Source organism: Mesocricetus auratus, unplaced genomic scaffold, assembly GCF_017639785.1.
Source record: "Mesocricetus auratus isolate SY011 unplaced genomic scaffold, BCM_Maur_2.0 Super-Scaffold_100009, whole genome shotgun sequence".
Lineage (NCBI taxonomy): Eukaryota > Metazoa > Chordata > Mammalia > Rodentia > Cricetidae > Mesocricetus > Mesocricetus auratus.
The window spans coordinates 35,474,719-35,618,897 of record NW_024429193.1 but is presented as its reverse complement, the minus strand read 5'-3'; the positions used below and the strand labels follow the sequence as shown (position 1 = coordinate 35,618,897).

Sequence of the window (144,179 nt, the reverse complement as noted above, 5' to 3'; positions counted from 1 at the left end):
AAATAGTTCTGTAGCTTCCCTCTCACATAGTCACTCATTCCTAGCCCCCATCTCTGTCCTCCTAATCACAAACTATACTAAAAGACCCCAGAGTTGTCCTTCACAGTGAAGTACATCCATTTCAATTATGGCCATTTGAGCTCTATCAGTTTGCAGAACACTTGCCTAGCATATGCAAAAGTCTGGGTTTGAACTCTTGCTGCATAAGCTGGGCATGGTGGCCATTCCTGTAATCCCCAAAACTTTGGAGGTAGAGGCAGGACAATCAGCAGTTCATTGTCAATGTCATCCTCAGTCACATAATGAGTTTAAAGCTAGCTTGTTCAGGCTACATTAGACTCTGTCTAGTATGTATGTATGTATGTATGTATGCATGCATGCATACATGTATGTGTGTATGAGTATATATAGATATTTGTGTACACATACATATATATACTTATATAAGTGTATTGTGTGTTTATACTAATGACCTATCAAGTGCTCTAAAGTCACATGTGTGTATCAACAATCATGACAGATGTCACAGAGAACAATATCAATCTAGGGTCTGTCAAAGCAAGAGATGAGGATGATGGCAGTTTTGAGAAAGTGCTGTAGACCATTCAGACAGAGAGGAGGAACATTCTAGCAGGAAGTTGCCACTGAACACACAACTGAGCAACAAAGGATGAGTTTCGGGAGCAGAACTAGAGTTTAATTTTGGTTCTTCCAGTCACAGAGTTGTCACAGAGTTTGTGACCTTGAGTAGGCATGTGAACTATACACATCTCAATTTCTCATCAGGAAAATGGTGGTAAGAGTAATTCCTGTGCCACAGGACTGATGCCTGGATGGTCAAACAATTGATGTAAAGTGCTTAGTTGGCGTACAAACAAAGGTCAGAATAACGGGGGGGGTGGCTATGAAAAAAGAAAGCAAAAGCCAGGTGGTGGTGGAACACGCCTTTAACCCCAGGACGCAGGAGACAGAGGTAGGAAGATCTCTGCGAGTTCAAGGCCAGCCTGGTCTACAGAGTGAGTTCCAACACAGGCTCTAAAGCTACATGGAGAAACCCTGTCTCAAAAAACCAAAAAGAAAAAAAGAAAGGGAAGACCCTAACATGCGACCACTAACCTGGGAAGAAGGCATGTCCAGAGGTAGATGGACTCGAGCAGCGAGTGCTAGCATGATGGCTAGAAGGCAAGCAGCAGGGCAGAGGGCCAGGCAGAGTCCAGACACCTGAGTAGAGGAAGCCCCTGGCCTCAGTGCTACAGAAACTAGGCTAATGGGACCCACCTATCCACCTGTGGCCCCAGGAATTAATCGTGTGTTAACCAGAGTTTAGGCACCCTCGTGTGTTTGCCATTGATTACATTCAAGAGACCGAGGGAGGTGTCTAACAGGTATGGCTTCTCTGGCATAAGCTGTCAGAGCTAGGACTGTGGCTAGGGGGCGTCAGAGGAAGGTCAAGATGATACAGGACATTAGGGTAAAAGAAAAGCAATGCTTTGTGTGTTTGACACGGCTTTCGCAGCCAGACAACAGCTCTTCAGCAGCACTCACTGGCCACCCGCAGCTTGTGGTTGAAGAAATTGTCCTCGTTGGGCAGAGGAACTAGCCAGTGGCATATGGCAGAACTAAGATTGTACCTTCTGAAAATCTTGGCCTCAAGAGACCTTCTACCCTGCCATTCCTTGAAATTCTTGAAACTCTATAGCCCAGGTTATCTGGCCAGATGGAGAAAGACACAGGGCCTTTTACTTCCGTTGCTTTGACCAATGGTCAGCCGCATGCCAGAGAGACACAGGAAGTGGTATTAAACCCGTCAATCCCATCTTACCCAAAGCCAGAGGCATGAGCCATCACAGCCTCATCAGCTGAGCCTGATCCAGGTCAGGAGAACTCCGGGCCAGCCATCCACAGACACATGGAAATAATAGATGGATGCTTTTGTTTTGAGCCACTGAGTTTCCATTGGTATGTTTTACACCAAAAGCGAGCTGACACATGAGCACACAGACACTGTTTCTCAAGCATCTTATGGTCTAATGAGGAAGACCAACTTCCATGACAAAGTCCAAAAATATGCAACGATGGAAAGGAATTGATGATTAACCCAGGCTGAAGATAGGGATCTGCACCTCCTTCTATACATACCACGTCACCTCTCCTCCCATGCTGTATGGGGTTTAGTTTTGGGGGCCTATAGTGTATGACAGAAGGGGTGTGCTATTTCTGAGATTAGATTACAAAAGACTGGTGCTGCTGTCACTTGTCATTGTCAGCAGCAGCATCCCTTCGCTCTGGGAGAAGCCAGATCGGCATCTAAGGATGCTCAGGCAGACACTGCGAGCCATGAGGCAAGGAACTAGACAACTCCCTGAAGTCTACTACCACCCATGTGACGGAGCTTGGAGAGAGATCCTTTTGCTCCAGAAGCTGGGAGCCTGGCTGGCAGCATGGATGTAGCAAGACCTTGACCTGAAACCAACCGTCCCAGATTGTTTTTCAGCCAACATTTTTTCTTTGTATTGAAAATAGATTCTTTTCTAATATAATACATTCCTGATTATAATTTCCCCTCCCTCCACTCCTCCCTGTTCCTCCCCTCCCCTCTCCTCTGTCACTCATTAGGAAAGAACAGGCTTCCAAGAGACAACAGTCTGTGTGGTTGCATGTTTTGTTATCCCCTGGAGTAGTTCACTCTCACAGGTGATCTGGTTAGTTGACTGGGAGGATATCCTGTTATAAATGGACATGTTACTGGTAGAATTTCATTCAGAATGATGAGTTTTATAGTTATCTATTGCTTTGTAACATGCAACCCGAAAACTTACTGCTCTGTGGCTTCACAGAGCTCAACTTGTTCATGAATGCATGACGTGTATATGAGCATGCACGTGGGGGCCAGAGATGATTTTGTGGAGTTCATTCTTTCCTCCACCTTTAGATGGGCTCTGGGACTCGAACTCAGGTCACCAGACTTGCACAGCATGCACTTTTACCCACGGAGCCATCTTCCCAACTCCATTACACTGCTTCATTCAGCTCACCTACCTATTTACTGACTGGATTATTTAGAAGTTTGGTGCTTAATTTTTTTTAGTTCTTTATATATTCTGGTCACTAATTCCTGGTCCAATAAATAGCTGGTGAATACTTTCTTCCATTCTGTAAACCATCTCTTTGCACCATTGTTTCTTTGGTTGTGCAGATTGTTTTTAAAGTTTATTTATAATTATGTGTGTGCATGGGTATGTGCATGCGAGTACAGGTGTTTATGGAGGCCAGAGCTGTCAGTCAGAGGCTGCTGTAAACTGCCCAGGGTCCATGCTGGGAATCTAACTCCCATCCTCTGCAAGAACATTCCTCATTATTAACCACTGAACCATCTCTCCAGCCCCCAGTGGATGAATACAATCTGGTTTAATGTGATACAATCTGGTTTATTAATTACTACTATGATTTCCTGGTTCTTGTTGATTTCTGATATTGATATAGTCTTGCCTTCTAGTTTCTTATTTCTTGCAACTCTGGATAAACCAAATCATGATGTAAGATGTCCAACTTCCTCAAGCATTTCATGTTATAAGGAAGTCTAAGCTAGACCAGACATATGATGAAAGAGGGAAACACCTGATTAACTTCCAGATGCAAACATTTCAGGCAACAGGTATCTAAAAGAAAACATAATGAATATTCAGTCCAGCCATTTTTTTTAGAATCTAGAATTTTAGCTATTTCTAGCACCAGCTGCTATCTGAATGCATCCACAAGACTTCCCAAGCACCAGCCACCCATGTTCCCAGATTCTTAGCCCAAAGGAAACGTGAGAAACTAGAACTTTTGTTTTAAGTGGTTTTGTTTGGTGGTATTTACTACACGGGAACAGATAACTAACAAAAGGGAGTGTACAGAGAAATAGGCAGAGGGTGTAGAAAGGGGTGGAATGTTCCATGCAGAAGGAATAGCCCTTGGGAGGAGGGGGCAACATCATGACAGAACGACACACCAGGAGTGCAGAGGACAAAGAGTGCCAGATGAGGCTGGAAGGCCAATGGGGCCCAGGTCTGATGGGCGTGGTCTCGTGTGTGTTACTAAGGAGGAGAATCTGAGGATGCTCAGAGTCTCAGTCTAGTGAGAAGAGAGAGGAGGGCAGAACCCAGTTCTAGACAGGATTGTTTCCTTTTGGCCTTAGTCATAAATTGTAACAGGGTAGGCAAACTTCTTTAGTAACTGGCTTTGCTGACCTCAATGAGGATTTCTCTTCTCCCCCAGTGGTGCACATCTGGGTGCCTGGGAGTAGCAATCAGTGGACACCAAAGGAGGGAACGAGTAAGGAAAGCATGAGTAAGATACAAAGGCTGAGAGTTGGGGCTTCCACAGGAGAGAGGAGTCAGTAAAGAAAAAAGACAGTGGCTGAAGGAAGAAACAGCGGCACTGGGGAGGCGGGGGTGGCCAGGATGGAGAATGAACAAGGAGCAGGTGTATGCAGAAGCCAGAGAGATTGTGAAATGGTCACCTGAAGAGCACTGGAAACAGAGAAGCGGGGATCTTGGAGACACCAGAGATCTGAAAACCTGAGAATAAGTATCATAAAACAGCATGTGTGTCTTAGGGTTTCTATTGCTGCAACAAAGCACCATGACCAAAAAGCAAGTTGGAGAGGAAAGGGCTTATTTGGCTTCCACTTCCTCACTGCTGTTCATCACTGAAGGAAGTCAGGATAGGAACTCACACAGAGCAGGATCCTGGAGGCAGGAGCTGATGCAGAGGCCAGGGAGGGGAGCAGCTTACTGGTTTGCTTTCCCATAGCTTGCTCAGAACCCAGACCAGAAGGTGTAACCAGACTAAAGGTGGCTCTTCCCACCTTATAAAAGATCTGGGTTAAAGGTGGGTCTTCCCACTTCAAATGGTTTAATTAAGAAAAAACCCTCACATGGGCATCCAACTTAGGTTTTAGTGAGTTCCAGATATAGCCAAGTTAACAACCAAAAATGACCATCACACTCATTCTATCTTATTATGCCTTAGACGTCTGTTTTTTTTTCTAAAGAGAGGCAGAAAGAGGGTGGATCTGAATGGAAGGGCAGGTGGTAAGGAGCTGGGAGGGGTAATGGGAGGGGAAACTATAAAAAATATATTGCATAGAAACCCCCCCTCTGTTTTCAATAAAAGAAAAAAGTTCACAGGATGGGGTAGCCATTGCTGTATTTTGGATAAGTATCCTTAGTGTTCTGTGTGTTGAGTTGGGTCCTCAGTCAAGTATGTAGTATATGAAATTCTCAGAGAATTAATAAAAGTATAATAATTTTTTAAAAGTTTGGTCCCCAGCTGGACGCTACTGGTAGATGGTGACACAATGTGTGAGTTCATCAGGCCACTGGGGATGGGCTGTTGGATGGACTTGGGCTCTGGTTTCCTTCTTTTTCCTTTTGCTTCATGGCCATGGGGTGGGTGACTTTGTCCCGCCTTCTATTTCTACTTCAGTATGCTGCCACAAGGCTAAAACAATGATGCCACCCAACCCACGAGTCAACGTCTCTGATACGGAGAGTCAGAATTTACCTCATCTCAGGAGTTTGATATAGAGGCGAGGAACTATTACAGTCACTTTGCTGGAAAACAGAAAGGTTGACAACAAGGAATGCATGGGGTTAGAGGAGCATGGAGGACAGATCTGGTCAGCAGTCATAACTCACGGGACTCAATGACCTCTGTGTGCCAGGCCTGAAGCTCATAAGCCATCTCTGAGGCTGCTCTGAGTTTGCAGCCTTGGGGAATTCTCCGACCCGACAGTAAGCCTGGGGGAGGAATGGTGACAAAGGCAGGTAGGATGCTGGAGGGGTGCTGGGTTTGGGGAAATGCTCAGCAGGCTCTCTGAGGCTGTACTGAGTTTTCAGATTATGCTGGGCTAAGACACAGCCTCCCCTGCCAGTGTTCCAGACGAGTTACACCTGGCGCGAGTGTCCCCTTCTCTGGAGTGTCCTTGGAGGGCGGAAACGAACAGGCAAAAGTGATACGGCAGGAGTAGGGCGCCTTCACTCTAGCTGTGCCAGTGCGGTTGTGCTTGCCAGTTCCCAGATCCGGGGCCTCCAGCAGGCAAAAAGACAGAAGGAAAAAGCCGCCTGTTTAGGGAAAGAGCCTGCTCTTGGTCAGTCTTTCTTGGAGCCTATCTTTCCATCTCCCAATCCCCATCCTACCAGGAATGCATGCATATTGCTTCCTGAATCTGGAGACATTGGACTCCTATTGGATAAGTTGGTCTAACTTTCTTTTTCTATCTAAAAAGTATCTAAAGCTATGAGTATGCCCCCCCAAGCATATGAAAAGCAAAGGAAACAAACATTATGTAGGTTTTGTCATCTGGGGACTTGATTATAGGAAGGTAGTTTATATATAACAAACCATATTGCTTATGTGAGTTAATTACACAATGAGCCATCAAGGAAAAAGATTCTGCTATGGTGTCATAGAAGAAGGGAAGCCCCGGTCATAACAGAGGAGAATCCAGTCTATCTGGTTGAAGAGTTTCTCTCGTCTTCTATCCCATAAATAATAAATAGAAAATATCAAGACAACACAATAAGACTTGCATGAAACAGCCTTTCCTTTACTCTAGAGCAGAAAATAATCCCCCTTTCCTTCTTTCTTTTCTGAAAAAGAGAGGAGGGAAAGGTTGACTATTGAACCTTAAGTTCTAGTTGAAGTATCCACACTCAGGACGCTTTCTTCCATTTTCTGTTACTCTCTGAGTAACCTAAAGCTAAGCAGATTATAAAGAATGTAGGCCCATTTGTGTCAGCCCTGAAAGTGGGAGGTATGCAGAACCCGGTGCCACGTCTTCTTGCTGGGCCATGACAGGACAGGAGGCATCATGTGGTGCCTAGCACAGGTCTCCTTGACTTCCTCTTCTTACGAAGTCACCGATGCCTGTCCTTGTGGATGTATCTATACGAATCGCTCTCACAGATGCCGTATCCTAATACCATTAATAAATTCCCAACCCAGTGTTTGGGTGGACGCGTTCAAACCATAGCACATGGTGAGCTATTCTGAGAGAGGTGGTGCCTCTGGCAAACACCTGTACAGACCACAACCCCACTCCACTGAGGCTTGAGAGAGCAACTGTAAGAAAGGGTTTGGAACCTAGTATTTGCTCAAAACCACTTCCTGGTCGGACAGACTCCTTGGTCCCACTTCCCTGCTGGGCATGCTTTGAACAGACCACAGACTGGGAGGGACCAGAGAGAAGAAAGGCAGTGTGACAGAAAGCAGTGTGGCCCCTGGAACACTGGAGGTCACATGCAGGGACCACATGCCCCACTTCACAGGCCTGGGGTTACCACTAGTGCCTGAGCATTCTATTTTGGCATCTGTAGACCCCTTGTTCTTCTGTGGCATGAACCACATGCTCATGAAGACAAATAACTCTGACTCATTACCCTGCCCCCCAACTTTCCAAACAATGACTATCAGAGATTTTAAGGAGAAATACCTTCTCAAAAGATACAGTCCCTTCTCCTGACAGACAGTTTGTGATCTCTGCTTTTGCAAGCCTGGAGCTTTAGAAGAAGATCCTGAGAGATATCAATAGAAATGTCTGGATGCTGTCATCACTGTCACCTCCTATGGAGAAATAGAACAGCCACCTATATCCTGCCTGAGCCTTGGGCTGTTCCTTGTAGAGCAAAGGCCACCCCAAACACCCTTATTCTTTGGGAAGAAAGAAGCAACTCCAGGCCATTTGTGTGTTTTAGAGTCTTTTTTTTATACAGTTACCAGGGCAGTTTGAGAATAGGATAAACTGCACAGGGGTAGAGGGGGGCGAGGCCTCTGGCCCTGACATTTGAAAAGATTGAAGGGGGAAATGAAACCTGTTTCTGTCAGTCCAAAGTTTCCTGAAGCTACCCAGCTTCAGAATTTGCTAGTAACATTTACTTTCTTCCAAAGCTCCTCTTGTCTATGGCACATGATGGGATGCCAGGGAGAAAATTCATGAGCTAACTACCCCGAGAAGAAAAAGATTATGACTCTTTTTCAAAAGACCCACCATGGTTTGGATTACAGGAAAGGGGGACATAAAATGACAAGTATTAGAGGAAGCAGAGGAGGCAAAGACAAACGAGGCACGTTGGCAATAGCCGACGTGTTTTTCAGATCCATCCTAATGCCTATTCTCTGGTACACACAGGCTTCCACCAAACTCTAGTGGCATCCATCTGAAATCCAGATGCAGGGTCTGTGGGGTCTTACTTATTTGTAGGTTGGCTCCAGATGCAGCGTATAAGCATCCCTGGCGTCCAGCGGTTGGGATTTGGTGCTCTTTCCAGATCTGGGGTACTTGGAAGTTGTAATTGTTTTGCAAGGTTGAGAAGTGATTTGCTGAAGCTTTGGTCTTACTAGTCTTCATTCACATTCTCCACAAATGACCACTCAGCTGGGATGCGTAGCTCCTTCCTCGCCCCCAAGGTTCCATTTCCTCCTTGAAACCTCTGACTCAGTGGCGAGAGGAATGTCACCCCACCCCACCCTGTCCTGTCTGAACTCAGAGCTCTTGACGACTCCGTCCCACTCACCACCTTGCTCAGCCCATGGCTTTCACACGGTGGGTGGGCTGCTCCGGTGGTGTGACATATGAGGGTCAGCTGTTGTTTAGGTAAAAGTCGAGCCTGACTCTGCAGGGGCAGTTGGCTTCTGATTATTCCCGGGAAGCAGATGGTGCAACACATTCACAGGAACATTTACTGCTGTGGGACTATTTTTTTATGGTGACGTTTGACTTCTCTACAGCATGTGATGTCCATCATGGCTGAGGCTCCCAGGATTGTGGACTGTGGGGGGATCATGTTGTTATGACTCCAAAGCATGATCAGTTCACCTGCAGAAGCACATCTGCTGCATTTGATTTCTTTCTAATTCTTATTGTTTCTTTAATGACTTGAGTGATATACACAGACTGCAGGGAAATTTGGAAAACGGACATACCTTTTTGGTATATAATAAAAGTACACACTCTGATAGTTTTATTTCTATAGATTTCTTTATTTAAAGATTTACTGTACATGTATGCACATATGTGTGTGCAAGTGCTCCTGAAGGCAGGAGGGGCACGGAGTCCTTTGGAGCTGGGAGGTGTTGTGAGCCACGTGATGTAGGTGCTAGAATTGGAACTCTAGTCTTCTATTAGAACAGTAAGCATTCTTAACTGCTGATCCCCCACTCCTGCCCCTAGATTTATTGTCTTCTAAAAATGATATCTACTGTGCAGGTCTTAAAAATCAGTTTCCCTTATAATAGATCATGGATGTATTTCTAGGCTCCTATGAAGATTTTAGTGACTATGTGGAGGTTATTAGCCATTTCCCTGTTATTGGAATTTATTTTATCAAACACTGTTATGTATGCTTCCTATGTGCCAGACACATATAGATACCAATCCATTTTACCCTCACCCTAACCTACCATGTAAGTCCTGCTATTGTCAGCATTTTGCAAGCAAGGACACAAAGTCACAGAGAGTTAAATAGCTTGTCCCCAGTCATACCTAACACTGAAAGTGGTAGCTCCAGATTCAAAGCCAGTTAATGTGACTCCACATCTGTGCTCTGAACACACTCCAAGTGTCTTCACCCTGTCAAAAAGTGAAGGCTTCCCTTACCTGGGGATTGCTTACTGTGCACAAGGCTTGCCTGGAAAAGAAGAATATGGCTGTGAGTCACTGCCAGTGAACTCATCAGCTCTTGAGACAACAGGCAAAGATGCAGCTGGGCAGGATGGGTGTCTGGAAGGTGAGCCCAAGGAAGGCCACAGTTTGGGATCCAAGCAGCTTGACCCCCCCCCAGGTTATCCACTTCCCAAGCAGAACTGGAGAGAGCACAGCTTCCCCTGATGGATGGTGACTTCCTGACAGGTTTTTCTTTTACATTTTGCACAGGAGCTGCTGCCTCTGACCCAGCCAGCTGGCTGGATTCCAGGGAGACAGATAGGAAGTGAGCTGGCCGCCTGCTCCTTTGCTGAGGCAGCAGGAACGGCAGCAAGGAGGGGCCATGGGGGGCTCATCCAGCTTGTGGGTGACTTGTGGTGCATGTCTGGAGCTTATGGAACCCCTCTGGCAAACCTGGGGGGACCCTGGGGGCACATGGATCATTACCCTAGCCTGAGACTGGGTTGGGGATATGACCACCTCTACTTCTTTTCATTCAATACTAATCATATGACATCATTGTTGACGGAGATAATGGTTGCTTGACCTCATTAATTCTACCTTAGCCTCTTTAATTCCCATAGCAGTGCCAAGAAATTGAATAACATTTATCAGCAATTATCCTCATTTTAGCAATAAAGAAAGACCACCCCAGAGAGGCTAAATATTCTGACATAAATAGGAAGGGTGGCCAGGTATAGTGATACACACTTTAATGCAAACATTCTGGAGAGCGAAGGAGAAAGATTACAGAGGATTAAGGCCAACTTGGGCCTACATAGTGATATCCTGTCACAAAAACCACCAACCAACCAATCACACAACAGGAAAAGGGGTACCCTGAATGGGTAGTATTGTGGAATTATAACCTTCATGCAATCCCGTATTCAGAACCAGGCTGTTGCAGAAGGCAGCTATGGCTATAAGGAAAATGACAGTTGAACTGCCAGCTCATTGATTCTAGAAGAGATTGAAAGAAGCACTTGGACTGATAAGGGAAAGTGTTATGTGCCAGAGGGGGTTAGAGGTTAAGTCTTTGAGACAGGGTCTCATATAACTCAGTCTAGCTTTGGATTCTAAGTACCTCAGGTTGGCTTCAAACTCTTCATCATCCTTCCACCTTCCAAGTCCTGGGATTACTGACTTGTACCACCAAGCTCAACTAGAAGTTACCTTTTATTTAAGCAACTAAGTCAATTATGTGCAGAGACTAGGAGTAGAGTAGAATAAAATAACATTCCCGTTTTCCTTCCAGGGGGCCTGCCAATTTCATTACCCCATTTCTTCTTTTACAAGGGAACCTGGAAAACTCAGACCTTGGATGCAAAGTGGGTGTTGTAGGGTGAGCTGGTCTGAGGAGATATGATTATCCCTTCAGTCACCATGCCTGCTCCACTAAATACTCAAGAACAAGATATGTAAGTTCTCTGCAGCTCAGGAGGCCCCTCTCCCACACAGAAACCCTTTCCTGGGGTAGTCTCCTGAGACAACCCTCTCCTTACAGAAGCTGAAACAACCTTGAGTAGAGCTAGAATCAATTCTGAGCAGAGACACTTGTCGTGATTTGATGGCCATGTAAAGACTGTAAACATAGTGCTTTAAATTCAAACAAAGACAGACTAGGCTGAAAGGCTCTCCTGCAATGACTGGAGAGTTGGGTTGTGTGCACTGAGTTTTGGAGCAACCAACTCTCTAGGAGTGTGTGCATGTGCTTTTATAGAAGACGTACATTATTTATTTTTCCATTGTCCTTGAAGATAAGTAAATGGTGAAAAACAAAAGTTCAATGTCTGGACTGTAAGTCTGAGGCCAGTCTGAGCTGCTGAGTGACACCATTCATAAACAAAGCGATAATCCAGAAGTTTAAAAGGAAAACAAACCGAAGAGCTGCTAGCTAGAGCCAAGGTAGGCGCTGCCTTGGATAGACAGGTAGTCCCCGACATGGGTCTCTGTAATCTATCTTCCCCCGTCCCCTCCGTGAATAGGCCCTTAAAAACCTCCGTGACTTTCTGTGTCACACCGTGGCCACACCCCCAGCTGGACTCTAGTCTGTCCATCCTCTGGGTCTGATTGCTCTCATCCTTTTGATAATGGTACCCACCTTGATGATCCTGCTGCCACAAGGCAAGCATAGCCGTCACCTGTATGCATTACTTTTGACCTCATTGCTGATGTTGTCCCTCTCACTACAAGGTCACACTACAACCATGCCACTATTTCTGTCCCTCAACTCTGCCAAACTTATTCCTAGATTTCCCTGTGTAGCATCTGGATGTGCATAGGCGTCATCGTTCCCCTTGTCTTAAGGTTTCTCTTACTTGAAGAGACACCACGACTCTTATCAAAGAAAACATTTAATTGGGGCTGGCTTACAGTTTCAGAGGTTTAGTCCATTGTCATACTGTCAGAGAGCATGGCAGTGTATAGACATACATGGCGCTGGAGAAGTAGCTGGGTGTTCTACATCTGGATCTACAAGCAGCAGGAGGAGAGGAAGACACTGAGACTAGTTTGGACTTTTGAAAGCCCAAAGCCCACCTCCAGTGATGAACTTCCTCCAAGGCCACACCTCTTAATCCCTCTCAAGTAGTGCCATGCCCTGATGACCAGGCATTCAAAAATATGAACCTATGCAGATCATTCTTATCCAAACTACCATGCCCCTTCACCCAACTCCAGCCCATGCCAGTCAGCCACTGGTTTTTTCTCATTTTCAGACTCCTACTCAAGGCCCCTCCTCAGACAGGCCTTCTTGCCAGGCAGTTTGAATTGGCCCAGTCTCTTTTTGGTTCTGTGAGGGTGGAAATGTTGTGTGCCCACACCAATAGCCACTAGCCTCATGTGGCTATTAGCCCTTGCCAGGCAAACTTCAGAGCTGCATTCTTGTCTCACTTCATTTTAATAATTCAGACTTTATTTTAGGTGAGCTCCCATGCTGACATAGAGGACAGCACAGTCACCACTCTGGTTGTTGCCTGACTTTCTGGTCCTCATAACACTTAGCACTCTCTGAACTCATTATCTATTGAGTATAGTCTATCCACCCTAGCCTAGGTGTGTGTGCGTGTGTGTGTGTGTGTGTGTGTGTGTGTGTGTGTGTGTGTGAGTGTGTGAGCAGGGCATCTTGCCTGTGTTTCTCACAGCTGTGATCTCTTGGGGCTGGAATAGTGTCTGAGTCTTTGTCAATAAACAAATGAATGCACCTGTAGAAAGCACACAGAGACACTTTGCTTTTTATAATAATGAATCACACACACACACACTTTCTCTGTCTCTCACACACAGTCTGTCTCACACACACACTCACATACACTATCTCTCACACACACAGACACACACACTCTCTCTGTCTCACACACACAGACACTCTCTCTCACACACACACTCACATACACTCTCTCACACACACTCTCTGTCTCACACACAGACATACTCACACACTCACATACACTCTCTCTCTCACACACACACTCTGTCCCTCTCACATACACACAGACAGACAGATACACACACACACACTCTCTCTCTGTCTCACACACACACTCACATACACTCTCTCTCACACATACACACTCTGTGTCACACACACACAGAGACAGACAGATACACAACTCTGTCTCTCTCTCACACACTCTCTCTGTCTCTCACACACACACTCTGTCTCTCTCTCTCACACACTCTCTCTGTCTCTCACACACTCTCTCTGTCTCTCACACACACAGACACACACTCACATACACTCTCCCACACACATACACACTCTTTGTCTCACACACACAGAGACAGACAGATACACACACTCTGTATCACACACACACACACACACACACACACACACACACACACACGGCTGTTAAAAGCCAATCATTTTTGAGGGTTAGAAGTTCTTAGGCAGGTGAGATGTCTTGGCTGGTAGAGGTGCCTGCTGCCGCATCTGACTGACAACTAAAGTTTGATTCCCCAGGACCCACATGGTAGAAGGGAAAAAATCAGCTAGATCAATGGTTCTCAATCTGTGGGTCGTGACCCTTCCACAGGGGGGTCACATATCAGATATCTCACATTTCAGATATTTATATAACAGTAGCAAAATTATGGTTATGAAGGAACACGGCACAAGTTCACCATCTGCCGGCACCCAGCCACTGTCTACAGACTCAGTCCAGCTCAACCCTGTCCCTCAGGTACTTCTGAAAAAAATTAAGGTGGGGTTCTCTAAGACACCTGGCTGCTCAGAGACACAGGAAATGGCTCCTCGGTAGTGAGTCACTTAGAGAATGTTGGGCCCCAGGGCAAGCCTGTGGAACAAGGACTGTAGGCACCGTGGCCAAAGACAAAGTCATGGTTGCCCATCAACCCTGGGGCCCAGGAGTGGAGACAAGGAAACCCTCAGGGCACTGTAATCCAGCTCTCCCCCATTCTCTCGTCTGAGCCTTTGTGTTTTGTTTTGCCCCCAGTGACTGTACTATTTTTACCCTTTGCAAATGCTTTCTGATTTGTCTGCATCTTTTTCAAAAACAGTAATCTGTCTTTATGAACATATGTCCTGAGGCAGGAATCTCTGTGGGGGGCATTCCCTCACTGCCCAGTAGACAGACACGTGTTGGGGTATCCTCAGCATCCTTGTCTGATAGAATGAGCCCCAATTCCAATGGCAACAAGGGAGACTTGTGATGTGGAGCACAGGTCACGTAGCCCTCTTCTGCCGTTCCTGAAGGGACTTGGGGGCTGGAGAGGACACTGGGTCCCCCTGAGGGAATGGGCTCCTTTTAAGCCAAGTGGATCATCTCAGGATGACTGTGTGTCCCTGTCCTTCTGCTTACCTGGCATCATCGTGTCCTTTCCTCAAGGCCTGATCTAAGAGCTGAGTCCTGACAGGGTCCCCACTTGACAGCAGGGAAAGCCAAAGGATGTGCCTACCTAAGATCACGCTGTTTGTAGCAGCAGAAGCTACCCTCACAGCTCTGGTGAGCTCTGTCACCTTTCACCGGATGCCCTGCTTGGCAGGCTCTCTGCCTCCTCACCCTGCACCAGGAGCTAAGGAACACTACAGACACCTCTGGGCAGTCCTCCGCTCTCTTCCGTGTGCACCCGAGACTGATCCATTTCCCTCCTCTACAGTCAAGGCGCTCAGATCCCTGGCCTGATGTAATGCTCCTTCCTGTGTGATTCTGAGAGATGGCTGCCAACCATGTCCATTTGTTCAGCACAGGAGAATCCTGTTGGGGGAAAGATTATCAAAATATTTGCCATCCTCACAGGGAGCATTTGCAGTTGTTGCTGGAGCTCTGCTGGATGTGCGCGGCGCCGTTGTTCCTCCTGGCTTCTGTCTGCATCCGCCCGCTGAGGAGGCGAGGAGCGAAGACTATATTTAACCATAGGTGGAAGCTATATTTAGCCTCTGAGCCCATTAGGGATGCTCAAGAGCAGTGCAGGTGTCTGCCACCGGCACATCCAGATAAATATGCATTTAGGAATTGTCTGCTTTGACGAGTTAGATGGGAGCAGGCTCAGTGTGTTCATTAGCATATTCCTGGAGTCTTAGGTACACCAAGACCCCAGATACAGGAAAGAGTCCCGAGTCCTGACATTTCTAGTGGCTCTGACCTTGACCTGGGCTGGTATCCTAGCCTGTGAAATGGGGAGGGAGCAGGAGGAGAGGCGGGGAAGCTTCTAGGAGTCAGGCTGTTTAAGTTCCCTTCCTTAGAGATAAAAGACCCATTGAGGGCTTCACTTCCCATCTTTGCATTTGAGTGTATGTCTGCATGTGCACACTGCAGTGCGTGTGTGCGTGCGCACGCGTGTGTGTGTGTGTGTGTGTGTTTGTGTTTGTGTGTGTGATGTCAGAAAGCACTCAGTGAACACTGGCTGTTGTTATGACCCTTGCCACTCTTAACATTTTATGGACTGCAGTGCAGATCTTGGCAGTCGGTCTCATAGGGACGATGCTTTGTTTGAACAATGGGTTGAGAAATGGGCTGGAGGCAAAGACGTTTCTTCCTGGGGTTTAAAAATGGAGAGGAAGGGCTAAGAATGAGTGAGTCCCATGTCATCTATTCATGGGCACCTTTTGCCCACCCTTCTCACCCTCCCATGGTACATCTTTAGTCAGTAAGTATCTTCACCTGTGCGGAAGTCCTCAGAGAGAGGCTCAGAGACAGGGAGTCTAATTTACTTGAGAGCCTGGCTTCCCTGAGATTGGCCTGAAATGATGACCAGGAAGGGGAAAGATAGATGGAAGGTGGGCTTAGATTACTCAGAACTCCACAGATGTTTCCTGCTCGTTTCAACTATTTTGTGTCTCTTTCTCCTCAAAGAGGATACTTTGCATGTGACACAGTATAGGTAAAAATACACAAATAGATGACAAACCAACCAGAAACCATGTTAGACCTGGCCAACCAGGGGTTTCAGATGGTGAGTCCCTAAGGCTCACAAAAGCGGCCAAGGGTGTTTCTTCCCAGCAAAGTGCAGGGTCTTCTTCTGCAGGACGGAAATAGTGAGACTTGCCCAGGGTTGTTGTGGGCTAGAGATCCACATACAGCACGGCAGAGGCCTCCCCTCCATGCTTGTGCTGGAGAGGGCCGTCTGCTTCCCTGACTGCCTTCTGGACCAACCTCAAAGGCGGGGAACAAGGATTCCTCCGGTAGGATGCTGTTCTCTTTCGGATGATGCTGTGATCTTCCTAGAGGTTTCTGTTAGCACCCATGGGCTGCCATCAGCAGCAGATGCTGCTGAAGAGAAGCTATGAATAGGAAAGAATCCAGTGGAGAAAACTCACAGACCCTTCTACCTGTCCTCGGCCTCCAAGTGGTAACTTAGCGTGGCTAAGCTCTTGGCTAGGGGAATGAACAACAGGGAGGCTGAGGATGACTTTTCTCCACACAGGTGTCTTCACCCTGTTCAGAAATGGATCATTGGGTTTGAGATGGCTACAGCCAGTGTCATGAATAGTTATCTTCTTTCCTCTGGTCACAGAGGCCTCAGGGCTGCGGGCAGGTACTAGGGAGGGTGAGGAGGATGGATGGAGGTGGGTATAAAATAATTTATTCAGCATCTCAACAGGCTAAAATTATGAGGCACATCTGGCAGAGTCCCTAAGGAGCCAGCTACTGGGCTGCTCTCGCTGTCCCCTCATTGCTGCCAATGTCTTCTCCATTTAAAGTCACGATCATCTCAAATGGTATCTTTTTACAGGCTAGAAACAGGGACTCTCTTTTCTTAGCAAATGCATCTTGCCCTAGCTTGCCAATTGGATGCACAGGTTGGGTTTCAGCCCGAGTTGGTCCCTTGGATGGGCACCCACAGTCAGTCAGCAGCACTCACAACTGTTGGGAAACTCTGCCCCCCACTCTATGCACACTGCTCTTGAGCTGCCTCCCTGGAATCCTGCTCCCAATTCCACTGATACCACTCCTATCTGCGGGCCAGCTTCATAGGCTGCAGAGTCAGCTCAACACTGTCAGTTTCCAAGCCCACTCTTGAAGTGGCTGGTGAGCCACTCCAGTAGCTGGTCAAAGGGCATCTGAAGGACCCCACAGATTGTAACTCAACAACAGTCTTTCTGGCATCAGGTAAAGGTCCACTTGGTCTCCTATAGGAAGACCCCCGTGAGAGTCCTCTGCTAACCCAGAGACTGAGAACAGCTTACCCACTGTTGTGGGCAGAGAGGGCATCACTGCTGCCATCCATCCTGGGCTGCTCACCTTTCTGTACAGGAGCTTCTATGGTGGCATGTAACCTGTTGCTCCGCCCCCGTCGCTCCGCCCCCCCCCCCAGCCCCGCTCTGATGCCTAAGGATTCCTAAGGAAGGCGGCTAAGTAGACTAGCCCTCTTCCTCTCGCCACCCAGTTCCTTCACTGGTAATCTGGCTCCTGGGGCACAGGGTGGTCTGAAAACATGATATTTGTGTGATTCTATCTCTTCCCCTTTGAAATTCACAGTTCCTGTCAGAGTATCTGGACCACCTGTTTAGACGTGAATGATTTGAAGCCAAGTTTCTGGTAGCTTTGCCAATAACCAGGAGGGCCGCTCCCCTCAAGGAGCAGAGCTAGAGCCGGGCGGATTCCTGGGTGGTCCTAATGCTGTGAGAGGCCCAGGGAGGGGAGGTTTGGTGTCAGACACGGTCTCCATAGGAGCGAGGAGGCTCTAGATACCGATAGCAACCAGGACCGGGGGAGGATGTGACAACAAAACAACCCAGAAATCTCAGTTCATGCTCCATTCGCCACTAGAACCTGGTCATGGAAGGTAGCTACAAAACACCTCTGAGGAACACAGACCAGGCACACAGCGTCAGAAAAGGAACTGGGGTGTGTGATGCCAGCTGAAGGAGGAATGACACGGAGCAGGGAGTTTAAGGAGTTGTCCTGAGATGTAGGTGACATTTGAAGGGTTTTACACAGTGGAAATTGCGCTTACATTTTGGAAACATCACTCAGGTGACCCACTGAAAGATAGATTGAAGAAGGACAGGACAGGTGAGAAGTGTAGAGAGAAGCCTTTTCCTTACTTTTCCCCCACCGGTTGCCTGGGCTCTGCCGTGTTGTAGTCCCCAAATAATACACAAGACGCTGTATTAATTATGAAGCTGTTGGCCTTGTTTGTTTCTTACTGGCTAGCTCTGACTTAATTATTCACTACACAATTGTTAATCTAAGTATTTCTCTTACCGGAGAATAGTTCCAAACTTCTTACCCCTATCGCAGTTACATCTTGACTCCTTCAGTGAACAGTGCGGGGCCAATTTGAGGTTGGGGGGGCTTCTGGTGTGTGTCTCTGTGTGTGTGTGTGTGTGTGTGTGTGCTTGCACGCAGAGAAAGTGGGGTCTAGGCCAGTTCCTGGGGTTCCAGCTTGGAACCAGCTGGATAGAGAAGCCACCCTAGCATAGGAAATACAACTATTTTGGGTTGGTTTGGTTTAGGATGTGCTAACTTTGAACGATATGTGCCATAATCAACATTTCCAAAAAACATTTGAACACTAAAACCTAAAACTCAGAAAGCGATTTTCATTAGCGCTTTGGACATGCATATGGTGACCAGAGACAGTGGGCTGAGCTCAGGACCAGATACACTTATTTGCAAAATGGTTGCAGAGAAGAGACCCACGAGGAAACCAGACTGGAAACTCGTGAAAGTCCTGAGGAAACAGTATCTCAGAGATCACAGGATCAGGAAGCTTTACAAGGAGGAAGTGAGTAGCAGCGTTCAGTGAAGCTGCAAGACCAGGTGGTTCGGGTCTGCTCTGCACAAGTCCACTCACCAAGAGCAATTCTACAGAGCTGAGAGTCGCAGGCCTTACCAGAAAGAAGACAGGAAAGAGACGTAGTAGGCGGGGGTGGCAGGGGCAGCGCCTGAGAAAGACACTTAGGGTATGGGGAGCCTGGGCAGCATACCTGACTGAGCTGGGCTAGCTGAGGAGGAGGAGGAGCCACAGACACAGAGAAGAGTGGGTGAGACTGGTGGGGTGAGGTAGGACATAAGGTGGATGAATCGATGTGTGTGACAGGAGTAAGGCCTGGTCCTCTAGGGTGGGAGGAGCTTGTGGTGAGGATGGCTGAGCTGTTGGATATAATCTACTGTAGGTAAAAAGACGATGAAGAGTTGACGGCTTGTTGGACTCCACCTCTAAATGAAGCAGAGTTCAGCTGAGGTTGGAGATCATCGGTTCGTGGTGGACTAAGCCTGTAGGATTGTGAAACATCTCCGAAGACCTTAAATTTCAGAAGATGAAGGAATCCGGAGCCAGGAAAGGACTAAGGAGGCTCAGGAAGGGACTGATAGACCACGAAGATGCCCATGCATGAAGGGACAACATGCAGAGGGAAGGAACAAGAATGTTGAAAGGGGGTATCATGTAGGCCGAAGGGGGCAAATTGGAATGTCATGTTGGAACCAGGTGATAGCAAGGTCCATGTGGGGCCAGATGAAGGGGACAAGATGTAGGTCACTGGAGCTGGAAGTGAGTTAATTCTAAGACTAGAGCTTTTGGGAGGATGTGTTTACAGGCAGGGAGGAGATGCCTCTAAAGACTAAAGCCGCCTCCAGGTGGCTGAGTAGTAGCAGTTGTTCAGGTGGTAACAACAGGAGATCAGTCCAGCAGGGTTTCCAATCGGATCTCTCAGTTTAGATATCTAGGAGGGGAGCCCGGGAATCTGCATTCAAGCTCCCCATTGGCTTTCATGATCTGGCAAGGTTGAGAATATTGCTTTGAGAAAGAGGAAAGCCTCCAGGTAAGGAAAATTGGATAGAGAAGGATGGAAGAGAAGGACAATGAAAACAGGAGAGCCATGGGTAGGCTATAGAGGGCATCGTGCCCAGAAGACTAGCTTTTAGGGTGGGAACAAAGATGACAGAAGTAAGAAGCACTCTGGGGTCATGACTGGGCTCTGTCAGTACAGCCCAGGCTCCATGAAGACAGAAACACCACCAGTCCCTGGAGAGTTCTGCTGTGAAAAAAACTGCAGCCAACTCAGTTGCCTGGCATTCCTGTGGCGGGTGGCGGGAGTGGGGGGGGCTGACTGTGTGCTCCTGAGCAAGCTAGGATTGAGTTATTTGTGGCTTTGGGTCCTTTGTTCTCTGATGTGCTGTCTCATGTGTAAGTAGGGGGAGTTAACACTTGGTCAAACTCCATCGCTATTGTTTCTTTGGGTGCCTTGTTTTTCTGTGCCTTCCTGCTCTTGGTTCCCATGAACAAAGTGGCGGTACCTATCGCGCCAGTCTTCAGTTTTGTCTCTTAGTGATTCACAAGGGTGTCTCAGGAATCGGGAGCTGGCAGTAGACCAACACATACATGGAGTGGACCGTCACCAGTGTGATCTGACATAGACATACCAAGGAAACCCGACTGTTCCTCTACTCTCCATAGACATCCCTTATATACCTAAAACCCTGGAGTTGAAGCAACCAAGTGTGGAGGGACGGACCTGAGTTTGCAGCACCCTCGTCTGATTTTTATTCTAATCTCACACTGTTTAGACATGCAACTCTCAGAGCTTGGATTTTCATCTCCAAGACAGAGATTAATAATAGCCAGCCCAAGAGCTATCTCAAGGATTAAGCAGGCAAAGCACACAGGGTGCCTGTAATACGTGCCGAAGCAATGTGAGGATCACTAGAAGCTCAGAGTAAGCAGGAGGGGGCAGAAAGGGGGCAGGAGAGGCGAGAGGCTGGATTCCAGCTTACAGTGTGTCAGTGTCCAAAGAGGCACCTTGCCTGTCCTGTTTTGATTTTGCTAGCAGTGCGGTAACAGTATATGTTTGTATGGAGTGCTTCAAGGTCAGAGACATCCCTTCGTTCAGGGAGACACTTCTAAGTGTTTGCAACTCGGATACTCAGAATTAAGAAACAGAAACTAGAAATGTAATCATCCGACTCACAGTCCTCTGTGACTCAGTGCCGAATGTGTGGGGATTTATTCACTCATTTCCTTCCATTTGTCACTGAGGAAGTAGGGCTCTCACTCCCTCCATGTTCAGGGACCTGAGGCATACGAGGTCACATGCAGATGACACAGGGAGCAGTCTTCCTGGAAATGCTGACAACTGAGAAGTCTGCCTCCCATACCCACGGGGACAGGCTCTGTGACAGGGCACAGACCAAGGTAGTGGTACTTTTAGTGGCCAAGGGCAGGAAGAAGGACTTTCCCTCGTGGTGCCTGGGGTGGTGACCGGAACATTCCTTTTCAGAACAGAGCATTGCTGAGCCCCGGCAGTGCCCCTTAACATAACTCACCTGAGAGGCTTGCTGGCATGCAGGTTCTCAGGCAGTGCCACTGGGTGGGGCTCGGCATTTCTGGCAGGTTTCTGGGAGATGGAGAATGACAGCAAGGTAGCTAGCTGCTCTGGGGGGAAGGGAAGGACCAGAGAATCACCTTTGTGGACCATCTATGAACACCATGGGTGGTGTCTGCCACGGAGAAGGCTTGAGTGAGGTTCTGACCGTCAGATACAGCACTGGCCCTCACCCCCACCCACTGCCGTGTCTTTGAAAAGTTCCATTCCCAAGTATCACTGAGTCTTTCCCAAGCATTGCATACTTTGCTAATGGTCTCTTACTCGCCCTATTGTTAGTTCTTAGTGCTGGGATTGGACCTTGGCACTGTGGGTAAGAGGCCCGTATTCACCTGCAGTCTCTATCCCCACTCTGCTAGACTTTCCAGATTCACTTGGCCATTCTGCGTGTCTCCTCTCCCTCTGAAGAGCAAGGGCTCCCTCAGAGGGATGGTGCAGGCCACAAGGTAGGGCAATGCAGTTTTGAGACCTCTAAATCCCAGCTATGTTGTGGCTGGTTACTCTGCCTTTTTGTGCCTGTGTTTTCTCAGCTTTGAAACTGACTTCATAACTCCTCCTTTGTAGCTCGCTGGATATCTGGAAAGATTCATGAGGCAATACCTGATAAGGCCTGAGCCCACTGATGGTAAACATAGCTGTTATTCAAGATCAGGCTGTCCTCCCACAGGGCATTTGATGCTCTGCCCTCACTGCACACACGCAGAGTGTTGCATTCTAAGGGGTTCACTGCTTGAATTGGACTGTGTGTAATCCTTTGGAAACTTTAGTACTGTCCAAAGGGCCACCACCCAAGAGGAGAGTCCCACATTAGCTCTCACACTCACTCACGCACACTTGTGGTGAGAAGGGAGGAGTTCCTAGGAGGAAGAAACCAGAGAGGAAAAGATCAAACCGACAACCTTACCCAGGCATCCAACCTGCTACCTGGGCTGTATCGCACTGGAATGTTGGCACTTATACACAGTGCCACGGGCTAAAACTCAGTCATCATTGAGGGTTTCATACATGCATACAATGAGAACTCATTTTAAAGAATGAATTAAGAGACACAGATTATCTCCACCCCAATACCGCTTTTACTCACTTCTATCCAAAGGGCTTTTTAAACATTTATGTTGACTTTTCATTGTGGTGTTTCTTTTTTATTTATGTCTGTGGGTGTTTTGTCTGTGCATCATTTACATGCCTGGTGCCCGCAGTGGCCAGGAGAGTGTATCATCCCCTGGAACTAGAGTTACAGGTGGTTGTGAGCCACTACGTGGGTGCTGGGAACTGAACTCAGGCCCTCTGAAGGGACTGCAAATGCTCTTAAGTGTGAAGCTATCTCTCCAGGTCCCCCAGAATGGCTGTAAAACTCATTGACTATTCACATTACTGTCTTAACTAGACTGGTGTTAGATCAAACTGTCAACCGGGATCATTTGACATTTCTTGGTCATATTTCTCTCTCCAAAGCAGTGCTTTTAAATTTAACATTTTCAAACACAGGGTGTGTGTTGGGGTGGGGGTGGGGTGCTTAGTGGCCGTAACCTCAGGTCCCCACATACACTTGAATTTCCTCCATGGTAGGACACCGCGGGGATGTTCAGAGGTGTGGACTTTAGCCCACACGTCAGCAATCACAGGCCATTATGAGTGAGTAACAAATCCCAGGATGCTCGCTGTGTCCTGGGATTGCACCCTGTGGCACTTGCTTCAGAGTCAGATGTACAACAGTCATGCTTTCTTGGGAAAAACAGGCTGAAGACTCTGGGGCTTGTAGACCCCAGCAAGGTGCTAATTCTTCGCCTCTGGTTTCCCCAGGCATGTCATTACTCTCCCAACTCCCTCTTTCCATTTATTCTTGAAGCTCCATCAAGAAAATTGTCAACAAAATTAGTCAGGCAGCGGTGGCCCATGCCTTTAATCCCAGTGCATGGGAGGCAGAGGCAGAGGCAGAGGCAGGTGGATCTCTGAGTTTGAGACCAGCCTGGTCTACAAGAGCTAGTTCCAGGACAGGCTCCAAAGCCACAGAGAAACCCTGTCTAGAAAAACCAAAAAAAAGTCAACAAAATTAATATGTTAAAGAGGTAATAATTCAATTTAAGCAGAGAACACAGACTGTCAAATGCTCACTAGCTAGCACTGAAGATGTCATGTGTAGCTGTCACAAAGGATGTGACTATTATCACCACTTTACAGGTAGGGAAACTAAGGAAAAGTAAAATAGTTGCTAAGAATTGTACAGTTAAGTAGCAAGAGAGTAGAATTCAAAACCAGATGTGTCCTGTTCTGAAAGCAGTGTTATTTTTTATTTTATCACTTTGAGGCATTACAACCTCACCATTAAGAGCACAAAGTCCGAGCCAGATGGTCTCAGTTCAAAGTTAAGCTCTTTTGCCTTTTGCTCTGATACCTGGACAGAAACTGTCCTTAACCCAGACAAGAAGACAAGAATAGTTCTGCCTCACCAGGACTGAGGGTCAGGCTTGTAATTCCAGATACTTGAGAGGTTTAGGCAGAAGGGTCACAAGTTCAAGGTCTGTTCCAGTTACAGAGTGTTCATGATCAACAAAGACAACTTGGTGAGACCCTACATCATTAAAGAAAAGGGGGGGCTCTATATATAAGTCAGAGGTAAAACCCTTGGACAGCCAACTAGGTGGGGTGTTTTCATAATCTAATGAGTTAATTTACATAAGGCTCTTGGAACAGTATCTGTACATAGCAAGTGCTATGTTCACTAATTTTAACTGTAAAGGCAACTGGTGTTCATTGTGGGGAGGAATCAGATAGTTTAGAAAACCATGAAGGAAAGAGGGAAGTCCCTTTTGCTAACTCATCAACTCTTCTTTCTCAGACTACCTGATGGAAGACTTCCCAGACTATGGGAATACCTAGATGTATTCTACACGCTCCCACACAAATGCACACCGATACAGAAATTTGGTTTTAGATATTAAAAAGGACATTAGGAAAACTAAGGCAGAGTCTTGCTATATTCCTGAGGCGCACTTCGAAGTCCTGGGTTCAAGCTAGCATCCTGCCTGTGCCTACCAGGTAGGTGGAATTACAGACCTTGAGCCCAGGTTCTGAAAGGGTAATGCATTTCTGTTTTGTTTACCTTTCACTCGATACGTCACAGCTGTCTCTCCTCACTGTACTCTTGTCGGCTGCAGTCCTTGCCATGATATGGAGGCGCTGTAATTTAATCATTGCGATACCCTGCAAATGAAGTGGCCATAAATTTCGTTCACTTTAAACTTAGTATGTTCAGGTGAGGGAAAAACCTCGAAAGCCATTTTTGCTTCTGAGAACTGATTAGTACCGCTGCACAGGTCAGGGGTGTTGCTGTCAGCCTGGCTCTCCTGTATAAGGGAAGCTGGTGGCTCTTTTCCTCCAGCTATCCCCTTCCTTCTTCTAGGACAAAGCCACTCATGTCACCACCACCCACCCTGCCTCTCCATGGGGGCAATGCAGGACTTAAACTGAGCCCTTCCCCATCAAATCGTCAAGTGGCCACCAATAGACTTTCCATACATTTGTTTCCTCCGATTTTCCATAGGTCAGTGGACCGATGCATATGTCTTATATGCATATTGGAAATTCCACTCTCTTCTTAATCGTCATGAGCAGCACCAGTCTCTCCACTCTGAGCCCCACAGTCAGGGACCCCCTGCTATAACCCTTTCTTGCTCTCTTTGGTGCTGTGCTATATCCAGATAGGAAGTCCTGGTACTGTTTTCACCTTCCTATCTCCCAGATTAGAAATGCTTCCTGTGGAATACGAACAATGAATTTGCTTCTTAAGTAATGTTTCAGGGCAAATGCTTACTAGAAGAGAAAAAACAAAAAGGAGGGAGGGCTACCTAAAGGAGAAAGTTTTAAAGCATTTGGAATTCCATGGCTACCCAGAGACATTTTTATTTCCCTTCTAAATGCTAAATTAGTTAAGAAGCAAATTAATGAATAGTAGTAAGATCAAGAAAGTAAGTGATTACCTGGTGTGTGTGTGTGGGGGGGGTGCATGTTTGTAATCACAGCACTCAAGTGGCTGAGGCAGGAAGACCGTGTGTTCAGATCAACCTGGGCCACACAACAAGACTGTGTCTCGAAACAAGCAAACAACAGTGAAAGAAACACACACACACACACACACACACACACACACACAGAGGGAGAGAAAGGAGAGAGAAAGAGAGGGAGGGAGGGAGGGAGGGAGAGAGAGAGACAGAGACAGACAGAGAGAGAGAGAGAGAGACAGAGAGACAGAGAGAGAGAGAGAGAACAGGATGCAGACTTTGGCGATGAGAACAAGTCCTGGAGTGGCCGGGTCAAATACGGACAAGCAGGTTTAAATGGGCCTCGAATAGAAAATGAGCCCGTGTTGCTGGGCATATTTCTTTCACCCTCTCACTATTCAGTAAGCACTGAGTGAGGCCCATTAAGCCATAACCCTCATGCCAGGAATTCTCTAGCCAATGTGGCAATGAGTTAGCAGCTGTCCTGCCAGCCTCTTGGAAGCAGACTGACTGCCCAGCTTAGTAGACTGGGGATTGCCGTGGCACCAAATCCATGGCAGGAACCTAGAGGGAATGATCTGGTAAATCCTGCAAGCCTTGCTGCCACGGTCTGCATCAGAGCTGACAGTTTTCTGTGTCACTGATTTATTATACATTAACTTCAGGGACTTCTCAGTCCATCATTCTGCAGTTGTTCAAGTTCAGGTTTTCGGTTTGGGCCTCATCTCAGCTGCCTGCATCTCCTGTTCCTTTTTTTTTTTTTTTTTTTTTTTTTTTTTTGGGCTGGGACCCAGCAAAGATGAAACTTCAGGGATCATTCTAGCTTAATGTGCAGTTTGCCCAGTGCCTGCTGCAGCTGCCTGTCAGCACATGATGTCATAGGACAGGACTCGACAAATTCCTCTGTGAGTCCACAAAGTTGAGGGTCAACTCCAGGCTGAGTGCTCCGTGACCGAGTGTCCGTCCTGCTGGGCCCTGAAGCCATCGCAGTGCTGTCCTTTCATCCATTTGCTGGAGGGAGGCAGCCGAGGGCTTCCCTGTCTAAAACTGCAAGTGGAGGCTAGCACAGCCTGGAGAAACGTGACTCCTAAGACTGTTTATGGCACAACCAGCATAGCATTCCATTTCTGTAGCCTGCAGGGAGCTTTAGGATGGGGTATAAGGATAAAAGGCCAAAGGCCCTAGACGTCTGGAGTTCATTTATTCATGCAACAAGGTCTGAGTACTGTGCCGGGCCCCTTAGTAAGAACAAAACAAAGGCCAACCCAAACATAGACCATACATTCTATAGAGCAATAAATATTAAACAGCAATAACAAAAGCAAATGTATAATTAGCAACAGCAACAAGTACAAGGAAGAGAAGGAGCCTGACCCATGGAGAGCTCTCTGCAGAGCAGGATATCTGAGCCGAGATGGCTGCTTAATCTGCTTTCACATCAGCGACAAGGGAGCTGCTCCTCCTGACCCAGAGATGTAGCGAAAACGATCATGGAACAAACTCTGAAAAGCACCCAGCGTTCCTAAAACTGAGCATGTCTCCAGGGCCAGAGGCAGCTGTTCCCAGGCCTCTGCATCTGTCATCGGGCTGAAGACTTTGATCATTTTCCTTTACCCTGCCAGGCAGCTGGGGCTGGACAGACCAGGGGTTACCCTTATCCTGCCACGTACCTCTCATGTGAGTTTGAGCAACTCGTTTAACTCATTAGACTCCCCGGTTTTGCAATCCTGAAAGGGTCAGGAACAGCACAAAGTTCCTGGAGCGCTCAGGGTGGCATCTGGGTATCACCACTCCTATAGCCACGTAGGATTAACTCCTGTCAGTTTACTTCCTGGCAATAACGCTGGTCCTTCACTTCCGTGCCCACTGCCACCAGCCAAGTGAAAGCACTTGACATATGACAGTAAGATTATTGCCACAGCTTTCTAATCAGTGTCCACAACTTGGTTCACTATTCCAAATGCTTCCAATGTGGGCTCCTAAAAGAACAGTGCTTCCCCTATATTCTCTCTTTTAAAAAGTTATGATAGGAAAAAAAACCCAGCTCATACCATGCAAAGCTGAGCTTCCTGATATAGAAAGACACCCTAAAAGTTGATAGGAGAAGAACCCACAGATGGATTCTTTTTAATGGAAATATAGAAATCTAGAGTTTCTGGCTCAGAAGCTAAGAACACTTGCTGCTTTTGCAGAGGACCTGGGTTCGATTCCCAGTACCCTCATGCTGGCTTCAATTCTAGTTTCAGGGAATCTAACACCCTCTTCTACATCCCTGGGCACCAGGCATGCACATAGTGTGCAGAGATATAAGCAGGCAAAACCCTCAATACACATAAAGTAAAATAACTCTAAAAAAGGAAATACAAACTCAAAAATGGAAAAACAAAAGACTAGTAATCACGAAATGCAAATTAGAATTCATAGTTTACTTGATAAGTTGATGAAAACCCCAGTGTCTAATAACACCTTCTGATTGGGCTGGGTAAAATCAGATTGATATTCATAAATTGGAATAATTCCTGTGGAAAGCAAGTTGCTGTTATTTATCTCAATTAAAAATATACTCTTTGAGTCAGTAATGTTTAATTGTGGACATTTGTTGCATGGATGTACTTGCAGAGTTTATTGATTGCCGTATTCTTTGTACCAGGTAAGGCTTGGAAACGAGACAAATGTCCAGGGGATCCAGTGCCTTCTTCTGGTCTACCAGGGCACCAGGCATGAATGTGACGCATGTGGGCAAAGGCTTCATCTACATAAAATAAGTAAATCTTTAAAATTTAAGGAAACTGCATTTGATGGAGCTAGGGATATGCTCAGCTGGTAGAACTCTTTGTCTATTGTGTAAGCCTCAAACCCAATTCCTAGCCTTGTATGCACCGCCATGGGGTTCCACATCTGTAATCCCAGCACTGACTGGGAGGCAGGAGGATCATATAGTGAATTCCAAGCCAGCCTGGGCTACATGGGACCCTGTCTTTAGAAAAAAGGAACCTGTAGTTAGGAAGTAGGAGGGACTAGTGGGAAATGGGGGATTAAGGGAGGAAGGTGAGTGTGGTTTTTATATTCACATATGAAAATGTCATAATGAAGTTTTTATATAATTAATATCCACTAGTAAAATAAATGAAAATGTGTCCTTAGTCTCTAAACATTACAACTTAACAAGTAAATACATAACATTTGCATTGTATTAGGTACTATAAACTATAGAGAATTTACAACACACAGGTATTTGTAAATACTATACCATTTTCTATAAGGGACTTGAACATCCATGGGTTTGGGTGTTTGGGGGTTTTCTTCAAGGCAATGAGGAACAGTGTGTGTGTGTTACATAGTTTTTTTAATTTGTGAATTATGTGAATTGTACCTAGTAAAAAATGAAGTTTAAATATTCTCTTTTACTCTACTAAAATATACTCTCATTAATTCCTGTTACTGTGTAGTAATCCACACATATTCACATTAGATGAAAATGGGAAGCATGTCGTTGATAATATGTTTTTACAGTTTGAAGGGAAAAATTAAGCTTGACCAAGAAAGTTAAGACTATGTAAAGTCTTACACAATGGTATTCACATCTTTGAGGACAGTCACGTGACACTTAGTGGTCAGTTACCATTTGAGTCTACAGCTAGCCCAACTTTTTTTTTTTTTTTTTTTTTTTTGGTCAGTTCAATTTAAGCAGTAAACAGTATGCAGTATTGCAGAATACAACATAAAGGGTCCGTGCTCTGGTGTAAGTCATTGGTCAGTAGACCTGACCTGGGTTTCTGGAAGCTGACAGTGCCCCGTAACTGCTACAGTACAGTCTGGGGAAGAGCGAAGTGTGTGAGGACTAGGCTCTTACAAGTGGCTGTTTACGATCTTGTACCCACAGACAAGGCCAGAGCTTTTGAATATTGTGTTATAAAGCCTTCAGCTGACTTGGCCTCAGAATCTACTAGAACAAACTTAATGTTCTGGAACCAGGTCACCTTTTAAAGGCTACTTCAAAGCAAGACTAAACCAGTGGCTCTTTCAACAATGACATGGGGGCACGGTTTTAAAAGGAGTTATTGTGAAGGTAATACACACACCAATAAATGTCAAGGCTCTGCTTGTCAAGTTTGACGGCAAGGTAGTTTATATTTATACTTAACTGGTTAGCATTCTCTGACTCCGTGGGTCAGGGTGTTCCTTTCTCGGTCTATTCAGGATGTTTTCTTCCACTGTCTGGCCGGCTCCAGCCAGAATGCCTATAATGCAATATATTAATTCACTTGATGGCGTTGCATAAACTGATTGGCTTTTCCTTTCTTTTTTCAAGACACAAAGTTCCTCAAGTTTACTGGTACGTGTGTGTGTGTGTGTGTGTGTGTGTACAAGAATTCTTGACGCTGTTGCTAAGGCTGTCTATGGAATTTTTCACTTTAGCCATTCTTTAGCTGCAGAATCATTTGGCTCATTTAAAAGATTTATGCTAGGCAAACTTCTGGTTGTGCCCATGTATTGCTTTTCTGGTTTTGTCCAGTTGCCCATCTATGGTGGTTAGTTTTCATCAATTTGAGCAATCTAGAGACACCTGGGAAGAGGAGACTTCAGTTGAAGAGTTACCTCCATGAGACTGGCCTGTAGGCATGTCATGGGGGTGCTTTCTTGACTAATGATTGGCATGGGAGGGCTCAATCCACTGTGGGTGGTGTCACCCGTGGACAGGTGGGTCTGGATTGTACAAGAACGCTGAGCACACCAGGGAGAATAAGCCTGAGCCTCCTTCCTCCCTGGTCTCCACTGGAATTCCTGCTTCGGCTTCCCTTGATGGTGGACTGTAGCTTGTAAGCCAAATAAACAGTTTTCTCTTTCAAGTTGCTCTTGGTCATAGCATTCATCTCAGCAACAGAGAAGCACACTAGGCCCGCTGCCTAAATAAAATCCCCTGCCTGCTTTCAGTCGAACTTTCTGCCTTACTCCTAACGGTGTTCTTTATATATTCTATATGCATTTCCTTTATTAGACGTATGCATTGCTTGTGTTTTGTCTGTGATTTGCATTTTCATTCATGGTATAGAAGCTCTTAATGTCAATTTTGTCAATGAGCAGTCCCCCTTTAGAGTTAATAGTTCATGCATTTAAGGAATCTTTACAGCAAGGTATTTTCTGATAATTTCTTTAGTGTCACCGTTTTACCTTTTATTTTTAGATCTAAAATCTATCAGGATTAGATTTGGGGATCTGAAATCTACTAGGATTAGATTTGGGGTGTGGGTTGACTCCATGACCTAGCATCATTTATTGAACTGGACGGTCAGTGCATCACAGCAATAACTTTGACATAAATCATGCCACCAGAGAGTGCAGATGTGTTTCTGAATTCTGGTCCATTGGCCCATTAGTCTGTCTGCTGTGTTTGTGTGACTTTATAAATATGTCTGGTAACTGCTAGTATGTACGCCTCCACCCACTTGGCTTCCCAAGCTCGCTTGTGAGAGTGATTGATTTACCTGTTTCCAGGCTTGTTCACTGTGGTTACCTGTCTTTGTCCCATCAAAGTCCTTTAAATTGAAAGCCAGCCAGGTGTCTGCAGAGCCGCAGATCTATTGGGTAATTAAATAAGGCCGGGAAGTGGGGGAGGAGTGGATTAGGTGAGGCTGGCCGGTTGAGTGAGGTTCCCCAAAGAAGAGTTCGAGCTACACTTGAAGTCTTGCTTCTCGGAGGAGATAGGGGGAGTCAAAACTCTCAAATCCCGACCGAGGAGGGCCAGACGAGGTCACCGAATGTAAATGTCGCGGGGGTTCGGCCCAGCTCGGCGAATCGGCTGGGCGGGGTGGGGCCGCCAAGCCGCAAATCACCAGTTGAGGGCCAGAGAGCGCGCCGCGGGCTCAGAGCCGTGCCTGCCGCCGCCGGGCCGGGCGGGAGCCGGAGCGGAGCCGCCGTGCGCACCGACCAGCCGCGCCGAGGCGGACGCCCGCGGACCATGAGCCGCCCACGCTCCGGGAGCTGCTGCGGGGCGGTGCGGGCAGAGCGGCGCTGAGCGCAACCCGGACCCGGAGCGCCGCGCGGGGAGGTGAGTGTGCCCGGTGCGGTGCTGCTCCGGCTCCCGGGCTCCCTCGGCCGTCCTGAGACTGCACTGGGAAGTTCTTTAGAGCAAAGTTAGGCTCGGGGAAGGACGCAGCCCGGGTGTTCTCCCCCTGAAGCCCCGCAGACTTGGAGTGGGGATGGGGGTGGCCAGACTTGTGCCCTCGGGGTCGTCGGATTCCGGAGCTCCCGGGAGCGGGGCACCGTGATGTGCTCTCAGCATCTCCACTCTTCGGCTCCGGGACGGTATCGTCCCGGGCGCGCTGGCCTCCAGACCCCCTCCGGACCCCTTCCCAGTCCTGTCCCGTTCTGCCCGAGGCGGGTCTAGGTTGGGGAGTTGAGGTGGCTGGCACAGAGGACTCTGCTGGAAGCCGGAGGCTTTTCCCACTAATCTCTTGGGAAGTTTGCAAAGAAAGTGAAGGAGTCTGCCCTGTAACCGTTGACAACATCTCCCTCCCCTCGCCTTCCCTTTGTTGAGAAAGAATGAATAGTTGGTTGTGTGGTTCCCCTTGAGTCGGGGAGGGGAGGGCAAAAGGAGGGAGGGACGGGTCGCAGCCCATCTTCCTTTACCCGCCTAGTCTACTGCCACTTTAAAGAGTTAGATCAGGTATAGACACCCTTTGGGGACAGCTGGCAAAGGCAGTGGGTACTGTGGGACAGCGCATCACAGGACTAAGGTTTAACAGTCCTGTAAGGGCAGGCGAGAAAGGGTATAACCCGAGTCTGTTTTTGCCTGCAGCAGTTAGGCAGGAAAAGTAGCGCCCCGAGTGCGGAAATTCTGTTAAACCTTGACTCCTATCTCCCAAGGTTCTACCGACCTCTCCACGGCAAGTACATCGGCCCAGGGAAGGTCAGCTTGAAGCTGATGTATCTCACGCTGTGTTCCCCCTGGTGGAGATGAGATCCTGAAGGAGGCTCTTCAAGGCCGAGTGGGAAGGGGCCCCTCAGACACGGGAAGCCTACTGGCTCATCCGTTTGCCCACCCGCTAGTGTGCCAGGAAGCCTCCTGAGCGGAAAGAAAACAGTTTACATGCCAAACGCTCCCTCAGCGCCCAACACCGACTCCCTCACAAGTGTTGTTAAATAAAAAAGCCTGGCATTTCCAAGATGAGTAACCAAGACCAGTTCCTATCCATAAAGAAAAAAACTGCTTTGTCAGATGGGTGCTAATCTTAAGAACCTTGCCCTGTAACTCCTTCACCGTATTGCTTGAAATACAATCCACGGAAAAATTATTCATACTTCAATCATTTGGCTAGACTTCATAAGTTTACTTCAAAAAGAAAAGGATACTCTCCCTTCGAAAAGCCAAGCAAAAGTTCTAAGTGGAGAAGCCAATTTTATCTGTGGGGTAGTCCCATCTGCCCGTGCTGTCTGTCTGACTTCGCAGAGAAGATGGGAGCCACTGATTTGAATTGTAAATTCTCTGTCATGGTAAGGGCAGCTGAGGCAGTGACATTTCCAGTTTGAAATATGAAAGTTCTTGAGGCTCCTTCATCAGATTGCCGTGTGTGAGTTCAACGTGAAAACACCCTGTATCAGAACTGGAGAAGAATCTAAGCAAGTGGGCTGTTTCCAGCTTGCAACATCATCAGGCTTTGCTGTTTTGTTTTAGCCATCTGTGTAGAGCAAGTGAGTTGGACCAAGCTGGTTAACTTTTCAGAGCTGGGTGGCTGGTCAGTCAGGAAGGCGGGCAGCAAGGCTGCTTTAGAGTTTGTTGTGTGGCCAGCGTGTCCTGAGCATTCCCACTCTCCTACGCCCCCTATCAGGGTGCAGCATCTGACCTGTGTGGATTCCAGGGTCTGGCAGTCAAGGCGGATGGGTCAAAGTCTTTGCTGGTGTTTGTTTGAAAGCTCGCACATGGTTCACTTGGTGTCTGTGTCCTCTCGGCCTGGTGTGTTTACCTCTGTTCTAGGTTCAAACATCTCGCTCCTCGCCCTCCCCAGCTGCAGTGTTTTCTTGTGCGAGCTCCAGCGTCAGTGGGGACACAGTGACTAAGCTTTGCAGACATGGGCACTGTCCTGATGGGAGGAGAAGAGTTCTTGCTTGCTGTGCACCAGGGACTTCACTGTACAGGATCACATTTAATTTTCACAGCAATCCCTGAGGACAGGATTGTTAACACATTTAAGACACATGACTGACTGTTAGAAAGTGGCGTAACTTGTCCCAAGCCTCATAGCTACCCAGGCAGAGAGAGTCAGGGTAGAGGCTTGAAGTAGTAAATACTGGCTCTGAAACACAGGTTCTGAGGCAAACCATTTTGATTTTCAGAGACCAAACGGCACAGAAGGGTGTTTAAGGACTAGTGGCATCAGCACAGAAACATCCGCCAGTGAGGAGAATACCTGGGACTCAGGAGTTCAGATCCTCCGTGGATCTGTTTAGCTATCTATTCCTAGGCTTTTGCATTTGTTGCACTGGAATCCTTCCCCTGCCTGGAACTGCCTTCAGATCCTTTCTTGCCTGGTCCCTTATCTTTTTTTCTCAGATCTCATGCCATTGTTAACTCTTCAGAAAGGCCTTGCCAGACCATCATATCATAAAGTTATCTTTTCCTCCAACCAGCATCTTTTATCATTTCACTCTGCTGTGTTTTGTTTTGAATTCTTTGGAGTACTTACAACGTGGGTATTGCCTGGTTTATTTTCTTGTGTTTGTGCTTTGGTTGGAGACCCCCACATCTCAGGCGTCTTGAGAGCATACCCTTATTATAGCCCCCTCCCTGGTACACTGTAAGCGCTCACAGAAAATATTTTGAATGAATGAATGAATGAATGAATGAACTTGAACTACCAGCATTTACTGTCATTGTTGGCTTCCTCTACAATTTTTTTTTTTGGTTTTTCGAGATAGGATTTCTCTGTATTGTTTTGGAGGTTGTCCTGGAACTCACTCTGTAGACCAGGCTGGTCTCAGAACTCACAGAGATCCACCTGCCTCTGCCTCCCGAGTGCTAGGATTAAAGACGTACGCCACCAACTCCCGGCCATCTATAAATTTTAACCTGTCAAGCTCAGGCATCCTTTCTTTTCCTTCCTCCCTCCCTCCCTCCTTCCCTCCTTCCCTCCCTCCCTCCCTCCCTCCCTCCCTCTTTCTTTCTTTTCTTTTCTTTTGTCTTGAAGACCGAGGACAGCATCAGCAGGATTTGAGGCCCTCCCCCATTTGATTCTGTTACCCAGGTAGAGAAGTCAAGTGAAAGCTGCTCTCCGCCAAAGAGACTCCCCAGTGCTTCTCAGTCCTGGTTCCAGACTGGGCAGTGCTGTAGAGCTTTAAAAATGCTGATGCTGGTGTCCAGCCCACAGAGATTCTGATTTTAGAATCTGGTTTGCAGTTGAGCCACACTGTAAATATTCCCTATAGCATTCTTAACGGGCAGCCAGACTGAGCCCTAGGTTTTTGTAATTTAGAACTCAGTCTCTGCCTTGAGGCAGCCAGGGTGAGGATGTACTTCATGTTTTGTTGATGACTTCTGGTAGTGTGGGAGATACTTTGACATCTGCTGTCATTGGTGACACCAGTAAGTGCTCTGGTTTATTCGCTCCGTGTTGAACATACAGAATGAGCCTCCTGCACTGAGCTGATCCCTGGTGCCTCACACACAGCTCCGGTTGGTGACCCTATCTCCCTCCTGCCTGGACCTCTTCTGAAACCACTTGTGCTACCGCACCATGCCATCCCCGCATGGCCGTGGCTTTGGCTCCCTCCCTTCCAGCTGGAGACCTTGAGCTTCTAATAATTCTGCGCTCCGTCCTGTCCTTTCTCTTGGCCACTTCCTGGAGTCAGAATCTTCATTGTTCTTCCTGGTTTACTGCCATCTGCCTGAGTGACAGCTTGGCTTCCTTTTTCCTTTCCAGAATTACCAGAGTCACCTTCTGAGGTACAGTCTGGATCCCTTCTGTACAGGTCTTCCCTGGCGCTCACCAGTCAAGTCAGACACTTTGGTAGAACCCTTGAGACTCCATGGCCTTGCCCTAAAATGTATGTAGGTCTTTCAGAAAGTGTTTCTCAACTTCGCCACTTAAGCCTGCAGGGGCCGCAGCGTGTGAGGATGCTTCCACACTGTGTGGGTCTGCTGTTACGGTGTCCTCTCAGAAGGCTTTTCCTGACACCTTCAATTTTTTTTATCTCTCATCTTCTTTTGGATCCCTAGAAGTACTTCTGTCAAAGTTAACTATTGTTCCTTCCAGAATGAGGGTCGCTATTTGTGAGTTCTAGGTTGGGACTTTATGATCGTATATAGAATACTATCTAAATGTTAGTTGAATTAAAAATAGGAAAGGAAGATGTCAACAGACTTTATTATCAGAGGGTAAATTTAGGTGTGGGGTACTCAAGAGCATTTTAGAGCCTTCTAGTGCAACCTCAAACTCCAAGCCAAACTTGGATGTGCGGAGAAGCCAGATGCCAAAGTCACTGGGGCTAAAGTCACTCTGGCTCTTCCTGGTTCATGGAAACAGACTCCATCAACAGCGTGGCCTTACACATGAAGATATATTGTGCAGTGCTAGTGGCGCGTGCTGTGTCTCTCTCTCCTCACCCCCCACCCCACCAGTTTCTTTGAGATGACAATCCTGTCAATGAAGAAGGAGGGTGCTGACGGCTTGAACAGGGGGAGTTCACAGCTGTGGGGGTGGGAGTGGGGTGGGGGACTGCTAGCTGGTTTGCATCACTGGTGGTCAGGTAGAGGGCTAGGGAATTTTGATTTCTTTTTTAAATAACAATGATTAACATTGAGTAAGTGCTGACAGTGTGCCAGGAACTGGCCAGGACAGGAGGGGCGCTCCCTGGACTCACTGCCCTGTTTTTCTACATCCCTGTGAGCCAAGCCTTCCATGTGGTCTCACAGGCAGCAGGCAAGCTTCTGAATTATCAGGTCTGGCAAAGAGCAGGGTTAGGACTGTGATCTTGACTGTATGCTACCCAGTTCCCAGCACTCATGACCTTTTCTCTGTTGCATGTAGCAGTGGATCTGTGTGGCTTCGCATACAAAGTGGGTTTCCCTTGCAAACTCTTTATCCCTCTGCTACCTCCCTGAGCTCCCAGACTGGTTGACGGTGAAGCCAAGTCCACAGTTCCATATAGAGCCAACTCTGCAGGGGTGCTAGAGGGACAGTTTTCATTCAAGGCCCCTGACAGTTGCAATGGAAAGGCTGGTGAGTGAGGAATGGGTGCTGTGAGCTTGAGAATGGTCTGTGGAGTTCAGCTGTCCCACGGTGATGTGCAGACTCTATGATACCATAGGCAATGCAGGACATCTTATCCAGGGAATTGTTACAACTTGTTAGTAGGGCCCCTGTTTGATTTGTAAGTTGACCTTGATGGGTCTTGTACAGTTTGGCTTAGGGAAAAGCTATAGTTTAGTTTGGAGCTTTAGTACTGTTCCAGGCAAGTGACTCTGCCAGCCATACCTGGGAACAGTTGTTGGAGCTGGTGCGGCTGTCTCAATGACCATTTTCCTCTTTTTCTGTGCCCCCCCCTTGTTATTCTCTCTGCCTTCCCTTTTTCTCCTTCCCCAAATTTACATGTACCTGTGGGCATTGCTTAATCCTGATGGTGGCTGGCAGGTTCCTCACTCCTCTTGGAAAGAATCTACAGGGTGTTACCACCTGATGGCTTTTTGGTACAATAGAGCATGCTGACGTATGGAAGAAAGAGCCACCCCCGACCCCGACCCCTGTCCCTGCCTTGGTTGAGTACACTGATTTATTTATAAGCATCGAGTCTTCGCCAGAAAAGCTGCCCTATCATTGTGGGTAGCACAGTTTTGGTCTGGCATTGTAGAAATCCCAGAGGTTAAAGAATTCCAACCATCTCTGCCTTTCTTACCATTTGCATGGTGGTGGAAATCAGTGTAACCATCGTCTAACAATTTATAGTATTTTTCTTGGTATTTACTACTGAACCTACCAGTCCTTTCATGAGTTTTTTTTCTTACTTCAGTAATGATAAAGATGGCCCAAGTGCTGCCCATCCTGCTGAATTTCTCTCCAGACCCTGAAAGAGAGAGATGAACAAAGTATCCATGCTTGCGATGTTCCACTACTGATGCCTTCAGACATGATTTGCCTTTTGATATTTCATGATTTTTTCCAGTTTCTTCCATAAGCTTGAGGCTGATTCTTGTGAATATCTTAGCTTTATCCTTCCCTCTATTTTCCCTCCTCAGAGTTGAGAATCATGGCTGCAGGAAAATTTGCAAGCCTTCCGAGAAACATGGTTGTGAATCACCAGTTCCCCTTGGCTTCGTCCATGGACCTTCTGAGCAGCAAGTCCCCTCTCGCTGAACATCGCACAGATGCCTATCAAGACGTGTCTATACACGGCACTCTTCCACGGAAGAAAAAGGGCCCTCCTCCCATACGGTCCTGTGACAATGCCAGTCACATGGGTACCCTCCCCCACTCCAAATCTCCTCTACAGAGCTCACCTCTGACCAAGGACATCATCCAGGAAAACCCACTGCAAGACTGGAAAGGGGAAACCTTCACCTTCAGGTAACTTCCTGCCGTTTTATGAGTGAAAATTATTTGTCTAAAGGGATTTATGTTCCATATATGTAAAGCTGTGCGAATCCCTCCTTCCCTTCCTCCCTTCTTCCTTCATCTGACGTTAGAGGATCCAGGGCCTTATATCCGTAAAGCAAGTGCTGGAGCCCTGAGCTGCATCCTTAGCCCGAGTGAACAGTGTAACCTGTGTAAAGCTATCACTGCCCCTTAGCTGTTAGCAGCTGATACAGTCAGTCCCGCTTCGCCGTATTTCTCCGTCTCCTCTCCACTGCTATTATTGAAGCCAACCTCATTTTCCAATAAACTTATTTTATCTACATGTATTTTCATATGTACCCTTTAGGATAAGGATACTGATTTAACGTGCGCGTAACCGCAACTTAAATATAACAGCTCCAGAGAATCAATTCTTCTTATCATCTGACATCTGAGATTAAAAATCTTAACTGGCTGCATTAAGGCTCTTAAAAAGAAGCGCATTAAAAACATCACAGTATTGGATTAAACTGCATCCATTTCATTCGGCATCAATGCCTAAGGCATATGTAAGTGTGGATCTGCACTTCCTGTAGGTGTCAATATGCCAAAACTGAGTGTGTGTGGCTGCATTGCCAGATCGGCCCTACCATGCTGCTGTGGAAGGATTGGTTTCTCTCTGCTGAGGCCAGGGCTCCGGGTAGCTGTCAAACGCTGCTTCTCTACATTTGTAGTGAGTGGATGACCGTGATTGGCCGCTGCTCGCTAGAGCCAGTGGGAACTGCTCCTTTTCCTGTAGATCAGCAGCATGTGATGGTGTCAGGCAAAGAGCAGGACCGTTTCCTCCCTCGTCTTTCTTCTCCAACCTTGTAGCAAAGAAAGCCACTCTCATCACAGCTCAGTTTCTTGGTTCTATCTATATATTGAACACCTGCGTTCACTGGAGTATATTGATTTTATAGGCCCACAGGAAAATTCTCCCCAGTCCCATTGAGCACTTAAGGCTTGGTCCAGCATTGAAGGCACTCGAACGGTCAAAGCACTGCAGTAATCTTGCATCTGAAGCCACGCCCTCTCTGAATTGTATTTCAGTGGGAAATCAGATACAAGTAACTAAATAAGACAAGATCATACTAAATGCTGTAGAAATAGGTTGGCATGTTGGGCCCCAATGGGCATAGGTAGTTATTGCTTTATATTAGTAACGGTCTTAAAGAGATAATGATTTTACATCTCAGATGGTTACTTAGTGCAAAAGGCAACCTTGATACGTGTAGGCTCTTCCAAAGGCAAAGAGCTGGAGTGCAGAGCAAGTCTAGTGTGTTTGCAAACCCCAAAGAAAGCTGGTGTGGTCTGGAATGGGGGGGTTAAGTTGAGAGGTGAACAGTAGAGATTTTAGGAGTTGAGGAATGGCAGACGAGAGTGAAGCATTGGTTTTAGTTCCATGATGTTTGTATGAGTGAAACAGGGGAAGCCCGGGTATTCTCCATGGACAGGGCTGGAGTCTAATGTCGGATCAGATGGTTATCCTGGGGAATGGAAAGCCATAGGCCACCTCTGGGCCTCCCAGATGTGGGGTTTCTTAACAGAGAGCCTGCAGGCCAGCCAGCTGCTGAAAGGAGCAGATGCCCAGGTGCATAATTGTTACTATGGCACTGGGTATCCAGTAGGCAAGGATGAAGAAAATGACTGCCAGAAACAAGCACCAATCAATGTCAGGCTGCAAGACGCAGAGGCAGACCTGGCTGCTGTGATTGGCTTACTGGGGAGCACCTGATCTCTTCTTGAGCTAGATCTCTGCTGTGTACCAGACACAGACGGCTCACAGAGCCACACCTTAAAACTGTGAGGTCCTCCCTGACCAGATGCCAGCTCACACTGGGGGGGGATACACACACACACACACACACACACACGTACACACACACACACGTACACACACACACACACACACACGTACACACACACACACACACACACACTGTTGAGTCGGGTGGGGAGAGCAGCTGGTAGTGTAGTCCCCTCCTATCTACAGGAAGTTCTTCATAAACACCCAAGGTCCAAACTGCCAACCCGCCTGGAGTTCAAAGCTTTTTGATTTGAAAAGTGACTTGGACGGAGGTCAGGCTCTGCAAACGATCTTATCACAGGGTGAACGCAAGTCCTGCATTTGCAGTTCTGGCTGCAGAAGAATTAGCAAGTCCTGGCGACTTAGCGTTTGTATATTGTTCACAGCCCCATTCAACTATATTCATACCTTCTTTTCTTCACTCAGAAAATCATTCTATTTAACATAAATACAGGAAGTACCAAGTGCATACCCCACTCATTATCAAAGATTCATTTTCCAACATGGTTTTTAAAAAAATTTTCCCCTTGATTTTTTAAAAAAGAATTCAGAGTACCTGATTTTTTTTCTTATTTTAAAAATATTCCAGCCAGGCGCCCTTAATCCCTGCACTATGGAGGCAGAGGCAGGCAGATCTCTGTGGGTTTGAGGCCAGCCTGGTCTATGAGCAAGTTCCAGGGCAGGCTCCAAAGCTACACAGAGAAACCTCGTCTCGAAAAACCAAAACCAACCAACCAAACAAACAAACAAAAACAACAACAACAAAAAAACAAAACAAAAAGCAAAAAAAAAAAAAAAAAAAACCAACCTCCAGAAAGATTATGCACTACCTGAGTTCCTTTCTGAAACAGACCATGATCTGAGGGAGGATTCTGCACATGGGCCATTAGAGGTGAGGAGCATGAATGAGAATTCAAGCTTCTGGAGCAGGAGGTTTACCTGAGGTCACAGTAGAAACGCAGTGAACAGTAGAACATCTGCGTGTACTCCAGCTTGTAGCTGAAGGAGGCCGGGTAAACTCCAGCCACCCATGGTTAATCTCAGTTCACAGTGGCCTGCCGGACGCAGAGTATGGACACTTCCCATCTCATCACATCTGGCACCAACATGGCAATGTCCTCATGGACATCCTCGACTCCCTCTTTATGTGTACCCCACCAACACACAGAGGCAGCAGTCCAGACAGGACTCCTTCCTTGTATTGTAAATCTCTATCTGCACTTCTGGGGTTTCAGTTACCCACTGTCAGCTGTTAGCTAAAATATTAAATGGAAAATTCTAGAAATAATTCACAGAATTTCAATGTGGGCCACCCTGTGTAGCATGAAGAAATCTCACTCCTGTTCTGTTCTGTTCTGTTCTGTTCTGTTCTGTTCTGTTCTGTTCTGTTCTGTTCTGTTCTGTTCTACTCGGGACAAGGATCTCATTCTGGTGCGGAGTCCCCAAACTATATTTGCTTCCTCCCATTAATCATGTAGACTCCATGTTGACTGTTGTGGTCTGGCAGTGTTTGTGTTCAGGTAGCCCCAAGTCACAGAAGTAGTGATGCTGGCAATTCAGTATACGCCAAAGAGCAGCTCTAGAGGGTGTCTTTAAAAGTGAGAATTGAAAGTTTTTAGCTTAAAAAAAAGTATGTTGAAGTTGCCAAGACATGCAATATATTATTATGCTTGTCGTAGTTTCTTTTTGCTGTTATTCTCTTGCTGTGCCTGATTTATAAATTATACTTTATCATAGCTGAGTGTTCAAGACAAAACAACTCGTACAGGGTCCTTTACTATCTTATCAAGCACTGTTGGGAGATAAGGGGGCTACTGTATTCTGACTTGTGGCAGATTTGCTGTTTTTACAACAGACATGCTTAGCTTATTAATCATTAAATTGTGACTGTTATTGTAATTGAAAACCAATTGAGCACCTATCCTATGGGAAACCTTGAACAAAGTAGACTGTCTCCCTTGTGACCCAAATGTTTACAGTCCTTAAGCTGATATATCCACATAGATCATATGCTCCCTTTTATAAGTAAGCCATGTACAAAGAAAGCTGTATAATATAAAAAGGGTGCCATTAATATTCTTACACTTTATAGCTTTAAGATGACTTAAAGGGCCAGGCAGTTGTGGCAAATGGCTTTAATCCCAGCACTCAGGAGAGAGAGGCAGGCGGTTTGAAGCCATCCTGGTCTACTAAGTGAGTTCCAGGACAGCCAGGGGTACAGAGAAAAAAAAACCTGTCTCACAACCAACCCTCCTCAAAAGAATCTTAAAAGGTATATCCATATTCTTATTGGACATCAAAACCTGTATATGGCATCACAGAACTCCCCCTCCTCTTGCTCTTCTTCCTCCTCCCCATCCTTTTCCTCCTCATCCTCAGCATCATCAGCGGGGAAATGGGTTGAGAGCTCTAGAGGCCCCTAAGCATATGCCCTAGTGGATAACTGAGTTTGGTGGGAAAGGATGGTACTTGTTGGCTGTCTCCCAGACACTGTGCTTCATAGCCTGTAAGAACAATGGTGACAGCTGTCAGCACCCCTAAACTGTCTGCTTCAGTGGAAGAGGGGAGCCTCCCACCTAACACCCTAACGCCTCAGACATGAGCACTGGGGAGAATAGAGCCTCAGCTGCCAAGTGTCAGCGGGCCGGCTTGGAGAAAGGAGTTGGTCTTCTCTTTCAGAGACCATATCTCTTAGCTTCTTGTTATCTTGGCTGCCCGTGGATGTACTCGTGGTTTTGAAAGTGGTCAGAGCCAGGGAGTTCTTAGGCCTGCTGCTTTGGTGGGGGAACTTGGTTCCATATGCACAGCAGGCTTCTCCAAGAGGCCTACAGACAGGATTTCCTCTTGACAGAAGCGTCATATGGTTGCTGTCCCTTTGATTCATTTATCCTCAGGGATGGATTTGTGTTTGAATCTAGAACCCTCCTTGAGCTGAGAGCAGCCCATTTCCTGTTGGGATGTCTGTGTTGCCAGGATAACAGAGAGGACAGTGCTTGGGCCCTTTTCCTGCTTGTGGGTGCATGGAGGCAAACATTCCTGGGAACAGCTGTGACGGGCTAATTCCTTCCACGTCTTGTGCTGTGGGCACTTGTGGCGGGACAATGTGGGGTTTCATCAGTTTGCATGGAGTGTTCTGACTGACTTGGCACAAGTGTTGTAACTGACAGTGGGCTGCAAAGTCTGTGCAATTATTCCTGGTGCGAGCTGGCTTACTCTCCCAGATAGTAAGTAACCTGCCACATCACCACATCAGATCTTTTGAGAGGCAGAGCTGGGGGATCAAGTCCACAACCCGTGCAGACTTTTCTCTGACAATCATTTCAAAGACCCAGCTCTGGGGTGTCAGTGTCCTCATCTGAAAAATTCTCAGCTATGGCTTTCTCCTCGGCAAAGCAAGATGTTGCCCCAGACATGCCAGTAAACCTTTCCTCTCAAGGATAACCGGAAGATCTGCAGTGCAAGGGACTGTGTGCGGCTGTCTATAGTTTGTGCGTGTCTTATCTGCCACCTTCAAGTTGCAGACTTTTCATATGCAGAGGGGAACCTGGCTTTTGAGTTTTGAAAATGTACTTAGTAGATGAATAGATGCTGTTTAATAAAAGGCTCACTTATTGGGTGATTAGGGTGACATTGACTTTTCAATAGCTTTGAGCACGAGAATGTCTCTAGACAGCAGTAGCCAGTAGGTTGAGTTTTACTAACATTAGGAAGCGCCTCCTTGATGTTCGAATGTAGCTGTTGTGGATGGGCTATTGCTTTCCCAGAAATGGTATATGGCCTGGCACTGGTCGTCCCTGGTGTGCTGAGGCTAGGCAGCTGTGTCAGAGGTGACCCTGTCCCCTGTTTAATACTGCTTCTGTATTGAAGGAGACCAGAGAATGAGCTTCCTAGAGGTCTACCAGCTGCCTGATGGTAGCCCTAAATCTTGGCCTGACAAGGGACAGAGGGGCTGGGATCTGCGCATTCCCAGCTGCTCTGGGAGAAAGGACAGGACTTTTTTTTTTTTTTTAACTGATTGTAAACCACAACCAAGAGAATGACCAAGGAGTGACACAATGCAGTCCTTGTCTAGTTGAAGTTCTTAAGTCCCATCCCCTCCCCCGGGCAGACCTGTTCTAACTCAGGCTTTTTGCAGACTCACCCATGCTATTTGGGAAGGGCCTTGTGTTAATCTTAGTTGTTTACCCCCCACACACACACACACAATATCTGCTAAGGCGCACTGTAAATAGATCTACAGCTATGCCAAGGAATCTCCCAGCCATCCCAGTCTGGCCAGGATGCGAACTCTGGAGAATTCGTAGTTGCTTATGTTCATCGGGGAAGAAAGATTACCTTCCAGAGACCTGGACTAGGTGACCCACAAACCCTCAGGTCACAGGCACTGTGTGGTTTGTAATGGTCATCATCCAGTCTTGCCTAGAGAATTGAAAAGGGAATATCAAGCTCTCTCTTCTAAGGTAACCAAGACAATTTCATACTGTCTTGTTGAAGGATGGTGTTTTTATGTGCACACTGGAAGGCTGAGAACTGTCTAGCCTGTATAATATGTAGTTCCAGATTCATCTGCAAATAGATATCAGGTTAGGGTGACTTTTATAGACAAAATAACTCCTAACACAGATGAGTTAAAGGCCTCAGTTCAGACCCTTGCTCTGCCACTTAGAGAAAATTCTAATTCTAAAACTGGTTTGAAAATAACCCATCCTAGGGAGTGTTCTGATGGTTAACTAGTCCCCAAATAGGACGGTGTCCCTAACCTTCACAGTTAAGCCTGGGCCACCGGCTAGCTGTCTACTTGGAGCAGGTCTTAGGTCTCACCTGGTCAGCTCTTCTGGGACGCATGACCCTGAGGATCCCTGGGAAGTTCACGTTGCCGTCACTATCAAAGCAGCCAGGGATCTAGACACTGATTCCAATAGCCAGACCTGGTAACTTCGTACCATTAGGCGCTTTATTTACTCCTCTGAATCACCGTGTTCTTACAGGGTAGCTGAAAGCAGGTATGGAGGAGGGGCCCAGCTAGCTGCTTGACTTCCTTCCTTCCTTCCTCCTGGATGGCAGAGCAGGATCTCCTAATCCCCCTGTGTAACCCGAGATCATGTCCCATGCCTGCAGCTACAGTAGGAGAAAGTTTCCCACGTGTTGATAGAGCTTGGCTAGGATTCCATTAGCTAGGTCTGCCCCACAGCTATGTGCCTCTCCGTCTGAGGGTATAACAATCATCCGAGGTGGTGGGTAAAACACCATTACACCATTACACCATTGCATTCAGACGCTGAACAGAGCCTGGCTGGTTGTTCTTGTACTTAATGTTAGTCTGCTGTTCGTTCTCCATGCATTTTTATTAAGCTGATTTTATTTGAGGTTTTGTGTTAGGTACCAGGGACCAGTGGAGAATGAAATAGAGGTGGCCCCTGTCCTTAGGGAGCACCCAGTTTGGCGGCCCTGGGACAAGTGCATTGATAAATACGTAAATGCAAAAGGAAATGTCAGGAAGATGCCATCAGAGGACCCTGACTCAGGTTGGTGGTGACAGCTTCTCTAGGGGAGGGAACACTTGGAGATTAAGAACTTAAAGAAAACATGAAATACTTCACTAGTCCTTTTGATGTTACTATGTCCTGAAAGGGCAATGCCTTTGACAGGGGTTAAATAAAATACACCATTAAAATGAGCTCTACCTGATGGCCTGTTTTTACTTGACTCTTCGGAGACACTTGGAATCACCTGTGTGGTTCATGGTGCGTTTCCATTGGGCAGCACCAATGTAGACCTTGGTTAAGTAGTTTAGATCTCCTCTGTATGCAGGGAGGAGACTTTGAAAGGGACAGTGTGACCAGACTGGGGCTTTAGAAGATGCCTTTGTGCTGTGCTGTGGGGGGCTGTGCTGGGCTGACCTGTGGAGATGGGAGGGGACAGGAGCCTGTTCTGCCCCTGAATGACAATGGAGGAGACGAAGAGGGCGGGTTCAATATCCACTTTAAAGCCAGGAGAGCTAGCACTTGTCTGTAATCCCAGCATTTGGGAGGCCCTAGCAGGAGGATCTCAAATAAAAGCCACTTTGAGTTAGACAGCTAAAAAAAAAATCTATCTAAAAAATATTGTGTGTAGAGTCTGGCAAACGTACCGAGGGTTGAATGTGATAAGGCAGGGGAGAAATGGGGGGGGGTTGGAGGTGGGGCTGGAGGGGTGGCTCGCTCCTAGGACGGCAAAAGCAGGAGCCTGGGGAAGCATCTTTATTTTGGTGGTGTGCTTTTCCTTTAGGGGGAGGATGGTGTCTGATCTCTGGGGATGACATCTTCTGTTTGGGGTGTGCCACGTGGGAGGTATGGAGATGGAAACTTCCTTACTAGATGGCCAGTTGGCATTATGAACCTGGAACTGTGGAGAGGGGTCTGGTCTAGAAAAAAAAATGTCTGCACTGAGCTAAAATTAAAGCCATGAGAGTAGACACTGTCCCCAAGGAAAAGACCTCACTAAGGGGAGAATCACAGCAGATTGTGTAAGGACTCAGGCACTATACTGGCCTGCCCCTGTCACCTGCCAGAATGCACTCAGGCAGTGCTCTGGTCAGCCCAGGGTTCCGTGACTACTGGTCTGCATGCAGGTGCAAACGACCCCTTTAGAAGAAAGACACCCCCCCATCTCCCTCTTCTCTTCTGTCCTCTCTGTGTCGTGTCCCATCCTGTGTAGCACCCCCCTTCGGTCACCATAACAGTGCATCCTGGCATCTTCAGTGGAAGCTTAGTTTGTGGACACAGAAATGGGTTAGAATCTGAAGAGAGTCGTTTGAAGGAAGACTTTTTTTTTTTTTTTTTTGGTTTATGAGAAAGGTTTTCTCTGTATTGTTTTGGAGGCTCTCAGTCCAGCCCGGCCTCAAATGAAGGAAGACATTTTTATTTAATTCTTTTAAAGAAAAATTTTAGTAGGAAAAGGTGAAATCTTTTCTTTTATGTAGCCCCGACTGTCCTGGAACTTGCTGTGTACAGCAGGCTGACTTTGAACTCACAGATTCGCCTGCCTGTGCTTCTGCGGGGATAAAAGGCTCTTGCCACCGTGCCTGGCTCAAGACTTACTCATGTAAGCTTTTCATAAAACAAAACACGCTTTTTTATTGATTCTTTTCAATAAGCGTTTCTTATTTGGTTAATACACACATACCTTGAGAGATCACCACACCTGTGAACCTGTGTCTGCGTATTAGTGATTATACTGCTGCCAAGGACAACTTACAAATATGGCCTGACATAAAATCATAAACTTACTTAAAACACTGAGGATTTGACATTCTGGGGGGGGGGGCTCTGTTTGTCTTTTTTGGTGACTACATTAGGTGGCTCTGTTTGTCCGCTTAGGTGACTACATTATGTAGTTCCTTAGCATTAACTTTGTAGATGGCAGCATCGTGATGTGTCCAAGGTCAGACTTGCCTGCACTGGCAGCCAGGCTTCAGCATGAAGAGTGGCAGTTGCTCTTTCAGATATCAGACAGGCAGCCCCCTTGAGAATGACTGTCTACCCCAGAAGGCTCTGTCTTCGTATCTGGCTAGATGGAACTCTTTTTTTCTGAGTGGCCTTGACAGTAACTAAAATCTTACCACTTTTATTCTGCCTTTGATACTTGAGAAGAAACCTCAGCAAATGTGCTCTTTTAGAAGGGTGTGGGAAGAGGGAAGGATGGGGGCAGGGTGAATGGGATGGAGGGAGGACACAGAGATACCAGCCAGACAATGCCTCTGCTGTCATCAAAAGTGCTGTGTTTGGGCTTCGACAGCCTGACGGATCCCGATGCCAGACCGTGTGTGCCTGCCAAGAGACATGCTGGCCTTGATACGGCTTTTCTTGTTCTTACTCTCTTCAGTCTGGATACTGCCAAGCTAAAATTTCAACGATGACCTTTAGCTTAATGTTGTCACTGGAGTTCTGCTGGGCACAAGCTAACCCCAGTTTGGTGGTTTACTAACCAGTACCTACTTACTATTAGTATTGGGTTCCTGTGTCAATTCACTGTAGCTGAGAGTGAAAAAAAAACCCACAGATGGTGCTGTTGAACTCGATGCCAGTTGTTGAGTCTCCCCTACCCCAACCCGGCATCGCTACAATTCCAGATGAGCAAGAAACTGACTGAAGTAGGAATTGGCTCTTTGAGAGAAAGAAGCAGTTTTAGAAACACCTAGCCCTCTCTTCCCTCCAAGGAGGGATGTGTGTCCTCATGTCCAGCTTCTCTGGACTATAAACAGATTCTCAAAACTGAAAGTTGATGGCAAATATCACCCCATGGACTCAGGTTCCTTTTGGGAAATGGTTAGGGAAACTAAAATAGAGTCCTCTGACCCAGATAGACGGGGAGGAAGCATGTGACCTTCCAGGTGGTTCTTCCATTGACGGCTTTGTACAAAAGGCCACTTCTGGATAGTGTATACTAGCTTAAAGGACACGCACGCACGCACACCGTGAGTGTTAAGCTGACAGAGTCCCTTCATGCTTCTATTCACAGAATGTTGACCCACACGTATGCAGGTGTCGCTCAATCATACCCCAGCGTGGTGTGGAAGTATTGCTTAGGTAATCTTTCCTTCAGGGCCCGCCTCTTCTGTGCTCCCCCTGCACTATGGCGTCCCAACCTTGGACCTAGACCCCAGGAAAGGTCAGGTCATGCAACCAAGAACCATAGCAGAGGGTGTCACCAGTCTGTGACAGAAACAGAGTGCAGAGCCAGCGGGACCGTGAAAAATGCCATGGGTAACAAAAGGGCTTTCACAAGTTGTAGTTGCAACAATAAGAGCACAGAGAGGGGGAAGTTAGAGAAACCAAATTGTTGGGCTTCTGTTCGGCTCTCTTGGGGGGGGGGTACAGGAAATAGCTGCTCTGACTGGGAAGGGGGTGGGGGGAAATGTCCAGGCAGAATTGCTGGCCTGGTGCGGGTGAGGCCAGGAGAAGGGGCCCAGAGATCATGGAGATGTGATAACAGGACCTGAGGGAGTAACAGGCACTGTCACTTAGCGAATATTGGGCTGATAAAAACGCCAGGAAGAATCTGCAGTTTTGTTTTCTTATAAAGAAGGCGGGGGTTAAAACTGGTCTACAGATGTGCTAAGGCTTAGATATGGTGGGGTGTGGGAGAGGAACATTCCAGGTGTGGCTCTGGCAGCTGGGGGTGGGAAGAGTGAGAAAGAAGGGAGAGGTCACCATTGTTTCTGCTGGCTGATTTTCCTTGAGGGAGACAGTGGTGTCTGGTCCATGAGGATGAAGACTTAATGTTTGGGGTGTGGCAAGTTGGAGATGTACACAAACAAGTCTCAGGGGACTTCCTTTTAGTAAAGCCAGCGGGGCATTAGTAAAAGCAAGCCATACCTGGCTTCCTATGCTTACTGGGATGAGCATGTGTAGCGCTGTGGAGAAGGCATGCTTACAAATGACAGACGTTGGTGCCATCCTTAGGGTGAGAGATGCAGGCTCCATGGTGGCATAAGAAGTCTGCAGGAGGCCGTGTCCTCAGCCATAGTCTTATCAATTCAAAAAGCCATTTAGACGCTAATACTGGCATAGCAATCGCCTGGGTGCCCGGCGTGAATCTTGGACGCATAAGAAGGATGTCCGATGACAGACATGAGCCACAGAAAAGGATATTGAGACTCTGAAGCAGCACACCAAATTTAATAAAATAAAACTTCACAGGGAGAGACAAAGTCTTATATCGGAAGTCCAGAAACACAAATTACAAAGTAAAAGTATGGGAATTCAGATTAACTGCTTGCCATGAAAAATATCCTAGGAGTTGGATGGCTGTGGCCTCAGAATGAGTCAGTGGCACGCTACGGTTGTCAAAGAAAATTACTGTGATTTTCGGGGCATTAATTGAGGCTCACTGTTCAGACCAAGGGAGGTCGTCACGCATGACTACGCAGATCACATATGGTGGATGGCTTTAACTCTGACCTCAGAAATGTAGGATGTTCCCTTCACCCCCAGCTTCATGCCTTTCTGCTGTGTGGATCTGTTGAGTTAGTCTTTAAGGAATAGGCCTTACATTCTTGCGTATTGGTCACAAGGTAATTCCGGTGTCATGTGTTAACCCCCTGAGAATATTAAAAAGTCCTCACTCTGGTCCTGTCAACAGCTGACAATACACACCGCAACATCATCAGCAAGAATGCCCAGACATGAAGAATGACGCTTTTCTCATTTGTTTTTGCAAGCTGATGTGACAAAGATATCTCCCTAAGTCATGTGTCTGAAGTGTTCTAGTCCTTGTGCCAACAGCTACATCCCTTTTGGAGTTAGCAAAGGCAAATTCAGGTAATATTTCCCAGTCCCATTAATATTTCCCAGTATAATTAATCTTAGTTTAGCAACAAAGAAACAACAACAAAAAACCCCAACCTTGTCAGTCTGGGCACAGCTGGTATTTCCCCCAAGATGTCATTACTCCGCTCACCCGGTCAGTGCTGCGTTTTATTCTTTTGTTGAGAGAGTTGCTGTTAGTCCAAGCTGGCCTTGAACTCACAATCCTGGGCCTCCCAAGTCCTGGGATTGCAAGTGCATCACCTAGTGCAGGACCTGCCCTTGGGAAACATCTGTTCCTCCTTGTTTTCCCAGGCAACAGATGGAAACTGTCCCATGGTGAACTCTGCTCTCTGGGTTATCGCCCCAGTTAACTTCCTCCCTGGCATTTCAAACATGCCCAGAGGTTTTCGTGTTCAGCGGCAGCGGCAGCCAGTCAACATCACTTCAGAAGCATCTGGTCTGTGGTGTGGGGAGTGAGGCCATCCTCTGGCCTTGGGGGTGGATGTTCTATTGCTGGAGGACCTGTCTGAGGCTGTCACGCTTCAGTCCCAGCTCTGTGGCTCAGTGGCCTTAATGGTTAGGCTCTTCAATCCATGAACACTCTAAACTTGATAATATCTTTCCCTTGGTGAACCCACTGAATGTGATGAAAGAGAAGGCTTGGGGTACAGGTCTTCTGCACAGTGCAGGCCACACACATACACACTCACACAGACAAACCAACATTTATTGAGCAGACCTGCCCTAGAGATGCAAACGCGGATATGGAGAATACGGAGCCTGTGCCCAGTGTTTTCATAGCCCAGAAGAGAGACAGGGCACACGGTGTGTATTAAATTATTCTCAAAACTTCAGAATTTGGGGCTGCAGGGATGGCTCACTGGTTACGAGCACTTGTTACTTTTCCAGAGGACACGGGTTTGATTCCCAACATCCACATGGTGGCTCTCAACCATCTGTAACTCCAATACCAGGGGATCTGATGTCCGCATCTGACCTCTGTGGGTTTGTAAGTGGTGCACATACATACATGAAGCGAACACTCATACACATAAATAAATAAATCTAAAAGATTAAAACTTCCTAATTCATAAGAAAGGTCAACAAGATACTACTAATCATTGAATGTGACAGCATAGGAAAGAGTGGTCACAATGTGTGTGTGGGGGGGGCAAATGATAATAATTTGGAGAATTGAGGCTTCTTGATTCAGAGAATTAGGATTTATTGGAGTTGTAAAGAGATAGAGTTGGCACATTAGATAGGAACCCCGAATCACAGATAGCCTCTAATGAAATAGAAAAGGTGTTGGGACTTTTCGGTATATTAATCTTTTCTAATTGAACATTGTGATTATGAAAATTATATAATTACATGTAGCATATAGTTCTTTCACAGTGGAAGATTAGTAGGTTTAGGGTCTGTTGCTGTCTCTCCCTTCCTTCCACCTTCCTCTTTCCAGTCAAGATTCTGAGAGCTCCATGGAGCTTCAGGTAGACAAGAGATTCTAAGATGCAGAAGGCACCAAGTTGGCAGTGGAAGGCAGGCTTTGTCCTAGATGTTGGGTCCCCTTTCCTGATTTTTGTGGCATGCCTTGGTGCAGAGGTTGGTTAAGAAAGTAATTGGTAGACTCCAGGTCTGCAGGACTGCTCCTTTTGGGGGCCCATTATTTAAGGTATGCAGACTCAGCCTACTGGCCACACTCAAGTCTGTTTGTACTACAATTCCACCTGGTATTCTAGGAATGAGTTAATTTTGGGAACAATAAGCTGCCCACAAAGCAAGGACTATCTCAGGCTTATAAACCCGCTGGTTCCTGTCCTCAGGAAGTTTTAATTCTAAGATTTCTTATAGTACTTTAATATCTAGGTCCTTGCCCCACTTCCAAGATCTTTGTAGATTTCCTTTGGGTTCTGTGCAGACAGTAATGTAGTACTTTTCTCATAATTGTGATAAAGTATTTGACGGAAGCACCTTAAAGGGGAAAAGGTTATTGGCTCATGGCCTCAGAGGGGGTTCAGTCCACCAGGATGGGGAAGCCTCATCCAGCACTCGCAGCAGTGAGAGCTTGTGGCCCTGGGTTTTCACATTGTGGACTGCAAATGACGGTATAATCTTCAAAGGTTTGCCTCCAGTAAACTTACTTCTGCCAGCCAAGTCCCACCGCCCAAAGGTGCCACTACCATCCAGTATTCAAACCATGAGCCTGGGGGACATTTCCACTCATATCCTAACCTCATTTATGAACTGTGACAGTTTGGGTCTTCCCTTTGCTAGCTTTTGTGTCTTTATTTCTTTTGCTTATTTAGCTATACAGTCTAAAGCCTGCAAGACCATGGCAGACAGAAGCAGTAACTGGGGATGTCCTTCCCTTGCTTCTGATTGGTTGATGCCGTGATTGACTGATTTTACTAATGCTTCTAATACTTTATAAGTGACACTGACACTTGCTGAGGGAAACCTTCATTAGGTATTTCTAGTTTACACATTTTACGTAAGATGCCATGAAAAGATGATTTTAAAAGTATATTCCCAATCAATTGGGTGCCCCAAATTGTAGCGTGCATTCTTCCCGCCAGCCTGGTCCTAGAGCCGCATCAATCCCAAATGAACACGCAGGACACTATATTAATTATGAAGCTGTTGGCCGTTTGTTATGGTTTCTTTATGGCTAGCCCTGACTTAATTATTAACCCATAATCACTAATATATATTTTTATGTCTTATCTTACCAAGAAGCCAGATTTGTGCCCTCTCCTCCCAGGATCACATGTACCCCTGACTACACTTCCCAGAATCCTCCTTGACTCCTAGTCCCACCTATCTTGCTTCCCTGTTGGCCAACAGTGCTTTATTTATCAACCAATATGACAATATATACATAGAAGGACTTCCCCCATCACCAAATTATTTTTCTCTTTCAATACATGAATGTGGCAAGTTGTGTTACTAGAACTTCTCTTATTAAATTGACAAAACCCCTGGAACAAATCTAACTTGATTGTATTTTTATGCATTCTTGACTTTGGTTTATCAATATTTTGCTTAGACTTTTTTTCATACAATGCAAAATTTAGCATATATATTTCCTTCTTCATTTTTCCTTTAGTAACTTTGCTTTTGCTGTCAAAATCTTAGCATCTTCTTTGTTAGTCTCCCGGAGAGTTTTTATAATTTTCAAGGACTAGATCATTTCAGTTTGGCAGAACTGACTATGCAATAAAACCTTTGTCTAGGCCAGAGACTTTTCTTACTGGGCTGTTTGAACCACTAATTCTGAGTTTCAGATGGTTGTGGGAGTAGGTGTTCTCTTTCTGCCTGGAGTCTATTTCAGAACTCTTTTTTTTCCCCTACACATATGCTTGGTTTTCCTAAGTTTCTAAACGTGTTTATAATTATGTTCTGTTTTGTTTCCGAGGTGTCTTGTGCCTCCCTCAATACCCAGCTTCTCTGTCAGGGGTTGGTTCTAGCAGGCTGTGTGAAAAGGCAAGTTTAACTGTGTTCCTTCACACTGTTATTGTTTGCCATTTAATTTCTGCCCAGTCTATACCTCTATTTTGTGTTTATTCTGTTGTGTTAACCAGAACCAAACCCCTAATGATTTCCCAGTCTTTCTTTTCAAAAACAGGCACTTGAGGGCACACACTTCCTTCCAAACATCACAGTAAGTGGGTCCTTCTTGTACCATATCCTGTATTCTGAAATATGCCTTGTAATTAGGAGTGCAACTTCATTCCAGTGTGTGTTTTATAATACGATGGGTTTATACTTGCCTCTCATTCTAGAATTCTATATTTAAAAAAAAGCATGGATTTTGTTACTGATTTATTTTTAACTTTTAAAAGAAATAGTCTTAGGCTGGGCATGGTGACAGTTGCCTTTGATCCTAGCACTTGGGAGATAGAGGCAGGAGTGTCTCTGGAAGTTCAGACCAGCCAAAGCTACATAGTGAGACACTGTCTCAAAAAAAACCCAAATAAACAAACAAATAAATACATTCTACTCCTGTTCATTTAGAGGGTAATTTTAAACACCTTTGGATTACACCATAGGACAGCAGCAAGCAATGCTTGTCTTGAGCCTTCAAAAGCCAACACTGGTCACTTTCCTCTTGACTTTCATATCATTGTTGTCCCATATTTTGGGAGTTCTTATTTGTAAAAGCTATGTGAAAATACACACAATGCAAAACATGCTCACCATTTTAGTGTAATAGTGCATTTATTGTAACGCACACATTAAAAACTTAAAATCGTACCTATTAATTGAATAATGTTTTGATACGCATATACATTGTGTAACGTTTGACTCAGATTAAACACGAAGGCTGGGGAGGGGCTCAGTGGGTAAGATGCTGACTGTGCAAGCACTCGGACGTAAGTTTGAATCCCCAGCACCCAGGCAAGAAAAGCCAGGTATGCTGTGTGTGCCTGGAACTGAAGCATTCAGAGAGCAAAGACAGGCAGATTATGGGAGCCCAATGGGCAGCCAGCCAAGTGAAAATGCAGAGTTTCAAGTTCAGTGAGAGACTGTGCGAGGGGAATACAGCATAGCACAGTGGAGGAAGACACCAACAGCTTCCACAGGTGTGCACCATCATTCTGTCCTCAAAAATCCCTTCACAGAAACACCCAGGTTAGTGTTTGGTTGGATCCCTGTATGACAGGACTCTCGGTGCTGGGAGGGGGCGTCTTTAGAATGCCCCCCACTGGTATGAGGTGGTTGAGCTGGCTGGTGTCATTACAGTGTCTAGGCCATGGGTACGGCGGAGGGTCTTTGATGTGGTGGCAGTCCTGGAATGCTGGGTGGGGAAGGGTCTCTGCTGCTGTGTGGTGAGAAGGTTGCAGAGCCAAGGGTACGCAGGGAGGTCACTGCAGGAGCCCAACAACATTAAGAGTTGCTGGTGGCCCAGATGAAGGTGTGTTAACTCAACAGCTTGCAGCTCCCCAAACATGCTGCGTCATCTCCTGTTCTCGGCTTTGTAATGCATCTCTGCTTGCCTGGAATGTTCCTCATTACTGTTTACCCTGTGACTTCTTCACCAGACTGCTCAGGCCTCAAACACAGCTTGTGTGTTGTTGAAATGCTCTGCGGGGTATCCCCCACCTCACCTACTGAAACTGAGCTGGGCCTCTCCATCTGTCCTCCCGTTTGCTGGAGCCCTCCCTGAAAGTGAGGACTTTGTGTGCCATCCTGTGTGTGGCACACACAGTAGGAGGTGCTGAGGACATTTATGGGGTGAATTCAAGAAGTGTGGGAGATGCTGAGCATGAAGCGGGCGTGGCATTCCTTTTAGGGGTTGGTCCTATGGAGGGGGAGGAATGTAAGCACATGGTTATATACAGGGACGGATGAGCTCACAGTGCAGAATGGGTGCTGGCTCTGGAGATTTTGTCATCTCAGTTTGGAATAGTTGGGTCTGATTTGTCACATTCTTCTATGATATCAAATAATGATCTTAATAGAGATGATTCATTTCATTGTTGTTGCTGTTATGTTTCAAAAGATATCTGGTGACACTGATAGCCACTAATTATACATTATTTTCATTTTTAAAAAGCAATCCTTAAGACATTTTGTAGACAGGCAGATCTCTGTGAGTTCAAGGCTAGCCTGGTCTACATTGCAAGTTCCAGGCCAGCCAAGGTCATATAGTGAGTGAGACCCTAGCTTAAAAAAAAAAAAAGGATATTCTGTGATTTTGGACAGAGAATTTAAAGTCTAACCACTGAAGAAAAGTGGGGAGACCTCTTTCAGCAAGATACTGCTCAAGAGGCAGAATTCAGAACAGCAGACATCCAAATCATGTTCTTTAAAGAGGAAGGAAATAATCAATCTGGTTACGAAGGAGAAAGTAAGTTGTAGGTGTATCATTTCCATGACTCAGACAGTCCTAAAGTTGAAACTGTAAAAAGTGGGATGCTTTGTAAATGACTGAGCTTGAGCAGAGTATGATGTTATCTACGGTTTAATAAACTTAAGAATAAAATCACAAGAGTCTAGTTTCACCCTCCTGTCATCTCCGTTGACCTTCTTGGTACACCAGCCTGCCCACCCACCAGGAGGGGCTGTGGTGCCTGCCAGACCCCCCATTTGTAACCAGAGATGCCACATCATGGACTCACAGAGTGGGGATTCATAATTAGCATAAACCAAAAATATTATTTTTACCCCTGCCCCTTGGCTTAGATTGCCAAAACCCTCTGTTTGTTTTCTAGTGAGCTCTCTTGGAGAGTATAAATCTGTGATTCCAGACTCCTGGCTGCAGCTCCATGTGAATAATTGGATATTCTGTTTCAACTTAGAGGCAGGTCTCTAAGGCCAACTGCTATGCTATCTGGCCCATTAGGAAGGGTATTTGTGTGGGAGAATGTTCGCTCCTTTTTGGTGAACTATGTTCAAGTGATTGGCTGAGAAAAGAGTAAACAGAGCCTTCTGTGTCTAAATAAGTATCTTTTAACAGATTATTTTAACTTCCTTCGGAGTGTTGGGTTTTAAAGTATTTGAATGGGAGTTGAACCCAGGGTCTCGTGCATACTGCCACTGAGTTATAATCGCATCCCAAACCAGCCTGGTTTTCTGTGTCTGTCCTTAACCACCCCCGGCCCCCATCTTTGCCTAGTTAGGGAGTCTTGATGCTTGATTGACTATATGAACTGCTGCTCTCCTCTCCCAGTACAGAATGCAAGCCTCGCCAGGTTCATTTTAGGATGTGGCCGAGGGGTACTTGGATGTATTCTGTCTCTGTTCTCAAGGCCTTTCATATAAGGAAAACAGAATGATCGTAGGGAGCGCCAAATCACCCCCTTGGAAGATCCTCCAAGCAGCTTGCCAGGATTTCCTTCCCATCCTGCTCCCAGCGCCTTCCAGTCCTCCATGCAGAGAAGCGTGAGCTGACATGTTCCATGCTGACGTCTTCCACGTGCCAATCCAGAGCCCTGCTGACAAGGGCTTGGGAGATTCGCTCTGATTTCCTGAGCACCAAGTTCACCTTTTGTAGGAGAATCGGGAAAGTGAGAGTGGCAGACAGTTCTGATGTGTGCATCTTTGACCTCTGCTGTCCAGGCAGCTGCACAACTCTCGGTGCTGCTTTTGAGAGTGTGTGGAGGGGGTGGGGCTGGGGCTGGGGGTGGGGGTTGGTTTGTACACTGCCACATGCTCTATGCCATGTGATATTAAATCAGTTAGAGGTTCAAACACTAACCCTCCTCCTGTCTCTCTATGAATCTGAAGGTTGGGAGAAGTACCACTTGCTTCACAGGAGTATGATTAAATATTACAGTTTCTGTCTCCCCCACACTATTTTTTATGACAGGCTTTCACTGTTGCCTTGGCTAGCCCCAGAACTCCCTATGTAGATGAGGCTGACCTCAAATTCTCAGAGACCTGCTTGCCTCTGCCTCCCAGAGTGCTGAAATTTAAGGTGTGAATCATTATTCCTGACTCCTTGAAATATACTAGCACAAGATAAATGTTTGTCGTTTCATAGAAAGACAGCCCTCATGTCGTAGCTTTTCTGCCTGGAAAAGACCTGCCCAGCTCTCGGCTGACAAATGACCACCACCTCTCAGCATGGGTGGCTGTCCCATCAACTACTTCTGCTGGGTTTCCTTCATGCATCCATGATCGCTTGCTGTCAAGCCATCGTTACATGGTTGCTGGACTAGGGTGCTTCGTCAGGGCATTTCTAGGTAATCAGGGGTTGCTTTGGTTTTGATGTTGGTTCAGTTTGAAACTAAACTACTGACTTCCTGTAAGTTGTTTTGTCATAACAATATCATGATCTCTCAGTTTCCCTACTGAAATCAAGATATAATTCAGCTACTGCATTCCTCAGACCAGCTCAGCCGATTAGCATATCGCAAAGGGAAATCCAGCCATGTGCTGTGATTGGAGTTCTTATTTTAGATGAAACTTTCTATAATCTAGGATCTGCCCTTCCCACCATATCTGGGTATAAAATTCCTTTCTTTTCCCCCTTTGAACTGGAACATTCTCTGTCTCTGACAATGCATGCTGATATTTATCTGTATTCCAAACCTCAAACCTCCTTGGGAAAAGGGGTACATAACCGGTACCTCCTCCACCAGGTGCCGCGTCCCTGTGGCTCCTGAGTCAGTGCCAGCTTCAGTGTCCCCCAAAAATGGGGTCACCCAGGTGCTGGGTGGCTTACGCTTTCCCTCAGGTGGGCCTCAGTGAGAATTCCTCTCTAATGTAACAGGGGGAAGGTTAACTGGCCACCTAGGACCGTATGCAGCAGTGGTGTGGAGTACAGTGTCCTGAGGTCCAGCTCAGTTAGGGCCAGCTCCCTGGAGGAAGGACTCAGGAGGACGGTTCTCAGATGAGCCGTGTCTGAGAAGAGCAGCCTTGGCCTTCGTCAGGAAGGAGAGGAACGTGGGGTCCCTTAAGTAATTTGGGGTTCCAAATAGCTGATCCTTAGCTCTGCCGCTGAGACACTGGAGACACTATTAGGGGTTGGGAATTTTAGTGACTGGTGTGAAGGAGATTGAAGCAAACACTTGCTTATGGTGTCGCAGATGGGAGGAAATCAAACAAACCTCCAACCTGTTTAGCCAACTCATGGGAAATGCTTGCACTTTCCTGTCTTCGTCTCCTCCACGTGAAGCGTTGGTTGTTGAAGACTAGCCTTTGGGGCTGTCTACATGAAGGCTCATGGAAGAGCACCCCTCTTCACTCTTCAGTGTGCACCCTCCACTAAGCAACACATCCAAGGTGTCTAGGTATATTGTTGGACCTTGCCCCCCTCCGTAAATAAAACATTTTCTCTATTGTGTATACAGTGTTCTTCCTACATGTATGCTTGCACGCCAAAAGAGGGCTCCAGATCTCATTACAGATGGTTATGAGCCACCATGTGGTTGCTGGGAATTGAACTCAGGACTTCTGGAAGAGTAGTTAATGGTCTTAACCTCCCAGCCATCTCTCCAGCCCCCGAATTGTACTTTTTAAAAAGTCAGTGTTATTGTCTCCATCTAAGGTATGCAGCATGTTATTATGGGATACATATAAAAAGCTACTACAACAAGACAAATTAATGCAGCATCATTTCATATAGTTGCCTTAACTTCTTTCTTTGTTTTCAAGGAAACAGCAGCAAAAAAAAAAAATCTATTTACTTACTATGAATCCCAAATGCAGTCCAGTTTGGTTATCTGTACTCCTGGTGCTACAGCAGAGAAATCTAATTTTTGAGCACCTGGCTGATATGCGCATATTTGTGTGTGTGCATGCATGTATGTATAAGTGGGCACACACACACACTCATGTAAGCACTCCTTTTGGAACGAAAGTTTTGAAGTGTGGTCTTGAGCTGGGAGAGCTTCTAAAGCTAGGCCATTGTCATAATGGCACTAGCATAATGGTAGGCTGCGACTGGCCTTTTCTGTCTGTGATGACATTTGTAGTAACAATAGTAGAGGAAATGGCTGACACCTCAGGACAATGCTCATTGTAGTCCTAATCTCTGTGCTATCACAGTTATATGAGTCTGCTTTTTGTTTTAAAATGTCTGATGGAAAGTTAAAAACTTTATTAGTTTTATTTTTAGGTCTCATTCTTTTAAAAAATATTTAATCATACAGGTACGTGCAAACAGGCATGCGTGTGTGTGTGCATGCGCGCACGCATGTCGCATTATGTGCAGTGTTGTTGGAGGCCAGAAAAGCTATCAAATCCCCTGAAGCCAAAGTGAGCCGCCCCATGTAGGTACTGGGAAAGTGTGTCCTCTGGAAGCGCAGCCATTGCCCCAGTCTCCAGACCCCAGTTCTTTTTTTGTTTTTTGTTTTGTTTTGTTGTTGTTGTTGTTTTGTTTTGTTTTGTTTGTTTCTCTGTGACTTTGGAGACTGTCCTGGAACTCGATCTGTAGATCAGGCTTGGCCTCGAACTCACAGATATCCGCCTGCCTCTGCCTCCCAAGTACCGGGATTAAAGGTGTGCAAAGGCGTGCGCCACCAATGCCTGGCGGCAGACCCGAGTTCTTAAGTAGGCTTTTCATATTTACCGTAACGAGACAGAAAGCCGGTGGCACGTGAGGGGCTCTTTCCATGAGGAGGCCAAGTGCAGCCAGCAGAGCCTCAGGGTCACTGAGGCCCCGCACACCACCCAGCCAGGCTGATTACACGGCCCCTTCCAATAGAGTGAGGTTCAGCCTGAGACCTGGCTGGGAGAGTGAAGTGAGTTTTCACGTACATTTCTAGAAAGAGAGAAATGCTGCAGCTTCCAAGGCTAAGGGCGTATTGTAGCCAAGGAGGTAAAAAGGGCAAATATTCTAGATATGATCCTAAGCAAAATTGTGAAACAGAGACTTGTGGCCTAAAACATTTTATTGTCACAGCACTGCTTTAAAAAAAAAAGCTGAAATCACAAGTCATGACATTATGGTCTTGGCATTTGACAGATATTTTCCTGAAAATGAATGCTATCCAAGGAAAATATTTGATCCTGTTAGCTGACAATGATGGGGGTGGGGGGTGGGAGAAAAAACAAAAACTTGATCTTTCAAGTGAAAATTACGAATTTTGAAAACTTGTGCCTTTCACCATGAATTCGATAGTCTTTGATACTTAATAACTTCCCAGTGAGGTCAGTGGAGATGTTTACAAACAAATGTAGGGTGTGTGTGTGTGTGTGTGTGTGTGTGTGTGTGTGTGTGTGTGTATTGAGTCAAAATTTGGGAGATCTGCAAAATTCATTAGCCAGTGCCTTCCAGAGTTGTTGATCACAGAATCACACGTGATAAAGGACACTCAAAGCATAAGACACTTAACTTTTTGTTCCATACCTTTACCTAACCTATACAAAAACACCACCAGCTAGCCTGTCATGAGTTCAAGGCCTGCCAGGGGTGCAAAGTGAGCCTATCTAAAATGGGAAGAGGAGGGGAAATACCTCTGACGTGTTTTCACTTTGTTGTATTTCTAAGACAGGGTCTCCCTTAGGTGTCCAGGCTGGCTATGAGACTGTGGTCATCCTCCTGTTTCAGCTTCCTGACATCTGAAATCAGAGCAGATATCATCTGTAATTGTAATGTCTGTAATTTCTTGGGGATCTGTTAAAGTAGCCTTCCCCTTAATACTTACATATCTATGAGTCTGGCCTTTCTTCCTTCATTTCAAACAATACATATCGCACAATCCATGGAATGCCATAGACTTGAATTCAGCTGAATCCTACTAAAAGATCCATGAAACTAGAATGATGTTATCGCACTAAATCTTTGCTGTGTAAACATGCCTATTTTAAATGTCCTATGTAAATATAGTGGCTCTTAAATTTGTATTTATTTTATTATAGGGTTTTGTGTGTGTGTGTGTGTGTGTGTATGTGTACATGCACCACAGTGCACACTCAGAGGTCAGAGGTCAGTTCTGTAGTATCAGTTTTCTCCTTCCTCCTTTTTATGGGTTCCTGGCATTGAACTCAGGTCTCAGGTCTTTAGCCCCATGCTGCAAGCCTTTAAACCATCCACCAGGCCTGTCATGGACTTTTTCTTTCCTTTTTGAAAGAGTCTCTCTCCATAGCTATGGTTGTCCTGGATGGGCTCTCTCAATTTGATAGACATTTTGAAGTTTCTCAGTTTTAATTTCTAATATCAACAATTAATAGATAAACAAATACTAAGACCAAAATGTCATCAATTTCAACAGTACATACTAGTGTTTTTTGTTTTTGCTTTAATCCGTGCTTTAGCGCATGTGTACGTGTGCAGTGAATTTAAGATATATATGAAACGAGAAGGTGGTGAAGATAAAAGTCAGCATTGTAGTTACCGACTCCCAGGGTTGGGCCACTGGGCCTGTAAGCGCCAAATGTGACGTGAGTGAACCCCAGGCTTTAGTGGGCAGACTGAAGATGTCCCACAGCACCTTGGCCAGCCCGCCTCTGCGCCCGCCTCTGCGCCTGTCTCTGTGCCTGCCCTGAATGCTCTAAGTCATCAACAGTCACAGCAGGGAGAGGAGGGCTTATGGATAGGGTCCATCGTCACAACAGGGTCATCGAGTCCTTGACCTGTAGCACACTTTGTGTCTCCAACGGTGGCCTTGCAGACACTCATGTCCTCGGTCCCGGCGGTGGGCTCACCCTCCCAAGGCAGCAGCTGTCAGTGGGTTTCGGTGCCTTCCTGTGGCAGTCCCTGTGATGAGGCCCACCTGCTCCCCAGGGACTGGCCCTGCCGGCTTTGGAGCCTTTCTGTTCTCTGTAAGCAATTGCCTATCCGTCCAACGTGTTGCTCTTTTGAGGTTTAAGTCTGTGAAGCAGTTGTCCTTTTCAGACCGCATGTCTCACTGAAACCCCATGAGCCCAGGAATCACTAGATCTGGCGTCTCCCCAGTCTTCTCCCATCTGTCCGCATCTGTAGTAAGCCACCCTCCCCAGGTGCACCCCGCTGCCTGCTTCCGAGTGTCTGGTCAGCCCCCCTGGAGGGTGTGAGCAGACACAGTGTACATTTGCTCCAGTGGCATACTAGGGCACTAAGATATTTAGCTGAGTCACTCAGGTTTACACAAGTGGGTGGGAGCATTCCGGATAAGAGATGCTCTTGAGAGGCAGAGCTGTGCTCAAGGATCCAGGGGCTGACCAGCCAGGGCCTCCGTTTCCTTACTGTCTGAGCGGGCACAGGGCTTCAACCTAGAAGTCGTCATCAGTGCTAGAAAGGGCTGCATGTTTGAGTACCCTGAGCTGCCTCCTCTCAACTTTGCTCCTTTGGAGTTCTGCTTTCAAGCCTGAGGCGAGTTTTTAATGTCTGTGTGCACTTAGGATCACCACGTATAAAATGCTACAACTTCCTGAGACCTGCATTAGGCTGGAAAGAATGACAGGCCGGGGCTGAGCTCATGGTGGTTCTCTCTCATGAGATGAATCTGGTTTCACCCTGGCTTCCTTGTGTGTTGGGCGTACTGTCTGGGAATTGGGGGCAGCCCACTAACGTAAATAAAGAGAGGGAAATAATGTTGGCTACGTTTCTCTCAGCGTTAGTGTGCATTGTTCTAACTGTCTCACATGTATCCCTCTGTTCTCTCTTCAGGGATCCTTATCTTCTGGACCCGACTCTGGAATATGTGAAGGTAGGAAAGCGGGCTTGGCGTGGACTTACCACTCTGGGTAGCGGTGCTGCCAACTGTGCCTGCAGCATGGCTGTGTGGAGAGCTGGCTGGCTCGCCTGAAGCTTGGCTCTCATTGGCCTTAGGTGAGCTTGGCCAGGCTCTCTAGCATTCTGTTAAGTCTATGGCCTTTCACCCATGTGACCCAGATATGTTTCAGAATTTGTAGTCATGGGTTAGTTTTTGCTTTTGTTTTGTAAGTTCTAGCTTATACTCAGTAGTACCTCCATGGAGGTCTGGAGTCGGCACCATATAATCAAAGTCATTATTGTGGCACTGACATACAATATTCACTTTGGATAAACAGCTAACAGAGGATTTTATGTGTCCAGATCACATTTTGCCACCCAGTGAAGTCATTCTGTTCTGTTGTTGAGTGAACTCTTTTTTTTTTCAGATTTGGGGGGGCCTGGGCATAGGAGAGGCGTTGTGGGTAGAGCTTTATCTTGGGTGGGAGGATGAAGACCCTGGGGTTTTATAAGAGTTGTCTTTTCCGTTTCAATAATCCCCACCCCTCAGTAACTAGCTTGGGGCCACGCGGTAACCCTGCCTCTCAGTGGGGCTCACGCTCAAGGCTGCTTAGCTGCGCAGTCCTTCTCAACTGTCTTCTCTTCTTCCCCCTGCCCTCTCCCCACTTCAGGTGTATTTTGCTTTTAAGCCATAATTAAGTCAGGCACTTCCTACAGAAGGGAGGCATGGTCACATTTGGATTTGTGACAATGGCTCTTGCCGTTGGAATCAATGCATGAGTTAGGTTGTACGATCTCTTCCTGAGGACCCATGGCCGGTCTTCTCTGGTCCATGTTCAGAGCGTACAGCCTGTGGCTCCTATAGCGGGCCTTCCCTCCTTTTGACCAGAGAGGGTAGCCGGGAGCCGAGACAGTTCGTGTGGGACAGCGGTGGAGTGTGTGGCAATGGAGGTGGGAATTGCTTCTTCCCCTTTTCATTTTTTCTCTTCGTGGGGGCTCTCTGTGTATCCTTGGCCTCCTGGAACTCGCTCTGTAGACCACGCTGGCCTCCAACTCACAGTGATCCTCCTCCTTCTGCCTCCTGAGTGCTGGGATTAAAGGCATGCACCACCATCGCCGCCTTCCCTTTCTTTAATTCTGAGTAATGTGTGAACTATCGGTACGGTGGCAAGTGTGAGCCGCAGCCAGCAGGGTCTGAGGCTTAGAAATGGGGTGTCTGCACCCCTCCTGCGTGCATCACATGTATCTTCATACGGATCGGGCACCCCTAAGCATCGATAGTGCCCCCACAGAGCGTGTTTTGACTTGACTGGAGCAAGAAGACCGTGTGAGCTAGAACGATGCGGCTCAGAGGTTGGCTGTCTCCCACCAGAGGCTCAGACCATCTGTGTTCCCCAAGTGTGACCCCGATCCTTGCTCCAGGAACTCCTTCCCCTCTTTCACAAAGCTCTGAACCTCTTCTCTAAGAATCCCGTGGTGAATCTGCTAACTATTGGCCATTTTGGAATGGTCTGTTTCGGTGCAGTAGCCCTCACGTCTCTGTGGTTTTACCTACCTACAACCAACCGTGAACCAACAATCCTAAATCAGAAATTACACACGTAAGCGGTTCGTTCGCTTTCAATTGTGCATGTTCCTGAGTAGCCCCTTGAAGTCTCAGTGTCCTGCTCATCCTTTTGGTGTATCTGCACTGCAAATGCTGCTGCTCCATCATCGCACAGGAGTCGACTGGTTGTCACAGCATTGTAGGGCTTGTGCTCAAGTCACCCTCATTTTACCTACAGGTTCCAGAGCACAGGCGAGGCATGGGAGGCAGCGCTGGTGGTGTGTCAATGTGAAAGGATGCGTTGGCTGTTTGCAAAGTGTGGCAGCCCTGCAGGGCACATAGGATAAGACATGACATAGCATCTAGAGACTGTTATTATCTGTGGCTTCAGTCATCCACTGAGGGGCTTGGGATAGGTAAGGGAAGAACTATTGTATTACCTAAGTTATTGTAACTTTTTCATAAATGTCAGTCATAGTTGGACGGTGTTATGATAAAGCACATAGGGAAACAGCCTTTCCTACAGTCAAATGTCGCTGCTTCTCTCCACCTCTCAATGAGACTGGAATGCAGGCATCTAGTGGCAGCTGCCACGGTGTAGTTACTGACTTGGCTAGTACTGAACAGTTCTGGAATTTTCCTCTTCGTATCTGGCATACCTGATGCTAGATAAAACCAACTTCTTTTTATTAATAAAAGTAAATATCGTTCAGAGGTAATTTCCCTGAACATAGCTGTGGTAGACTTTGTGCCCACCTCCTTCCTGCCTGGTCTTGTCATATGCCTAGCCCCGTGAAGACATATTTACTCTGTGTCCAGTTTCTTAGACATGTCAGGGGATTGCTTAGAAAATTTGATGCTAAAGCCATTGGTAATAGCTCAATGCATTGTCCTTCCAACGGAAGCCGAGTCACATGTCCCTTGGGTCTGCCCCACCCAGGGGAGTTTGTTCCACACCCAAGTTTTAATTAATGGTGTGACCTTGATGGCCCACCCCAACATCTACCAAATCCACCGAACTGTTGGAGCATGTGAAGGGGACGAACCTACATATCCAAAATGGCAGGATCTCCTTGACACGCAACAAGAGGCTATCCAAGAGGAGCCCAGTGAGGGCCTGTTACCGGCGGTGTTGCAGAAACCAGAGGCCTGGAGCCTGGCATTCTAGGCAATGAACACTTACAAGCAAAGATGAATGGATTAAAGTTTAACTGTGTCTCAGCTGACCACACTACAGCTTCCGTGACAAGATTCTCTACTTTTTTTTGGTTTGGTTTTTGATTTTTCTTTTAAATTTGGTTTTGTTTTGGGGGAGGTTGAAGGGCAGAGGGAGGATGTGAGGGGACAGGGAGGTAAGTGAGATCAGAATACATGATGTGAAATCTACAAAGAATCAATAAAAGTTAAAAAAATAAACCCAGTGTGACCTTGAACTTACCACTTTCTCGAAGAGTTCTGTCTTCCCATAAATAGGAAGGCTGGGAAGGACCTTGTTCTTCTAAATTTAACATTGTAGGGATTTTTATGTCTATGAGAGACCAGAGGGAAAGACACTTTTTTTTAAAGCAAGTGGTAGGAGTTCTTACATTGTCACTGTGGTTTAGTTTTATTGTTGTTTGGGACAGATTATGTAGCTGAGACTAGCCACAAACTCGTTATGTAGCCCAGGTTGGCTAGCTTGGAATTTGAAATCCCCTTGCCTCAGCCTCCTGAGAGCACATGCTGTAGACGTGTGACCTCCTGCCAGCTACGCTAGCACTCTTGGCTAGAGAGTTGCCATGTTGTTTGGACCATGAGAAGCGCTTGGGGTTGTACCTCAGACACTAGGACCAAAGGCATAATGGACAATGATCACTTACTGCTTCTGTTCCCTCTGAGGACTGCAGATAGACACCTATATTTGCTTTGTGATCCATTATGCTGCAGTTTTTAAAAAGCCACTCCTGCCAGTCCTAGAGGAGTTATATTCTATTTATTTATTTTTGTGTGTGCACACACACGTGTGAAAATCAGAATAGCTTGTAGGAGTCAGTTTTCTGCTTACGTGGGTCCTGCGGATGGAACTCAGGATGTCGGGTTGGCCGCAATCACCTTCGCCGGCTGAGCCATTTGGATGGCTCTGTTTCACTTTTGTAAACCCTTTATAAACTCACTCTGACTCTCTTGTCACTCTTTGCATTGATTTCTGGGCCTACCTCAGTTGCCTGTCTCCTTTCATCAAATTCCATAGGTGAATATTATCTCCCGTCTCCTTTGCTAAGTTCATCTTCCTTCTTACAATTAATTTTAATACATAATTACAAGACTTCCTTTTCTATTCTTTTTCCAACCCCTCCCTTCCCTCTCCCAACTCCCTCTCAGACTGATGGCCTCTTTTTGATTATTGTTGCTAAACACACACATATGCATAAATTGATAAATACTGGGTTTATTTAGTATATGGTTTCAGGGCTGACCACTTGGTGTTGGACAGCCAGTTAGGACGCTCATCTCTGGGAGAGCCTAATTCTCCCTCTCTCAGCAGGCATTAGTGGCCTGTAGTTCCATGTTGAGGCATGGGACCCCCGAGATTTCCCCCTTCTGCATTAATGTGTCTATTGATATCACTATTGCTTGGGTCAGGGTTAGGCAGCTATGTTGTGGGATTATCACGGAGAGTTCCTGTCATTTCTAGCAGACAATCTCACAGTTGTCTGGCCTTCCTGGTTCTCCGGCTCTTACAAGCTTTCCATCCCCTCTTCCGAGATGTTCCCTGAGTTTTAGATGCAAGCTCGTCTTCCTTCTGCTAAAGACCCCCTTTAGCTTCTTCGCACGGAGGGTCCGCTGTTACTTTAGTGAAGTTATTTTCTGGGCATGTTTTAAAGTAGAGGAGGGTTGTGATTGGCAGGGGCATGGCCAGGTGATTTTCTTCTAGGAAAAAAAAGCCTATTATAGATTTTCCATCTTGAAATAAATTGCTTTTAAGAAAGATAGATTAGAAAGCCTGGTGGAACAGAAACTGTGGACTGCCCTGCAAGTTAGGAGGGAAGAGACAAATGTCCTCTGGCAAGTGTCCTCCGGTGAGCGGCATGGGCAGTGTGCCCAGCAGACAAAGACCTGCTTTCCAGGGACCACATGAGGAAGTGTCAGAAGGAGATGCAGCCTTTGTTCCCGGCTGGGTTTCCTAGTCATCGGCCTTGGCGGATTCTTGTTGCTCACTTGTGAGCATTAGTAAAACTTGCAGTCCCCAAGCCTGCTATGCAGGTTAGACTAAAGGTCGCAACACTGGAGCTATTGTGCTGAGTGGGGACCAGAGCCCTCCATTTCTTCCTCTGGAGCCGAGAGGAGTCCAAGAGGCTTAGAAAGCCATCCTTTGTGGGGCTAAAGCTTGTTCCCAGAGGGTCTGCTAAGCCTATAGACATTAGTCTGCCAGGGGCTCAGATCTCTGTGAGGTCATTTCCCCGAAGCCAGCTTGGGGTACCTCAGGTCACCCAGCAGATGAAAAGAGAAATAATTATGCAAATTCCTGCACCAAGAATAAGCAGCCGGGCTGTGGGAGGCCTCGGTAGAAGAGGGGGCAGCAGGGCCTCATCGCCCCTTTTTGTGCTCAATGTGGCTGCAGCCATGGTCACGGCTAAATAGCTGTCTTTGAGGGAAGTCTTTTCTTGCAGCAGGAAAACAGGCGAGTCTGCTCTGAATTAGCCGGCTCACACACTTCTGAAAGGGGCTTACAGAGACAATGGCACGCTGTACATTCCGAGAGGTTTTAACAAGTTCTACCAACCAGATAATGGCCCAATCAGCTGACTGTGCAGGCTGTCACCTGAGTGTGCACATCCGCAGAGCCCATGCTGTCCCCTGTGGGACCAGGGCAGAAGGGTGACCGCAGTGAATGCGAGACAGCCCAGGCTCACTCCGGACCCATGCTCAACCTCGCCCTCTCTGCCAGTGTGTGCTCTGTCGCTGTGCTTAGGAAGCTTAGTGTCACTATGGTTTAGAAAACTGTAGCAGCTGGGTAAGAAGACAGATGAGCAGGGTTGAAAACAGTCCCTCATCCAGCAAATCTCATCTGTCAGTTTACTGAAACATGCCACTTAAAAAAAAAAAGCAAAAACTTACAGCAAGAACAAATGCCCATAGGAAAGTCTCTGTGTGCATGCTTATATATGACATTGTTTGACATTATTCCCCATTAACAAAAACTGCAGACAACCTGAATGTCTGCTTCAGTTGTGACCTGTACAGCGTGGAGTACGTACTCTTCAGCTAGAGAAAGAGATGGATACACAAAACCGTTAGTGTGCCAATAGTGCCTCATGGAAATACAGTCTCAAAGCGCTACCAGCAGCGTTGGAGGGATGGCTGGGCAGTGAAGGCCAATGCTGCGTATGGGATCCCCCAGTCCCCCCATGTCGGGTGGTCCACAACCTCCTGTAGCTCCAGCTTCAGAGAATCTGACACGTGTGACCTTCCCTGGGCACCTCCACTCACGGGCACACGCCCACAGACACGTAGGTACACATGAGTTAAAAAGCAAACTTAAAAACAAGTCTTTGGAAGGGAACTTTGGGGGAATGATGGGGGAAAAGTTCTTTGCAGAAATAATTACCCAACTGGTGGTCACTTGTCAACGCTCACAGAACTGTACAAAAAAGGGTGACACTTACTGAATGCAAATTAGACTCAAGCCTGGCTTTTGAACAGAAGTGAAAATCTCCTTTTTTAGCCTTTGGGGACTGCTCCCCCCCCCCAGGGCAAGTTTCCTGTTCGAGATGGGCTGATTCCGTGGGGACAGGCCCTGCCAGCCTTCCTCCAGCCTCCCCCTCCCCCAACCAGGTGGAGCCAGCCCTGAGAGATTCGTTTTCACCATGGAGGCTCATTCATCAGATGTTTTCCGAGCCTCTACCATGTATTCACAATGTCAGTCAAGAGGGACCAGGTGAGGGGTAAGTGACAGGAAGTGTGTTTACCTAAGAGAGTGGCTTTGGGCACCGCAGGGCCAGGTGTTGCCGGAGGCCTTTTCGAGGGAGAATTAGAAGCCGTTTTAGAGAGCAAGGCCAACAGATCCTGGCAGGACTTGAATGGAACAGGTGAGGGAGAGGAAACTGGGGGCAGCTCAAGTTCACATGAGGCCTGGGATCGTGCCAGGGGCCAGGCAGCTTCTTGAGAAGAAAGGGAGTCCCACACAGAAACCTTGCTACCACTGCGATAAATCAACCCACCAGCATTTGGGGATATGTTTAAAGTTAGGGGTAAGGAAGCTCCGACTCAGGGCCAAATCTGGCCTACCTCCTGTTTTTCATCGGCAAAACATGGATGTTAGCGCTTAAGTGTCTTTATTTCTGAATTTTAAAAGCGTGACAAAATTATACAAAATTCACATGTCAGTGTGTATTCATAAAATTTCATCGGGCCACAGGCAGATATGTATTGTGAATTACCTGCTTTTGTGTGGCAGCAGAGCCTAGCAGAACTCCTCACAGGAATGTTGGCCATGCTCCCCCACCCCTTAGACGGCTTACTCCTTCTCCCTCCGTCTTTTGCCTCTCCGATGATGGGTTGCAGGCTTCCAACAGAAGGTTCTGTCCTCTCACACTGACATTACCATTGTGGAACTTCGTATCACTGACATCACCCTTATCTTGCCTCATGAGCCAGCAGTGAGTCCTTGTGCAAGGCCTGTGATCTCACACCATCACAAATGCAATGCCCTGCGACGCCACGCAGCCTTCGGATGCATCTGGTGGGGTGTGTAGACACCCTGGCTTCAAGCAGCATCGCTCTGCTGATCTGCTCAGCTCTGTCTGGTGCCTGCAGCCTGGTGGCTCTGCCGGGGGCTTGTCTAGATGACCCCAAAGGTCAGAACCTGCCCTGCTAGGGTAGCCCGAGAGTCCGGTTTGACCAGTGAGTAGAATAAAGTAAATGTGGGTTTCTGGGAATTTATATTTCACATTACAGGCTCCAGCCTTGAAAATGAGGTGTAGCCCTCCCTGGTATATGGAGGCCTTCCTAAGACCACCTGGAGTATGTATGATTCAAAGCATGTTTTCAATACCACTGAAAGGAATAGGTTGGCCATTATTTAATTACTGAACTACTACTAGGAAGTAAAAGTTGTGTAACATTTAAAAAAAAAAGACCACCTGGAGTAGAGGTTCTCAACCTTCCTAATGCCCTGTGACCCTTTAACACAGTTCCTCATGTGGTGATGCCCCCAACAATAACATTATTCTGTTGCTACTTCATAATTGTAATTTTGCTACTGTTATAAATCATAATGTAAATAGCTGTGTTTTCCCATGGTCTTAGGTGACCCTTGTGAAAGGATCATTCCACCCATGGGGTCTCAAATCATAGGCTGAGAACTGCGGACTTAAATCCTGTGAGAGAGAAGTCACCAGAAAACTGATAAGCAAACATGAATCAGAAATGTGGCTTCTAGAATCAGCAACGTGGTTGGACCTAAAGTCCTGGGGAGACTGTGTGCTTCTAACCTCATATCCTGCCAAGTCCCCTTAGTTTGTAACTCCACCATCCTGTCCTCCCCGCTGCCCCACACCTCTCCCTTGGCCTATAAGGGTCTGAGGAAAAACAGCTGAGCAGCTTGAAGCCCATACTATGATGTCATTGTGGGTTACACTGTATCCACTGATGGTACATACTGAAAATGTAGCTTCTAGTATCTGGGCATGTGACCTTATTTACAGATAAAGTTTTGCAGCTATAAGCAAGTCGGGAGAAGATTCCCCCATAAAAAACAAACAACAACAACAGCAACAAAACAAACAAACAAAAACAGGTTGAGCTTCTAAACTCAGTACTTGTGAATGAAATTTTATTTGGAAATAGTCTCTTTTTGTGGATCAAGTGACCAAATTAAGATGACATTATCCATGCTGGGGAGATGCCTCAGTCAGTAAAGTGCTTGGATCCTCAGCAGCCACTAGATACAGTAGCATGCATCTGTAATCAGCCTCCCGGAGGCAGAGGCAGGCTGATCCCTGGAGCTCACTGGCCAGCCAGCTTAACCAAATCAGTGAGCTCCAGCTTCAGTGAGAATCCCTGTCCCAAAAACATGGTGCTAGGAGTAGACAATGATGGAGAAGATGGCTCTCCCAGATGAGGCTCGCCCGTTGTACTTGGGATCTGCTGACCCCTGTGAGCTCCCCGTATGCAGAAGCATACGCTCTGTGGTAGTGAGGGACTCAGTACATTTGTACTCTTCCCTGGGGGTTCACAGAAGGCGGGGCTGACTTCAGTTAAGAGCCTATCCTGCTCCTTGGGCAAGCACTGTTCTTGGGCTCCCCTGGTGTGTTAGAAACTGCCAAAGAATACTTTTTTTTTTAAAGTAGAATTTTGCTGTATACCCAAGGCTGGCTTCGAACTCAGTATGTAGCTGAGGCTAGCCTCAGACATTCAGACATCTTCCCCTTCAGCTCCTGAGTGATGGTATTACAAGCACGCACCATCACACCCATCTTTCTTTTAAAGCCACGGGGTTTGTGCTTACTGCTCACGATGATGCTGGTAAATGAATACACGTGCCAAAACAGCTCACCAGAGCCATTTCGGGGTATTTACTCAAATTCTCAAGAGCCGGGTTTCCTTGACAGCAAATGGAGGAATGCAAGGGATAGACGGGAATACACGGAAAGTTCTCGGAACAGAACCTGGGATGTGATTGGCGCCCTATAAGCACCAGGTAGCAGCTGCCGTTCCAGGTCCCGTGCCCAGGGCCCACTCCTGACTGGGACTTCACTGCCTCAGACCTTCTCCAATGCCCGAAAGCAACCGGAGGGTCACCCTTGGATCTCCCTCTGAGCAGTTGACCTTCGACATTGTAGACTTCAAACAACAACTCAGCTCTGAGGCCAGGGGACTCTGCGTGCTCTCTTAATAAATGGTTGGTACCTGAGCGACATGCAACTGGATACAAGGGGCATCTAAATGAAGTAGAAACAGGGTCTTACCATGTAGCCCAGGCTACCCGAATCCATCCTCCTCCTGCATTGTTTTTTTTTTTTCACATGCTAGGGTTATAGGTGTGTGCTCCTGATCTCAACATTCCAAAGATCTTTATGTTTCCCAGTGCAAGTACAACTTATGTCTGTAATAAATCTTCAGAATTTCTTTGGTGCATCTGTTTCAGGGTCTTTGAGAGGTTCCTAAATGTAACCTTGGTCTACCTTCTCTTGCTGACCTGAAAACCAGAGTCACTTGTTTCGCTAGATAGTCACATATTGAGGAAGAAGTGTCCTAAGGTTTTAGAGGTGTAGTTCTGGCACCTTCTGTGGCTTAGATCTGTCTACTTAGATCTTGTTCTTGCAATACCATACCTTAGCACTTCAAAAACTAAGAGGACAGTTTCACCCTGGCCTTGTTTGCTGTTAAACTCTGCCCTCTGGTGGTCACTATGTGTTACAACAGTGCAGCTTTTGGCTGTAGTTCTGTTTGTAAACATGGGAAATTTTAATACGAAATGTAACAACGCAGCACCTTATAGCTCAACTTTAAAAAGAAGGGCTGTGTTTAGAATGCACAAAGAAGCAGGGTGTTTGTATTGGCTTCATTAAGGTGATGTGAAGTTATAAAGGCCTTTGTTATTACAGTATTGTCTGGCATTGTGTGGGTTTGGCCTGAAGTTTTACCCACATTAAAGTTTCGTTGGAAGGACTTGTATTTACATTGTTAACAAAACTGACACTTAGTCAGAAAAGATGCTTGTCTTAGCCAGGCAGAAAACAGCCATGAGGACTGTTAGGGAGGACTCTGCCCTGGTGGACAGTGTGTGTGTGTGTGTGTGTGTGTGTGTGTGTGTGTGTGTGTGTGTGTGTGTATTTGTTAAAAATCTGAAATCTGAAGCATTCAAATATTTCAAGTAATAGATACCCAACCTGAATTTCTTTATAAAAATGTCTTAGTGACATTTGGTGCTTTTCCTATCATCTCTTGTTTAAAGCAGCTTTGCATTTAGAACGTAGTCATTTCACAGTATGTATTATCTCCTGCACTGCTACTACTGAGCTATGGCTCTAAGGGCTAAGGATCATCATCAAATAAAGGCCTGGGCCTTCTGTTCGGGAGGTGGCAGAGCGGGCGGTGAGAGAGTCGAGTGGACTGTGTTTTGTGCTCAGGGGGACAGGCTCACAGGGATGGGGCTGGGAGATGGTAAAGGAGCTGGGGGCCTCACCAAGAACTCACCTTAGCAGCAGAGGGCCAGTCAGCGGGTGTCTAAGGTACAAAGAAGTAGTTAGGATCGCTGTGGGGTCAGTGTGTCTCTTCTGTAGAGGAGGCCATCAGAGAGCTGGGGGCAGTGGGCTAAGCTGCTTTTGGAGCGGGCAGGGGAAGGACCAGACTTGCTACAGAATGAGGTGGAAGCTGTCTGAGGTTCACGCTGGCTTCCGCGTCGCTAGTGGGCAGGAAGGGAAAGGGCAAGAGGGAGGAGGGCGGTTGGGAGGCCACGCAGGTGTTAGGTGATGGGATTGGGAGCTTGGGCCTGCTGGATAGCAGGGCAGGTGGGGGAGGAGGGGAACTGGATGACAGACATGAAGGTGGAGCTAAATTTCCTGGTGGTTTGCACAATAGGTAGAGGAGAGAGGGGCCAGGGACAGTACCAGAAGAGTCAACACCGGAGAGGAATTGGGATATATTTCCCCAAGAATTTCTGGTAAGATAAAAACCCAGAGGCTGGAGACATGGAGCAGTGGTTAAGAGTACTTGTTGCTCTCCCAGAGGCCCTGGGTTCCGTTCCCAGAGCTCACATCAGACAGCTCACAACTGCCTGTAACTCTAGTTCCAGGGACTCAGATGCCTCTTCTGACCTCCATGGACACACACACACTCACACACACATAGGCACACACACACATACACACATAAACATGGACATATGCCTTCATACACGGACACACACACGAACACAACACATACAGACACAACTCTCTCTCTCTCTCTCTCTCTCACACACACACACACACACATACACACACACACACGGACACGGATACACACACATACACATATACTCACACACACATGAACACAGACACAACTCACACACACACACTCATTCACAGACACACATATACATAAATAAAAAAAGATCTTTTAAAAAAGAAAGACAAGCCAAGGGCAGAATGGCTTAAGTTTAAGTAATAAATGGAGCTAAATAAATCCTCCTGGCAATTAAAGAGATTTTTCTGTTTTGTTTCTCATATTCCTCTCAGTTTACATATTTTTTTCCAGCAGTGTTTTATAATGCTTCTGTATAAAATTAAAACACTCCCTTTTTGTACCATAGTTCACTTCATAAATATACTGAAACCTTGTGAGTTGATCTAAATTATTTAAAATAAACAGCGTAAGTACATTAGAGAAAAATTCCTAAACTCTGGTCTCAAGACCTTTTTACATTGTTGAGAATCCTTTAAAAGATCCTTGAGCTATATGAGTTATAACTATTTATACTCATTGTGTTGGAAATTAAAATGAAGAAATTATTTACGTGTGTGTGTGTGTGTGTGTGTGTGTGTGTGTGATATGCATGTCCACATATGTGGGTACATGTCTCTGCTAGGGTGTGTGTGTGTGTTATGTGTGAACTTCTGGAGGCTCAAGGTTAGTGATGAATGTCTTCCTAGATATCTCTCCACCTTATATGTTGAGGCAGGGTCTCTTTGTGACCCATAGCCAGCTTGCTCCAGGGCTTACAGGCAGGCTGCCAGGTATACCCAGCTTTTATACAAGTTCTGGAATTAATCTCTGAGGCATCTCCCCAGCCAACAGTGGGAGATCCTTTTTAAACTTCTATTTAATGTCATTGGGTGTATTCATTTAAAATGAACAATAAGCCTATTATGCATAAAGATAAAGTGCTTATTTTTATGAAAAGTTGGTCATTTTTCTAGACAAAACACATTTAGTGGTAAGAATGGCATTGTTTTATGTTTTTGCAAATCTCTTTCGTGTCTGGGCTCATAGATTGGTGAGGCCCGGTGTGCCTGCTCCGGCCTTCAGTAGGATACTAAAGAAGCCAGCCTCATGTGGCTATGTGGCTCAAAAGCCTTCAGTAAGCAACCATTTAGGATAATTACAGCTATCTTCTGATGCTGATCTAGACCTTGGAGGTTGCCTCACCTGGGAGTTAGCTGAAGCGACAACTCATTGGTGAACTCTTCGACTCTTCCTTCCCGATCCGTCTGACTGGCTGGCTGGCTGAGGGAGTGGAGTGTGGTGCCCTGGATATCTGAAGACTATTGGTTCATGGAGTCAGACAGATCTTTCCAGCATTTACATATCTCACTATATCCTAGTTGATATCATCACCTATGTTCCCAGAAAGTCTTTAAAATGTGGACAAGCTATGAACTTCTTGATGGGGACTATAAGTCCTTCAAAATCCCAGTTTTCACTTGCCAGCTGAAACCTTTGTTTTAGTAACAAATGTCATTGGTTGTTTTCTTTGAAGAAACAGCCCACTTTGTTCATCCCCACCTCACCTCATGCACCCCCCAGCAAATGTCTGCCAATTAATTAATCAAGCGGGGGGGGCTGGAGAGATGGCTCAGAGGTTAAGAGCACTGGCTGCTCTTCCAGAGGTCCGGAGTTCAATTTCCAGCAGCCACATGGTGGCTCACACCATCTGTAATGAGATCTGGTGCCCTCTCTGGCATGCAGGTGGAACACTGTATGCATAAACACACACACACACACACACACACACACACGCACGCACGCACGCACGCACGCACGCACACACACGCACGCACGCATGCACATACATAAATAAATAAATCTTTTAAAAATAATAATAAATACTGAAGTAAGAATAAGCACAGTTAGGTAGTCTTTGTTAGATAGAGAATGGTGTTCCATGCTAGCACAGCTCTTCAGCGGGTGGTGCAGGACAACATGTGCTTGCAGCCGCTGTGCCTGGATGTACAGCCCAAGTAAGGCTGTATTCTGCCCATAAACTCTGAGCCGAGTCTCAGTAAATCCAGCAGTTCTCATAATATCATCTATACTTTCTTAGGTGGGAACCATCTCTGTTTTCTTACATACTTAGCCTGGGGCGGTCAGGCGGGGAACCTGCCGGATGAGTGTAGCTGACGCCTCTGCCCTGCAGCCTCTCAAGGAAGCTGCATTTCACTCAGCAAAGCTTTTGCCCCATCGGTGTGACTGTGACCCGGTGTTACAGGTGAAGAAAGTCTAGGTGTTTTTATGAAAAGAAATTTTGGGCTCTTGGGCCCCTTAAAGGTCCCCCAGGACTAGGATCCTGGCATTTGAGAGCTGTAGAAATACTAAGAATGTAAATAGTCCTTTGCTATTGACTAAGTCCATCACCACCACCCCAACTCAGCTGTACTAACAGCTGCATTTATAGTTAAGGACTGATCACTAATATAGAAAGACATTAAGTTTTTATTTAAAAAATAAGAAAAAAATGAGAATGTATACTAGAAATAAGGGCTCTGAGCCATGGGCTGGTTCCTTACAATGGGGTAAGCTGTGAGCCCTCTATAACTTCTAACTGTTGAACATAACCTAATCATTAATCACTGTGTACTGTAAAGAGTTTGGCCAGAAACAGTTGCTGGTCTGTAATCACCTTCTGTTAACACTATGCAGCCCAAATTTAGTTGACACCAAGGCCTGATTCACAATAAAGATGCTGTGCTTGGAGTATCGGTGCAGGCAAGGGATAAATTCATTTCGGGTGGATTTACTTGGGAAAGCTGGAAATGCACGCACTTCTGTTCCTTACATTTTTATCAGCTGCCCAAGAGCTTGCTCACTCCGCCCGCCCGCAGTGCGGATGAGCTGGCCGGCCTCCATGCCCTCCTCTATGTGAATGAGATAAGGATGTGTCAGACCCTGGGAATGAGAACATAGCTGTTTGGCCCTCTGAGGCAATTTCCCAGCTCTCTCCAGATGGCATCTAATTGTTTCTTGAATGACCTCAGTGTCCGGGCTGCAGGAACCTGGTCCGAGAGGCCATTCCACATATTTATTAGCTTGTGGATGAGAACTTGCTACATAAAGCCCCCATTCACCCTCTCCAAAGAGCTTTCTGTGCAGAAGCAGCTCTGAAGCTGATGGAGAGCTTCCTGTGCCCCGGGCTCCATCTGGACTCTGGGTTTTTCCCAGGCCCAGGTGGCTGTGTTAGGAGAGGGGCCTGTGTGCTTGGCTGAACCCGTCCTGCGTGGACCGATTTTTCCTATAGAAGAAGCCCGGACTGAGTAGACCCCAGGCCATGTGAGTTGGCAATTAATGCAATCTGCCTCGGCTCCTCCCAGTTTGGGATCCTGGCTTGTTTGCAGACTAAGGGGTCAAGGCGATTATTTGAGTTAAAATGTGAATCAGTTCTGCTGTAGTTTCGTTCCTGTTGAGATAAAACACCCTTGGCTGAAGGCAGTTTAGGAGAGAAAGGTTTTACTTGGCTTTCAAGCCCAGTTTATAGTCCACTATTTCCAGGAAATTGAGGCAGCTGGCCACATCGCATCCAAGAGCAGAGAGAGAATAAATGCCCACATGCTCACTTTCTCTCTCTGCTTTTGTACAATACAGGACCCAAGCCCAAGGAGCTGGAAAGTGGACTGGGCCTGCCTCTTCAGTTAACTAAGACAATGCCCTACAGGGACAGAGAGGGCTCAGCTGTAAGGAACGCTTGCTGCTCTGGGCAGAGGACCCAGGTTCAGTTCCCAGCACTCAGATGGCAGCTCACAACAGTCTTAACTCTAGTTCCAGAGGACCGCCATGAGCGCTACATGTATGTGGTGCACATACATACATGCCGGCAGACCATTCATACACATAAATATAGCCAAACCTCATTCCGATTTCCTTCCCAGGTGAATTTTGTTTGTGTCAATTTGACAATTAACAATAACTGTCACAAGTCCTAATCCAAACAGAGGATGGTGTGTGGGGGGTGTCATGCCACTTTTTTACATCTAAGATGCATAAAGACCATCCCTAGAAGTCCATGGGCACAAACTTGTGCACCCTTCTCCCACGGTGCTTGTGAACTGCAGATTGATAATCTAACAGTGCCGTGTTTCCTCAGCCCTTATTGTATTTAGACATTGCGCTGGACATCGTGGTGATGAATGTCACATATGAGTAAGAGATGGCGTCTAAGGGCATCAGTCATTCTAATAGCTGGACCTGGAGGGCAGGTGGAAGCTGGAGCTCCTCACTGGGAGTCAGAGGAGCAATGGCAATGGGGGAAGGAATTCCTAAAAAGGCCGTATAGACCGACCACCAGGGCTCCAAGTCCTCTAAGCCCATCCACCTACAGACTGGCTGCAGAGCGAATCTGAGAGTGACTTGAATGTGAGTGGGGATGGTGTAATTCCACGTCTTCAAGTTTCCCTCTGGGGTCTGACCACCGGAGGGGCTTCTGGCTTCTCTAACACCTCTGGATCTGGTCCTGTGGCTTTCAAATAACCAAACAGCCTTTAAGAAATGTCCCCTAGGAGTTTAAGATAGTAGATCATGCCAGCGCCTGCATGGAGGGAGAAGCTACAAGACGTTATGATTCATAGCTTCCCCTAGCCCAGGAGTGTGCTTGGTCACACCTGTACTCACTGACACAGAACATCCCAGCTCCAAGAATCTCCTTCCCTAGGCAAATCATGTCTTCTCTATCCCAGAAAACCCAGGGCAACACAATTGTCCCATGTAAGTTCCTGGAGCAGACTGAGGAACACCATGCATTTCCACCTGCTGCTGACGCATCCGCGTAGAGCCCTGTTATTAACTGGGAAAATCATACTCGGGTCTCATGCAGTGGCAGTTGGTGTTGGCTTCTTTTTTAGTCTTTCCCCGATACGGAGATGGCACATACATCAGCCCAGCCCAGCATGCTGTGCTAACACACCTTGAACTTAGGCTAGACTTTGTTGTTATTGGTGACGTGTTAAAGAGCACACTTTAGGAAAGCAAGTTTTAAGGACACAAATGAAGCTCACAGCATACATTAGTCCCATCCCCAATCCTCATAAAGGGGCCTGCGTTAGGGCTAGTTTGCTTCTCACTCTGATAAGTGATCCTGTAATTTTAACTGAAGATATAAAGTAGTAAACTTCCTGCTGGGAAGGGCTTGGGTTTGGGACAGCCTGGGTCACTGCTCCTTCTGGGAGGAAAAACCCCCAGGGGTGTTCTCTCCTGTGTCACTCCCTAGTGCAGTTGTGGATTTTCTTAGATTGGCTTTATGCACGATCAGATTGCCCAGTGGAAACTTAACCTTCTGGTGTCAGAGATTCCCATCCAAAGGAAAGGGAGCTGCTTTCTCGATTCCAGTTTGGAAAATTCCCTGGGAAGCTGTGTGATTGGTCTCAGGTTGGTCATATGTCCATGTTTGGACAGCTCAGTGTCCAGTATTCGGACTGGTTTACACATCCATTGCAAGGGTAGATAGGCACACTATCCAGTAAAGCTTCGAGCTATGAGAAGCAGTGTCAGAATTAGATTCGTCAGGTCTGCTTTCAGTATGAGGTGTGCTTAGAGTTCATCAGGCATGGGCAAGCAGGAGGCCCACACTCCCCCCAGGGCTACCACCTGCTTGTCCCCAAACTCTGAGAGTTAGAAAACTACAGGACGTTTTCTAATTGACTGGGCCCACATCAGAAAAAGGGCAGCCTCAAGCCCCAACTTATTCCAGCAAATGGGAGAAAAGGACAGGAAGTTTTCATATCCAGGGGACTTTTAAAAATCCTGTCTTATGCCAAGTCACGTGCCAACCAGCCATCCCTGCCATTTCTCTGCTGTATCCCCCCCCTTGTGAAGAATTATACATTAAAGACTGTTTTCACTAGCCTCTTTAATTTGTTATGATCTTATTTCCAATGCTGCCATCTGCTATTTACGTATTTCTCCATAGTTGTTGAGGATCATAGTAGGCTATTCTTCTAATTATTTATGTCTAGTTAGGATACATGTATAATGTGTTGACACGTGACTGCTACACTCTGCAGAAATACCTCCCCCAACCCCTTTTCCATTTTATCCTTTTAAGCGCTGTACAAAGGCTTCTGTAGTTTCACTATCTCTCAGTTGATTTATGGGGTGTGTGCTCATTGCCTCAGTTTCATGGTGGCCGCCGTTACAGAGGAGGTAGAAGGTGGGACCTTGGGAGAGCTTGTCATCAGGTGTGTGAGCTTGGAAACAGCCCCACTGCTGTTATCACAAGTGACCCAACCCTAAGACACAGTGTTCCAGGGAATTATCCGGGTCAGTTCCTGCCGCTGGCCCTGGTACCTCTCCCCTCCTCCACCCAGCCCTCCCACCTGTGTAAGGCATGCAGGGACAGGGTGGAGGGTGGGCGTATTGTGCTAGCCTTTGAACACTGGCAGAAACAATCCATTGTCCCTACCCTAGGCACCAGGTAAAGAAAATATTGACCTTGTACATGTCACTTCTGAAGATGTCACTGTACTCACAGCAGTCAAGGAAGTGGAGACATTGGCTGCAGATCAATCAGTCACCTGCAGAGAACCCTGGGATCTGGCCTTTCCCCATCAAGGGCACGGTTTGTGTCTGTACACAGAGGTGCTCCTGGCCTTCACTCAGAGCCTGAGGTTCTGCTGCCCCCTGGTCCCAAGAGACTGATCTTAGCATCCTTAGTTAGTCATGTGCTGTCTAGCATCCCTGGTGTTCCAGATGAGCCCTCAGCCCGTGTTGCAGGGATGTCTGTCATTGGATGGATGAAGGGAAGTCTGCTGTCTGGATTTGCTTTAGATAAGGCAGTCCTGGCAATCAGGTGTGATGGGCTTCTATTAACACATCTCATAGAGCAGATCCTGACTTGTTTTCATTATCCACTCTAAGAACTGTTGGTTGGTGTCTACAGAATGGCGAAAATGATGCCGGTCTCCTGGTGTGTTAAATGAGACACTGGTAGAATTTTCTGTAGAAAGACTGAATGCTGGGAACCTCACTGGGGAATGAGGTAGAAAGATGTTGGTGGCCGCTGTGGCCTTCCTAGATGAGTTTCCCAAATGTGTGACTGCCACGGGTTGCTGAGGTATTCCAAGTTTACCATGATACACTAGAACGCCCTCCTCCGGAGGAGGGCAAGGGCTTCTCTCTTGTAAGTAGGAAAGCTACTTCTCAGCCATAAGGAGCCTCGATGCTGCTTTCCTGGCTCCTCCTCTTACCAGTCACAGCCCTGCCAAGCCAAACTGTGTCCATGGTAACCAGACAAGTGTGTTCTATGCCCTCAGTCACGTCCATGACCACTAGATATTTTGTTCACATTCTCCCTACTGGTTATTATATTGAAAAGCCTTTCTGAATCTCTGGCTGGTGAGACTCAGCAGGTAAAGGCACCTGTCATCAAGCCTGATGACTTGAATTTGATCCCTGATGATGAAGAAGAGAATGGATTCTCAGGTGCGTGTGTGCACATGCATGCACACACACACACACACACACACACAACTGATTACTTTATCCACAAAACAAATGGATAAATAAATAGACCAAAATTACTTTTTTAAAGTAAGAAAACAATCAGTGAGGGCTTCTAGGTCATCTAAGTGTTTGAGACATAAGTTTAAGCAGCAACCCATTTCTCCAACCAGTAAATCCTCACACAACAGTTTGTATGGCTCCCAGAAGCCGCACTTCACCCTGAAGTAAAGAACTTCCAATCTGGACTGATTCCTAGAGCTATTTTGGCAGAATTCAGGATTAGCCATTATGTCATTCAGATGATAATGCCCAGGATGTTTCTGATGTGATGTGACAAAAGGCCATTTCCCTCCTCTGTTCAGGTGGCTAAAATTCACTGAGAAGAGATTAATTAGGCTGTTTTCTGTCAGGGTTGGAGTGAGTGGAGCTAACTCTGATGTCTCCTCTCACCTGGTGCCTGCCCGCCCTGTGCTCTGGAAATCCTGCCTCTTTTGCATTCCTTGGTAGCCAGTTGGTCCACTCAGCATTCAGGACCCCTGCTAGGTGGGGGTGGGCTGGGGTGGCTTAGGAGGAATGCACTGTGCCTGGTGAATGCCTGCTGTCAGGGGCTTAAGGGAAAAGAGGGGGGCCGAGGACAGCTTCTTGGGGACACAGATGGGCTGTGTTAAGAGGGACAAGTAGGCAGCAGCCTTCACGGGGCTAGATCTGGCATGCCTCTAGAAATAGCTGGCATCAGACAATCCAGTAATATAAACCACAACAGTGTGAGGAAATCAGGCACCAGGGAGATGGTTCTCAGGGGACTCTAAGCAGAAGCCAGAGACCTGTTGTTATGGCAACAGCCACCCAGTATAGAAAGAGTGAGATTGGCAGGACAGCAGGTTAGAACATAGACCAAAGTCCAATTCTGTAGCCACCGTGGCTCGAGGCCAAGGGAGCGGGGTGGGGATGTCACCATGTCCCGTGGAACTGCCCACAGGTGCTCTGTCAGGCTGACCAGGTGGCCCGTGGAGAGCTTGGAGGTTGTAAATGGGCACTGGGGGTGGGCATGGAGGCAGATACTTTGGATATGTTTCCTACCTGTTTCCATAAATAGCTCCTCAGGGCACAAAGACGCAGGAGACCGTCCGAGACGCCTGAGCAAGTGTGATTAAGACCCTTGTGTAATTTTGATTTCCAGGTTTTGAACTTCAGGGCTAAAAAATATTTTTAAGGCTAAATATTCTTGGCCATCTCCTCTTTCTTCTCAGGTTTAAAAGAAGGGCCCTAAGCACCAGCTGCAGTTGGGTAGTGGTCCAAGTCATTGTCTACCTTCTCTGAGAACGCAGGTCCACTAGCCCAGCATAAAAGAGTGGGCAGTAGAGTGTGGTTCCTTGTGCGTTTTTTTCAAGGCTGACTGTGCCTTCCATGTGTTGGGGACAGGCTTTATATTGTTATTTGATGCCTTTGATCACCTGGTAAGTTGGGGACAGCCGACTTAATTTCCTGAGGCCACTCCACTGGCTATTGGTCCTGTGCTGTCTGAGTCCCATCCTCTACTCTGGGGTGTGTCCAGAGCCACTGTAGAGCCACGCGATGTCTCTCACAGCTCAGCTTTTGGAAGGTGCCAGTTTGCAGAAGTGCTTGTAAGGTGGGAAAAAGCTCAGTTGCTCCTGGTAGGGGTGGGGCGCTTCCTGAAGGCTCCCCTGCACAGAGGAACCCCTGTGCAACTTCTAGTCATTATCCGTCAGCTGCCTGTGTTGTTCACTAAAAGTAGGAGGGAAGGAAACGGCAACACGTACAGCAGAGAAGGCCCAGAAGCAGAGATGGCAGAAGCAAACTACGTGATGTCTGCACAGTTAGTGTGGGATGGGAGACAGCCTGGCAAAGCAGGGGGTGAACCACCTTGGGTGGGTTAGACTCCCAGGGGTTTAACGGGATCGATAGGAGCCCGCTGGAATGTTCTGTCAAGTATCATGAATCCGTGCTCTTGCCCTGGGAAGACAGCCATGACTTTCTACTAAAAGATACCCCAGACCGCCAGATAGCCTGAGTCTGCTGTTGGAGTTGAAATCACAACATCCTACACTCCTTCTCCCCACCTCTTTTCACCTCAGGATCATGTGTATCCCAGACTGACCTCCAGCTCATCATATCATTAGAGATGACCTTGACCCTCTGCTCCTCTTGCTTGACGTCTGAAGGGTTGGGAGTACAGGAGTGTACCACTACACCCATTTCTGCAGCGCTGCGGTGTGGAACCCAGTCCTCACTTGTGCTAAGCTGACTCACAGCCTCAGCCTGTGTGCATGCTCTCTTCACTTTACCTCAAGGCCACAGCGTGGAAACAGAAGCTTGGGAAATAAAGCATTTCTGAGGTGATGCCAAGGACTAATAGGTGATTGTGGTAGAGGGATGTATGGGGTAAAATTATACAAGATACAGCCAGAAAGAAAACTCAAGACTGCCTATTGCCTTGCATTATTCAGTTATGCAATTTTAATAGCTATTTAGGGAATCATAAGGCTGTTAGGGGAGGGGCAGGGCCTGGTATCCAATAGAAGATATCTCTTTGTGGAGACTGTACTTAGTCTCCTTATGTTGGGCAGATCAATACGGTTTCCTGAAAGAGACCATTTAATGGCCATCTCCCTTCGTCTCCCTCGAGGAATCAGGGGAAACTGTCAACCTGACATCATGTCCATCAGAGAGTGTCGAGCCTGCTTCTAGAGGCTCTGTGTCCACCGGGGCACCCAGAGCAGCAGAGATCTCGACAGCATTGCCTGCCCTCTGCCCACCAAGTCCAGCTTGCCGCCCGCTTTGGAGCAAGTACTGACTCTCATTTGCACAGTGGGGAGTGTGTTGGACTGTCTTCAACAGCCTTAGCTGCTCTGTCTGGCCAGAAGAAAAGTTGGCCTCTCCTCCAGTCTCATCCTTTCTCAGTGGTACCTGAGGGGAGTTCTGTCCTATCAGGCCCCTGTGGCTTTGTGTGAGGGTATACGGTCAGCTGCTTCTGCCTTACCGGAGCTGTCAACTTAGGACAGGATGACATCCTAAGGAGTCGACCAGAAGCTGAAACTGTTCTAGCACAAAAAAGAACTTAATAGGCCTGACCCACCAGGCACCCCAGCTTTGCCTACCCTGAATCTTCAGAGCAGGTAGCCTCCAGGGGCCAAGTCCTCTAATACAAAGACTATTCCATAAGAGCATGCCAGCGTCTCAGGTAACTAGCCGACTACTATTTCAAAAGGGAAATGCAGAGTGGACGCTGCCGGTGTTCACTTTGGAACAGTCCACCAAAGACCAGCAGAGAAAGTCCAAATCCTGTAACTCCGTGTTCTGTGACAAAGAACTTAGATGTGCCTTCCGTTCTTGCTGGTGGGGTGCAGTTCACTTCTCTCTCTTGGGCTAGTGAGCCCCCTTTCTACGACCCTTCCTGTTATCTTCACAGCCTGGGGTCTCCAAGGCATCCCAGGCTTCACCTTCACAGCTTCACATAGTGGCCTCTCCTGCCCTACATGCACGGCTTTACCACGTGCCTGGCCTCAGCGGGTTTTCTAGACTGCCACGGAAGATTTTACAATCCGTCTCATGGCCTTTCTTGACTCTAAATGCAGAACCAGGTGGCCAAAGCCCCCAAGGGAAGCTGGAGACTAGTGCGTTTGTCCAGAATCGGGCAGCTGCAGAGCGGTACCTTGGGAAGCCGAGCACTGATAAACCGGCCTCTCCTCTTTCCGCCACTTCCCTGGCCCCACAGTCCATCAGGGAGGCGAGACCATGGAGAGTGTCGCATTGCAAGGCCCAGTTACCTTACCCTCTATCCGGGGACACCAGAGGCAGAGAGCAGGTTCCTTTGGCCTTGCCCCACAGCTCATTAAAGATGTCTTTGTTCATCAAAAGCCAGGTCACTCGGACTTGGTGGAAAGAAAAAACCAAACCACAACAAGCCAGAAAGGATTGATGGTATGAGTGGGAGGGAGGCAGGGAGGAAGTTCCGTGTTTTGTCGGGTGGGGAAGGGGAGGAGAGACTCTCACTGTCTCCTTGAAAAGCTCAGCTATTTTGAGGACAATGACCGATGTTCACCCCAGTTGCAGATCTGAGAATGCTCACTCTGGGGCAGGAATAAGCTAGACCTTGTAGCCTGGACAGTGCCTTCCAGCACACTGATTACCAGCAGTGAACCACAGAAAAGAGACCCAGAGTAGTTCGTGTACGGTTAATGTCTTGGTTTTGAGGTGGGGACTAGGTAGAGGCTGTGGATCATATTATTTCCCCTGATGTCCTGAACAATGACAAATGGACAGAGAGTAGCCTCCATGTTCTCTCCACCATGTCCCCCCCTCCCATGTCCCGGCAGAGAGACCTGTCACGCTGGGGAGCCTGCTTCTATTTGGGGTGGTTCTGACACTTGGGGAAAGGATTCGGCACACACTTGCTCATTTCTTGGAGCCAACGGCTGCCGACAGGAAGCACGTGTCTACTGAATTTGGCTGGCAGGCTGCTCCAGTTTCCATGGTTACAGTGTAGGGCAGGTCAGTTAGTAGGGCTACTCAAGGGAGTCCTGCCATTGAGGGCAGATCTTTTGTGTGTTTTGGGGTGTCCCTTTTCCAGCTGGACCCTCCATTTTGGATGGGGTATACAGTTGATCTGAGGAATGAGGATTTCTTATAAGAGTCCACAGGACTGCTTGACTTGTGTTTCCCTCTTGGGTGGCTTTGAAGCACCCCAGTACCTGTCCCAGAGTTCTGCCCACTGGCCCCTTTCTTCTCTGGCATTCTAGTAGAGGTTCCCTTCCCAGCCACAGAAAGACATGGCGTCTAAAACCAAGTCTCATTTACCAAGCTAACAGTGGGAACCACTTCCCAGGGTCTCAGTATTTTCCTGTGCTTACATGAATGGCAGGGTTAATCACACAACATCATAAAATCTTTTATTTTGGGCTCCATGCCATCAGTTAGCTGGGTTCTGCAGTCTGGAACTGGAGCCTCTGTCCTTTGCTCCTTGCAAATGACACACACCACTCTGGCCCTCTGCTTCTTTGCAACCAGAATAGAAGAATTGTTGTGAAGCGACTGTGGGGGAATTGATCTGTGTAGATGGGGACAGTTAAAAGCCTAACCAGTGAAGGGAGTGAAGGGCACTTTGGGATCTCATGCAGTTATCATCTCTAGTTGCAAGGACACACCATTTCCATGTCTCTTTGGCCATTTTAGAAGAAAATTAAGACTTAAGTGCTACTTCAGAAATTTGTATGTGTGTGAACGTGTGTGTATGTGTAACAAAAGCAAAATGTGTTCAGGAAAGAGGTATGTAATAAGATTAGCCGTTCTTAAATCCTGATGGAATAGTCCTTGACCATTTCTTAAATAGGGAAATCCTCTGGTGACAGAACAGCAGTGACTCTGTAGTGACCTGAAGCCATTGTTCTGTTTCTATCTGATTCTGGAGCAGCAGAATTCATAATCCTGTGTACTTTAGGTACACACTGTTTGCGTATTTGCTTCCAAGAATGTATTTCTCGGGATGGCAAGAAGGTTCAGTAAAGGTGCCTGCCGTGCAAGCCTAGCGTCCTGGGTTCAAGCCCCAGGACCCACTTAAAGCTGGGAGAAAGAAGAGAGCAACCCTCACAGAACTGTCCTCTGAGCTGTGTGTATGCACTATCGCATGGACATGCCTTCGCACCCCCAGCGTCATAGACACACAATAACGTACATATTGGAAGAACACATTCTCTTTTGCTGGAGATGGGGGTTGGAATCCAGAGACTCTGGATTTATGTGCAGGAGTGAGGATGTCCCTTTTGCTGAGCCCAGGAAATGTTTTTCCAGCCCCTTGGAGAGGCTTTTAGCCTGAAGGAGTTTGCCATTTCCCGCCAATGGAATTATGGTGGTGAAAACCCAGCCTCTTCTGTAGGGGCGCTTACCCTGGCTGATGAGTCATTGCTGTAAAGGGTCTCTGGAGAGTTACCCTTTGAGCCCATCTGACAGACAGGATAGCAGACAGCTGCCTGCTGGGTGCAAGGTCTGGACCCTGAAGGACAATGTTGAGCCACCAACTGGACCACCTCAGAAGCAGGTTTCAGGCGTCCCTAACCATTTGATGTTTTAGGTAGATTTCACAGGACCCAGGAGCTCTCAGGGCAGCTAAGCCAGTCTCTAGCAGAGCAAGTGTGAGGAGGACGCTCGTACAAGAGAAGCGAAGCCAGCTTCCCTGGCTCTTCCTGAGCCTTGTGAGCGGTCAGATCCCTGAGCCCATGTAGGGCATGTCCTAGGCAGAGCCTCACCCTCAATATAGAAGCTGCTCACTGGGCACGGGACAAACAATTCCCTATTTTCATAGGCGGCTCTGACCTAGGCCAAAGGCCAAAGCCTCGGAGGATTTGCCGCTAATCCTGCTGGATATTTCTCATACCTCTCTCCTGCCTCATCCGGTGTTGTTCCTGGCTGGAATGAATAGGTTCTGTTTCTCCCTTGTTACAGGTTTCTGCCTGGGTGAAGTTAGGAAGCTTTGGGACACGTTCTACCTTTAAAAGGGGCTGGAGCCGCTGAAAGCTAATGCATGGGATGGCAGAAGAAGAGCTCTGAGGCCAGAACCTGGGTTTGATTTTAAGACAAAACAAACAAAAAATGTAGCGGAAGAGCATCCACTGTAACTGGAATGAATGGGGGAGTCTATTGCTGTCCCCTCAAGGCACCTGAGGCTCTTGCTAGACCTCATTTCCATAGAGTCATCTAGGAAGACCTTCTTGGTGTGGTAAATGCAGGGCTCCTGTGCTGAGGGGAGGTTAGGCAGGGTAGGCAATTAAGTGAAGATGGGTAATTACAGTGAAGGACTTAAAGGGAATGAGGGGAGGAGAGCAAACATCTGGGTTATAAGGGAGTACTCAGTCGCCATCCTTGGGCTGACTGCACAGCCAGGTGGAAAGGGCACGAGCCCTTCAGGGTGTTTGCTGACAGACCTGCTAATTAAACACAAAAAGGCAATAGTGCTTTGCTAATAATGATGAGTGTGCCAGTGTTATCGGCTGCAAACTGACTGCCAGGAGCATCCTAATTAAAAATAAACAGCCCTGGAGGTGGGCATGGAGACCAGGATCCTGCCTGGTTTCTCGGAGCTTCTAAGATTACTCTCAGAGAAAGCCCGACAGATCACTTGTGGGCCACCTTTCCTGAAAGGAGCCTCTGTCTCTCGCTAGGATGGTGTGATACGTACAACTTGCCCTGCTTCTAAAAAAGCCCTAAGTGCTGGGGTGAGAAGCAAACAAAGCCACTAGGAGCAGATTGCCTGGTGTGTTCCAGCCCTGGGAAGGCTGTCCGGAGGGGGGGTGGGTATAACGATTGCTGCCTGCCCTCGGAATTAGGGGATAGCTAAAAGCTCAAGCACAAGCCCTCTCGTAAGAGGGGTTAGGATTTCATCAAGTCTGGTCACATGAGAATTTCTGGCACCGTGTGCATGGCAGGCTGGACTCAAGCCGGCCAGAATTGAGCGAGTGGATCGTATTGGCTTTGGCGGAGGGGAAAAGTCAGACTGGCCTGGGAGAAGGAGCCGACTCACTCCCTTGGCTGCTGGCCGTGGACAGGAGCCGCAGAGCGCAGAGAGGGACTGGGGAATCCACCATCCGATGCCCCCATCCTTTGAACTTGAATGAAGGTGTGGGGTCTAGGACTGAAGACAAGATGCCTAAAGAATGCAACGCTTTCCACGCCCTCTCGGCGGCCCTGTGCTGCTTCTATCACCGAAAGTCTCTCCTTGGAGTCAAGGTAGGTGTGGCTTGGGAGCTGTGCGCATCTCAACCCTTTTGGGGCCCCGAGACACTAGGTTTTTAGAGGGCACTAGAGGAAGTTTGCATTTTGCAAAAATTCATTTGGTCCGGTGGATCTTCCTGAGGCCCTGGCTTGTGGAGAATGGGGCCTCCTTGTTCATGACACTCCCAGGCTCCCTGGGTTAAAATTGAATGCTGAAAGAACCAAATATGACAAAACTGTTCCTTTCTTCCTTTGTCTCTGTCCCTTTTTCCGTGTTCAGAACGAGTATGGGGTGGCTGAGTCCCCTTGCTCGTTTAACCTCATGGTCCCTTATACACCCACAACACATATAATGGGCAGAAACCACAATTTATCTTCTTTTGAATTGCAGCCAGCTCCCCAAACATTTCAGGGCTCAGAAATGTGTTTCTCTTTACCACTCGCATTTTAACCTTGGTGACAAGACACCAGTCCAGTGGCTTTTGCATAACACGTCAGTAGACTGTGTGGGCGACTTGACTAATTTAAAACAAGGTCTGTGTTCTGTGTCGCCTGCCTGTGATGGACTAAGGATTAGTGTGAACACAGGTCTGTGTTCTGTGTCGCCTGCCCGTGATGGACAAGGATTAATGTGAACACAGGCTTTCACCAATCCCCAGATTTGTCAGCCTTAAGAAGACTCCCACCAGCCCCAGAATAACTTCAGACCTCGACTATTCCTGGGAAATCAGAGGCTGAAAGCTCTCAAGGAATCCTTCCCACCCCAAAGCAGAGCTGCCTCTCCCAAGGGACAGAGGAGCCACAATGGGGCTGGAACACTCTGTTCCTCTTGCTACACAAAAACTGAACCTTGGGAAAGTGGCCCGCGGCAGGAGAAGGACCCAGCTATAGAAAAGTGCCCAGTGAGTGAGAAGAGAGCAGGCGTCCTCTGGCCCTGCTGCCTGGTTGAAGGGTTGGGACTTACCCCTCAGCTGCTCTGCAAGTTCGTTTCTGCGCCTCTCTGTCAAGAACTTTTGAGGAGAGTACTGATGTGTGGGTTGAATGCATTCCTTCCTGACTTACTACAGAGTTCCTGTGTTATCCCAGAGCCCAGCAGGGTGCTATGGTTTTCAACCTAAATATGGATTGTTCTGGAACTGGGTAGATGATGTCATGCCATCAACAGTATTTTTTGAGTTGTCAAAGATAAACTGGTTAGGTCCCAAAGGGACTTGTGCACTTCAGGGATTGGCAGTTAAATTCTCCCTCGAATAGAAGCCCATCCACCAGCCAATTGCTGTCAATTCAGATGAGCTCAGCATTTGGTATATGAGGAATCAACTCACAAATCTCTGGGTCTTAGTGGTGACCTGTTTGGATGTCCCCAAGGCCTACACAGTAGGGGCTACATAGTGGCTTAACTTGGGCCATCTGTCCTTCAGTTTATACTTTCTTGACCGCCCCTCATGACCAATCCTGGTGGATGCCTCTTGCTAGAAATGACTTCCTTTCTGCCCGGGTTTCCCACCCCACCCAGTTACGTGGAAACTTTCATAGCATGCAGAAAAGCACTGACCTACTCACAATCACTGTGGCTCCCGCTGGACCCTCCAGATAGCTCCCTGTTTTGTTTTGCTTAGCTGGTTACCTGGAAGGGCAATCTGCCTGTACTTCATGGTGCCAGGGTTGCCCCAACGATAACAGAGAATCGTTTTATTGACTCCCACTTTAATTAGGGGGTTCAGGTCATGCTGCCCATAATTAGTTTCTGTTGCAATTAGAATTTCAAAATTAAATTGGGATTGATTGCCTGATAACAAGGCGGAAATGCTGCTCCAGTTTGACCATGCATGCTGCTTCCCTTGGCGTGAATGTCTCCTACCCAAAATAACACTGCGGTAGCCATGGTAACTTTCCATTTGGTCTAATCCATATCATCTCAGGAGAAAGCAGGGTGTTATTAATAGTGTTGGTTGTATGGGAAGAAAACTAAAAATATGAAAGTTCCTTGGTTGCATAGGAGACCAATCAAACAATTGCACTCTGGGAATAAGATCTTATTTGCAGAAGTCTTACAGAACTTAACACGTAGTTGGGACTCATATACGAAGACCCTGGGAAGGAATGATGGGGGAGGCTGAGGCAGAGAGAATGGTCAGCGTTGAGCATACATTGCTGGCCTCATCAAGAGAGGGAGAAAGAGGTGTTCCAGCCAGGCTGAACATCACAACTCTGACATTGTAAAGGGTTCACTGTTGGCACCCATTTCAGAAAAGCGACTCTTCACTCTGCATGAAAAAGTCTTTTGCTTAAGCCCATCCGGTGGAGGGAAGCTAGTAACAGATTCCAGATCCATGATACCAACAAGGCACACTCAAATTCAGAAGTCATTGGACATTGAGTGTAACCCTGTCTATGTCCATGTGCAAACTTCTTTTAGGTGGATGGACCTGGGGATAGAGGTAAAGTAATAAATGACAGTTGAGGTGTAATTCCTGACTTCAAAGGACTTGCCACAAGAATTCTAGGCCACAGTTTGGTTACTTTCACAACAGGCTTTCCAATGTCTTACGGGCCGGGTAATAGTTTACCTTCTCACTAGAGGAGAGGCTGAGCCTCAGAAACGGCCTGTCCACAGTCCATCTGTAGGGCCCCAGGAAGGGGAGCCAGATGTTCCAGCCTTGAACAATGCCATATTAGGATACTTGAGGTCCAAATCAAGTTGCTGTCGTGTATATGAATACTTCATTTTGCATCGCAGTCGGGAAAAGGCAGTATGAGCCTTTGTTTTTAGAAATATTTGGAGGAGGATATTGCATATGTGCTTGTGATGTGTTTAAAGGAGATAATTCTTTAAAGCCCCTATTTGTAGTGACTCAGGATTTAAATGGATGAAGAAGAGTATGGGTTGGGAAAGGCATCTCAGTCGGGGTGAGTGGCAGGCTCCACAGCTCCAAGGTGTGAATGGCATTAGCAGAAGCACTGAGCCAGGCCGAGCTGGGCGGAAAGCTCACAGAGAGGCTCAGTTCATAACATGGCAGGAAAAAGCAGCAGGAAGAATGCTCGCTCCCGCCCTGCCCTGCCAGGAGCTCACTAACAGCAGATTTCATCCTGCTTACGTCCTTAGTTCAGGAGATAGTCATTGACCTGGTACCTTTGCGTGTCTGGCCATTGCTAGCTGCTTTGGCCCTAAGGAGTTAGGACCCAGTCTCTGATTTGGAGAGATCTGCTGCAGGGCTGGACAGGTGTTTATTGACTGGCTGAAAGGAAGCCTTGTTTATCAGAGATTTGGTAGAAAGTACCTTAGCTCCCCAGAGGTGTAGTCTGTGCATAGAGCAGTGAGGAGACAGGCCTCTGCTAAGCCTACCAGAGTTAGGAGAGGGTATCCTGAGAGAGGAAATGACATTCTGGGTTGAGGGAGGAGTATCTACAAAAGCCTAGACATGACAGCCAGGTGTGGGCAGGGAGATAGTAGAAGGGGTAGGGGGGCAGCCTGTGGCAGATAGCATACTGTGTCCTTTAAGGAACTGCAGGAGGACTTTGGTTAAGAAAGCATGGAAGACTTCATTTTAGTGATTGGCAATGGGATCCAATTACTTCTGGCCCCTTTGTCTCTGATGACTGACATTTTTGCTTCTGGGAGGGAGGGAGAGATAGACAGAGACAGTGTAGCTCTGAAACTCACCACTGTACCGGCATCTGATCATAAGGTAGTACGATTAGATTGGAGACATCTAAGAGATTGGAGACATCTAAGTGACAGAAACTACCATGCAAATGTTGAAATGCTGCCTGTCCAAAGCAGCATGAACAGAAAGGTGGGATATAGAGACTATGTGGATAAATGGACCAGAAAGGCTTGGTTAAGAACAGGCCATTAAGTCCTGTCCAGTGGTCTTGTCCATGAGCTGCCATAGTTAGGAGGACTTGCATCGTTAGGCATGCAGACTTTCCCACACTGGGATTTGCAGTCATTAAGTGCCGCCATGTAGTAAAAAGATCCTGAATTGTGCCAGGATGTTTCACTGGGCTTGACATTTTCTTGTCTTCCCCCGGGAGGAGATTTGAAGCCTACCCAATCCACATTTCAGCTCAGGACATCACGCTGGCCATCCATGGAGTGTCAGGTCCCTGGCACTTGGTTTCATTTGAAATCCCCTTCCTCCTGTGAAGAATATGATGGAGTAACAGTCCCACTCATTTTCTCTGTAGCTGATCTTTTGGTCTGTGTGACCTGGATAGCCTGAGTAAGAGTGACACATTCTGACAATGACAGTAGCCTCCCTTGCCTTTGTGCAGATGCATTGTCAGTAAAAAAAAAGCCATGATGAGAATCCTTCCAAGTGACTAAGCCTTGCCTTCTGGTGGCTACTAGTTGCTCATTTATGCCCCTAGGCCTTAAACTAAACTAAACTAAACTAAACTAAACTAAACTAAATAGCTTCTTTGTAAAAAGAGTATCAGTATCAGGATGTCCCTGACAGAGGCTGTATCCCCATGTTCCCTAACTAACATCAGAACTAAGATCCCAGCTGAGGACTTCTTTTTGTTGGAGAAACCAGAGGGGAATCAGGGACAGGGTTGGGGCCCTGGAAAAATCTGTCTGGGGATTCAGCACCTGCTGAACTACAAATTTGGACTGAACTAAACACTGTGATGACACTGGAGAGGTTGAAGAGAGGTGTGTGTGTGTGTGTGTGTGTGTGTGTGTGTGTGTGTGTGTGTGTGATAGAAAGAACATCCTAGAACTTTCAGGAAGTGGAGAAGACTAAGGTTAGAAGAATATTAAAGAGGCCTCCCTGCCATGGCTAGGGTAAGAGGTCACCAGGGCACAGCAGAGCCCCAGGCCCTGCTACTAGGGTTAAAGCCATTGCAAGGATGACCTAGGACATTTTAACTGACAAGCAATTTGAATGTTCTGGTTAGAGAGGAAAGAAGTGTGTCATAGGGTTAGATGCCACAGTAGCATCTCTGTCGTCAATTGTCATAGCCCTGGGAGCTGTTGCTGCTCTCTGGCTCTGGTCACAAGAATGTGCCGACCTACTGTCTAGCTCATGAAACTCATAATCAGTGTGTTAATTTTTGTGGCTAAGAACTTGCCCTTGACTTTTCCCGTAGATGCGTGTATACTTTTATAAAGATGGCTACACATAAAGGAATGGCTGTCCCGAATCCTGGTTTCTCACTGAGGGACTGGAGGAACCTTTAGAAGACTCATCTGTCCCTCCCAGCTCTACTCATCCACTGCACCTAGACCTCATGTGTACTAGGGGAACAGGGTTGGGTTCCCACCAGGAAGGAGCTCCTCCATGGCTGCTGGGGCATGGCGACACAGCCAGTTCTCTCCATACCTATGGCAGATATGAAGGAAGGAAGGCAGACTGGCACAACCACAGCTTATTGTGATATCCCAGAGGCTTTTAATGCCAGCCCTGGCCAGAAAACTTCCCAGAAGAGGTAACTGTAGGGGCATGTGTGTAGGGCAGAATAAACACATCAGTCTAGAACTTGGAGTGAAGCTGAGATCAGATGGGGGAGGGTGGAGAAGTGAGGGACGTGGAACACATGGGCTCATGTGCCAGCAAGAGGAAGGACACACCCCACTGAACGCCGGGATGGGGAGTCGGGATACGGTTTGATGGTTGTGCTGAGTGTGGGGAGCAGAAGCAGCGTCTCCCCCAGCACAGGCCCTCCAGCCTGCCGTTAGTTCTGTGTCCTCCATCAGCTCATGCCCACGCTCCTGTTGTCCTTTAGATACTCACCCATATGTGGCTTCTTTCTCTGTCAGGGCCACCCAGAAGGATCTCTTCTGCCTCCCTGCTCCACGACAGTTCCCACAACTCCAACCCTTTTCCACATCCATTGCTTTTCCTGTAGCTTATGAGGATGAAGTCCCCTGTCCCTGACCCAGGCCTGTCCTGTCATCTATGCGACTCAAGAGCTTCCTTTCCTTGGCCCCGCCTCTCCACGGGAAACTTTAGTATCTCCTCTATTTTCTCCCGTAGCCTAGGAACATGCGCTGGTGTTCCCCATTCCAACAGCCACCCCCACTTCCCCACCTGCACTGCTCAGCCCCCTTTCCCAATGACCTGTACATGATCAAAGCCCGTGGCTGCTACCTAACTGATTGATCGGGATGCCCTGCTGCACTTGACAGTTATTTCTTCTAGAAACTGCTCTTCAGTCTCTAGGAGACTGCACCGTCCTTGATCTCCTAGGTCTTTCTTAGTCAGTCCACACTGCCCATGTGGGTTTCTTTCTGATTTACTTCTTCAAAACCAGTATCCCCAGCTTTCTTCTCATGCTGTACCCCATCTCCGGGGTGGGAGCTGAGCTAGGCTCTTCTGGGCCATGGAGGATTCCACGTTGTGTGTCTGTCTCCACAGTGTCCCATAGTCCGGTGAACAACCCCATTCAGGAGCCACACCAGCCCCCAGACTCCACCTGTTTGCCTCACTCTTGGTTTCTATATTGGCTGTTGGTGACTCACGCATCCTTTCGGGACACTTCTTCCCTTGGTCACTTGCCACATGTAGTCAATCACCAAGGCTGCACAGTAGCACCTAAACATAGCCCTCAGTGCTTTCTTCCCTTCTGTCTCCACCACCGCCGTGTTAATTCGGTCCTCATTATCTCTTGCCAGATTTCCTCACTAGCTTCCCAACTGGTCTCCTGAGCCTTCACAGAGCATTGACATTTCTAGAGGAGGCGGTACGTTCCCATGTTTGAACAAATCTCAAATACAAGTGCTAGATTCCACAAGGTCTCATTTTGTTTGGCTCCACAGTCTCTGCAGCTTCAACACATTCCAGGCTCTGGTCAGGTGGGCACTGTAGCTGTCAGATGCACATTCCCCCTCTAAACTGTGAGCAGGTCTGTTCTGAGGTTGCATGAGCTGGTGTAAATGGACACCTAGAAACAAGAATAAGAGAAAGTCTGCATCCATTTCTCTGGGGAGTTGAATCAAGACTATCTGGCATGTTATCTTGGGACACATTAGCCTCACAAACTTTGAGAGGTTTCTAGCAGCCCTCAGGAGCCCTGAAGTGTTCTGTCCAGGCTAAGCATTTCCAGTTATTTTCTCTTTAGATATTCTGGATGGCGTTCAGTCTAGGTGTCAGACAACCCTCATTTCATTAAGTCTGATCAAATCGTGAAACACAAGGCCCCAATCATGCTTCCTCTTGTGATATACGAAGATTCTTCTTAGCTATTAGCTCTCAGGTACATTTGTGTGGTTTTGTGAGATCTTAGTTGTATTGTGTTGACTGTCCTCTCCAAGTGAAAATCCTAATTCTTTGTTTCTTTTCACAGCATCTAATGCAGTGTTTATGTCTTTAAAATGGCTTATTGAACACTGTTTGTGGGTGTCAAGTGGCCTGAGCTCCTCTGGGAAGCATATACCTTTGAAGTGATCAGTGAGTTATATATTGAAAGTAGTGAGGTTGCTACAGAGCCTAAATCCATCTTGTGACTAGTAGTTTGGTTTTACTGAAAGCCTACTATGTACTCTGCACTGATACATTAAGTTCTATCCCAGATCAGTTCTAAGATAGTTATTAGTCATGCTTCTATTTTGGAGAGAAAATTTGAAAGTCATTTATTCCATATCCCACACTAGAAGACTATCTGAATCTTTCCCTTTTCCTGTGTGTTGGCACATCTTGATTTTGCTTCTAATTACATCTCCCAGTGTCTTTCAACTGTGATACATTCATTGATTCATCAAAACTCCATGCATTCAAGATGAATTAAGAAAAGGATGGTGTTAGAATTAAGTTGATCTTGATTTTCTGACATTCCTTATTGAAGGGCAAATAGGACATCTATTTTGGTTAAAAGCTATATTCCAACTCATTTATAATTTACAGTAAGATGTTGAATCAATGAGGTTAAATTACCAGTGATCAAAAATTCTGGCTCGGATCTTATACTGTGAGTTCTGGTTATCTGGTCTTCAAACTGTCTTGGCATGGCCCACCTCAACCCCACAGTCTGCTGTCTTCCTTCTCTGTAGAACTTTATTAAACACTATTTCTGAATGCAAATCTCACTGAACAGTGATTGAGGTCTCATTTATACTGTCTCTTTCAGCACACGTGTCAACCCTGTATGAGAGGAAAGTATTATGGTAGTCTCTTGAGGGCATGGTGAAAGCGATCAAAATGATTCAGAGGGGGAGTTTTGTGCTCAGCCTTTATTTCAAGCCATCATGTCATTGGCCCATTAAATGATTAAGTGCAACCAAGTGGCATTTAACTGTAACTGTGGCACTCTGGATTTTTCCATGGGAATCAGGATGCAGGGCTGTCTAATGGAGTGATTCAGGCGTCGACTCCACTTCTGGCTACTCTAGAAACCATCACCTAAATTTGATGTAGATCCAGGACAGTGTGTCCACTGATGGCTTATTGAAAATCTCTTTGTTTATTGGTTAACAGACAAAGGTGAGAAACCGCCGGGCATTGGTGGTGCACGCCTTTAATCCCAGCACTCGGGAGGCAGAGGCAGGCGGATCTCTGTGAGTTCGAGGCCAGCCTGGTCTACAAAGTGAGTTCCAGGACAGTCTCCAAAGCTACAGAGAAACCCTGTCTCGAAAAACCAAAAAAAAAAAAAAAAAAAAGAAAAAAGAAAAAAAAAAGGTGAGAAACCATCACCTTGGAGCTGAGCTCTGAGTGGCCCAGGGTAAATAACACTTTGTCAGAAGTAAGCCAGGCACTTGGCACACTTTAGGGGCTAAGGTGAAAGGAAATCTTAGAATCGATGAATTCAATGAGCAGCTTTTCCAGTGTGTAGAAGAAATAAGCTCTGTTTGTCTCCTTTGGGTTTCCTGCATTTTCTGAAGCTTAGCTGTCCTGATTTTCAGTCTGAAATCAGTCTCCTTCAGTTTGGGGGCAGGGGGAGGCCTTTCTGTCCCTTGATGTTTCATCAACATACAACTGAGCAGTGAAAGCCATAGCTTCCTGATCCTGCCGGGTGGAAATGCATAGAGGAGACCTTGCCCAGAGGATGAGTGCAGATGAAAGGAGAGACCGCCTGCATCAAAGGGAGCTGTCGGCTCCGAGCACAGTGACTCTAATGTAATTAGTTTGGATGTAGGATTAAGTTCCTGCTTGCAGGATGCTCTACTTCAAAACGCCAATCCACAAAAAAATTGCAATTAAATTAGTCTCTTTAGTCCGCACACGGGAGTGGGAGAATTTTAATGAGTGTTTCTCGGAAGCTTGACAGGCACAGAGCTCTGTAGAGGGCCTCTTCTTGGTTCTCATCCATGGCATCTGAGCCTCTTTGATAAGGGTTTGATAAGTCTGGGTAATGAATAATCTCTTGGACTTAGGCTCTCTGGGGGTTTTGATGGTTTTTCTGTCTGCGAGAGCATCTGATGGCCCTTGTAATCATCGTTTGTCTGCGAAAGGGAAAGTCACGTACTGCAGGAAAACGAAGACGCATCTTCACTTAACTGAAAATTGCAAATCGCTTTTTAATGGTACTGGATTGGGTGTCTGCTCGTGGGGTGATAAACTGCATAGGCTGAATTACAAAATGGGGAAATGGTGAGAGCCCGGGTGCAGAATCTGCCCGAGATGATGAGGTTCTTCAAGGATCCGAAAGAGCCAGTGATGCCATCCAGGTGTCTAAGTGTCAAGCAGCATATTAATGAAAACAGGTCGCCAAAACTTGCTGAGGCTTTGAGTCTCTTTCCTACTGATCCCTTTGTCAGAAGGGGCCGGAAACCTCCACTGCCCTCCTAAGGCAGACACTCCCGGGGCCTCTGCAGTTCCACTGCCCTTTTTCAAATGCCTCGTCTCCTCAAAGAGACAGTGACCACTTCCAGGCATGGAATCCTTCTACTATGCCATGTGTGCCTCTCTCAAACCAGGTAGGGAGACGGCAGCACCAGCAGGCACACTCGGGGGCCTGGGTTTAGGTGAAGGCAGTTGAGCCAACTACCAGAGTGTTTTAAAGTTCCTGCAGCCTCCTAGCCAGCAGCAGGGTAAAGTGCATGAGTTAGGGAACATTGCAGAACTGTAGAGGGAGCACTGGAAAGAAAGTTCAAAAGTAGGGGACCAAGGTAAGACCAGAGGTGCTCGCCACTAAGTGTTGAGCACCTAGAGGGTGACAGGGCCACAGGGACAGGTGACTTCTAATGAGGCACCCTTTCCTTAAGATCCTTCATTGCCATCTGCCTGGCAACAGTTACAGTCAATAGACAACTTTCCCCTGGCCTCATGACCCGCATATGCTTCAGTGCAGTGTCACTGTGCTGTCTGTATCTGGGACCACAGGCCAAGCCATCATGTGCGCATCGGGCTAGAAGAGGGAGGATGCTTTGGGGATTTCTGTATTAAACAGGGATGTAAAATTTGCATTTGTTTTTTTTTTCATCTTTGGATTTTTTTTCTTTCCAAAGCTAGTTATTGATTTAAGTAAAAGCCTTGGCATCGATCGCATTGTGAACACAAACAAGAAACTTCTAGTCTGCAGAGCTGCGTGTGCACCTGGCTTAAAAGTAGGAGCTGTGAATTCATAGTTGCCGTGATGTATCTTTGGATCTTTATTTCTTTAGTGGGGTGGGGTAGTACATGTGGGAGGTTAGAGAACAACATGGGAGTATGAGTTTTCCCTTTCTACCATGTTGGTCCAGGTGTCAAACTCACGTCATCAGGGTTTAGTGATAGCGATCCCCTTTGAGACATGCAGGAGCACCCTTGCTGTGATATAATAAAGTATTTTAGGTAAGCCTCAGAGGTAGCTGGTGGCCACAGGAGGTGAAACAAAACTGATATGCTGTCATAAATACACACCGGCATAAACACTGTCTCATTCTTTCTGTTTTCTCAGATTGCCATATCCAAGGGCTTGAACTAAAAGTCACTGGTCCTGAGGTCTGTAGAGAGCCTGATCTCTTTGGGCTGTGGGTAGAGCTAAGGGTTATGGAAGCCATTGAGATGCATTTGTTTGGGGGAGTTTATGTTTCATTCAGGCAGGGTTTTGATTGTAAAATACCATCTGAGTCTTTTAAAGTCATTTATGGGGCTGGAGAGACGACTCAGCTGTTAAAAGCTAGGCTCATAACTAAATCATTTATGTGTACACTTTGGAATTCGACTTTAAACTTGGCCAGTTTGAAATTCAACAAAAGTCAGGGTTCTAAAGAGCTGGGTTTCTGAACTCTACAAGGAACATGATGTTTAGGTGGGGTTCTTGCAACGTGATCGCACAGACAGCACCTTTCAGAGTGACTTGTGGGTTGGCTGTCCAAGACACACGTTTGGGGGTGGTTTGACTTTTTCCCATGTGGTTAAGACATTATCAGGGATAGTGATATTCTTTTTCATGTCACAATGGGTCTTGTCAGAGTTCAGAGAATCTGAGATGAGAGTCCGTCATCTTGAATCCTTGCCCTGCCCCAGCTTGGGTGGCCAGCACAGCATCCACCATGCCATAGGATTCCTGCCTGAGCTCCTGGTAGAACAGATTTCACTTAGAAAATTAGGCCAGTTTTACAGGTGAGCTAGAACTCCAGTCAGATTTGTAAATTTGTGAGCATAATTTCTGGGTAAGATCTCTTTAAAAACCTGGCTTATGGAGTTGTTTGGTACTACTCGATAAGAGGCCTGCACTGTTGTTGCTGTCTCCCTTAATCTAATAAACTGTTCCAAGGCCGAAGAAAGGAAGCTTTTGTGTGAGATTCCTAATGGCATTCTGGGTGTTGTGGCCAGATACTCCGGAGAAGAACAGAAAAGCCCAGACGCCTGTCTGCCTGTGTGATCTCCAGTCTCCCCCCCAACCCCTTCTTTCTGCATGCAGTTTCTTCTTCTTTGTTCCTAGTAATCTAATTTCCAGTCTTGATCATAAAATGAATGAATGACCAGAAATTTATCTTATTTGTGAGAATTCAGTAAGATTTTCTGGTTTTGTGTCTTTTGTTTTCCAACTAAATGTTCAAGGCTCCTAAGCAAGCATGATGTACACAAGGAACTCTCAGCTTTACACACATTTCAAAACTTTCTTGCACTCCTGTGTGATGCTCTGCCATCTTTGTCTCTGTGGCCTTGCGAGTCACCTGGGGCCAATTGCATGTATGCATCTGTGAGTCATTTAAGGTCGAAATCTGTGTGTATCACCAAGGATGGCTTCTTGTACGGGACCAGCTTCATCTGCGTAGACAGACATTTACTGACCCCTCCCCAGGCCCTAAGAATTGCTGGCTTTGAACTTGAACAAACAGACTAAACAAAGTTGTGTCTAAGTAGAGATTATAGTGTGTAACAGCTGGTTTTTATTTTTTAATTCCATTAGAAATAATTTCTCAGAGGCCAGTGAGGATGGCTCAGTCTCACAACTTAAGTTTGTGGTCAAAGGAGAGACCAAGCCCCCCCCCATACACCATCAGTCAATCAATCGATCAGCGTAATTGAAAACTTACTTTAATAATTTCTTAAAGGCCAAACTTCCTGGTGGATTTTATTCATAGGTTATGTTCTAATTTTTTGGTAAAAAGAAACTTTTCATGTCTGTTGCTAAGAATCATCTTTGGAAGAAGTTTCTGGTTCCACATTGGTTCAAGCAAGTGTCTGCTATGGAACCGGATTCTTTGTGAGTATTAGGTGGTTCTGTGAGGTGAGGATTCTCATCCCTGGGTTCCAGGAAAAAAGCCACGTGCCTAAGGTCACCTGTCTTTGACTGGCCTGCAAAATCTCTTCCTCACACTCAGTGACAAAGAGCTACCAAGTGGAAATTGAGCAGATGAGTGCAATTCCTGTCTCTGTCAGAAAGTGCGTGCTCGGGCACAGCTGTGTGTGAGGCTATGGGCTAGGCTCTGGGTCCTAAAGCAAATGAGGCCGGATTAATGTCCTGAGGGCCTCTCATACTGCTCATACCACTTTAGATAATTAGCTTAAGCTTCAAGCCTTTCCTACACCTTGTCTCGATCCCCTCTGGCTCCCCTCCAGTCTCCCTCCTGGATTCCAGCCAGGATGCACAGTCAGCATCTCCCCGGTGTGTCAGAGTCTCTTTCCATCCTCACTACTGAGGCACAAAGAAGGGACATAGAGGACAGCGTATGCGGGAAGCCATGGAGCAGGAATCCTGCATGATAACATAATAGGAAGTTATTTGGGGGCCTTATGGGAAGCAGCTGGGTTTTATGTGTAGGTGACTATGAGCCTTTGGAGACAAGTCCAGTATTTCCCCAGGCCTCGGCAACCTGTAGACACAATTAAGAGCCCCAAATTTTATGCAAATTTTTGGCCTCTTAGGCCACTCCACCACCAATTTGGTCCCTCATGTCCATCTTCCCCATCATTTAGTCCCGGGCCAGTATCCTCAGTAATGACCCTTTCATGAGTTGGGTCTCCTGACAAGCTCAGAGCTGATTCCAGCCAATTAGCGGGTTCAGTGTATGGCGAGGCTGTGGTTGGGCTTGCGGCGCTGTAAGGAGAAAGGGATGGGGCACGGTGGGGTCTGGGCCCCTAGCCCTCATGGACAGGAGCCCTAGGAAAGGAATTGCTTTGTATAAGAAGCCCATCAATTAGGGAGTAAGACTGAGAGACATTCAGGGTCTCATGTCTGCCTTAGCCTGGTGCAACTGTGACTACATGAATCTCTTGATGTGAGTCCTGTGTCATTGTGGGGGGCAGATTGTAGGACATTGTTCTGAGGGTCATTTGGGTAATGAGGATTTGCCAGTGGCCAGGAATGACTGCGGCTCACTGGAAGGGGTGGGAATGGAGACTGGAACATTCGGCGCATGCCAAGTGGCTGCCCTGGCCTTGCGCCTCTGCCCTGCTCCCCCAGCCTCCTGCCCATTGCAGTAGATCCATCCCTCTAAAGGCCTCTGTGTGCCTGTGCCTTCCCGGGGAGAGACTTTCAATGACGTTGACCCTCAGCCCCCAGTGTCAGGTCCCCTGCATCTGACACCCCCCTGCCTTGCTTGATTAGAATTGCTTTGATCACAAATGAGACCCAGCTCATACTGGCTAGGTCTCAGGGGCTTTGCTGTCTGCTATAAGGGTTTGTGCATAGGGACTTGCATGTCACGGGGACCCCAGTCACCTCTTGTCCCTCTTCTTTTGGAGTGTTGATTTCTTCACCCTCTAAGCCACATTGGTCTTTCTGACAAAACAAAACAACAACAACAAAACCAAAACGTTGAGGTGAAGTAACTACCAGTCTACAAGTCTCATGGCATTTTCACCAGGGTGGGACAGAGTATCTTCTTCCAGAGTGAGGAGGGGCCTCTCCCAGGCTCACTAGTGATGGCCAGGGAGATGCTCCACACCATGTTCCTGGAGTGAAGATGGAAGTGTCCTTTGGGATGGGGGATGGGGGCATGCAGGCGGGGGAGGGGGAAGAATAGGGGAACTGGAGGAGGGAGGGGTGGAGTGCTGGAGACACAGGTTTTAGTCCTGTGTTCCCCAACCCAAACCTCTAGGCTACCGTACCCTGCTACTCATTATCTCCCCTGGCTGGGATGCCCAGGCTCTTCCTACCCTTCTCTTCCAGTTTTGTCCTGGAGACGCTCCTCAGATGCACTAGCCCTTCCCTTTCACTCCACCCAAAGCCCCGCCGAACTGTCTTGCAGCTCCAGGCCACAGTGTTCCTCATTTTGACATAGGAGAAAACCCAAGACAAGGAGGTGGTAACTCACACAGAGCGGAGAGTGGCGGGGATCATATGTCCCCAGAGCGTGGTGTTGACTGTTGTGTGTGTGTGTGTGTGGTCTTTGCAGAGAATGTGCCCCTCTGCATCCCCTTTCAAGGCCCCATGCTTGATCAGGCCCCCAAGTGGCTCTTCCATAGGCGTGCCGCTGCCAGTTCATGGTGATTTGTACAATGTAAAATTCTGTGGGAATGGGGAGCTTTCCTTACAGCCGAGGATAGACTTAAACAAAGATTAATTAGAATGCAGATGCCGCCCTTTGCCCTTCTGTGAGTCTCTGTCTTCTTCATACAAATGAGCCTCTGGAGCATGCTCTGGGGGGTTTCTGGCAGATGCCTCTGCCCTCCCTCAGCCGCTGGCTTAGGAACTGGCGTTGCCTGCATGTCCAGGCCCATGCTTGTGCTTGATTTGAAATTTAGACTCTGGTGCTCATACAGGAGACCCAGGGCACAACTCCTTCCAGGCCAGAATAGCTTTTTCTCCCTTGGAGAGATGCTGAAACATGAGCTTCCACAGTAATGGAGGTTTCCAGAACATTCAGAGCCACCTCTGAGCCTCCAAAATCTGTCTTGCAATATTGCCTGGGCTCTGGCTACTCCAGCTCGCCAACACCAGACTTGTAAGGTGTGGGGGCTACAGAAGCCCTCCTTCCACAGTTAGAGTGACAGTCACAGTTTTCAGCCAGCTCCTACCAGTTCCGGCTGAGGAACCGGGCCCGGGCAAACTGGCAGTGAGCGCTCTCGAGGACTGATGAAGCTTGAGACGGGATCCGTTCCCCAACCCCAGCAGCCTCCCCAAACTCCAGCCTTTCACCTCAGTGTGAAGTCTGCCTATTTTACAGACCTAGATTAATAGCATCTGGATGTGATTATAATGACAGCTAACATTCGTGCTGATTCCTCTGCCAGAGCGTGTTCCAAGTCCTTACAGATACCCACTCATTTGGTCCCGATTAACAACTTGTGGCATATTATCCCCACTTAGCAGACAGGGGCCCTAAGGGTCCACAAAGAATTGATGTCACTTGCCCAAGACCACACAGCTGTTCACTATTACCGTGGCCTCTGGATTGAGGTGGCCCAAGTTCTTAAATGCTGTGCTGTAACATCTGTTAACATCAGGTTATTAAGACACCAGTGACAGAGCCATGTGTGATGGTGAATGCCTGTAATCCCAGCACTTGGAAGGCAGGGGCAAGAGGTAAAAGACTTCAAAGCCACCCTTAGCTGCACAGCGAGTTCAAGCCTGGCCTGGACCACACTAAGCTTGCCTCACACAGCAACAACAAAATGTTAGTGATTCCCGTAGAAGACATCAGTTCATAGTGATTTATGAATTTTCTAGCCCATCTTCAATTTAGCTGGACAACTGTGAGTCTCACATATCGTGTCCATCTGTTCACACATCAGTTCCCTGCATCTCAGTTCAGACTCCTGTGCCGACGGTGGGAACTTGATGCTAATTTACTCATGGATCCGGGGTAGACGGTAACCTTGATACAGAGATAGGAACCCTGCTTAGAATTAGGCGAGCAGTAGAGTAGATGATACGGGTCTTGCCTGCCTCTGCCTCTGTCCCATAGGATTGTGGGTGATTTCAGCTCCTGGAGTGAAGCTCAGGGCTTGTGGGCAGAATGTCCTTGATCCAGAGTTGAGTAGCTGCCTTTCTTTAGGTGGTTAAGCCCTACAGAGCTGTGGTTGGCACTCTTGAGAGTTGGAGCCTACACCAGACCACCATCACCTTCCCCTCCAGACAAGATGGGGAGGGGTGCTCTAAGGTGCTGTCCTCTGGACATGGCATGGCTGCTGCACACATGACCCCACTGAAGCTATGGTTCCCTACACAAGACTGCACAAAATTAAGCATGGAGGACCAGGTGTGGTAGACACACTTTTAATCCCAGCACTGGGAGGCAGAGGAAGTGCAAGGGCAGCCTTGTCTATACAGGGAATTCCTGGACATCCTGGGCTACACAGAGACCCCCCTCTGTGTCTCTGTCTCTCAGTCTCTCTCTGTGTCTCTGTCTCTCAGTCTCTCTCTGTGTCTCTGTCTCTCAGTCTCTCTCTGTGTCTCTGTCTCTCAGTCTCTCTCTGTGTCTCTGTCTCTGTCTTTCTCTCTCTCAGATTAGGCAGATAGATGGAAGCCTAGAGAGAAAATTGCATTATTGCGTGTAATGATCACCATGTGAGAGAGAACTGGTTCTTGAATGTTCTTGCTGTCGCTTTCTGTCTGGCAGCTGGAAAACACAAATCCCAGGAAGCTGAGTTCGAGGCTAGCCTGGGCTACCCAAGGCCTGTCTCCAACAATAAGCTGCATTAATTAGAACATACAATTAAACAGCTAGAGAAAGTTTTAGAGGGCATCCACTCCCTCCAAAAGCCACCACTCACTCATGTGGTGGCAGTAAGTGGTTCCTGTGACATCCTTTCCTCAATCCGAGAGATGCCCCTCCCAGCAGTATGTGGCCTGTGCTTTAAAGTCTGGTCTCCACCTCAGTTATTAGCCATGGGCCGTGTGAACTTTCTCTCCTCTCTGGGTGCCCCGTCACCCCCATCTCCTGTAGCACACTATGACAGCTTGTCTGTGAGCATAGACGCCAAGAGCAGTAATTATGGATTTCCCTCTAAGGAGTCAGGACAAAAGTCACAGGAGAGCCAGCTGAATTTATAGCTTGGGTAGCAAGGAATAGTGTTTGCTTTAAAGGCTAGCTTACGCTGTAGCCAATGCCGAGAAGTGGGGGGAGGGGAACGGTGGTCTGGATGCTAGGGCCCCAGTGAGGACAGCATAGCAGCAAATAGGGGAATAGCTTTCTGGGTGTGAGCAAATAAAATCTACAAGTAGAGATGGCTGCACGTGTTTAGATCTTCCACATTGTCTCAACCCAAACCTGGAAGCGGGCCCAGGGTACAGCCCCGGGACTTACTGGATTCGATGGGCTAGGCTTCAGGTCAGCCACCTTGAGGGGGACCTCCCCCCAAATCATAGGCTTCATAAGGCTTCACAGTAAACACTGGGGACCAGCTGTCCTCAGGTTGGTGTGTGGGCCCTAGCTTTGGTCCGGCCTCCTGTGCTGTTGTTCCTAGCCGTGGCTTCCCCCTCATGGTCTCCGCTAATATTGGGGTGCTGGTTCTCACACAGTACCCCAGAGGCCCCTATAACTCTGCAACTCAGTCTTCTTGGCTAGACCTCAGTGCAGCATCTTATAAAAGACAGTGAGAACATCATCTTTGAGCTGAATGGTGGCGTGCACAGGTGAAATAAAACCGCAGATGATTTGGGAGAAGAGAAAAATCCCCACAACCAAGAAAATGGCCACAGAAGCCTCATCCGGGGATGTTTGTCCCTGAGGCATTACTGAGTTCTTGAGGTGTTCAGGCCCTGCCTGAAGCCCTGCTGTGGGGAAAAGGTTGACAGAGTTCCTTTCCCATGGAACTTAGAGTCTAGCAGGAGCTGAGACAGGTGATAGACAGTTGACAGCCCGCCATCTATACACGAGTCTTCAGATGTAGCTTTGCATAATTAATGCCAGGAGCTGCCAGTGCCACACACGGCCGTGTGAAGCCCACGAATGCATTGACAGCCCGCCTTGCTCATCTTTGATGTAAATTCCATTCTTCAAATGTCCCTTGATAGGGCTAGCGGCTCACACCTCTAATCCCAGCACTCCAAGGCAGAAGCAAAAGCATTGCTGTGATGTAGAGGTCAGCCTGGATTGCGTAGTGAGTTCTAGGCCAGTCTGGGTTACAGCGTGAGACCCTGTCTCAAGGAAACTGAATGAACAGAACCACCTTTGAATACTGTCCCACGGCCGAGAGAGGAGGAGGGTGGGAAGAGGGACCGTAAAGGTCCACCCTGAAATCCACCCACATGTCATTAGCACAGCTAACCCTGAACCTGGTTTTGCTTTGCTTGGTGGGGCACTGTTTGGGGGAATCTGTCTTTCCTTGTTAAGCAGTGTGTAAGGAACAATTCTGTGGGTTTTTTTCTTTTTCTTTATTTCTTTTCTTCTTTCTTTCTTTCTTTCTTTCTTTCTTTCTTTTTTTTTTTTTTTTTGAGGCATCTGGAGAGCAAGTTGGGGAACTTGGGAAAGCCCAGGGACCTGCCTTTCCTTCCTTCCTATAGAACCTTCAGGGAGTGGTCTCCAACTCAGGAGGGATCACATTTAGCATGCTTGCATAATTGGGAGTGAAGCTAAATGCAACTTGTCACCATTGTCACCACCTTGAAACGCCATTGCTATGAAATGCTCTCAAGCTGTTTGGGGTGAAGAACCAGTTTTTCACTGAACAGCAGTAAAAGGTTCTTCGAGCTGGGTGTCTCAGCTAAGGTTTCTGCCACTGCGATGAAACACCGTGTCTAAGATAACTTGAGTAGGAAAGGGTTTGTTACAGCTCACGCTTCTAGGTGACAGTCCCTCACTGAGGGAAGTCAGGACAGGAACTCAAACAGGGCAGGGGCCTGGAGGCGGGAGCTGATTCGGAGGCCATGGAGGGTGCTGCTACTGGCTTACTCCTCATGGCTTGCTCAGCCTGCTTTCTTATAAAACCCAGGACACCTGCCCAGAGGTGGCACCACCCAGAGCAGCCTAATCACATCAGTCACTAATTAAGGAAATGCCCTGCAGGCTTGCCTGTAGCCCAGTCTCATGAGGCATATATTTTTTCAGTTGCAGTTCCCTCCTCTCATGACTATGGCTTGTGTCAAGCTGTTTAAAAAAAATAAAGGTAGCCAGCACACTGTACACATATACCTGTAACCCCAGCACTTGAGAGGCTGAGGCAGGGTTATTAATTCTTCCTTAGCCAAGGCTATTTGAGACAGCAAGACCCTGTGTCAAAAAAAGGGGGGTTGGGAACTGGGGAGATGACTTAGTGGGTAAAGCTCTTGTCACACAGGCATGGGGACCAGAGTTTGAATCAGAGTTTGAGTCAGAATTCCACAAAAACAGGTTGGGCATGGTGACCAGTAGGGAAGGGAAAGTCTGGGAATTCCTAGAGCCAGCTGTCTAGCCAGACGAGCCAAAATAGTCAAAATAGTGAACTCTGGGTTTAGCCAGAGACCCTGCCTCAATATATAATAAGATGGAGTCCAGTCAAGGAAGATGCCCAATGTCAGCCTCAGGAAACATGTGCATCCATCCACATGCAGACTCAAGCATTCATACACACAACATAAGCAAAGGAAACCACAGGCACATGTATGCGTCCATCCACATGCAGACCCAAACTCTCAGATACACGCAACATAAGCAAAAGAGTTATCTGTAACTCGAGGGCTGGGTAGATGGCTCAGCTGTTGCGAGTACCCAGCCCCTTCATGGTGGCTCGTAACCATCCGTAACTCCAGTTCCAGGGGATCTGATGCCCTCTTCCGGCCTGCAATCATTGTATATATGTGGTATGCAAAACACCCATACAAATAAAATGAAAATAAATAAAAGCTTTTGAGAAAGAAATCTTTAAAAAATTATTTAAAGGTTATGTATAACCCAGATGTCTATTATTAGATTTAAGGGTCATAAAACTGCTCCATCTGCTTAAACACTTTTATAAGCTAACCTAGTTCTTGACCTAGAGTTTGCCTATAGCAAAGAATAAAAATAAAAAAAAAAAAAAGAAAAGAAAACCCAGAGCCTTTGCTACCAGTCTCAAGGACTGTGCTTTGGGCTACACTGGCCCCGAGGCCCGGAGTCAAAGGCCACTGGGGAACTGCTGTCCTTCCCAGCTCCATGTTAGGGCAGTTATAAAAGAGAATGAGGAAGAGAGCAGCCCAGCTGTATTCCTGTGTCCCTCACACACCTCCTGCTCAGCTGGTCGCTTTGGGAATCCCTTTCCCTGCCGGAGCTCCATGCACAGGTGAAGATTTTATTCTGTGCCTGCAGCTGGGGAAGCGAAAGGTCCTGACTAATTGGAATCCGTCTCCTGTTCCCTTCTTGAATGCAGCTTTGGGTCTGCACTGGCTCCCAAAGCAGAGGCCCAGCGAGGTGGTGGTCATCTCTGGCTGGCATGGCCTGGTCTGGCCCGGGAAAGGTGAGGTCACTGTGGACTCTGTGTTGCAGTTCTCCAAGGAGAGGCACATCATGGACCGGACCCCTGAGAGGCTGAAAAAGGAACTAGAAGAGGAGCTGCTGCTGAGCAGCGAGGACCTACGCAGCCATGCCTGGTACCACGGCCGCATCCCCCGGCAGGTATGTGTTCTGTTCCCCTCAGGCAGCGTCATACTGATGGCGCTGTTGGGTCCAGCTCAGAGATCGCAAAACTCTAGTACTATAAAGTGACTTAGACCTGCCTCTAAAGAGGCCTTGGCAAGAGCCAACGGTGGGACTCCCAATGCATGTGGGCAGGAGGCTGCAGCGGCAGTGCCAGCTGCTGGAAGCATGCAGAAGGATAGGGTTCAGATCATTAAGATCTTGGCCAGGGGCTAGCTCTTCCTACCACTTGGACCCTTTTTATTGAAGGCAGTGACTTATCTCAGATGACCAAGCAGGTAGGTAGCACAGACTGACAAAGCCACCCCTGCTCCAATTGGGCCAGCAAGTGTCTGTCTCTGTTTTTTCTCTACTGGATTCTATGGCCCAAGGATGGGGAGGATGAGGGATTATTCCAGGGACCACAGCTTCATGGACCAGGGTATCTTACATGTGGTTGTCATCAATGTTTTTATTAATAATATAATGAAAACAACAGTATAGTTAGTCTGCAGATTTGAAGTGTACAGTTACCCATAGATTTTTATTATAAACATAGTCTGGCCAGTCATTAACCAAGGACAACAGAACAGGCAATGAATGTCCAAGTCTAAGGAGAATGATGGAACCCGAGTGCTGGGATTAAAGGTGTGAACCACCCCTGCCCAGCTTAGTCTCAAATTTCTCAACACTATCAAAGAAATAAATCTTATTCTGATCTTGATTGTGTGTGTGTGTGTGTGTGTGTGTGTGTATGTGTGTGTGTGTGTGATCTTAAACTTGATTGTAGAGGGGGCTGGAGAGGTGGCTCAGTGGTTAAGAGCACTGACTGCTCTTCCAGAAGACCTGGGTTTAATTCCCAGCATCCACATGGCAACTCACAGCTGTCTGTGACTCCAGTTCCAGGGGACCCCACACGCAGGACAAAACACCAATGCACATAAAAGAAAAATAAATAAAAATTCTAAAAGTTGATTGTGTGAAATATAGATAAAAGAAAACTCTGCTCTTATCCCTAATTGTGTCCCCTGGAGATAGTCTTTGTGAATATTTTGGTGTATATCTCTCCAGACCTCCTCCATCAAGTAGGAGATCTTACTGTTTTCTGTGGCCCACTTTCTTCACTTAATGATGTGCCCTGGGAATTCGCTCCATCTGTAAGGTACCCTCCTGCACCAGCACACAGAGTATATGAGAGTATATGTCCATCACACACATGCATCACAATTTATTGGGTACTTAGAGTGTTCCTAGCAGTCTGACCAACATCCTGTAAGATAACTACCATGTTCAGACCTATAATTCTTTCTACTGGCTCGATTCTGGGAAATGGAATTTCTGTGTGAAGATGTATTTTTAAGGCAAAGATGCAATTTTAAAGTAACCATGGTAGCATACTATTCTGAGCTAGCAGAAGTATAGCATCACTTGGATGCTAGAATATCCTAGAAAAAAAAACTGCCATCACTGCTGTGTTTCTTAGTGTGCCAGGAGGGTAAACTCTCAGTAAGGTATCATCCTGGCCTGGGTGACTGAAACCCAGGGCAATGGTGACAGCTTGGCATCATTCTAAACCTTTGAAACTTTCAGCCACTCTATAAGCAGTAACATTATCTACATCTTATAGATGATGTAACTGAGCCACAAAGGACTTATAAGGGTAATTTGTCTAGTCACACATCTGGGGCAGAATGCAAACCTGGCCGAAATGACTGACACAGTGTAGGCCTTTGCCGTAAACATCACCATCGTAGTGGTCTCCTATTTGGGAGTATCCATTGTGTTCCAGGCATTATACTAGAGTTTTACATATGCAAATGTGTTATCTTCCAATAACCTTGTGAGATGAGGGAACCTCAGGTAGCTTTTTTTCTAGCCTCCCAGCATGTCCAGAACTCACCATGTCCTTCCTGGGCTCATCCTGCCTCGTAGATGGGAATCAAGGAGGATGTCTAGGCACCAAAACAGCTTCCTGCTCCCCTCCCTTCACTGGTTAGAAGGAAAGTCAGACCCACAGGGAATGTAGTCTCATTTCTTCTTGCCGTTTTACATTCTTCAAGTCTGTGTTAATGTCATGTTCTTGTGACATCTCCCTGACCACCGTCATTTGAGAGATAACCCTCCCAAGCCCACTGTCTCCCGTCCAAAGTTTTCTTCCCCTTCACAACATCTGATACACCCCTGTGACTGTCTGTCCTAAGATGAGAGTGGCTACACTAGACATAGGAAGCCCCTGAAGAGGTATTAGTCACTGCTGTGTCCCCTGAACCTGCAGTGACGCTGGGCATGTAGAGGATGGTCAGTAGACAGTTTGGTGTTTTGTTTCTAGAGAGGGCTGACCTCAAACGTATTATGTATCCCAGGCTGACCTCAGACTGACATCCTTGTTTTAGTTTCCTGAGCTCGGGGATTACAGTTGTGCATGGCTATACCTGGCTAGGGAATAGTTCTTGAGTGTGACCTTTAGCAAACTAAAGATCTGGCAACAGAAGGAGTGCTACGAGATGGAGCAGTTGGTAAAAAATGGCCGTCTCGTAAGCGTAAGGATCAGTCCCTGGAACCTACATAAGAAAAGAGGGTTTTACTGACAGAGAGAGGGAGGGGGAGACAGAGAGGGAGACGGGGGAGAGAGGGAGGGGGGTGGAAGAAGAAGTAGAAAGGAAAGGCAGGTGAAGTAGCATATGAAATAGGGAGGTAGATTCCTGGCTTGCTGGCCAGCTAGCCTAGTCTACTTGGAGAGTTCCAGGCCAGTGGGAGACCCTGTCTCAAAAAAAAAAAAGATGGATTGTACCTAAGGACTGACACCTAAGTTATCCTCTGGTCGCTGCACGGATGCACACGCATGTGCACACACAGAAAGTAGAGTTACAGCAGCAGCAGTGACTTCTGCTAAGCTCTTGGGAGGATACGTTTGCCTCTCTGGTTCCCTCATTCACCATTCTGCCTACAGGTATCTGAAAACCTCGTGCAGCGAGATGGTGACTTCCTGGTTCGCGACTCCCTGTCGAGCCCGGGAAACTTCGTCCTGACCTGTCAGTGGAAGAACCTCGCTCAGCACTTTAAGATCAACCGGACTGTTCTGCGGCTCAGCGAGGCCTACAGCCGCGTACAGTACCAGTTCGAGATGGAGAGCTTTGACTCCATCCCTGGTTTGGTGCGCTGCTACGTGGGCAACCGGCGGCCCATCTCCCAGCAGAGCGGTGCCATCATATTCCAGCCCGTCAACAGGACAGTGCCCCTCTGGTGTCTGGAGGAGCGTTACGGCACTTCACCGGGCTTCGGCCGGGAAGGCAGCTTTACCGACGGAAGGCCAGATATGGCTAAGAGGTTGAGCCTCACCACAGGTAGCATCCAGGCTCGGGAACACGGCTTGTCCCGGGGGAACCTCCTCAGGTAGGTCCCAGGGGTGCTGGGGGCCCGGCTTAGGCCAAGTGAGAATATTGCTACACTCATTGCGAGTGGACAGCTGTCACCGGGTGTGCACGAGTAGTTCCCAGTTAAAGTGCACCAAAAGCAAATGGCAGAGCCGGGTGTGCAATGCATGCCTCAGTGCTTTGAGGCTGAAGTGGGAGGTTTGCCCCAAGTTCAAGGCCTTCCTAGATTATAGAACGAGACCCCACTTCAAAACTGAAAGCAGTGGCAGAAGGCACAGGGGCTGAATGGGGAGCGGCTGATCTGAAGGCAAGGGGATGTTTGGGGGACACTGCAAAGAAGAGGGCCAGAGGTGCCTGGGGGGTCGATGGGGCAGCCTAGAACAGAGGGTCCGTGTGCGGGAGAGATGGGGTAGGGGGAAACCCTAGCTAATGGTGGAGGCCTCTGTGCCAGGCTCAGGGGTTACAAAAGCTCGGTATAGTGAACAAATCCTAAAGCAGAACTGGCATTGACGGAGGAGAGAGACTGAATGAAGCAAGAAAGCCAGGGTCTCAGGAGGCACCCAGGCTGAAAGCAAGAGAAAGATCTAGAAGCCAGGCTCCTGGGGTCTTTGGGGTTGGATAGAGACTGGGAAGACCACCGGTGACTATGGGGAGAGAGACAGCCAAGGAGGAAAAGGGCATTTGATCTGAGCAGCCACAGTGGACATGCTGCCGTCAGCATCCAGCAGGGGTCGCTGTTGAGAACTCGGACTAGGGACTGGTAGTGCGGAAAGGGATTGGCTTGGAGGGAACAGATCGGATTTGAAGGACTGGAGGTGTAGAGGGAGGAAACTGCTCTCTGTGTCCCTGGGAATGAAGAGAAACATTCCTGGGGCAGGAAAGGGCTGAGAGGCGAGCTCCACATTTGTACAGATCTGGCTTCCAGAGCTGAGAATCCTTCATAGATCCACCTGTTAGAGGGGGTGTGGGGAGAGAAGCTGAGCTGTAGACCCACCGATCCCGTGTTATACAGCAGCCCCGCCCCCACTCCTGGCGTCTGAGCTCCCATGTCTAAGTGAACGTGTCCATTCTGCTCTGTGCTTTTCTGTCTGGGCCAGGATAAAATATAAACTATAATTTCTGTACAGCAAACCACCCCACGAAACACAGGACTATGTGAGTAACATAAATTACAGCTGTGTTCGTATTAGTCAGCATCTGACTCAGAACCTGTGGCTCCAGGCTGGCTCCATTGTGGCTAGCTGTGCATCCCTGGACAGGGACCTTAACTTCGCTGGGACGCCCTTTCTCCATCTGGAAGCCTGGAACTTGAGAGGGTTAAACCGTGTAGGAAACCGAAAGTGTTTACTTATAGTAAGCGCTATCATTGCTGGTAGCTGTTATTATCTGCAGGGGAGGCAAAAGTCAGGCCTAGGCGTAAGTGGGGAGGCAAGGATGATAGCGGAGATGCTGTTCTGATTGTTTCTGGAATGTGGAGGCTCTGGTACAGCTACCCACAGGCAGCAGCCCACACACTCCAGGCGGAGGAAGGGTGACCTCAACATGACCAGTGGCCTTAGTGGGCTCGTCACCCTACCCTGCTGTCCTTCAATGGCTTTGTCCCACTGTCATGTCAGCTTTGGCCCACTGCCAGCTGCTCTGACGTTGGGCTTGTTTCTTCTCCGGCAGCCTCAGGCCCTGGGCAAAGGTGTGTGGTGTCAGGCAGGTAACATTCCAATTGTCCATCTGCTCTGGGCCCCTTGATCTGGCAGGTTGATCATTGATCATGGTGGACACGATTCACAATTATCATTTCCTTTTGGAATTTGTCCAGTCTTGACTTACTTATCTTGGAGAGGTTTGCTGAACGTTTGTTTTGTTTCCCAAAGGTAGGGAAGAACTGGTTTATGTAAAAATGATTTATGCTGGGGCAGAGGTGGGGGAGGGGGTGGGATCCGTTCATGGCAGGCTTGAAGGTCCCGTGTATCCCTTCTCCTATTGAGAGAATCCAGTTTCCTGCTGTCTGTGACCAGAACAAGCTCCAATTTGATTGGAAAGGACAGAGGGGGTGTTAGTGAAAGTGTTTCACGTTCCCCTCTACCTTGGCCTGTGTGGTTGTGCCCTGAGCCTCTCAGTTGCCACTTGGCTTCTAACTCGTCTGTGGGTGCTGCAAGCACAGCCAGGAAGCTGGGTATGACAGCCACCCCCTGGGGCCTGCAGATGATTTGGGAGGAGGGAGTGCTGATCTGTGCTTAGGCATGGAGTGGCCTCCAGCTTCCTTCCAGCTGACATTGATCCATCGTGGAAAAGTCACGTTAGTTAAATAAGTCATTCCCCCAGGGAATGAGAATCATTTTAAAAGTACACATTCCCGGTCATCAGATTCCTCCTTGCTGCCCCCAGAGGATCGTGACCCATTCGTCCATCTGTGTTCCACAGGATGGAAGGCCTGAGGAGGCCTCCTAGGACTTAGCTGCCTTGGCCCTGGGGACGCGGCACACCCCTTCAGTTTTTCCTCCTCTGTGGCCGTTCCTTTATCGTTAGGGTATGCGCTGCACTCATTCTGGAAGCTTCCTTAGCTTTCCGTGACGTTGCCTAACGAAGGTTTTACTACTTAATGACACGTTTGTGCCTCCTCTTTGGCTTCAGGAATAAAGAGAAGAGTGGCAGCCAGCCCGCCTGCCTGGATCACGTGCAGGACAGAAGGGCTTTAGTCCTCAAAGCCCACCAGTCGGAGAGTCACCTGCCAATAGGTAGGTGTGAGGGAGTCTCAGGGAAGGGGGCGGTAGTGTGGCCCTGGCCGCCACCAGGCTTTTCCTGCCTGAACAAGCCACTGGCTTTGAAGACTCCATGCCTGCAGCCTGGAGGGGAGGTTTGCAGAGCTGTCTGGTTGTGGCACACTGGACTAGCTCAAAGCTGTATCATTCAGGTATTTAAGTCCCATAACCAGTCCCAGTGGGCAGCTGTTTTGCAGTTGAGGAAACCGAGGAACTAGTGTATTAAGTAAGAGGGTCACCTAGCATTTGCACCCAGACTTTTTACACTTCAAACCCTTTGGATAAGTGGTGGGCACCACGAAAGAGCCCGCTCCTTAGTGCTCCCCACCCCCACCCCCCACTCTGCCTAGCAGTGGCTCAGTTGGTCCTGGGGCTGCTAATAGAGCAGTTGTCTACAGACACCTTGCTGCTTCTCGGCGCTAGTTTCAGGACCAAGGGTGTGGTGGGGTGTGGGAAAGTCATATAAGCAGTCAGTGTTAGTGGAGCGGCTTTTCATTTCTTTTATTTGTAACCTTCCATGGGGCCACAGTGATTTTTCCTAGTGCCCCTTTGTAAACTGTTTCTGTGTGTCTGTCTCCTGTCCTTACTGTCCTCGTTCTCGTGAATGCTGACTGAGATCCCCGACTTTGAGAGTGACTCAGAGCCCTGAATGCTCTGTGGCTGGAGACTTGTGTTTCACTGCCCAAGACACGTTTCCCGTTCTGACTGTCCCAACCTGCTATGACCATAAAATGGTGTTACAGCCCAGCCCCTGGGCTTTAGAATCTCTCCTAGAGAGAGGTGGAGCCTTCGGTGTTCTAGACCGCCACAGACCAGACCCGCGGTGAGAAAGTCAACCGTGGTTTCTTTTGTGGCAGAGGGGAACCCAAGGGCACGGAGTGAGAGATCTGTCACTCCCACTTTGTTCTCTGTTCTCTGGACAGCTGGGCTCTCTCTGACCTTCTTTTCTCCTCCACAGGCTGCAAGCTGCCCCCCCAGTCTCCAGGTATGGACACAAGCCCTTGCCCCAGCTCTCCTGTGTTCAGGACTGGCAGTGAGCCTACTCTGAGTCCGGCGCTGGTGCGGCGGTTCTCCTCAGACACTAGGGCAGGGGAGGCATTGCGAGGGTCAGACAGCCAGTTGTGCCCCAAGCCACCCCCAAAGCCCTGTAAGGTGCCCTTCCTCAAGGTTCCTCCATCTCCGTCTGCCTGGCTCAACGCGGAGGCCAACTACTGTGAACTCAACCCTGCTTTTGCTGTGGGCTGTCACAGGGGACCCAAGCTCCCCTCGCATGCCCCCAGCAGCCACGAGGAGCTGCTGGCAGCCAAACACAGTGGGGCATCAGGTCCCCGGAACTCTGGCATCAACTACTTGATCCTCGATGGGGATGACCAAGCAAGACCTTGGGATCCACTGGCAGCACAGGTAGATGAGGGTCAGGAGGACAAGTCCACCTTTGTGCCACCTCTCATGGAAACCGTGTCGTCATTCAGACCCAATGACTTTGAGTCCAAGCTCCTTCCTCCAGAGAACAAGCCCCTGGAAACTGCCATGCTGAAGCATGTGAAAGAATTGTTCACCAACAATGACGCCAGGGTCATTGCGCAGCACATGCTGAGTGCGGACTGCAAGGTTAGTGTTCTGTGGCTGGTCCCTTTCACAGCTGAAGGCTGGGAAGGGCATGTGTCTGGCTCTACTTTACCTTGCTGGGTAGATACTTTGTTGTAGGGGAAAGCCAGGTGATAATGCAGGTGTGGAGATTTACTTACAGGGTGGGAACCACCATCAGGACAACCTTTGCCCAGCAGGAAACTGGTAAACTTCACCTTGGACTGAGGGAGGGCAGGCCTGCCCCTGCACCCAGCCTGTTGGTGACAAGAGCTTCCGTGACCCCTCCTCCTCCTACCTGGTGCTTAGTTAAAAATTCCCTTCAGGCCTGTTAGAACAGGAACAGCCAGGGGCGAAGGAGTATAGCTAAAAGCCTGGGAGTTGCAGGGCCCTGGCTATGTTATGCACCGTGCTAACCTCTGTGCCATATTTATTTTATTACTGACATGGTCTCTAGGATAATCATCTTCAGCTGTATCTTTGTTTTGTTTGTTTGTTTTTTACGAGACAGGGTTTCTCTGTATTGTTTTGGAGGCTGTTGGTCCAGCCTGGCCTCGAACTCACAGAGATCCACCTGCCTCTGCCTCTGCCTCCCGAGTGCTGGGATTAAAGGCGTGTGCCACCACCCCCCCGGCTGTGGTTTTTTTTTTTTAACTGTTCAAGTTAGGAAATTTTTAAGATGAAGATTAGAAGAGAATATAAAATCCTACAAAATCCAGCTTCCTGGGCCTGAGAGATGGCTCTGCAGGTATATGTGCTGACTGCCAAGATGCAGCCTGAATACCCAGAATCCGCATGGTTGAAAGAGAGGACCAACTTCTGCAAGCTGACCTCTGATGTAAACACATCATGGCATGTACATGCACTCGAGCACGCGCGCGCACACACCCACAGAGAATAAATATGGCATATGTACATGCACACACACAAGAGAGAGAGAGACAGAGACAGAGAGACAGAGAGAATAAATGTAATAAAATCTCAAAACTTAGGCTGGAGATGGATCAGTGGTTAAGAGCACTGGCTGCTCTTCCAGAAGACCCTGATCTGATTCCCAGCATCTGCATGGCAGCTCATAACCATATGTAACTCTAGGTCCAGGGGGTCTGACTCCCTCTTCTGGTGTCTGTGGGCACCTGCTACACATGTATTATACAGACATATATGCAGGCAAAAACCCATACACATAAAATAAAATGTTAAAAGCTAATTGAAAAAGCCCAGTTTCCTAATGACAACGCTTGATATGTGGAATGCCAGGCCTGTTAGATTTCTAAATAACATTTGTTTGTCAAACGCAGATACAGTTTCAAGCCGTGGCTCTCGTCCACATTGATACATTTTCATCATCTCCATTGTTTAGGGGGATTTGCTTCAGGAGCAGTGACCTGTGCTCATAAGCTCTCAGTATCTCTTAGACAATGGACATCTTGGGCTTAACCACCTTCTAAGCATACAGTAGTTGATACTTGGGCGTTTGAGTGACAGATCAGACCCATTTCATTCAGCTGGGAGAAGGCCATGAATTTCAAAGGTTAGGATTTGTTCAAGAGCTGAACTTTCCTTCCTGTGTCAGGAATCGTGGCTGGAAATCTAATCTCCTAGCGATCCCCAGGGAGTTCTGGAGCTGATAAAGGAGTCCTAAAATAACCTAGAGGACCACTAAACAACTGCTGGCTATCCTGGGTAGGAAAAGCCCTCTTCCTGAATCCAGGCCTGCAAGGGGAACTGGCTGACTGGTCTAAGTCAGTGCCCATGGTTGAGGGGGTCGTCCGTACTGGTAGGAGGAGGGCGTGTCCCTGCTGAACAGGCCCTAAGGGAAGAGCCAGGGCACAGAACTGCTGTGAGAAAAAGGACTTGTTGACCCGTGGTCTGGGCATCCTTGGGCAGAACACACAGGTGGGCAGATCATCTGCCGCTATAGATCCTTGTCCTAGTGTCCCGTGGCAAGAGGTTGAATTTCTGTCCCAGCAAGTCAGTCATGCTGGGCCCTGGGTCTGAGTGTTCAGCACCGTGCCAGTAAGCCAGGAGTGGGTGAGATTCACACCTAGTGCGAGCCCGCCTACTCACCCTCAGTGCCCCCCCCCAGGAAGTCCTTTGTGCACACAGAGGTCTCTATTCACAGAACAGCTCCTTTCCTGGGGGTGGGCAGGGAGCCCTTGGGTGTCTATGAAGAGGAAAAGGGGAGATGCCTGCCCACTTCACAGGTCTGGAACCTTCTCACAGCTTTTGACAGCCTTGAAAGGAGAGCCCAAGTCTGATGTCACCAGACAAGTATGCAGTCCTCCCTGTTGCCTGCCTGTCACACTTTGTCCTCCTGATGAGTTTCCTCCCATGTCTGTCTTCAGGATCCACTGGAGGACAGGCTTCCTGGGAGTCCCAGGAAGCAAGGAGAAACCAGCCTAGACTGCTCACCCTAGCCCCATGGGCAAGGCTGCATTCAGCCCTCCGCGTATTTCCCACCACTGTCTGTCCCTTGCTCTTCTCCCGGAACTACCCAGGCACAGCCAGTGTTTCCAACAGGAAAATTGCTTCCCACCCCAAATGTAGCAGCACCGAGATGGGGCCACCCAGGAGCCAAAAGCAGGGGTGGAGCGGCATCTGGGTCCCATGTGCCCTTCCCCACCCCGGCACGTAGTTCAGGCATAGTTGCTTATTAAGGGCATCAGGGCGGTTCTGAGCACACTGGAAGCTGGGACCCATCCGTGTCCAGCACCCCAGCTCACGGCCCTCCCATCTGCAGACAGACACTGCTGGCTCCTCGCTCACCCTGGTGGAGCACTGCTACTCCTCCACCCACCATCTTTGAATGTGGAAGTGAAATCCAGTAGTTAAAAACTTGGCCTTTAGGAATGAGTCCAAACACCACCACTGTCCATTAGCTGCGCGGCCCTCGTTCTCTCTCCAGTTGTGGAATGGCGTACCACCACCCAGGGGGGGCAGTGAAGGCTGAGCTAATAATACTTGAAGCCCAGCCAGAGCAAGCACTAAGGGTTGGTCAGGGTTACATATTCAGCCTTGACCGAGCAACCGCTGTCACCTCTGTCCTGGTGGGAAAGTGATACAATCACTTGGTGTACGGCAGGCCTGGGGGGGTGCCCTGTGCAGGAGTGGCGGACTTCCTAGGGAAGAGCTTGAAGCTAGAGATCCGGCCAGCTGAGATGAGCGTGGAAGGCCGACTAGCTGGTGAAGCAGGGACGTGTTTCGCAGGTGGCTAGGAGGCACCGTGCCAGGATCGCTGTTGAAAGCCATGGGGAGAGAGGTTGGTCTAAATAGGATTCATTTCCGGCCCAAAGAAGAGGGTGGGCAGGGAGGGTTGGGAAGGACCTGATTGCCTCTCCCAGCGTTTGTTAAGTTTCTTCTTCTGGGCTCACACAGGATCTTGCTGTTACAGCGCTTTGCCATCATGTTAGGGAAACAAGCCCATGGGTGTGCGGGCGCAGGTCTGAGGCCTCTGGGCGATGGAGAGCAGAGCCAGCGCAGCCGGGGATTGGGCCTGGCCGTCTGACTGCGCTCTGGTAGCTGAGTAAAGGGCCAGGCTGGGGACCCATCAGGGATCCTGCACACCGCAGTGGCCTTGAAGCGGTGGAGCACAGAGGAATGGCTCCAGGGGCGTCACAAAGTGGTGGCAGGTAGGCTTGGAGGGCAGGAGGAGGGCCAAGGGAGGGTCAGCCCACAATAGACACTGCTTCCTCCCGCCTCTATAACCCCGAGGACTTAGCCTGGGCCTGCAGTGTGGGCTCCACATCCCCTAGTCCTCTAGCTTGGCCCCAGAAAGTATGTGTACCCTAGGAACGGGACCTCATGATGGCCGACTTACACTCAAGTCCGAATGGAGGCTTCTTGCCCTCAGAACAGAGCCCCCAGGATGCCTACCAGTTTCCAGAAGAAAACTGTCAGTGGTGGGCCCTTCAGTCTTGTTACACAGAAGGTGTGGGTTACCGTGCACCCCAGAGAGGTACAGGGCTGAGAATCACTGACAGGATGATGATCTAAACTCGTGAAAGGTTGTCATATGGAATGCACGCACACATATGTGCATGCATGTGTGTGACACATTATGAAGATCTTTGCACTGCTTGCGTGCCTGGAGTGACTATGATGGAGAACAGACCACCAGATGAAGCCCAGGAGCCATCCTGTGCCAGCAGCATGCCCAGACTTGGGAAGACTCTGAATCCCAGGGTCACATTGCAGTGAGCTCTCATGGTCCCAGTGCAGAGGCATGCTGAGTCCACTCATGCTTCACCACTAACTGGAAATGGTCAGGTCTGACCTCCAATTCCATTAAACTAGACACGTTAGAAACGAGATGGTAAAGAGAACACACTATAAGAAACTCAGAGAACAAATTTAATCAATGAAGAGAATTGGGTTGGGATGAGAGCTGGCTTGGACAAAGGAAGGTTTTCTCTCAGGAAACCTCTCTGGAAGAGACGTGGGTGTGTTGGTTTTAAATCACCACATATGTTTGGAATGGTTTCCAGCCATAAGGTGCACTTACTGCACCCGGGGGAGGCGTAATTAAGGGCGATAGCAGCCAGCCGTGGCTGTTAAGTTAGACCGTGAATGGGAGAGCCGGGAGCAGAGGGAGCTTGGACGGCACTCTGCTTTTCCACTGAGGAGGCTGATAGGCTCCACACACGTAGCCTTGCTGTTGGCAGCAAGTGTCCCTCCAGGATCCAGCCTGTGTTAGGGCAAAGCTCGAACAAATGATTAATTCCCTGGCTGGGCATGAATGCATGTCAGATCTGCAGGCTGTAGAGACCATTAGGACTTTCCTCAGTCTACTGCCTACTAAGGGAGGGAGCAGTGTGTGTGTGTGTGTGTGTGTGTGTGTGTGTGTGTGTGTGTTCATGTGTGAGATAGTACACATATGAGGGTACGTATGCACACATCAGCGTGTGGAGGTCAGAGGACACCTCTGGTGTCCTGAGGAGCTATCCACCCTGTTGTTTCACAGACAGTCCTTTGCATGGACCTGGGGCTTGCAAATTAAGTTAGGCTGACTAGCTGATGAGCCCCAGGGATCCAGCTGCCTCTTCCTCCTCAGCGTTGAAGCTACGTTCACACCCACCATGCTTGGCTTTTTACATGGGCACTAGGACTCAAACTCAGGTTCTCAGGCTTATAGAGCAAGCACTTTATGGACCAAGCTATTTTCCAAGTCTCTCACCCAGTTTTATTATGTATGTTAAGATTATGCTGTCACTCAAAGAAATACAAGCACATTCTCTCCTCAGCCACAGGATTTCCATGGACTGTATTTCTTTCCTCATGCTAAATTAACACTGGGAGCAGCCCACTTCCTGATCCCGCGAATTTCTGCTTGGCTCCTGACAGGTTGCTAGGATACTAGAAGTCTCTGAAGACATGAAGAGGAGCATGGGTGTCAGCTCAGGACTGGAACTCATTACCTTACCTCACGGACGCCAGCTGCGCCTAGACATTATAGAAAGGTGAGCATGCTGTCTTTGCATTTCCCACACTTGGAGCTCCTTGCGGGAGGCAGCAGGAGGCAGATGAAGAGAGAGAGCAGCAGCAGCAGCCTGTCCTGGAGTCAGTTACTCCACGATCGGCATGACTCTTCTCAAGCCTGAGCTGTAGAATACCTGGGCGTGAGCAGACAGTGCAGGGACATGGCGCCTCCCTGGCCCAGTCCTGAATGGTGGCTGGAGAGCGGCTTTGCAGCGGTGGCGTGGCCGCAGCCGCACGCTACACTTTGTTGCTGTGCTCCACCTCCAGGAGCATCTCACTTTGTGTCTGCCTCCTGATGAACTAGGGGAGACGCCCTGGGGACGGATCCTGCCCTTTCTTTTAAGGGGTGGACAGGAGGACTGGGGATCCCAGGGCTCCGAAACCACACTGCGATTTTTCAAAAACTCTATAACCCCCAGGTACTTAGTTTCCTTTCTTGTTGCTGTACTAAATTACCCTGGCAAAAGCGTCCTAGGGAAGGGTTTATGTAAGTTCTCAGTCCCTCATGGTGGGGAAGCTGAGAGAGCAGGAGCTTGAAAGATCTGGTCACCCTGTCTCCACAGTCACAGTGAACGCAAGCTGCTGCGCAGTGCCCTGAACAGTGCCCCTCTCCAGTTATACAGTGCAGGGTCCCAGCTGGGAACACTGCCACCCACGGTGGCGTGCCTTCAGACCTCAGCTAATAAAATCCCCTGCGGCCCATCCACCAGCTGATTTTAGAGTCTCTCAAGTTGACGGTACTGACCACCACACCAGGTAGCCACTAAAACACACACCTGCCTATCATCTCAGTCCTTGGGAGGCCGAGGCAGGAGGATGAAGGCCAGCCAGCCCAGGTTTCATAATAAAACCTTCTCTCAAACAACAAACAAAAAATGAGATAAAACAAAAATATGCCCTTGAACATGGAATGCTTAGAGATGAGACGTGTTTCAAGACAAACACATAACTAGATTTCATATTGTCACAGAAGCTGGCCTTTTACACACACACACACACACACACGCTCACTAGTGTGCAAACTATTTCCCAGTTGCCATGACTGTTACAGTTTCCATGATATTCTTGGGTACAGCCCTGACCAGTTGAGTTTTCTGTGGTGCAGGGAATGTGCACAAACACTGTTTTGGCCACTGTGCATGGGTGGCAGATGCAACTGAGATGAAGATTTTTAAGTGTTTAGTATTGGAGTGTAAGTACCCACATGTGCTAGCAGCTGTCGGCCTCTGGGAAGCAAAGGCTGCATTTCACATAACTTTACAAAGATGAGCGTGGGATTGCATGCCTATAGTTCCAGCACCGGGGAAGCAGAGGCAGGAGGATCACAATCTCGAGGCCAGTCTGTTGTCTACACTGAGTCCAGGCCGGATGGCTGTGAGGGAGTGAGCCCCCCCCCCACAGGCTCACAGCAGGGGTAGGGGTGGAGGTAAGGGGGGCGGGGCAGGAGCAGGATAGATGTTTAGCCCACAGCCAACTTTGTTCAGGCAGGCTCTTGGTGTAAGGCTTTGGGGAATTACATGTCCCGTTTCTGAGCTGCCTGCTTTTTCAAGACTTATGGATTCCAATCTCCTCTCGTTCCTCATGCAGAGCGGCACATCTTACTTCCCCTGTGGTGGTGCTTGGGCGGGGCGGCCACTCTCACTTCCTCATTCCTAGCGGATACACTGAAATCTCCAGAGACTTTTTTCTGGCTCTGAGAGGTGTGCTGGGGCCTGAGCTCCCAGCCTGAGCCATGACCAGCAGCTGTGGAGCCTCTCACTCATTCGACTGTTTTCTGACCTCAGCTCTTGTCAGCATCCCTTTCTTTTTGCTACATGTCTAGGATCTTACACCCTAATTTGTTTCCTATTCATCTGTGACTATGGGAGCTACCCACAAAGCCAGGGGGATAGTTTGATTAGTTACCATGTGTTAACTAAATACAGGCCAAGGTCAAAGGAATCCTGGACTGCCCAATGACTTTATTCTCTTGTTCTTGAATCAAGTGCAAAACTACCCTTGACATCTGATTTACCACCTCACTCCTGGAGCACCCTTCTCCTAACACATGAGTACCTCTAGCTTGCTGGCCATTGACATGTAAACCGAGGACTGAGTCTGTCTGTCTGTCTGTCTGTCTGTCTGTCTCTCACACACACACAATGTGTAGAGGCACTTGGAGACAGTAGGGCCCATTACTTAGTAACAGGTGTTAGGGGAGTTGGGAAGGCTGAGCATGAACCGAGTCATTGACACTCTCTGCTCAAGAAGGGTGAGAGACCAGTGACCGAGGCACAAAGGGAACTCTGCAAGGAGCAATAGCCCCAGCTCTGAGCTTTCAGAACATCGTGACCCTGGAGTTCCAAAGGCACTGGTGTCTTAGGAACCATGGCTGCAAATTTACCTCCAGCAATTGCATAGTAGCCTAGAAAATTAAGACAATTTTGACCCAGTGTGGTAAATTCCTGGGTTTAGATTTACAGAGGGAAAGAAAGAGGTTACTGTCTGGGCTTCCTGCCTGACTGACCTGTTCATAGGGTCCCCTTGTCATGTACAGGAAAGTCGCCCTGTTTCCTGCCCGAGGTCTCTGAGTTTGATCCACGGAGTGTAGGGTGAGGAAGGGGAAGATGGAGTAGGGGGAGCGGATGCCCGGTTTTGTTAGGGTCTGACCTACGGCAAATTCCTGCCTGTCCTTCAGTCTTCATCCACCTCTCAGATCACTCTGTGGCATCTGTATTGGGGCTGCAGAACACCACTCTTGTCTTTTCCATTCCTAAGTGGTGCCCAGTCTTCCTCAGGGGTAGCATTCCCTTTTTGTTGGGGGACCTTAGGCCACTCATGGTAGGAGAGAGAGCATGTAGCTACATTTACTTCTGAGGACCACTTAATGCTCCTGTGTGCATGGTTGAATCTGGTCATGTCCAAGGGCATCTTACTTCCTGAATCTATAATGTATCCTCTGCCTGGTATGGGACGGGCTTTACTGAGATTAGCTTTCCAAACCGGCTCCCAGGCGGTGGCACACAGATAACCCTGCTTCCGGATGCTCAGGGCCACTGTCTCCTCATCTTGTTGACCTCAGCCCGACCCTTGGTCTTCTCCCACTTAGACACAACACCATGGCCATTGGCATCGCTGTGGACATTCTGGGCTGCACGGGCACTTTGGAGAACCGAGCAGGGACCCTCAATAAGATCATCCAGGTGGCAGTGGAACTGAAAGACGCCATGGGAGACCTCTACTCTTTCTCGGCCATCATGAAAGCCCTAGAGATGCCTCAGGTGAGATGCTGGCTTTGTGCCGCCTCCCACAAGGGTGCATTCAATGCTACACAGAGTTCTGCTCATCTGCACCATGCATGGCTGACTGCTTCAGCCAATCTCTAAAGACTAACTGAATTTTAGTGAAAGCTGCCTTGGGTAGAGGCAGCCAGGAGTGATGCTCCCCACTATTTTGGCTCTGTTTATAAAAACACTGGTGACTGCTGACAGTCTACATCTCATCTTTGATAAGTAATAACAAGAATTAGCCCCAGTAATAATAAGCAATATTCCTGAAGAACTAGTTAGGACAAGACACCATGCTCGAGTGTGTGGCATGACAGTGGCTGCATCCATTTGGGCCATCAGAAATGTGGCCAGCTTGGGTAATGTCTTGGGGGAAACCAAGGCATTTAAGGAACTTTTATCAGAGAATCCCTATACCAGCAGTTCTCAACCTGTGGGTCATGACCCCTTTCACAGGGGTCACATATCAGATATCCTGTATACCAGATATTTACATCACAGTAGCAAAATTTAGCTATGAAGTAGCAATGAAAATAATTTTATGGTTGGGGGTCACCACAACATGAGGAACTGTAGTAAGGTTTGAAGCATTAGGAAGGCTGAGAACCACGGTCCTAGACTGATTGTCTCAAGGTATCTTCCCCTAGTTACTTAAGACAGATGTCCAGCTCTCACTTGTCACACGCGTCCCTGCAGAATGTCTCAGGTGCAGCCTCTGACGTTGTCTGCATTGACAGATGCTGGCTTTTTCAGTAGAGAATCACATACAGTGGGCGTCCTACAGGGAAGTGAGATCGGCTGTCTTCCCTTGTGTGAGTGCTGGGAGAGTTTTGAGGAGTAGCGTCCTGCAAACTGGCTCAGACCAGCAGCATCAACACAGCTGGCTCTTTATCTGGGCTGTTTCCTAGACACAGATGATCTCTGAAATCCTGGCAGATGCTCATATACATCCATCCCTGCCACCGAGGGACACGGCTGCAGTCATGTGTCCTGGAAATCAGCATGCCTGGCACACAATTTCCTTCATTAAAAAGAGTGACTGCCTTAACAGAAAGATGCTGAACAAATTAAGTGCCCTTACCAGAAGTTTCTTGGAGTCACGTGGTAGGAGAGCACCCACTCTCACACACAAAATAACTACAGTTATTTTGGGCCTTTGTTTTTTCAAAGTATGTACAGACACACATACACACAAGCATTTAAGAGCTGTGGCATGGGTTGTCGGAACCATGCAGGACAGGGTGGAGGGGCTACGTTTTTCTTTCAACTCACCAATGCTTCGGGCGTTGCCATGCAAATCTATCACCTATTCCAAAATTTAAGCAGAAAGGTAATTTTTTTTTACAAGAGGCTTTCTGAAACAGTAGGCTTTGCTTCTTCCAGATCACAAGGTTAGAAAAAACATGGACTGCCCTGCGGCACCACTACACGCAAACAGCCATCCTCTATGAAAAGCAGCTGAAGCCCTTCAGCAAAGTCCTGCACGAAGGCAGAGGTAAGCAAGTACAGGAGGGCAGTGCGCGCTGCAGCCGCTCCCTGTTCTACTGTCAGGGCTTTAAGCGGGGCACGCGGTCAGACCCTGTCATCGGCAAGGCTGCTGCTGGCTCTGGCTCCTCCGGCTTTATAATCACACAGTGGCATTGCATGTGGATCTGCCGCTGCTACGCGGAACAGACTACTGGTCGGCCTGCGATTAGCTGTCAACAAAGCATGATGTGGAACTTTCCTCTCTGTCCCTCAGAGTCCACACATGTCTTGCCAGGCAGCGTATCAGTCCCACTGCTGATGCCTCTTGTGACCTTAATGGAACGGCAGGCTGTCGCTTTTGAAGGAACTGACATGTGGGAGAAAAATGACGAGAGCTGTGAAATTATGCTGAACCATTTGGCAACAGCCAGATTCATGGCTGAGGCTTCGGAGAGCTACAGGATGAACGCTGAGAGGATCCTGGCAGGTAGGAACTTGTTTCTGGAATCCTCTCTCTGTGGAGATTAGAATGAAGGAATAAAAAAGAAAGGGCATGGATGCCCTCAGTTAGAAAAGTGACCAAGGAGATGAAATTAAGGTGTGGACACTCCATTTCCTATGCCACTGGTCCTTGCTTCCTATTTCAATAATGCCTAAGAGCACACAAGTATAAAGAAGTGGGTTTCATTGCATGTGCACACATACACACATACATACACACACTAACCCTACACCTGTGTGGAGGCCAGAGGTCAACCTCAGATGTCTTTCTTCAGGCACCATACACCACTCTTTTTGAGTCATTGTTTCTTACTGGCATGGAACTTAACTATGGAGGCTAGGTTGACTGGCCAACAGGTCCCAGGGATCCTTCTATCTCTGTCTCCCCAGCATGGGGATTAGAGGTGCTATGCCTGGCTTTAAAAAATATTTTTAATTATATGCATCTGTATGTAGGTATGCATACAGCATGAGTGCAGGTGCACAGGGAGGCCAGAGGCATCATCCTGCTGAGCTAGTTACAGGCAGTTGTAGGACGCCTGACATAGGTGCTAGGAGCCAAACTCAGGTCCTCTACAACAGCGGTGCACATTCCGGACCACCGAGCCATCACTCAGGTGACCATGCCCAGATTTTTAAAAAAAAATTTTGAGAACTGTATTTATGTAATTTCTACCATACACTGTTTGTTACTTACCTTCACCTCCTGCCTCCCTAATTAGACCACTTTATTGTTACACACACACACACACACACACACACACGTCCACTAGCACATGTGTTTAGGGATGACCAACTGGGATTGGATAACATATCAGGGAGCTTGTCCCTTGAGACTGATTCTTCTCTCAGCAGCCATCTAGGGGTGGGGCCTTGTAAAATTTGCCCCATCCACTTCTGGATGTCACCTCATGTTGCCATTGTACAGGTCTAGTTTCGATGACCTATTTTTGAGATTTCATGGGCACAACTCCTATCATATATAGAAGACAGTGCCTCAGCATGTGTGTTGGCTGGTACACTCTCCCCATACACTCCTCCTCGACGGTCCCCGAGTCTTAGGTGTAGAGACTGGGAAGTGGGGGATGGGCAGATCCAGTAAATTATCCTCGCACTTTGACCACTTGGAGAGTTCTGTGGAAGGTCGCCATCTGCTGCAGAGAGCAGCTGCTTTGATGAGGGACGAGAGCTACAGCTATTGGTGGGTGTAAGGCAGGCGTTTGGAATACAGCTGGGAATTTCACTGGCTTAGGAAAGCGGTAGTAAGTTCTCCCCTGACCTCATTAGCCACAGGTAGTTGGCTAGGTTTACAGTACCACTCCTCCTGAGTGGGCCTTAAATCCAATTAGATGCTGTCAGTTACCCCCAGGACTAAGAGCCACTTCTGAACCCTTGCAGATAGCTTGCTGTAACAGCCATAGTTGTGGTTCACAGACTTTAACTGCTCCTCTCCCTAGGCAGCTTGCCTAGCACCTTCAGATGCTTGGAGAGCCAGTCCTCAGGGAGGAGGCTCCAGGTCTGTCCTGGCTCCATCCCTCAAGGTCCTGTGTCTAAAGTATGAGGCATCTTCAGCAATAGGGTCTCACCTTCAAGTTCTGGGAGTCTTTTGACCAAAGACTCAAAGAGGGGTTTCCTATGCCTGGCACTGGGGTTTCTGTTAGACTGACTATGGCTCTTGGGGGGAGCATTATCACCCTCAGTTACCTAACTTCATTTAAATTAGACACATATACAAACCTAAGTAAACATAAACTATGTCTCAACTGGGAACAGGGTGGGAGAAGGGACCAAGCTCCCCTTACCCCTCACAGCACCTCTAGAGCTCCCTACACAACCCGCCGTGGTCTCTTTTCATGAGGCATTTGTCTTTTTAGGTCTTGGTTACTCCTCTCAGAATAGTATTTCCTAGTTCTGTCCATTGTGAATAGAGCACACTGAACACGGCTGAACAAGTATCCGTGTGATAGGAAGTCAAGCACTTGGGCATAGGACAAGGAATGGTATAGCTGTATCATATGGTTGACTTACTTTTAGCTTTTTGAGAATTCCTCACACTAATTTTCATAGTGGCTGCATCATTTTATAATTCCGGCAACATTGAATAAGAGTTTCCCAATCCTTGCAAGCTTTTTTTCCCCATTCTGATTAGGGTAATGGGGTAAGATGAAATCTCCAAAGTAGTTTTAATTTGCATTTTCCTAATTGCTAAGGATAGATAGTAAACACTTTTTAAAGGCATGTCTTAGCCATTTTTGTTTCTTCTTTTGTGAACTCCACACCACATTTTTTAAAACTGGGTCATTTGTCTTCCTGTTTTTTGAGTTCTTTGTATATTCTTGGTATTAATCCTCTGTCAGAAGCTTTTTCACGTTATGATGCCCCATTTGTCAACTGCCGATGTCCAGCTTTTTAAAGTGCATCGTGGAGATCGAATTCAGGCTCTTGTACTTACACAACAAGCACTTTACTGATTGAGCTATTTTCCATATATGTGTCATTATCATTATTCTAACTCATCCCCAAACTATGTCCTGCATTTCTTTTCTTCTCTTGTTCTATCAAGGATAGAATACATGAAAGGCAGAGTCAAGAAGAATGCCCACCATAGCACCCGGGAAGGCAGCAGTCACCACAAGGTGTTTCATCTAGATTTCATTGTCTGTGCTCCTCTTCCTTCCTAGTTATCCCTGTTCCAACTGTCCCACACATCCTGGGAAGTGCAGTGTAAACTGACCATCCTTAATCTCTGTAGAAGGAAGCAGCTTCCTCAGACAGACCGATGAACATTCATCACAGGTGTGGTGCTGTGCTGCACCGAGCTAAGTGGTTGACCTCAAGGTGCTTAGAGGCATCTCACCAGGTAGCTCAGCACACAGTGGCCAGTGCAGAGCGCGCCATGGAACACTCAGGAAAAGTGCTTTGCTCAGAGGGGCAGCACATGGGCTAACTTCCAGAAGAAATTCCAGTTACAGTTGTACTGTTTGTGAGGCAGGGTCTCACAGATCCCAGACTGACCTCAAATTTACTATCCAGCCAAGGGTGACATAGAACTTCATCCTTCTGCTGCCACCTCCCAAGAGCCGGGGTTACAGGTTTACATACATACGCCACATGTTTGATTTATGAGTGCTGGAGCCTGAACCCAGGGCTTCATGCATCCTAGGCAAACATTCTACCAAGTAATCGATTTCCTCAGCCCCCCTTACTGATTATTAAAACACAAAAGTCGTCTGCCAGAAGGCAGAGATGGGTTGATTAGGAATTCTACCCAGAGAGTAGAACCCGGATTCTGAGAGAGCTTTGGAAGAGTGGGGAGTTCTAAGTCTGCGCTGGTGTAAAGTGTGACCTGAAGAATATCCTCCTACACTGAAGATGGAGGGGCTGCAGCTCGGGAGGGAGGGCTTAAACTGAGTCACCTTTTGACATGGGGAGGATGGCTGCAGAGCTGGAGGAAGACAGTCTCTTTGGAAATCAAGTGCTAGACCAAGAACTTTAGCCAAGGCTTCTAATTTTTCAGATCCTTCAAGATACTGTGTGGGACAAAAAAGGACCCATTAATCTCATTTTAAAAGAATATTGTTACCTCGGAGCTACAGTGTAGAACTAGACTCTGCATTGTGGTGCTGTATACTTGTTCCTTAGGGACTAGGGAGATGCACTTAGTCAACAGAGGACCTCACATCAATCTCCAGAATCCACATGAAAAAGCCAGGCATGGTAGTTTGCGTATGTGGACACAGGAGGATCCCTAGGGCCCACTGGCAGCAAGCATAGCCTATTTGATGAGTTCAAGGCCAATGATACTGTCTCAAAAGACCCAAGGTAGATGGCTCCTTACTTTCACATACATGTGCACTCACGCAAGGTCCTCAGGTTTGGCATGTGACTCATAAAGTATACAATTCAGTAGATATTAAAGTACCTAGTATATGTGACATTGGATGTTGCATATTAAAGAAGCTAACCTATATAGCAAATCACTTGGCTCTTACACTTTTCACCTTTGAAGGATAAAAAGGTGCTGTAAGAAAACATAAAAGAAAATTATAAACCCTAACCAAAACACTGATGAATCATGATTTTTAATTTTTACTTCTCAAAACATTAAGTAATAAAAGCAAGATACTACTAGGGGAAATAGTTAAATGTGTATCTTAGGAGAAAAGCTTACAGCTTAAAGACCCCCTGAAGCACAATGAGTAGCAGACGGTGGCGGAGCACACCTTTAATTCCAACTCAGGAGGCAGAGACAGGTGGGTCTATTTGAGTGTGAGGCCAGCCTGGACTACACAGAAAAACTCTGCTTAAAAAACCCAAATGAGTAGTTTAAATAGGCAACATGTCGGAGAAGATGCAGAACTGTTACGAAAAAACTGTTTAGAAGTGGAAATTTCATCTGCAGTGAGATACCCAGAGTGGTTTTAATGAAGAATATTGATAAAAACCAGGCATGAAGACACTGAAATCTTCATATATTATGAGTGAATACAAAACTGAAGAGGTTATGACTAGTTCTTTCGAAATAAACACAGGTTTACCGCATGACCTTAGGGAAATGAACATCCATACTTGGGCTTGTACATGTTGACATTGTTCACAGTACATGTTAGTGAATGGGTTAACAAAATCTGATATGCCCATATATTATAAATGCCTACTAATCAGTAATCAAATGGATGTGTTACTGCTAACATGCCACACACAGAACAATCTGAAAACCATCATAGGAAGCAAAAGAGCCCTGACAGTGCGCAACGTATCACATGGTTCCAGCTCTCTCACACTTCTAAAGCAGCCAGGCTCATCAGTGCTTCCCTAGGACACGGGCAGAACAGACTGGCTGCCTGGAGTACTAGGGAACTTTCTAAGCTGAACAAAGAATCTATAAATTTACTAGCATCGATCAAATTTTACAGCTAAAATAGTTGAATCATATGGCAAGTAAAGTTGTTAGGAACAAATCCAGACAAGATGCCAGCCAACACTCACTGGAGACACAGGCTTGTGAATTCTTTAAAGCTGGCCAAATGAGGAGGTCCTACGTTTTTCTATGGAAGCAGGTTTTAGAATTCTGAGAGAGGAGGAAGTTCATTTAATTCTACTGTAAAATAGGAAGGTTTCATTCATCTCTAACCCTTTGAGGCAGAAGTGAACTTACGTTTTTATTCTGATTAGATTTTCAACCGGATGAAGAAATGAGTGAAATCTTGAAGACTGAATTTCAGATGCGATTGCTGTGGGGCAGCAAGGGTGCCGAAGTCAACCAGGCAGAGAGATACGAGAAGTTCAACCAGATTTTAACTGCCCTCTCACGTAAACTGGAACCTCCCTCGGTAAAGCAGTCTGAGCTGTGAGAACTACCCAGAAGACCTGAGGCATTACCTGAAGCTTCTCCAGTCTGGTTGGGAATGCTTATGGTCTGATAACTAATGTGCAAACAAGATACAAGCGTTTAATATCCACAGGATATTAAATGTGTAAATTGCACAGAGCATACTTATTTATGAATTGTTTAAAATTACTACTGATTTTTAAATGAATGGTAATTTATTATTAAGATAACTATTGCTAATGTTGATCAGCAAATTTAAGAAGACCTATCTATGTTGCTGATTGTTTAATATCATGGTATTTGACCATCTTAGTTTTAATTCCATGTCATATAAATGTAAATAGAGGCATTTAAAAGAAAAGCATGAAACATTGCAGAAGGTATCAGTTATATGATATTCTTTGGATATGAAACTGTAAATAGCCATGAGTGGAAATATATCTTTTTTGTGAAATGGTTGTATCCTATCTCTTTAATATTGACTCACCTTAGCATGACAATTCTAACTCCTGGATTCTAAGGAACTTTCCTCCCTATCCCTATATTAAATCAAAATTAACTAAAGTGGTTTGCCGCAAAGACAGAATGAATAGTGAGCTAAAGGAAGACCTAGGTTCCAACTCAAAGTGCTTGCTAACAACTGGACGGAGCACCCAGATGTCAGCTGCCATGCTATTTCATCACACAACTGGTCTACCACATTGGCTCCCCTGGAAAGTCCTCCGAGACACACTTGGAGCAATGCTTGCCTACTCACTGTTCTTCTGGAATCCCTTAACTCCTTTGTTTGTTACTTTCTGTTGCACCCAAAATAACCCGAGGAAGAAAAGGTTTATTGTAGCTTATTGTTCTAGAGGGGCAGAGAACATCATGGTAGCAGGAAGCCCCAATCTTTTGTATCTATACACAAGGAAGAGTAAGAACAGGAAGTCGGGTGAGGCTATTTAAATGCAGCCCACCCCCAATGACATATTTCCTCCAGCAAGACTCCACCCCCTAAAGGCTCGATGACCTTCATGACCTTCCCAAATACACAAATGTTTAGGGGATATTTCCACCCCGCCATGCGAATGAACTCAATCTCCATGTGAAGGCAAATCCTAACACTTTTAGGATATACAGTATTTGCTATACTCTGAATCAACTATAATATATAGAAAAGGCAAATGAACTAATTGTTTTCTCTAGCTGATACACAAATCTTACAGGCTCATTTTCTAGGTTTCTGGCTTCCCCCAAAAGAATACTGTCTAGTATTTACATACTCTCCATTTTTTCATTGTAAAACATTTGGAATATAAGATTTTAAGGTATTCTCCCACAAACTACCAAATAATCAAACTATTTGTTTTCCTATCTTCTTTTTGAAACAGGGTCTCACTATGTAGTTCTGGCTGTCCTGGAATTCACCATGTATACCAGGTTGGCCTAGAATTTACAAGAGATATACCTGCCTCTGCCTCCAAGGGCTGGGATTAAAGGCATGTGCCACCATACCTGGCTTGTTTATCTTTTAAGTATTTAAATCACAAGGTTTATGGTCATAACCAAGTCATGAAGGTTTCTTCACAATATTAAATAGACTTGGAGGACTGACTGATTTAGTTATAGATACTACACTATACCATGGCCATCTTAAATACATTGCCCTAGTTTGCTTTTTGTTGCTGTGGTAAAACAAAGAGGTTGGAAATGGTTTGTTTATTTATTTATTTATTTATTTTGGTTTTTCGAGACAGGGTTTCTTTGTTTTGTAGAAATGGTTTATTATAACTTACAGGCTAGAGTCCGTCAGCAAGGGAAGTCAGGGCAGGAACTCAATGCAGGAACCTAGAGGTTAGAACTTGGTACAGAGGTCATGGAGGACTGCCTTGCTTCCTGCTTCTGCATTCTTACAAAACTCAGGACACCTGCCTGAGGAAGCACCATCTACAGTGGGGTGTGTCCTCCCGCATCAATTATTAATCAATAAAATGTCCCAGACATGCCCACAGGTCAATCTGACGAAGACAATGCCTCAACTGGGGTTCCCTCTTCCTGGGTAACTCTCTGTGTCAAGTTGACAAAGTAACCAGCACATCTGCCTACTAGCACCAAGTATGAGACGCTATGGTGGTCAGTGTAACACAATGGCACTATTCGTTTCAGATTCTATACTACATCCCATTACTACAACCTAGAATTATAAGAGTTTGCCACCTTTTAAAGGTGTTATCTATTGCATTAGTGTCTATGTGCGCACACTGTATACACTTGTTTGTGAGCAGGTGTGCTTGTTTGCATGAGAAGGGTGGGGGGCAATGCTGAGTGTTTTCCTCTGTTGCCTTTTTTTTTTTTTTTATGTTTTAAAGATAGTCGTTCACTGTACCTGAGGCTTATTTGGCTACAGTGGTTGGCCACCTGTCTCCAAGACTACAATGGGATGACAGTTTCCATGCTTGGCTTTCTACCCAGGTCCCTGTAACATGAAAAATAAAAGAACTCACAGACTGACACTGGGGTTCAGACTTCAAGCTGAATATCAGAAAAGAAAAGCAGCTGGCCACTAGTTTCTTACCTCTACCTCAGGCTGAATAGCTGATGCCATCTCTATGAGCTCTCACCAAGCCTCAGACTGTGAACTCTCCTCAGTGTGGCTGGAGAATGAATGCCTCCTACTGACTCCTTGCTCCTGTCTTTTATACCCCTCTAGTGCTGGGATTAAAGGTGTGAGCTATAATTCTCTTTTAGACTGATTCAATCTTGTGTAGATCTGGGTGGCCTTGGACTCACAGAGATCCATCCATCTCTTAATCCTGAGTCCTAGGATTAAAGGTATGTACCACCACCTCCTAGCTTCCGGCTGCTGGGATTCAAAGTGTGTGCCTGGCTTCTATGGCTTGTGGCTGATTTTGCTTTTTTGAATCCTCTGGCAAGATTTAATAAACCATAAACAATATATATCATCATAGTTTCCATGTTTATACACCAGGAATTTTTTAGACTGAGTCATTCAGCCAAACCCCATCATCCCCAGCATTTATTTTTTGTGAGAAACAGTCTCATGTAGCTTAGGCTGACCTCCAGCTTACTGTGTAGCCAAGGATAACCCAGAACTTTATTTCTCCTGTTTCCACCTCCCAAATACTGGGATTCCAGGCATGTACCAGGTCCAACCTGCATCTGTCAATTGTTGGGCAACATAGAAAGCTCTTTCACAAAAGAACACGAAAAGGATTGTTAATATTGAGCTCAATAGTATTGTAAAGAAACTCTCTTGCAACATCCCCCTCCTCAACCCCAAAAGGTACAACAAAGCTAGATTAAAGTAAACTTGAAGGTAGACGTGCAGGAAAGCACGCACTGAAGTCAGCCCGATGAATGGAAGAGTGTCCTACAGGAGCTGAATTTGAACTGCTTCCAGTAAACAGGGATCCTACTTATTAAAAAGGGGTGAGGGGAACATCTACCAGCAAAGGGGGGATACTAACTGATTGACAGATATATTCTGGCTCTCCAGACACAGAACCAAGATACTTATATAGAAATGGGGAGGTTAGTAAGGGAATTTACTTACATGATTATGAACACTAAGAAGTCCCATGCCAGGTCATCTGTACACTGGAGACTTTGGAATGCTGTAGCCATACTCGTCCAACTCCAAATGTGTCAGAATCAGGAAAAGCAGGTGTAACTTTCAGTCCAGAGTAAAGGTCCAGGGCCCTGGGAGTCTATGCTACCAGTAGTGGAGTCCAAAAGCCAAAAAGAGCCATTCAGCTCAAGGGCAGGAAAAGCGTCCCCTGCTCCTGTGTTTCTGCTCTGTCTAGGCTTGAGGCCCGGTTAGTACCCATCTACACTGACCCACCAACTCACATGCTAGTCTACTGGAAATAAGCCCAGACATACCTAGTAATGTGACTTTCCCTTCAGTGTTCTAGGTATCCTTAATCCAGGCAAATCAACACCTAACATCAATCACCACAACATAAAGCATGCCTGTCTCAACATGCAACTCCAAGAAGAAAACCTGTAGCCTTCAGTGAGGTTCTGCAGCCACTGTTCTCCCCATACAGGTCTTGCAGCAAAACTTTAAAATATCAAAACCAAGGTATTGATTTATTGTGATTGCAGGTTGGTGTAGCTTACTCGACAGATACACGTTAGTCTTGCTAGATATAAAAGCTCACTATGAAGCTATAGCCCAAAATAAACTATGTTAGGACTTAAATACATGAAGGCAATAGTACTACTCAGGGGTGGAGAAGGAGGATGACTTCTCTAACTTCTTAAACAACTAGCCCAGCGAACAAACCAAAATAGTGATTCTGTATAAAACTACAATGAAAGCCTAGACAAATTAACCAACCTGAAGGCGAAAATGACAGCACTTTCAGAATATAGAATATCCTTTTTACTTTAGATAATGAAGAATTCTAAGAGAGAGTGTGTGTGGGTGTGTGTGGGGGGGGGGTTGGTTTGTGCACTTGAATGTACGTATACCCACAGAGGGAGAAGAGTGCATCTGATCCCTGGATCTAAGGTTATAGTAGCTGTGAGCTGCCTGATGTGGGTGCTGAGAGATCAACTGAAGTCCTCTGCAAGAGCAGTTCATGATCCTAACTGCTAAGCTACCTCTCCAACCCAACTAAGAGTTTTCTTATAGTAGGCTTTAAAAAGTAGTAGTTACAAACAAGTTGTTGATAGGAATTAAAATGAACTTCAGACGAATAACTGGGGAAGAACCAGACATCACTAACACAGAACTGACAAAAGACTGGTTATGACAGGCACTCTCTGAGCAGGCCCCAGTGTCCCCTGCCCTCTGCTACTAACAACCACATACTGTTCCACTCGCACTATGCCAGGGGTTGGCCATTGTGATCGCAAGCATAGGACAAATGTCACACCTAAGATTAGGTACCAAAGGACTTCCACCTCCATCACGGTTCTTCATTCTCCTGGACCACTCACTGTAAGATGCTACACTGACAGTGTCCCTGGAGAGAAATCAATGTGGTAAACCTTTGGTCAGAGTCCAGCCAAGAACTGGACCCTATCAACAATCTAAGAACCTTTTAGCACCAGGCAAGCCTTCAATAAATGTAACCCATAAGAAAGTCTGAGCTAAACTAGGCATCTATGTTACACATCTAGCACTGTGTGTTTACAAGAACCAACAAATGATACTATTAGCATCCTCAACACAGTAAGAATTCCCATGAAAGACAACCAACCAAAGGAAAAGAAAGGTCACAGATAAAAATGGGCTTGTCACAGAAAGGGAAACATAGTAAACATGTAAAGATGCCCAACATGAGTAATCAGAGAAAGCCAAACTACAATGAACTGTGCCATCTTTTGAACCGACAGATTAGAATGCCTGAATCACAAGAGTGGGTCATGATGTAGAACACTAACCCTTACACAGAAATCACTAAAATGTAAAAAATACAGTAACTTTGGAGGTTAAATGTGGCATCACTTTTTAAAATGAAAATTTAACACTGTCTCAGTTACTGTTGCTGGGAAAACACTATAACCAAGGCAACTTGAAAAGAAAGCAGTTAGAGATTGACGACTATCTTATATGACATCCTAGAGCCTTCATCCAGTGGCTGATAGAAGCAGAAGCAGACACCCACAGCTAAACACTGAACTTAACTCCTGGAACCCAGTCGCAGAGAGGGAGGAATGATGAGCAAAGGGGTCAAACCAGGCTGTGAAACCCACAGAAACAGCTGACCTGAACAAGGGGGAGTTCATGGACCCAGACTGATGGCTGAGAGGCTGGCATGGGACTGATCTGGACCCCCTAAATTTAGGTGTCAATGAGGAGGCCTTGGCAATCTATGGGGCCTTGGGTAGTAGATCAGTATTTATCCCTGGCATAGGAATGGACTTGGGGAACCCATTCTACATGGAGTGATGCTCTCTCAGCCTGGACACACAGGGGAGGGCCTAGGCCCAGCTACGGATGACATGACAGTCTTTGGAGATCCCCCACTGAGGGCCTCATCCTCCCTGGGGAGTGGAGTGGGGATTGGGTGGGGGAGGGTTGGGGGGTTGGTGGATGGCAGGGGAGGAGGAGAGAGAGGGGGAACTGGGATTGACATGTGAAGCAAGCTTGTTTCTGATTTTAAAAAAAAGGGGCATTTAATGGGGGGTTGGCTTACAGTTTTAGAGGGTTAGTCCATGCAGCACAGCCAGAAGCACGGTGGCAGGCAAGCAGGAATAATGCTAGGAGTAGTTTACATCTGATCCATAAATTGTAGGCAGAGAGAGAGAGACCCGGCCACGCCCAGTACCACATTTCCTAATCCTTCCTGAAGAGTCCACCAATCTGGGACCAAGTACTCAAATGCACGAGCCTATGGAGACCATTCTCACTCAAATGCACGAGCCTATGGAGACCATTCTCACTCAAATGCACGAGCCTATGGAGACCATTCTCACTCAAATACACGAGCCTATGGAGACCATTCTCACTCAAATGCCCACAACCATATCAATTAGGAATTCCACTTCTAGGTGTAGATTTCAGAGAAACTCCCGTGTAGGTAAATACAAATGTGAATGTTCTCAGGCAACACTGTTTGAAGTTCAGGAAATAGCCAAAATGTCCACCAAAATGATGGGTACATTGTATATTTATATAATAGTGTATTATACACAGTAAAATGAACTATACATATATGTGGGTGGTCTCACAAAGAACCCTGGGGGAAAATCAATCTTAAGACATAGGCATACTTGCCGGGTGGTGGTGGCGCACGCCTTTAATCCAGCACTTGGGAGGCAGAGGCAGGCTGATCTCTGTCAGTTCAAGATCAGCCTGGTCTACAAGCTTCCAGGACAACCTCCAAAGCAGGGAGAAACCCTATCTCAAACCCCAACCCCCTGAAAGACAGGAATACTGAAAAGTATATAAAAAGCGAGTTATTAATACACTATATGCAAAAGTATATAAAACCATGTACAAACCACATAAAATGAGTTCTTTTACTTTTCCAATAAACTACATAATAAAACCATCAAGAGATAAAAGTACTTCAAGTTGCTAGTAATGTTCAGATCCTTTGTTTCTCTAGATCCGTTTGCAACAGTCAGCACAAGGTATGGCACTCCTGTGACTTCGTACAGTGATCTGTACTTTTCCAGTGACTTCCTCCTCTGAATTGAATTTACTAATGTGCTGCCTGGCAGCTGAAGAGAGGAGGCATGCAGTAATGCCTCCAGATAGCATATACCACCTCCGTGCTGACTCTATGGTAAGAGAAAGCAGAGGGCAGTGAGATGGAGACTACTCTGTCTCATTTCACACCCAGATTGCATTTTTACACCAGATAACCAGGAAGCCACTGAGCTGTCTAATAGTTGCTGTGATGCAGGACAAACACCAGAGGGAAAGAAGGCTGAAGACAAACACACTGGGCAAATCTACTAGGATGTTCTGCAGTTCTGAGTCACGGCAACTTGGTCTTCTCAGCAGGTCAGCAGAGGGAGACACACAGAATATTCTGGAGACCAACCAAGCAGAGGAGAACAGGCAGCTATGGTGCGTTATCCGAAGAGCTCTTTTCCAAGTAGATAGGAGTCCCTTTCCTCATACCTTAAATAACAGGTGGGTCCTCCCTTCACTGCACAGATCAAGCTACCAAGTAAGGCACAAAATTTAAGTCCATCCTAAGGGGGCATTACTGCAATCCAAGCTGATACCCAGCCTTTTGGCCCTTGAGCAGGACAAAGAATTTCCCTGTGGGGTGAACGGAGTAGGGCTCCTCCCATCCACAGGTTTATGATACCAGTGTAACTCAACATGTGAAGTAGCAGAAAACCACAATGAACTTTAGCCTTGTGTCCAGTGTTCACATAACGTGCGCTGCCGTGTATACTTCCAGAACTGAACCACAGGAGCTGGGACTCACAGGCTTCACTGACTTTTCTGAGTTATTCCTTCCACCGAGCAGGATGGAGTGTTTCAACATGCAGCACTCACTGCAGCTACCATGAGAACACACAGCATGAACACTGGCTCTGCTCACAGAGCCCTCTACAGAATCATCTGTCCAGGGTACAAAAAAAAAAAAAAAACCTATTTCAGAAAACTCAAATTCGAGACAATCGTTCTTCATGGACGAGATGGCCATGGTGTTTTTCACTTGTCTGACAGATGCCTATTCAGTGAGGCTTACAACCACCCCACCCCACCCCATTTCCCTTAGAAACTCTCCTCAGGGTTGACATTCTGGGTTACCAAAGCAGCTTGTTAAAAAAAAAAAAAACTCCCATTCTCTGTACCATCTCACAAAAGTGAGAACCCTTGTCACACTGGTGCTGAAAATCAGGACAGTACGTGTTTTAGACCTCATCTGTACCGACAATGAGACTTCAGTTTCTTAAGAACTTCAGTTGATTTCCTATTGAATTTCTCCTAACACTGACATCATGCAGTACCTTTAAGGGCTGTTCTCAAAAACTACAGAAATTACTCTCTAAAATTCACATTTGCCCATTTCCCAATCTCTTGGTGCCTTTCTATGCTCTCTCTCTGTAACTGCTGACGTGACTGTCAACATGACTACATCTGGGGTCACTAAAATCCAAGCAGCTGGGCCCAGCAATGAAGGATTTTCTTGATTGGATCATTTGATCTGGGAAGACTGACCCTAACTCAGGACCATTTGGGGTTGGAAGGCCCAAACTCTGGACTGCACCTGGTGGCAGCCCGTATAAAGGACATAGAAGCAGCCTTTGCTTTTTGCCCGCTCGCCCTCACTCTCGCCGACGAGCCCCTCTCCAGCTGCTGAGGCATTCCTCTAACGGTGCCCAGCCTACCACTTCAGTATCCGGACAGAGACAAAAAACCTGAGACTCTACCGCAGAGCCACTGGACTCTTGGCCTCTCCATCGAGATGCCCGTTGTTGGACTAGCCAGACCACAGCCTGTAATGCCACTCTAATGAATCACATTTCGTAAGTATTATAGATAGCTCTGTTCCTCTAGAGAACCCTAATACAGTGTCATCCTTCTAAAGAGGACCGGGGTCCTTTTCCATCCAGATAGTTAGAATCCTTTATTTTCTTGGGCGTCCCCACACCCTTAAAACAAAACAAAAAAACTTCTGAAGCTGTAATGTTTGAAATAGTTTTGCTGTTTTCATCGTTTTGTATGTGTCTACTTCCAAACTCAGCACTTAACTTTCAATTTTCCTCATCTTAAAAATTCCAGCCTCTCCCCCAGAATCTCTTCTGAAGCTTTATTCCCTTTGGGCTTCTGAAAACCTAAAGTAATGGTTGAGCACTTACTTGCCTTCTTAAGAGGTGACTCTTCTAAAAATAATACTTGCTGAAAGTTACCGATAATGTGTCACTAATTGTAGCAAATGTCCTCTTTCCATGCATTTTCTTTTCCCAGGAAGCATGGATGCTGTGCAACTTGTCAGGAAGGAAATGTTGGCCAATGTGCAGTGGCCAGATGAGACTGTGTGGTTCAGGGACAGCTCTTACAGACGCAGGGAGAAGATGGGGACAAGGGAAGTCGGTGCAACATGGCTACTGCTGAAAAAAATAAGCTCAGATTATTGCACTTGATTTAAATTCACTCTAAGCATCTACTCTTTCTTTTAAGCAAAGCTGGGGAGAAAGAATGAAATGACAAAAATGGCTTCTCCCAAAGACTGTCCCACTTTAA

At 47.2% G+C, this 144,179-nt stretch overlaps 1 protein-coding gene across 4 annotated transcripts; it reads left to right on the top strand.

Moving 5' to 3' along the window:
• Nucleotides 1-31,359: 31,359 nt before the first annotated feature.
• Nucleotides 31,360-134,963, top strand: Bcar3 (BCAR3 adaptor protein, NSP family member). 4 transcript variants are annotated; one of them, XM_040751932.1, is made up of 13 exons: nucleotides 31,360-31,532; nucleotides 32,351-32,977; nucleotides 37,713-38,040; nucleotides 63,209-63,248; nucleotides 110,620-110,748; nucleotides 113,699-114,141; nucleotides 116,751-116,854; nucleotides 117,837-118,489; nucleotides 123,809-123,924; nucleotides 127,032-127,203; nucleotides 128,593-128,704; nucleotides 128,951-129,163; nucleotides 134,353-134,963. In XM_040751932.1, exons 3-13 carry the CDS (start codon nucleotides 37,724-37,726, stop codon nucleotides 134,529-134,531), a joined length of 2,478 nt encoding a protein of 825 aa, XP_040607866.1. In that variant the 5' UTR covers nucleotides 31,360-31,532; nucleotides 32,351-32,977; nucleotides 37,713-37,723; the 3' UTR covers nucleotides 134,532-134,963. The 4 variants fall into 4 exon arrangements, with proteins under 4 accessions (XP_040607866.1, XP_040607865.1, XP_040607864.1 ...); XM_040751931.1 differs by having other exon boundaries at nucleotides 32,351-33,175; XM_040751930.1 differs by lacking the exon at nucleotides 32,351-32,977.
• Nucleotides 134,964-144,179: the final 9,216 nt, after the last annotated feature.

Bases quoted from the DNA above. Each gene is read 5' to 3' on its own strand.
- Bcar3 (XM_040751930.1), top strand. From the start codon at position 37,724: ATGGCTGCAGGAAAATTTGCAAGCCTTCCGAGAAACATGGTTGTGAAT. The intron at 110,749-113,698 runs GTATGTGTTCTG...TTCTGCCTACAG, and splicing joins ACGGCCGCATCCCCCGGCAG to GTATCTGAAAACCTCGTGCA. The intron at 118,490-123,808 runs GTTAGTGTTCTG...GGCTCCTGACAG, and splicing joins TGCTGAGTGCGGACTGCAAG to GTTGCTAGGATACTAGAAGT.